Genomic DNA, 116,330 nt, shown 5'->3' with positions numbered 1-116,330 from the left:
AGGCTCCAGTGACCACTGTTCCTGCCCCTCTCCTCCGTGGATCTTCCCACTTCGTCCAGGCCTGCCTCTGGATAGTGTTCTCTCTTCAACTGGAGGCCACTCTGTGCAGCTTGGGACGGTTTCTCATCAACGCCTTGGGTGGTTCCATGAAATTCCGGAGTAAGAACGGGCGCTTTGAGGATGGATTGGACTGTAGTTAATGTCAACAGTTTCCTACACTGACTCAGGAATACAGTTCGCTTCTGATCATCATCACTGTACCCCACAACATTGTATATCGGCTTCGACATTCGGTGCAACCCAGATGAGGATGGGTTCCATCTTGAGTCTGGTTCCTCTCCAAGTTTCTTCCTTATGCCATCGCGGGGAGTTTTTCCTTGTTCATTGTTCAGTTGCTCATTAGGGACAAACTTACTTACAAAGAATATATTTACTTTTAATCACCACATTATCTGTGTAAAGCTGCTTTGAGACAATGTTCATTGTTAAAAGCGCTATACTAATAAAAATGAATTGAATTGAATTGAATAATATAATAGATAATAATAAATATGGGTGTAATTGGGGAAATATTAACAGTAGATGGTGTGGGTGTTGAAGAAAATATTGAAAAGGTAAAATAAAAAAAAAGTTTTTTCCAACACAAAACAGTTATAGACCAGCTATAGATACAGATATTTTCCTGCGTTAGTACTTTTTGTACTTTGTACTTTTTTTTTTTAAAACGCACGTCACGTTTATTATTATTCTATTTTCTTTCATCGTTCTGTTATGGTATAAATGCTCGTATCTTAAACAATCTAGCATAAAACTAGTGTCACTGGTTATAACCCTTTAAAATATAATTAAATTGCTCAATGCATTTTTACATCAATTTGACAGAAATATATGCGTCTTTACGCGTAGCGTTTGGATAATGTAATTGATTTATTTTGTATTTATTTATTCCCTATATATTATTTCCCATTAATTTCGGTTGTTTTATAGCATTTGTTACATGAATTAACTAATTTGCTTAAGCTTCTCTTAGCTTGAGTGAAGAAGGCATGAAATACATAAACATTTTTCACATAAATTACATAGATTAAAATAACTGAATTAAAAACGCAAGAAATGTGTTTCTTATTAATATTATGTTTGTTGGTGAAGGGGTCCCTGTCTGCAAGGAATTTTTAAATAATATGAAGAAATCGTATACATAAACAATAAATGGGAATCATTTGAAACAACTGGAAAAAACATCCATGACCTTACGTTGGTCGCTGCTTTGAAAGTCACAGGTCACTGTGTTTAGTTTTTTTTTTTACAATAATACACAAATAAAACGTACGCGTTTAAACTAAGTATACAAACTGTTCTATTTGGATGAATTATAACTGGCATGCAGAAATAAACCTATGTCAGTGACAATTTATTAGAATGTGCATAGAGGCGTGTTAGTGTTCAGTAGACAAACCATTGTGTGTCTGTGCTGGGTGTTTGGATATTGAAATAATATGGATATTGTACTTTGGGCACAGAGAAATATATGTGTTGGTGTGTCTGTTTTTGTGGGTATATGTGTGTTCTTCTCCCTTGTAGCCAGAGGTGATGCAATACAGTATAGGCGGCCAAAAACATTGAAAGAAACAAAACAAAAAATATAGATAAACACGAAAACAAATGTTTGTTTCACACACTTCCAATATGAAGGAATGCAAAAGCTGAAATACTGTAGAAACATAACAGGCACTATGATGTTCTTTTATTTTCCAGCCTTGCTACTAAATTCCACCTTTGGACAGTAGATGTGATCTTTTAACAAATTGCACAGAAACCCGCAGGATATGCACATATGACCACTTCTATCCACACAGGCTGCTCAGGTGCTTGTTCAGTCTCTTGTCATTTCAAAACTGGACTACTGCAGCAATCTGTTGGCAGGTCTTCCTCTGAACGCTATTCGTCCACTGCAAATGATCCAAAACGCAGCTGCCTGACTTGTGTTCAGTCTGCCCAAGTTCTCCCACACCACCCCACTGCTGCACTCCCTCCACTGGCTTCCAGTAGCTGCACGTATCAGATTCAAAACACTGATGTTTGCCTACAAGGCCAAAAAATGGACCAGCACCCTCTTACCTCAAAGACATCATCACACCTCACACTGCACCATGCTGCATGAGATCCTCCAGCACTGCTCGACTGGTACCACCTTCTTCCAGGGGAAGAGGTAAGTATACCTCAAGGCTCTTCTCTGCTCTGTCACCGAGGTGGTGGAATGAACTTCCCCTAGTCCCTGGCTATCTTCAAGCGACGGGCGACAGGACGACCTTCTTCTTCCTGAAGCACTTGAACGAGCACTTTTCCAGGTTTGCTTTGTTAAAAAAATCAATAAAAGAAAATACAATAAAAAAAAACTCTTAAAAGAGTTGGAGGCTGATTTTTCTTAAATTGTAATCTAGTGTATCAGGGTAAATGTATTCATTGCTAGAGACTCAAAGCACTTTTGTACGCCGCTCTGGACAAGGACGTCTGCTAAATGCCGCAAATGTAAATGTAAATACAGCAAGGTGGGGAGGCATCAACTGTGTAAAATACACATCCGTCACCACTGAACCTTTTTTGTCTGACAAAAGCACGACTGCTAACAAATATGTGAAAGATTTTAGTTATTAAAAAAAGTAATATAGTATAGTAATATTGTATTCAATATACTGCACTATACAATGATGTTAGGAAAACATTAAAAGCCTTTTTAATAGTCTTAAATAGTTCATAAATTAAACACATTTTGAAATCTTTTTAATTAAACGCCTAACTCACCGCAAAGTCTCAGCTTTTAATGAAAAATAAAGATCCAAACCTTTGCTTAAAGAGATGATTACCAGCAAAAACATAGATATACTATTTTTAAAAAGAATACAAAATTAAGGTTTTACAATACATTTAAGTTCTGAAAATTCTTTAGTTTATTTACTTTAAATAATAAAAATTCTAATTAACTTTCAGTGTTAAATAGAGACACCAGTTTGGCGCATGCGCTGTCCGTGGTACTGAAGAACCGCTGCAGAACTGCTGTAGGATTTTTCCACCCGTTTCACTGATAAAATGTAACCCGTGTTAATGCACTACCCAGATATCACAGCGAAGCTTGGGGAGACGTCTGGTGGAGTTAAATCTACCTATACCAAGGCCACACTAATCTTGTTTTTTTTTTTTTTTATTATCTTTCGCTATTGAGAAAACCTTGAATCATGTTTATTTGATATAACAATATTAATTAATTTAAGCCTTTACCACGATTCTCTGACCTTGCTCAGTATCCACGACGTAAAATGTAGCACGATAATATCGTTTACAAGAACAAATATTTTTTTAATTTAATTAGACTATGTTTTCTAAATTTGACTCAAGGTTTTCTATGGCTAAACAAGTAATATCTATATACTGTTGATCAAAATGCACATCCACTGTGATGGCTCCTGCTGCGTGTAAATTCAACTCTATTTTTTTTATTATTATTTTTTATTTCCAGGTTAATTACAACAAATGCACTGTCGGGAATAAATGGATAGTGTCCTCCTAGTCGCAAAATAAAGAATTATCATTGTTTCTTTAATAAGCTAAATGAAGAATGATTATTGTTTCTTTAATGATGATTTGACAATGGTTTAAACATAAAATAAAACAGAATACATAATCAGAAAACAGCAAACCAAAGCGATACTCAGTGTACAGCCGCAAATAAGAAAGATAAGAGTGACCTTGAGCTTTGCACATTTTTCCACACCTGGGTGAATGCCTTGCTCTCTTAAAAAATGCCCTCCCAGGCAAAAAAAAAAAGGCACAACATATCATTTTCACTTATACTATAATGAATAATTATCTAATATAATGTTTAGTATGGTTTTCTAGGATGAAGTAAGTCAAGGCAATATTTATTGCTCCTGTAATGATGAAAAATTCAGAGCAAAACATGAAACGCTTCTGAACTTGTATTTTTATTTTTTATTTTATATTTTTTACAGTTATGGCAGCGGTAAATTGTAGATTTGTTATGTTTCAGAAAGCAGCCACACTGTTTCAGTTCACTTTGCAACAGGATGCACTATAGTTTTTCCTAATTCATTATGAGCTGCTTTTTGTGTTGCAGATTCAAAAGATTCATTAAAGTCATGCTTTCACAGTCCCACTAGAGTAAATATAACGCATTCCTTTCTTTCAAGTACTCAAACATTATATCTAAAGCATTAGAGTCTAAAAATTAACTAAACGTAATGCGTCTGTAACATTGATTTATTCGTGTCAACCCGTTTTTTACGAGCTGAACGGGCTAACAGGCTTTACTATGGTACCGCCGCTGTAAGTGAAGCCTCTGCGTTGCCGAGTGACGCCGCATTCACACGCAGAGCACACGTCTCACTCACAAAACAAGCATCCAAGCCGTTGCCAGATCGTGCGTTTTACCCACCGACCAGAAATAATAGGGATGCTGTAGTGCAGAGATCGCAAAAGTACACGCATCGTTCATTCAATTAGAAGTACAGATACTCATGTTTTAAAACACAATAGTAAAAGTTGAAGTACTGAATACACTTTACCAACCAAGTTAAAGTAAAGAAGTCTCATCCACTTCAGCCCCATACTTATTGTTGTCTTTTACCTTGCTTGTCGTTAGTGTCGTAGGCTAGCCAAAGTCTGTGGTGCGTTACAGCCAGGAAATAATACACCAAAGGTAGGTTAGAAAAGCTATGCAATGACAAGAACTAGGTCGATGAGCTGAAAGCGGTGCGCAATGAGAAGACAAATATTGATTAAGTCACCAGATAAAAACTAAAGTAATGAGCCTGTTTGGAAAAATGTAGTAGAAAGTACAGATATTTGTGTAAAATGTAATGAGTGCAAGTAAAAAATTGTCTGAAATTAAATAGTAAAGTACTGATACCAGACAAATATGCTTAAGTACAGTAATGAAGTATTGTTGCAGTGGGATTGCAATAAACAGGTAGATTTAACCAGAGGTAGTGTGAATCTTCCAAACTGGCAACCCGAGTTCTTCTGATTTTCTGTGTGAATATGTGAATGGAGCGTGTAAAGCAGAGGATAGGACGAGACGAAGGAGGAGATGGAGGAGGAGGTGAAAACTTAGATTGTGCATACTATACAAATAATTCCCTCAGATCTCAGTCACAGCTACAAACCGAACTGCACGTCTGGAGAGACTCAGTGTATCTGCTAATCTACTGATGTCTGGAAATATAGAGAACTTCATGTGAGGGTTTTTATTTTGCACGTTTTTGGATATAATGTGTTAGTTATATATTACAATTAGTTTTCTATTCTAATGGACGCTGCATGAAGTTTTATATTTAATAAATATTTGTGGCAATCTTGACGTGCTGAAATAAGGGTAAAAATTGTATACTAGTTGGAATATTTGAAAGGGGTGTTTTGTAAACCTTGTGCACCTGTGAATGCATAAACACATTCATAAATGTCAAACAATACAAGACTTTGTGACATATTAGGGGCAAATATTGATTTTTATTTTACTATTGTTAAAGACATTAGAATGGAGTTACCAGGAATTATAACGGATTTTCTGCAGCTATCGAAGGAGAAAATTTTGCTGTTTTGCCTTGCGGTCTCGGTCGCGGTCCACTTGCTGGCCGGTTTGGTGCGCCACTGGAGCGTGCGGACTTTACCGGGGCCGTTTTCGTGGCCGATCGTCGGTAATGCACCGCAAATGGGCAACTACCCGCACATTTACTTTACGCGCATGGCGCAGCAATACGGCAACGTGTTTCAGATCAAGCTCGGCAACCGGCCCGTGGTGGTCCTTAACGGCGACGCCATCCGACAGGCGCTCGTGCAGAAGGGTGTGGATTTCGCCGGCAGACCCGATTTCGCCTCTTTCCGCTTCATATCGGGCGGTCGCAGCATGGCATTCGGTAATTACAGCGAATGGTGGAAGGTGCACCGACGGGTAGCGCAAGCCACAGTGCGCAAGTTTACCACGGGAAACCCGGACACCAAGAAAGCCATCGAGAACCACGTCGCGAGTGAGGTGAAAGAGCTGATCGAGCTGTTCTTGCGCGAAACGCGCGCGCACGGCTACTTCCAGCCGCACCACTACCTCGTGGTGTCCACTGCGAACATCATAAGCGCCTTGTGCTTCGGGAAACGATACTCGCACGACGACGCCGAGTTTCAGCAGGTGGTGGGGCGCAACGACAAGTTCACGATGACAGTGGGCGCCGGCAGCATCGTGGACGTAATGCCGTGGCTCCAGTACTTTCCCAACCCCATCAAGACACTGTTCGACCAGTTCAAGGAACTCAACGTAGAGTTCTATGAATTCATGCTGGCCAAGGTTGTGGAGCACCGCAAGACCATGGAGCCGAGCATCGTCCGGGACATGACGGACGCGCTCATAATGACGCTGGACCGCGGCAAGTCTGGGCCCCCCGGCGTCCTACTGGATGGGAAATACGTGCCCCCGACCATAGGGGATATCTTCGGCGCGAGCCAAGACACCACTTCCACCGCGCTGCAGTGGATTCTTCTGTTGCTCGTGAGGTAAATGTCATGGTGTCTTTTTGGTCTCATTTATTCATATAGTACTGGTGGCGCATACACAGTTTTGGTATTTCTTTTATTTCAAACTTTGGTCAGTCATTTTAGAATCCAAGTAATATTTTTTTAATCACTCCGGTGTCTGCACTAATGTAAACTCTTCCACTATAACTAAGAATTGTAATGGCTTAATTAGGATGAATTTTAAAATGTAAAATAAAAAAAAAAACACAAATTTGATCACAACTGAAATCATTTTGAAATATTTCTTTTTGAATAAATAAATAAATTAAATTAAAGAATAAATAAATTGCTGGTCAACATGCATCATGGCACGTAAGGACAAGTGAATTGTGTACTAGATCAATATAAATATGTCTATAAATAAAAAGCAGCTAAATGAACAGAGCACAATGTGAAAATGAATGCTTCTAAAGAATAATGTTTGAAAAGTCGAATCTTACATATATGTGTAACAGGAGGAGAAGAGAAAGGCGGCTACAGAGCCCATGCCTGGGAACACTGAAACAAGAGCTTGCCAATCAGAGCAAGACGAACAGAACAAACTAGAGCAGTGTTCACAGACATCCTCAGCGAGAGGATTCTGTCTTTCTTTTTCTTTTTTTTCTTTTTATAACTCTAACACATATCCATGACTGAACACCATGTTAAAAACAACCACTTCACTACAGAATTCTTGATGAGTAAATATTGTTTGTGTCCCCTGAGTAAATAAACATTTTTCTAGCCAAAAATTGGTTCCATATATCCCTCTTTTGCTTGTTCTGTAGTGGAGTACAAGACAAGTTCTACTTTGGTACTACAAAGCTCAACAAGAACACACTATGCCCACTAATATAGCCTGTTTCTCAATTTATAGGTATCCAGATATTCAGAAGACACTTCAGGAGGAAGTGGACAGAGTCGTAGGCAGAAATCGTCCACCTTCCATCCAGGACCAACCGAATCTCCCATATGTGATGGCTTTCATCTATGAGATGATGCGTTTCAGCAGTTTCATCCCTGTGACAATCCCTCACAGCACAACTGCAGACACATCCATTAATGGATATCCCATTCCCAAAGATACTGTGGTTTTCATCAATCAGTGGTCACTTAACCATGATCCAAGAAAGTGGGATCAGCCTGAGGTCTTTAACCCACTGCGCTTCCTGGATGAGGGGGGGGAACTAAACAAAGATATGACTGGCAATGTTTTAATCTTCTCTATGGGAAAGAGGAGGTGTATTGGAGAGGAGCTGTCCAAAATGCAGCTCTTCCTCTTCATTACACTTCTGATACACCAGTGCCACTTTACAGTAGATAAACAACCCACTATGGACTGCATGTATGGGCTAACACTGAAGCCCAACCCATTCAAAGTAGCCGTAACTCTGCGTGACTGATTGCATGGAACAAAAAAGGAGAGCTGACCATCTTCTTGAGCAGTGTTTGAATGAAGATTATAAATGAACTATGAACACTAACTCAACTAAAAACTCACAACAATTGTTCAACAAAATGGTTAAAAACTGAACATTTTAACCAGCGGATTAGGTTAAATGTCTTTAGTATCAGTTTTAGGGGAACACATTGCTATTAGCATCTAACCCTTTGTACAAAGATGCTGTGTAACAGGGTAAAAAATATCCCGTAAGTGTGATCAAACCATACAGCATACATTACACATTAAAACATTACACATTAAAGAGTGCAATCCTATCATTATATATTTATACACACATTAAAAGTCAGTTTTTGAACTGCAACAAATGGGTTAAAAGTTTCATAAAGAAAAGTAAAATCAGAGAATATTCACATCATTGCCTCCACATCATTAATTAAGATCTTAGCAGTAATTTACATTTCCAGCATTTGGCAGATGCCCTTATCCAGAGTGACTTACATTTATATTATCTCTAGTACAACTGAGCAGCCATGGGCTAAGGGCCATGATCAGGGTCCCAGAAGTGGCAGCTGGGATTTGAACTCATGACCTTCGGATCCAGGTCCAATACCTTAACCACTAAGCTACCACCGCCAAATTTAGCTTACAAACGTTTCCTTTTGTGCCAAACTGTAACTTTAATCCTAAAAACAAGGGAAAATATAGTTGTTATTATAAAGACTAATTTGTCCACATAGAACACAAGAGATGCTACAAAAGATTTACCCTTTTTATTGAATAGAACACAGATGGCAAATACACTTTTTTTTCTAAGGTTGTCTGTAAGGTTACATTAAAAACTAGAGAGAAATTTGAGCTAACGTAAAAAGTCTAATTGGTGAACTCCTCCTAAGTCCTCATTTTGGTGCTGTAGACATCTCCAAGCAAACAAAAAGTCCTTGTTAATTCAGGAATAAAACAAAATCATTAGGGACACTGCATCGATTTACCAATCAATACAATGCACTATTCATTCCCCTAAAAACATTGAGACATAACCCAATCCTCACTCAAACTAATGCCTATGGTTTTAACTAGGCACATTTGTTTAATGTATGAAACATGAAGGTGGCCTAAGGTATAATAAACAATGAAGCAGACATTTTTTATCAGGTAAAACATAATGTATGTGTATAATAACATGTTAATATATTTATGTAATAACACTCTGGCAATTCATTGTGATTTAAAGTTAAACTATATAACTATGTCATTTGTGCCATGTAAACATAAATGCACTGACACAATATAGCAAGGCAAAGTTTAAATCTCTTGTAGAGCCCATGCCTGTCCACCTGTTTTCACCTGTAATCATGCTTGTCCACATCTAATCATGCCTGCATTCTAATAGACACCTGTAGCATCTTGTAGAATGCAGTAGTGATTAGAGATGGTAACAGGGGTGTGTCAGGACTCTAAAGATTGTCATTGTTCTATATTGACATTGGATTGTCTACATTTCCTCAGAAGTTGATAGCTGAGCCCTGATTATTTTCTGGGTGCTGCTGACTGTTGCAGGGCATGTCTTTATATGGTAGTGTAGCTGGTGTTTAGTCGTTATAATAATGTAGAAGAAGATATTGAGCAATCCTCACAGATCAGCAAATTTATAGACAAAGAGACTGATCAGCCATGAATCCTGGAAAAACTATTAATCTTTTGGAGATTCTCTGACTCAGTCATTTAGCAGGTCACCTGACAGGTGCGACTGTAGCAAGAACATTAATGTTATTTAATTCTCCTGGCAATGGCTTTAATATTAATGCAGATTAGTGTATATTAATCTACACATGTACTACTATATATTTCAATGATTCCTTCTTGTTTTTTACTTTCTGTTTTTCAATCTTCAAGAGTCAGCATATTGGGCTAATAAGTATTAATTAATAAGTGTTAGCATCATAAATCATTCACTAATTGCTTACATTAAAATTTCTGAGATACTGTAACTGCTGTAGCTAACATATTTGAATAAAATATTCCTATACTTCTATTGTAATATTACCCCAATTCCAAGAAAGTTGGGATGCAGTGTAAAATGTAAATAAAAAATCAGTATGTAATGATTTGCAAATCTCATAAACCAATAGTTTATTCACAATTAAATGTAGAAAACATATAAACATTTAAACTGATGAAATTTATAATTTTAGGGAAAAAAAGGTAATTTAAATTTTAATGTGATGGCTGCAAGACATCCAAGACTGGAAAATGTTCAGAATAATGTTCCTCCATATGAAATTGCAAAGACTTGAATATCTCATCATCTACAGTAGAAATCATCCAAAGATTCAAAGTCAAAAGTATCAGTGGTGATAATCCAGATGGGCCCCTCTTCTTTACCAGAGATGCAGTGTCCATGGGTTCCAAAAACATTTTACATTTCCATTGGTCTGGAGTTTTACTACTTTTTGAAATTAGGGTTGTATAGATATTTATAAAAGAATAATGACAGGGTAGTATGAACATTATTTTCAGATAAATTGTATGATCATATTAAAAATTATATATGTAAAGCATAGCATTCTTTAAATGAGTTTTAAACACAAATGCCATTTTGCCTAGTGAGTCTCAACACTGAAGAAGAGAAAGACTTTATATGCAATTACAGTGAGGAAAATAAGTATTTGAACACCCTGCTATTTTGCAAGTTCTCCCACTTAGAAATCATGGAGGGGTCTGAAATTGTCATTGTAGGTGCATGTCCACTGTGAGAGACATAATCTAAAAAAAAAAAATCCAGAAATCACAATATATGATTTTTAAAGTATTTATTTGTATGATACAGCTGCAAATAAGTATTTGAACACCTGTCTATCAGCTAGAATTCTGACCCTCAAAGACCTGTTAGTCTGCCTTTAAAATGTCCACCTCCACTACATTTATTATCCTAAATTAGATGCACCTGTTTGAGGTCGTTAGCTGCATAAAGACACCTGTCCACCCATACAATCAGTAAGAATCCAACTACTAACAAGGCCAAGACCAAAGAGCTGTCCAAAGACACTAGAGACAAAATTGTACACCTCCACAAGGCTGGAAAGGGCTACGGGGAAATTGCCAAGCAGCTTGGTGAAAAAAGGTCCACTGTTTGGAGCAATTATTAGAAAATGAAAGAAGATAAACATGACTGTCAATCTCCCTCGGACTGGGGCTCCATGCAAGATCTCACCTCGTGGGGTCTCAATGATCCTAAGGAAGGTGAGAAATCAGCCCAGAACTACACGGGAGGAGCTGGTCAATGACCAGAAAAGAGCTGGGACCACCGTTTCATGGGAGAAAGTCATGTGGTCAGATGAGACTAAAATAGAACTTTTGGTTCATAATTCCACTAAACGTGTTAGGAGGAAGAAGAATGATGAGTACCATCCCAAGAACACCATCCCTACTGTGAAGCATGGGGGTGGTAGCATCATGCTTTGGGGTGTTTTTCTGCACATGGGACAGGGCGACTGCACTGTATTAAGGAGAGGATGACTGGGGCCATGTATTGCGAGATTTTGGGGAACAACCTCCTTCCCTCAGTTAGAGCATTGAAGATGGGTCGAGGCTGGGTCTTCCAACATGACAATGACCAAGCACACAGCCAGGATAACCAAGGAGTGGCTCTGTAAGAAGCATATCAAGGTTCTGGCGTGGCCTAGCCAGTCTCCAGACCTAAACCCAATAGAGAATCTTTGGAGGGAGCTCAAACTCTGTGTTTCTCAGCGACAGGCCAGAAACCTGACTGATCTAGAGAAGATCTATGTGGAGGAGTGGGCCAAAATCCCTCCTGCAGTGTGTGCAAACCTGGTGAAAAACTACAGGAAACGTTTGACCTCTGTAATTGCAAACAAAGGCTACTGTACCAAATATTAACATTGACTTTCTCAGGTGTTCAAATACTTATTTGCAGCTGTATCATACAAATAAATAGTTAAAAAATCATATATTGTGATTTCTGGATTTATTTTTTTTTAGATTATGTCTCTCACAGTGGACATGCACCTACCATGACAATTTCAGACCCCTCAATGATTTCTAAGTGGGAGAACTTGCAAAATAGCAGGGTGTTCAAATACTTATTTTCCTCACTGTATAATTGTACAAAGGTGCTTATTAATTACAGTTTGCCAATGTTCTCTTTGTTTTGTGTACAATTGATTGTAGATCCTACAGGAGAACTTATGCATTGATAGATCTTTTAAAGTCATATTAGCAGCTGTGTTGGTAGACTCACATTTTTCTCAACCATAGCTAATAAATCATTTATATTTTAACCTTACATATTCAAACAAACCACTAATGATACAATGAAAGCCAGCCAATGATGAACAACATGCTTAGTCTTCAAATATCCCAATAGTGGCCCTTTATAATCCTTAAAAAACTTTCAATCTTTTATCATTAGCTCTAAGTTAGCACTGCCACATCCATGTCAACTATTCAACTACAGTCAAACATATAATTTATTATTTGGGCACTTTAAATCATTTTTGGCAGTTTTTCGACATGGGAAACTATCTCTAAACCTTTTAAATATGATTTTTAAATCATATTTAATGAAAATCATGATTTTCAAAAATGTTTAAAAGATACAAAATGGCTCATTTAGGTGTTTGAGATTCGACTCATTTAGGCCACTAAAAGTAATCAAAACAGCATCAATGTGCCCTGGACTAGATTCTGCAAATCCCTGGAACTGTACTCAAGCAATAAGCATGATGAATAATCATTCCTTCATCAATTAGATACTATACACTGCAAACCAATAGAATTAATATGACTGATAATTTTTATTATATGATGAAATATCTAAGTAGCTTTTTTTATAGAATGACCCAAACCTCAGGGCACAAGGTTTAGATGCAACAAGAATATTGGGCAACAAGGCATTTGACAGCAGTATAAATATATGAGTGTGCTGCAGCCAGTTATGTGCTTTTATCTTTATCATCTATGTGGTGTTTACAGTTCATGACAGGTCCTCTGATATGTGAACACTCAAGAATGTCAAGCTTGCACGCTAACATGCCTCCATTAATGCAGATTGGAGCATTAACTCTGACACTTTTCCTGAAGTCACTGATAAGCTTCTTGGTCTTGTTGGTGTTGACAAACATTTAGATGACGTTATAGGAGAACACTGCATAAAGCATATGAGTCACAAAAATCTGCCACATGTGTTTGACCTGTGCCTAAGTTGAGATTTGGTGACTGTGAACATCTGTCACTGTAAATGCACTCATGTTTTAAACAATTAAGCCTGAGCTTAAGCTTGCAGCAGGCTACCAATCAGGGTAGAGCGCACGTCCTGGTTTGAACTTGTTTTGATTGCAGCTTCATGGTATCTATTTTGCACGAACATACAGTTCAGGATTAGTTTAACAGCAAGCATTTGAGAGTAATAAATGATGGAAGAAACTTTCGAATCTAACTTGCTATATCACCTGTGGCATTATTTGCTCATGATAATTTTAATAGATATCAATCAGTGTTTGACTCATTAATATCATTCTATTAATAGATTGGTGTACTAAGAATAACATTAGAGTCTTTTTACATACACTGAGTTGATTAAGAAAGAGTCATGTGACAAAAATGCTAATAGGACATTATAGCCATAATAAATTACAGTACTTTGAATACTTAAGTACATTTAAATATTTATTTTCTGGAGTAATATTTCTAGTGTATTTCTACTTTAACTCAAGTACATGGTATGTGTACTTTGTCCACCACTGCTGACTAGTGTGCTCTCTGACGATCCAATCAAAGGACATGAAAATGTTGATGTTACTGTATGCCTGCTAGTTGGCCTCGGTATTGTCAACTCAAAATCTGATTGGTTAAAGCAACAGCTACAAGCAACATGTACTTTATACTACAGGTGCCACCACTGCTGATTCTGTAGGCCTCACAGCAGAATTTTTTTGTACCTGGCAACATGTGATGTGATTGCTGAAATTAAGAGAATAGATTAATGGGCATAATTGAATACACATTTATGGACAAAAATATATTAAAATATTCAGTGTGTTTAGGACAGCAGAGAAGGCCTTGCTGGCCCTCATGGCCCACCGCTGTATCATATCATATAAATATCATAAGTCACTTCAAAAACATACAATACAATCAACATAATGTGTCTATATGAGCAAATATATAATTACATTTTTCCTTCTGCACAGTGATGAGGATTGTTATTAAGGTAAAAAATTTGCATCTGTGTACTAATCAGGACAAAATATATATATATTTTTAAATATACTTTAATATACAAAAAAAAAGGATCAATAACTAATTAATCTATCCACTGTATACAAAATATAATCTATAATCAATATACTTTTTTATGAAAAAAAAAGGTATTTATAAACTAATAACTAATAATAAGGGAGGGGCTATATCAAGGGGGTCATTAATTTCTTGAGTTGACTGTATGCTAGTGAGTGTATTTTTAAATGTGCTGTAATGGTACTATTATAAGTAGCATTTATATACAGTGTGGTCAGATAAAAAAGGAAGCATTTAGGACAGACCTTTCCCTGCTCTGTAGCTTATCTTGACTCCCAGAATATCCTGTTCTTGATCAACCAGGGACTTCCAGCCAGGCTGCCAATCCTTAGTACGTGACAATCGCAGATAGAGCCAGCTGATTACTGATGCATCAACACCCCTATGTCTCGCCCTCTCTACTGAAAGAAAAATACAAAATAAAACATTTGCACAAGAGAAGAGACATTGATATCTCTAGATAAAAAAAAGGCACATTTGCTCTTTGCATATTTGGCTTTTTTACTTAGAGATAGCTAGGAGCTAGTAATTGGTACTGTATTATTACCCGGAACCTCATGTGTTTATTCCTATGATGCAGTGCAGTGGCTTGCTCTTGGGTTTGTGTACAGGAAGGCACACCTCTTGCACATATGCACTCGTTCTTGAACCAGTGAAGAGAGACTCGAATGTGATTGCTTAGGATAAGAATGCATGTCAAGAAGATAAAACTCTGATTAATAATTTCATCTGGAAGAACACACAATGTTTGCCTGTCACATACTGTAGTTAGGCCTAGTAAGACCTATATTTGCAAGGCTGTATGACACATTGGCTAATTGAAAACCTGCATGAATAAGCAAATGCACAAGTGTGCACAAAAAAACGAACATACAAAAAAACAGTAACAGACCACAATACAATCACCTGCTCTTGACATCTTTCTTTTTCTACATACGCAGCTGCAGTATAAGTTTAATCAAAAGAAGCACATTCATGATCTCATAAACTCAAGGTTTCTTTCCACAATATGCATATGGATCAATTCTGGAAAAGTGTAGAATGTTAATGTATTATGAAATTAATGTGCCAATCCTTTCTATAAAAGCTAATCAATAAATTTTTAGTAAGATTGTTACATAAAAAACATAGCATTGTCACATAAAACATTACAGTTGTCAAGGGTGCAATTAAACCATAAGGAAAAATCATGGACAACGCCTATGACATTTCAACTGACAAAAATATAATAATAAAAAAAAAAGCATATCCTTTAATGGAAAGTGCTATTGGAAGCTTAACTGTGACACTGATTAACTTTTAGCCGTTTGAAGTAGTGTCCATATACTTAGCCACTTGGGGAAAGTAGCTGCACAAAGGTGAACAGGTCACTTCCCTTTGGAGCTGACAGCTAGACAATGATGGCCTCCTGTCAGCATACTCTGTAATTGCTTCCTGCTCATATGTCCATTGCGTGAGAGAGAGAAAAGGCAGGGAGAGAGAGCGCAGCAGAGATTCGACTGCTATCAGCCAGCGATTCAAACAGTTTTGTTTTGTATATCAGATGTATATCAGGGCTTCCTTTTGTGAAGGGGGGAGTGAGTTTATTTATCATTTTCATTACAGTCCTGGGAGTTACAGTAATAAATCACAGGTTAAGTAAATAAGTAATTATGTAAAGGACATACATTGTGTGTGTATGTATATATATATATATATATATATATATACACACATACAGTGGCAGGCAGTCAGGGAAGCCTTCTCTGCTGGCCTAAACACTATCAGAAGCACTGACCTACATTTACAACCTAAATTCTAATATTTGTTCCATGACATTGTATTAATTTATTCCCAACAGTTTATTCTCTTCATTTCATAGCATTTCTCTTAGCTGCACTGCTTCCAGTACGTGTATGTTAGATTTTTTGTCCAATCAGATTTCAGCCTCTATGTGCTGCCATGTCAATCTAATCTGACCAAGGCCTGCAATGTCTGTTCTGTTGGCCTTTTTTTAAACCATAGTCTCCTTTATAAATAGCTCTGTTTCTTTAACAAACTATTTTTTTTTTTCTCACAGGTCCAGCTAACTGGCCAAGAGTAGCATCAGCATTTTTCCATCCTTTTATTGGTTGGTCAGAGGAAAACTATTACAGCCAAGTTCGACTGGCAAAACTCCATACTATGCTGTCCTCTACATCTGCCCCTTTTAAACCAACTACCTGCATAAATTCCTTCACCACATGCATAAACCTTCTCCTTATCCTTCCTCTTTCCCTCCTTCCTGGTGGCTCTATCCTTAGCATTCTTCTACCAATATACCCCATGACCCTTCTCTGCACATGTCCAAATCATGTCACTCGGGCCTCTCTCACTTTGTCCAGAAAACATCCTACATGCACTCTCCCTAATTAACTCGTTTCTAATCTTGTTCATCCGCATCACTCCCAATGAGAGCCTCAACATCTTCAGCTTTGCTTCGTCTTCTGTCTTTTACTTAATGCCACTGTCTCTAAACCATACAACATCGCAGGTCTCACCACAGTCCTATAAACTTTCCCTTTCACTCTCACAGATACTCTTCTATCACAAATCCCGCCTGACACTCTTCTCCAACCACTCCACCCTGCCTTCACTCTTTTCTTCACTTTTCTAACACACGCTATTACATTGCACTATTGACCCCAGGTACTTACACTCAGCCACCTTCTCCACCTCTTCTCCCTGCAACTGCACCACTTCACTGCCCTCCCTCTCATTCACACACCTGTACTCTCTCTTACTCCTAGTGACTTCCATTCCCATTCTCTCCAGCATGTACCTCAACCTCTCCAGGCTCTTCTTAACCTGCTCCCTACTTTCACCACAAATCACAATATCATCCGCAAACATCATAGTCCCCAGAGACTTCTGTCTGACCTCGTCTGTCAACCTGTCCATCACCACTGCAAACAAGAAAGGGCTTAGAGCTGATCCTTGATGCAATCCAACCTCCACCTTAAACCAGTCTGTCTTTCCTAGTGCAGACTTCACTGCTGTTACACTGTCCTCATACATGTCCCGCACCACCCTCACATACTTCTCTGCCACACCTGTCTTCCTCACACAATACCGCAACTCCTCTCTCGGCACCCTGTCGTACACTTTCTCTAAATCCACAAACACACAATGCAACTCCTGCTGACCTTCTCTATACTTCTCCATTAACATTCTCAAAGCAAATAATGCGCCTGTAGTGCTTGTTCTCGGCATAAAACCATACTATTGTTTTAGAGATGGTCACCTCTTCTCCGCTGAACCTGCTCCTTACTCTCACAAAAAGTTTCAATATCATCTGCAAACATCATAGTCCATGAAGACTCCTGTCTGCCTCGTCTGTCAACCTGTCCATCACAACTGCAAACAGTAAAGGGCTTAGAGCCGATCCTTGATGCAATCCAACCTCCACCTTAAACCAATCTGTCTTTCCTAATGCACACTTCACTGCTGTTACACTGTCCTCATACATGTACTGCACCACCCTCACATACTTCTCTGCCACACCTGACTTCCTCACACAATATCACAATTCCACTCTTGGCACCCTGTCGTACGCTTTCTCTACATCAACAAACACACAAGCCAACTCCTTCTGACCTTCTCTATACTTCATTAACATTCTCAAAGCAAATACTGCATCTGTAGTGCTTGCTCTCAGTATGAAATCATACTGTTGCTCACAGATGGTCAACTCTTCCCTCACCCTGGCTTCCACTACTCTTTCCCATAACTTCATAATGTGACTGATCAACTTTATTCCCCTGTAGTTACTGCAGGTCTGCACATCTCTCTTATTCTTAAAAACTGGCACCAGCACACTCCTTCTCCATTCCTCATGCATCCTCTCACCTTCCAAAATTTTGTTATAAACTCTTTTGCCATCTCTCCTAAACATCTTAAACAGCTTCTACTGGTATGCCATCTGGTTCTACTGACTTTCCACTCTTCCTCCTTACTAATCCCATCCACTTCCTGCTTCACCATCTCCACATCATCCAACCTTCTCTCTCTCTCATTTTCCTTATTAATCAAATGCTCAAAATACTCCTTCCACCTTCTCAACACATTTCCATCTCCATTCTTTATTGTTCTAACTTGCAGCACATCCTTCCCAGCTCTGTACCTCTGCCTGGCCAATCGGTACAAATCCGTTTCTCCTTCCTTAGTGTCCAACTTCTCATACAGCTCCTCATATGCCTTTTCCTTGGCTGTTGCTAAATCCCTCTTTACCTGCTGCCGCATCTCCTTGTACTCCTGCCTACTTTTCTCATCACTCTGTCAATCCCAATCCTGCCAAACTGTAGATTAATGAGAAAAAATTTACGTGCATCAGGTTGCAAAATAAAATTAAATATAGTGAATACTTTCTGAATGCACTGTGTATATATGGTGTATAATAAATAAATAAATAGTGTGTGATATATATATATATATAGACACACACACACACACACACACACACACACAGTCGTGAAAAAAAGTGTTTGCCCCTTCCTGATTTCTTTTTTTTTTTGCATGTTTGTCACTTTAATGTTAGTAAATATTAGTAAAAGATAACAGAAGTGAATACAACATGCAGTTTTAAAATAAAGATTTTTATTATTGAGGGAAAACAAAATATAAAACTACATGTGTGAAAAAGTGTTTGCCACACCTGAGTTCAATTTCTCTAGCCGAACCCAGGCCTGATTACTGCCACACCTGTTCACAATCAAGAAATCTCCAAGACGAAAAACACTGCTGAGGAAAAAGAACATAAAGGCTTGTCTCAGTTTTGCCAGAAAACATCTTGATGATCCCCAAGACTTTTAAGAAAATATGTCTTGGACGGACAAGACTAAAGTTTAACTTTTTGGAAGTGTGTGTCCCATTACATCTTGCTTAAAAGTAACACAGCATTTTGGAAAAAGATCATCATAACAAAAGTAAAATATGGTGGTGGTAGTGTGATGGTCTGGGGCTGTTTTGCTGCTTCAGGACCTGAAAGACTTGCTTTGATAAATGGAACCATGAATTCTGCTGTTTACCCAAAAAATCCTGAAGGAGAATGTCTGGCCATCTGTTCGTGACCTCAAGCTGAAGTGAACTTGGGTTCTGCAGCAGGACAATGATCCAAAACACACCAGCTAGTCCACCTCTGAATGGCTGAAGAAAAACAAAATGAAGACTTTGGAGTGGCCTAGTCAAAGTCCTGACCTGAATCCTATTGAAATGCTGTGGCATGACCTTAAAAGGCAGTTTATGCTCAAAAACCCTCCAATGTGGCTGAATTACAACAATTTTGCATAAATGAGTGACCAAAATTCCTCCACAGTGCTGTAACAGACTCATTGCAATTTATCGCAAATGCTTGATTGCAGTTGTTGCTGCTGAGGGTGGCCCAACACTTTTTACACAGCGCCATGTAGTTTTTTATTTTACCAAGTATTTTTATTAATGCTGATTTTTTCTGTAACATGCATAAGTAAATTTATTCTGTAAAATTAATACATTTTACAAAAAAAATTACTAGTTGCAAAATAACAAAATAAAACAAACAAAAAAAACGCCACTGCTTATAATAGGGCCTGGGATCATATACAGGGAGTGCAGAATTATTAGGCAAATGAGTATTTTGACCACATCATCCTCGTTATGCATGTTGTCTTACTCCAAGCTGTATAGGCTGGAAAGCCTACTACCAATTAAGCATATTAGGTGATGTGCATCTCTGTAATGAGAAGGGGTGTGGTCTAATGACATCAACACCCTATATCAGGTGTGCATAATTATTAGGCAACTTCCTTTCCTTTGGCAAAATGGGTCAAAAGAAGGACTTGACAGGCTCAGAAAAGTCAAAAATAGTGAGATATATTGCAGAGGATGCAGCAGTCTTAAAATAGCCAAGCTTCTGAGCGTGATCATCGAACAATCAAGCGTTTCATTCAAAATAGTCGACAGGGTCGCAAGAAGCGTGTGGAAAAACCAAGGCGCAAAATAACTGCCCGTGAACTGAGAAAAGTCAAGCGTGCAGCTGCCAAGATGCCACTTGCCACCAGTTTGGCCATATTTCAGAGCTGCAACATCACTGGGTGCCCAAAAGCACAAGGTGTGCAATACTCAGAGACATGGCCAAGGTAAGAAAGGCAGAAAGTCGACCACCACTGAACAAGACACACAAGCTGAAAGCGTCAAGACTGGGCCAAGAAATATCTCAAGACTGATTTTCTAAGGTTTTATGGACTGATGAAATGAGTGAGTCTTGATGGGCCAGATGGATGGGCCCGTGGCTGGATTGGTAAAGGGCAGAGAGCTCCAGTCCGACTCAGGCGCCAGCAAGGTGGAGGTGGAGTACTGGTTTGGGCTGGTATCATCAAAGATGAGCTTGTGGGGCCTTTTCGGGTTGAGGATGGAGTCAAGCTGAACTCCCAGTCCTACTGCCAGTTTCTGGAAGACACCTTCTTCAAGCAGTGGTACAGGAAGAAGTCTGCATCCTTCAAGAAAAACATGATTTTCATGCAGGACAATGCTCCATCACACACGTCCAAGTACTCCACAGCGTGGCTGGCAAGAAAGGGTATAAAAGAAGAAAATCTAATGATATGGCCTCCTTGTTCACCTGATCTGAACCCCATTGAGAACCTGTGGTCCATCATCAAATGTGCGATTTACAAGGAGGAAAACAGTACACCTCTCTGAACAGTGTCTGGGAGGCTGTGGTTGCTGCTGCACGCAATGTTGATGGTGAACAGATCAAAACACTGACAGAATCCATGGATGGCAGGCTTTTGAGTGTCCTTGCAAAGAAAGGTGGCTATATTGGTCACTGATTTGTTTTGTTTGGTTTTGAATGTCAGAAATGTATATTTGTGAATGTTGAGATGTTATATTGGTTTCACTGGTAAAATAAATAATTGAAATGGGTATGAATTTGTTTTTTGTTAAGTTGCCTAATAATTATGCACAGTAATAGTCACCTGCACACACAGATATCCCCCTAAAATAGCTAAAACTAAAAACTACTTCCAAAAATATTCAGCTTTGATATTAATGAGTTTTTTGTGTTCATTGAGAACATGGTTGTTGTTCAAATTAAATCCTCAAATAAAATTAATCCTCAAAAATACAACTTGCCTAATAATTCTGCACTCCCTGTATAATGTGCATCAAATTTAAATACCAAGTTTAACTCGGGACCAGGTATCATTTCATTAATGTCCAAAACTTTGACAGATTGTATATTTTATGATTTTAATAAAATTTCAACATGTGCTGAAGCAATCATGGTTCAGTCACGATGAATGTTTACATGTATATATGCTCAGTTCATGTTTTACAACAGAATTGTAAAGCATACAAATTCTAAAAATTATGCATATAATGACCAAAAAACTCCATCACCAAGAAATACTCCTTTCAAATAATTTTTTCAGGCCCAGGGTAAATTTTTAATTACTATCTATAAATGCAACCCTGTTTCCAAATGCTGTGTAAAACATATAGCAAAAGGTAATTATTTTATCATTAAACATGTAGTGAATAATTTAAACCCAACACTTAGCTGAAATTTAAATCAAAATGTGATGAAATATTTTTTTTTTAATTTGATACAATCAACATGTTACAAAAAATAACAACCAGGTGAAACATCACACAACTAATTATGTTAACTGTCACAGATCAGTAACACAACTGGGTATAAAAAGAGCTTTACAGAAAAGCTCTGAGATGGTAAAAAAGGGATGGGGTTCACTACTCTGTGAAATACTGCACTTGTTAATAGTTTCTTATTGTGGAATTGCAAAGATTTGGGGATTTTATCATCTATACAATATCATTAAAGGATTCAGAGAAACAGCAGGCTCAGTCGTATAAAAGTCTGGGTTCTTTACCAATTCTGTTTTTCTTTACATCTTACACAGCATCCTTACTTTTTGGAAACATGGTTGTATTATGAACAAGCACCATTCTGTTACTGGAAAACAAAACTAAAATATGTTACATTCAGTATTCTGTTGACTCAGTAATCAGTTAGTTTAAACAATGAAGCTAATATAAGCATAAAAAAAGAAAAACAAAAATAACATTAAGCAATGAAAATCTTTAGATCTAATCATTTGATATTGTTACAAAGATTAAAAAGTTAGGTTTTTTTTAAATGAAAAAATAAAAGTAGAGGTCAATTGAAGAGGAAAGAAGGAAGATGGTGGAGTCTGTGGTACAACAATGAACAGGTAACTGAAATTGGCTAAATGCTCTGCACCGTGTTTGGAATAATTATAAGGGTCTAATATGAACAATGTAAAAGTGGAAAAATCATTAGCCTGGCCAGCCGGGAGAGGTGCCTTGTATATCTGATGTATTCTGTGGAGGAGTAATTTCAACAACCAGAGAAAGAAAACTTTCACAAAAGAAAAAGGTACATTCTGTATGTAGCAGTATTTGCACTTAAAACGCTTGATGGTGATTTGGAAAAGCCGTAGTGTTATTCAAACATACCTCTCAATGTGATCTAGCTGATCTTAGTGCAGATTACTGTATGAAAGAATGGCGATAATTTCTTATTTTGAAACACGCAGGTATCATGTAGAAACGTTGACAAAATCAAGCAACACAAAATTTCAGCACAACGGTTCAAATTCAGTACTATTAAGAACAAATAAAGAAGCTTCATTCTAACTGAATAATTTACATTTACATTTATGGCATTTGGCAGATGCCCTTTTCCAGAGCAACTTACAACTGAGCAGGGGAGGGTTGAGGGCCTTGCTCAAGGGCCCAGCATTGGCAGCTTGGTGGTGGTAGGATTTGAACTTGTGACCTTCCAATCCAAAGTTCAATGCCTTAAACAATGAGCTACCACCTCCCATAATCTCCATATTTTGGTGCTACATAAATATAACTAAATAATACTTTACTATATATATATATATATATATATATATATATATATATATATATATATATATATATATATATATATATTGGGAATGGCAGCACACTGAAGCTTTTACTCTTAAAGTAGGCTAGTGAGGAAAAAAATTTAGGTGCTAAGATTAAGCTAGGGGGATGTTTATAAGAATGGGACATTTGTCAAAAACTATGATGCAAGATATCATAATTAAGTACAGCTAATGTTCAGAGTATCCAGTCAGCATAAAGATTAGAAACTGTCCAAAATATGTAACTTGCTCACAAATGAACTTTGTTTAAGAAATTTGAGTATGATATACTGCCTCATAATTGTGGCATATATTGTGCTGCAGATTATAGCTGATCAAAGTCCAGTTGCCATTTAATAGAAAATTCAGAAAAAAGGTGAAATAACACTCATATGGTCACAACTTGAGTCAATCACCACAAATGTGCCCTAAAAAAAGAGTATGTTTCTGACTAAAGTAACAAGAGAAGAGAGTCCAGCTCCTTCTGTGCTTCTTCGTCCTGTCAAAGACAACACAAAGAAAAATACATTTTAAGGCAGAGTATGCACAGACCAGACAGAACTAAAATACACACAACTGAGAAGCTTGGACTGTACACAATCTATAACGCACCTCTTTAGTTATTGGTTTCATGTCCAATGCAGCGTCACACATTTTCTTTGCTTTGATCCTCTGGCCCAGGTCTTTATAGCACTGAAATCAATAAAGAAGGAAAACATTTAGATAAAAAAAATGTAGCTAGACAATAATTCACATAAACAATTACCTATACATGAAGATATTTCTCTAAGAACCTTTACCTTTGCTAAAAACACATAGTTATACTTAGAGTACTTCGGACACATCTCCTCTACCTGCAAAAAAGAAAGCAGAAAAAATTGTTTTTATAGAAGTTCTAAATGTTATTGAAGAGCTGACCATTAAAACACAGCTAAAAATAGCAACTCAGATCTGAATCAGTAGAATTACTTCTGGCATTTTTGTAATATATATGTATGGATTTAGTGTTTTGGAAACTCTTGTTTTTGGTGCCTGAGATAAATAGTTGCGCTATGGTAATGAAAAACACACTTGCCTTTAGTAAGACAAATCGTGACAAATCACCACTTACCTATTAAAATAAACAACCACAATATAACCATAGCACGAAAGAGAAATGTTTCCCTTCAAATCGCTGTCATTTATACCATCAATTATGTCATTAAAACGTGTTCAACGAACATATAATGCCCCCTCTGTTGGCTGAACACTGGTCAAGAAAGAAAGGCGAAGATCTTCATAGAAGTCCATGAAAAGGATCTCCTCTGCTAGCTGAGTATTAAAAGACATCTCATTCAGACTGAGCCTTAAAAATAATCTTCTCATTCAGCTCAGGCTTAAACACACTGAGTAGCTGTGAGCTAAACCATGGGATTAACTGACATTTCAGATGAATGGAAGCTGGTTGGCAAATTCTTTTTTTTACGTTAGAATATTTTCACCCTGAACTTGTTTCTCTTTGCTGAAGCGCTGTTTTTGTAGCTAACTACAGCCAGGGGATGTTGTTTAACTCCACAGGATGTGTTTCTTATAAAGTGAGACAGCTCTTGGCCTCTAGGCGAGGTGCAACAAGTTACAACTCACGCCACCTAAATCAAAATTGAAGGGTGAGAAACAAAAGATGAGGAAGAGGCATGCAATAAGTGTCTTGGCCAGAAGTGATTTGAATTTACTATATAAACAAATGAAATATAGGAACACATTAAATTCTGCTAACTACCTGAGGTTTGGTTAACTGAGTTTGTGAGAAATGCAGGGGTAACAAACAGGAATCTGTACCTCTGCACAAGGCCAACGATGGCTATGATTTGGAAATTTTATAAGCTACATTATGGAAAACCAGGCTTTATTGTTGGAATTCTGGATATCAATGCTATGCAATTCTTGTACATGCTCTAGTTACCTAGCGCATTGATTATTGTAAAACTCTTCTGTTTGGGTTAACTCACAAACTCCTTAATAAACTTCAATTGGTCCAGAACTCAGCTGCCCGTATAATTACTAGAACCTCCTCCATTGAGCATATCTCCCCTGTTCTTTATCACCTATACCTATCAAATTTCAAATAGAGTACAAGATTTTGGTTCTCACTTTCAAAGCTCTTAATAATCTTGCTCCCTCATATCTCGCCGACTTGCTTCATACCTACATCCCAAAGTGCACTCCCAGATCTTCCTCATCTTTTTCCCTCACTGAACCTTCTGCCTGTTTAGTCACTATAGGGATTAGGGCATTTAGCATGGCAGCTCCTCATCTCTGGAATTCTCTTCCACAATCAGTACGAGAAAGTGATTGTCTGACCACTTTTAAATCATTCCTCAAAAAGCTTTTTCTGATTAATTTTAACAGTTAAATAGCTGTTTGTTGTTTGATTTTATGATTTCCCTCTACTGTATGGTGTGCTTGAGTGTTTTGAAAGGCACCTTTAAATAAAATGTATTATTATTAAAAAGGTTTTTAAATGTTCATAGTGATTGTTTATATATTATTATTATTATTATTATATTATATTAATGTTATTTTATACTTGATCTACTCTGTACTGTACAGACATAGCTTAGACTACTGCATTTTACACTATTTCCATTTTATATATATATATATATATATATATATATATATAAGGTATAAGGGATTGAAATAAATTCATTTAAATCTAAATGGCACTGACTGACTTTGCATTCACTTTTTCGCCCAACATGCATTTTTAAGATTTTAAGATCTCCACTTAAGATCTTTAAGATTTCCACTTATCTAGTTTCCACTCAGTAAGTGTGGCCTACCTTGAGGAAGTTCTGCAGGGCATCATCAACTGTTGCGCTTGGAGGCTCTCCAAATAGTGTAGCAGCAATTTTCCTCTCAATCCATGTACACTGGGCCACCTGCACACGCACACGCACACGTGCATGGTTTGGTAGGAATTTTAAACCTTAATAAGATGTCAAAAATAATATTACTTTGCATTCTAAACTGTACATAGGACAGGACAGCAATCGTTTCCTGTCTGTAAGCTAAATTAAAAAGGAGAGACTAAAATCATGGACAGTTTTACGACAAAAGAACTGTAAATTATAACAAATATAAACAGACATGCACTATAGAGTAATGTACAATACGCAGGCATTGTGTCTGCAAAACGCAAAAGGGACAACTATCAAAGAAAGACATATGTTAATGTGAATAATGTACAAAAATAGAAATTAAAGCATGAAAAACACAATGTAAAAGAAGCACATGTTCATCTAATCTGATGACATTAATAGTAAAATATAAATTTCACTTTCTTATCAACAAGTTGCATAAACATAACATAATTGCACGTGCATATACACACATGCAAGTGTGCACACAAAGGCAAACGTGCACACATAAATTGGCACGCACACACGTTCATGAAGCTCATTTCCAAGAAAAATCCAGCACTGGAACTGTTGTGTCTTTGTTCTTTCTAAGAACATGCAATACAAGGTGTACAGATGTACATTAGGCTTAACAGTAGATCTTTGTTCAACAAGAATACGGTGCAAATTGGTGTTATACTTCTGTAAAGACAAGTCTTCTCTAGCTAATTCTCTGTATATGCATGTTGGTTAAAAAAAATTAATTGCAGGGTTTTGTGAAATAATAAATGGAAACTAAGGTAAATCCTGTCAGATCTTTTTACACCTTAAACGTTATATAGCAACGAAGAGAATTCGAGTGAAAAAAAAAAAAAATAGAAACCTTTAAAATAAATTCAAATACAAATTTACAATCACCTGTAAACATAAGTGTGCACAGTCTTTTTAAATAGGGCATGTTACTGTGCTTAGAATGAACCATTCACATGTTTACAACTCATGTACAAAATAATTGTACACCGGTCATTAATGAAGTAACTCTGCTGTAATTTTCTTGTCATCTTGGTTGCATTCCGATTGTCACAGTGCAGAAACAGATTACAAGCATGTACATAGTCCCACTGTTGAAACGTACTGATTATGACAGGGGTGCAAAAGAGTTCAATAATCTGATGAGACATTATCATAAGAGAAGAACATGGGGCACCACAATGGCATTAGCACAAATAGGAATACAAATCTATTTAAATGAAAGCATTATCAGGGAGGGTTCTACTACAGTACATTACATTTACGGCATTCAGAGTAACTAATTATCTAATTGATAGAGATGAGCAGTTAAGGATTAAGAGCCTTGTACAAGAGCCCATATTGGCAGCTTGGTGGTGCTGGGATTTGAACTCAAGACTTTCCTATCGGAAAGTAAATGTCTTAACCATTGAACTAGTTACACCTCACAACTACAACATTCACAGGAATATCATTTGCTGGTCACACCAAGTGTGTGACAATCATATATTCTTCACAGTTTTGGGCTAAGACCTTTCTCATGAAAAAGTACATCCAAGCTCACTAATATTTCACTAAAATCCAAAGGGGAAAGAGGCATTATAGTCAGGTAGGGTAGAACTTTTTGAGCAATTTTATCAACCAGCTTTAGCAACCAGAGCACCCACCATGAAACATGGTGGTGGCATCATGCTATGAAGCTACAGCTGGGACTAGGGCATCATGACTAGCTCCGTGTGATACTCCTGCAGACCTCTGCTACATAGCTAAAGATGAAGAAAAGGTGTACCCTCCAGCACAATAATGACCCAAAGTGATCAAGAACTAATTGTAAACAATAAGTGAACAAACAATTTAAAATAACTCATTTAGAGCCCAAATCTAAATCCCATCACAAACCTCTGGAGTGATTTGAGGAAAGCAGTGCATAGGATGCAGTCTGATAAAGTAGACCTGGAGCATTTTAAAATTAAAAGTGCCAAGTCAAGATGTCGTAAGGCAAGGTCTTGGCAAAGGGGCATGCAGACCTTAGACAACCAGGTAATTGATTTTATTGCTGTTAATTTTATTGCAGGTAAATGCTGTTGCCCTAAAACAATCCATGAGTGGTTTGATACAACCTGACACAAAGTATATTTTTTATCACTGGTAATCCTTATGTATGTTAAACACAGACTTTAAAATAGGAAGAAGTAGAAAATCTTGTTCTGGCCCTACAGTAAATGAACAAAACATACTACTTTTCTTCCTCCTTCCCTCTTTGTGTTTTCCTTTATTTAATTAGTTTTGGACCTGATTTAGTCCAATAAACAGGGCCCAGTCAGAAAAACAAATTGCTGTGTTAATGAATAGAAAGGCAAAACTATTATAGAATGTTGACAGCATTAGAATGACAGAGTTGTGGATAAAGCAGGTTCACTCATACTCACAGCATAGCACCAGCGGCCCAGCAGGTAATAAGACAGAGGATCCTGCGGCTTTAGCTCAATGGCTTTGTCCAAATGATCCTATTTGTTCAGGACAGACAAAGGAAGCAATAAAGAGTTCTATTACATTACATAACCTGTTAATTCCTGCTCTGAGTACCACAACAAATTATCCTCATAAACATGCATGTTTATCCTCAACAAACATTTATGTATGTTTTAAATCAATCTGATCTGTCATCTATCACTGACTCTGCACCTTACTTCAGCACACTTTATAACCTTAATCTAGCCCCAGGGGGGCTTTCCGGCCCACTATGCGTTATCATACATGTTAGAAGTGTGTGAAGACAATAAAGTGCATCGTCTTTATTATACATTGATAAAAAGGTTCACAGAATCCTGAAAAACCTTTTACAAAAATGTAGTTCAAAGGCTATTTAAATATTGCATTTATTAAAGTTGAAGTTACCTTGAAAAGGTAGCCGTTCTTTATCTTATTCTGGATCGATTCATATTCTGACAGAAGTCCACATAAAATAGCATACCTAAGGACATAAAAACAGAAAGGCAAATTAATAATATACACCCTATGCACACAAAATTACTTTTCATTCCTTATCTGACCAACATGCATAAAACGGCTATTCTAATCATGTTTCTTCACAGTATATATTTGTAGTCAATGAGTCCATCTAGTGCAAGGCATAAAAGCCTGACTGCCTAGGCAGTATTTTGTGTATGTGTGCGTGCACACGCTCACTGGCACGCTTAAAGAACATTTCGAGAGGGAGGTATGAGGTGATCAAAGCTGCTCTACAATAGCAGTGTTAATCCTGCTGGTAGTCCCACTCAAACAGTACATGCTGAACACAAACACCTTTTAAACACAGGATCAGGTGATGAAAACACTGTCAATCACAGCAATGGTGGTGCCAAGCATAGGGGACCCAATGATAAATGTATGTGTATGTGCACGTGTGTACATGTGAGAGATAATGTTGACTTGGGTATTTGGTGATGGAGGAGGTTAGATTACTGTTCAAGAGGAAGTAAGGCTTTTTTAGTTGGCAGAAAGCTCACTGGGGTGGTACTGTTCCTTCTGTCCTTTACTTGGATCAAACGTGTCGTATCTAAAGAATCTTGCTGCTCCCAATACAAAAATAGTAATAAATAAATAGGCTCATTTATCAGTTTTTATTCTTCATCTTTAAAAAAGAGTTGTAAAACAGTTCAATCTTGCAATCAAAAACTGCCTCCAAGGAAGAATGATATTTCTTTGCAAGTGCTGCATGAGTCATTGGCTCAGATTACTCTGGTGTTACTGTTAACCTTGTCAGTATTACATGAGTGAAGAAAACTTTAAGAATGACTGACTGGACTGATTGATTTACTTCCAAATAAAACATTTAGTAGTGTAGGTTTTGGCAGACAGTGTGGTAACAGACACAAGCTTTAAATGTTTCCTTTTTTCAGTCTAGCACTTAGATTTGGCTCATTTGTGTGTGTGTGTGTGTGTGTGTGTGTGTGTGTGTGTGTGTGTGTGTGTGTGTGTGTATTAAAAGTCTACACACCCCTATTAAAATGGCAGGTAACCAAGATTATGTATTAAAAAATTCAATGAAATACAACCTGTATTTTTTAGGGGGAAAAAAAATGAATAACAAACAAATAAAACCTTACAATAACCTGTTCTATGAACTCTTTGATTTCATTGCACCACTTTTTGGTAAGGGTATATTGGTGTTGCACATAAGAAAACATTTTGCCATATGGTTTGGCATGATTTGAGTTTGGGTTTTTTGTTTTGTGAGAAAGGGCCTCAGTCTAGCTACCCTGCCCAAGAGCCCAGACATGTGAAGAATTTCAGCGGTTGTTGTCACATGTAGAATGTAATTAGTACTTGTCAGATAATCCTGCAGCTCCATTAATGTTGCCGTAAGTCTCTTGGCGGTCTCCCTGAAAAGTTTTCTTTTGTGTGCACTTCTGTAACCCTAACCCTAGCTGTTCTTGGTAAGGGCACTGTTATGCTCCATTTTATTTGTTGATGATCCTGATCAGATTCTGATGGTCCTGATCAATACATTTCAACTAGTGAGACATTGTGTGTACTATGTAAGCTCTTTGTGCACCACGGTTTCAGCTGTCAAATCCCACAAAAACAGCAGGTCACTCAAAGTCTAGTTGATTTGGGGCGCTATGAGACCAATGACTCTGCCCTGTGGAGGATGTTGGCGATGTCATTGAATGAGTTTGAGTTTTCGTCCCAGCACTGACAAAGTTTGTCATCAACTGCTGTTGGTTCTTTCTTTTTCAGGGCTTTTTATTGTCTGTGCTTTATGCGTGTGCAATAGCTCTTATCAATTTTTGTTCTTTCTCTGGCAAAATGGATTGACTTGTAGCTGATTATGAGGTTCTGCAAAATCTCCCAATAATGTGTGTCTAGGCAGAACAAGCAAAGCATGCACTGTCCACTGTTTTTCAGTGCAAATGTCACCTGCTCACACACTCCCAAGTGATCTCAAGTACGTCTTTTTGTTTTCTACCGAGAAGCTACAGTAAGTCAATAAGTAACCTACTAATAAAACCCACTGTACATGATTTAGCTATTAGCTTCAATGGAAATTTCCACTACACTGTCTTAAAATAAATTATTTTGGTTAACATTCAATTTCCACAATATATTTAAATTTTAGCCATCCAATTAAGCAATTCAAGTAAAAAAAATGCACTAGTGTGTCTTTTATTAGTTAAAAACTAAGAACCAGGACATTATGAACAATTTTTTTTTTTTTTTAGGTAAATGCAAGGATGAATTGTTTAAAAGGTACATGATTCATCAGTAATAATTCTGGAAAAAGGCAGAGGAGAAGATAATAGCAAAAAACACATACCAGAAACAATTACTAACACAACCTTCTATCAAAGAATGTACTGGTGGGGAAAAAAGAAAGATCATTGCTCTTTGTAAGGGCAACTTTCTCCAATTAGTCTGTGAAGTGCTCATACTGAAACATACCACACAATTTCCACATTCTGGTAATGCCTGTAGAGATGTTTACTGACCCCAAGGTGTCTGAGACAATTACAAAACAACTTCTGACTGTCTAAATGCATTGCAGGTTTGGCACGTCTTTCCTAGGAATCTGGGGTTTCCCCTTAGAATATGCATTGTGTGCATTTTTCTTTTATCACTAATATCATCTTTGATCATGAGACATGGTGGTGGAATGAGGAAGTGCAGGAGAGCATAAGGGGAAAGAGGTTGTCAAAATCAGACTTGGGATCAACAGAGTGATGTGAAAAGTAGGCAGGAGTACAAGGAGATGCGGCAGCAGGTAAAGAGGGATGTGGCGAAAGCGAAGGAAATAGCATATGAGGAGCTGTATGAGAAGTTGGACACTAAAGAGGGAGAAAAGGATTTGTACCGTTTGGCCAGGCAGAGTGACCGAGCTGGGAAGGATGTGCTGCAAGTTAGAACAATAAAGGATGGAGATGGAAATGTGTTGAGAAGGTGAAGGAGTATTTTGAGCAGCTGATGAACGAGGAAAATGGGAGAGAGAGAAAGTTGGATGGTGTGAAGATGGTGAAGCAGAAAGTGGATAGGATTAATAAGAAGGAAGTGAGCGATTAAGAGGATGAAGAGTGGAAAGTCGGTTGGACCAGATGACATACCGGTAGAAGCATGGAGATGTTAAGGAGAGATAGCAGTGAAGGTTTTAACAAGGTTGTTTAACAGGATTTTGGAAGGTGAGAGGATGCCTGAGGAATGGAGAAGGAGTGTGCTGGTACCGATCTTTAAGAACAAGGGAGATGTGCAGACCTGCAGTAACTGCAGGGGAATTAAGTTGATCAGTAGAGAACAGGGGTGTATGGAGACAGATTATCCGTTGTGGAAACCCCTAATGGGAGAAGCCGAAAGAAAATGAAGATAAAGAAGGTCCTCTTTGATAATGTAAGAAAGGTTTGCATTATTTTGTTTTTAGTAAAAAAAAAAAAAACAATCTCTCCTGTGAGTCAACATACTGTTACAAAGCGCAGAGACCATAAATAAGACATAATACAGAAATGTCTCCTTACAAAACCACTTTCCATATCAATGATTAGAAGATTTTCTTTGCTTTTTTAACAGCACCATAAAAATTCCTGTGAATAAGTTTCTATGTTTAAGCTGTCTGAGTAAAAAAATGCTGCTCTCCTGAGAGTTTTACTTCCAACACTCTCTCACAATATTCTTGATTTTACACATCATGGAATAAAAAGCAAAAACATTCAGTAATCAGCAAAAATGCACATAGAGATATTGTAATTCCTATATTAATCACATGCTTTGGATGTAATCAAACTGAAATTAGAGCTGAATCTCTAAAATGTATAAACGGAATATACAGTCATTCAGCTTTAATTTAAGCATATTTAAAGTTAACGTAATTTAAAGGTTACAGAAATGTCTCCTTACAAAATCACTTTCCATATCAATGATTATAAGATTTGCTTTGTTTGCTTTTTTAACAGCAACATAAAAATTCCTGTGAATGAGTTTCTATGTTTAAGCCGTCTGAGTAAAAGAAATGCTGCTCTGAGAGTTTTACCTGCAATCCTTCAGCTTTAATTTAAGCGTAATTACATGTAAAATTGGGTATTATTGCAGTAGTACAAAGTGGATCAAAAGTAATTAGAGAGAGGGGTAAAGAGACTGGAGTTTTTCTAAACAGGTTAGAGAGATTTGAAAAACTATAGGTGTTTTGGCTCAAGGGTTTGGCAGATACTTTTTTAAGTTTATTTTCTGAAATGAATTAACTCCCATCTTTCCAAATAAGAGTGGGCTGTGGAAAAAATAGTAAATCCGAGTTGCCACTGAGTTGCCACAGGAAAGATTTCTAATTAATTATTTCAACCTGTAGCAGCACCAAAAAAGGATCCACTATTTCCATCAAGGCCAACGTGTACGTTTGTGAGGTGACAAATATGTCACAGAGGGCCATTTGATCATGTAAAATATTTCAACACTATTTCGCCTTCAGATTGATTGTTGCAACCAGCCCAAACCCCTGCAACCATTTCATAGAGTATAAAGTTAACACATCTGTATGCGGCACAGACTCTTTAAAAGATGGAAATACACCAACACCATGACAAAGTGTAAAAAAGCAGACAAAATTGTTAGCTTGTTAATCCTGGGCAAAAAAAGTGAAAAGAAGAGCCCAACACCATATGTTTTAGATGAGCTGAATACAGTTACAGGGATAAAGGGAGAAATCTTTATGATAACTTGTAAAACCAAGGTGTGTGCCATCTTAATTCCCGACTGCCAACAGAGATTAAATAGAGACATGCAAACACACAAATCACATCCACAGGAGCTGCAACCATATAAGACTACAGACTCGCTTCTGAACAAGAACAATATAATAATAAAATAATGGAAGTAGAGGACATAAATGCAATGAATGGACTGCAGAAACAATGGTGGACCAGCCAGTAGAGATCCACCACCTGAGTCATGCCACATTAGACTAAAGACAATACCATATTAACAGTAATACATGCAATAATAACCACCCAATCATGTTGCTACAATGAAAAAACACAACATAATGCAGATACAGGCCAAGAGCTCCGGTTGATGTTCATATCTAACAATAAATGTGGCATGGTTGTTGTTGCCAGGCAGTCTGTCAGAACCTGCTGATCTCCTGAAATGTTTATACCCAAAGTACACAAAATGGTGCAAAATGTTTCTGTAAATGGAGATGTCTTGTTGATGTTAGAGGTCAGAGGAGAATGGCCTGTGGTGAGCAGGAAAAGTATCTCAGATTTCATAGGACACTGAACTTTGAGGATGGTGGGCTACCAAAACAGAAAAAGAACAAGTACACTAGTGTGAAAAAGTGTTTTCCCCTTCCTAAATTTCTTTTTTCTTTCTTTTTTTTTTTTGTTGCATGTTTGTCACTTTAATGTTTCAGATCATCAAACTAATTTAAATATTAGTAAAAAAAATAACACAAGTGAACACAACATGCAGTTTTTAAATAAAGGTCTTTATTTTTGAGGGATAACAAAATCCAAAACTACATGGCCCGTGTGAAAAAGTGTTTGCCCCCTAAACCTAATAACAGGTTGGGCCACCCTCAGCAGCAACAACTGCAATCAAGCATTTGAGATAAATTACAATGAGTATGTTAAAGCGCTGTGGAGGACTTTTGGTCCACTCATCTATGCAGAATTGTTGTAATTTAGCCACACTGGAGGGTTTTCGAGCATGAACCACCTTTTTAAGGTCATGCCACAGCATTTCAATAGGATTCAGGTCAGGACTTTGACTAGTCCTGACCACTACAAAGTCTTTATTTTGTTTTTCTTCAGCAACTCAGAGGTGGACTAGCTGGTGTGTTATGGATCACTGTCCTGCTGCAGAACACAAGTTCGCTTCAGCTTGAGGTCACGAACAGATGGCCGGATATTTCTCCTTCAGGATTTTTTGGTAAACAGCAGAATTCATGGTTCTATTTATCAGAGCAAGTGTTCTAGGTCCTGAAGCAGCAAAACCAGACCATCACACTACCACCACCATATTTTTCTGTTGGTATGAGGATCTTTTTCTGAAATGCGGTGTTACTTAACATAATGGGACACACACTTTCCAAAAAAGCTAAGAGTTTGTCTCGTCAGTCCACAGAGTATTTTTTCCAAAAGTATTGCGGATCATCAAGATGTGTTCTGGCAAAACTGAGACGAGCCTTTATGTTATTTTTGCTATATAGTTGTTGTGGGGTCTTTTGTGACCTCTTGGATGAGTCGCTGTTCTCTTGGGGTAATTTTGGTCGGCCAGCCACTCCTGGGAAGGTTCTCCACTGTTCCATGTTTTTGTCATTTGTGAATAATGGCTCTTGCTGGAGTCCCAAAGCTTTAGAAATGGCTTTATAACCTTTTTCAGACTGATAAAAAATTACTTTCTTTCTCATTTGTTTCTGAATTTCTTTGGTTCTCGGCATGATGTCTAGCTTTTGAGGATCTTTTGGTTTACTTCACTTTGTCAGGCAGGTCTTATTTAAGAGATTTCTTGATTGTGAACAGGTGTGGCAGTAATCAGGTCTGGGTGTGCCTAGAGAAATTGAACTCAGGTGTGATAAACCACAGTTTTAACAGGGTGGCAGACACTTTTTCACACAGGTGCATGTAGTTTTGGATTTTGTTTTCCCTCAATAAAAACCTTCATTTAAAAACTGCATGTTGTATTCATGTGTGTTATCTTTTACTACTATTTAAATTAGTTTGATGATCTGAAACATTAAAGTGACAAACATGCAAAAAAAAAAAAAGAAAGAAATCAGGAAGGGGCAAACACTTTTTCACACCACTGTATATGATGCTTTGTCAACCAAGAACAGTAATATGATGCTAGAGGTGGCACGTTCTCACTGAAATTGGACGTTTTTAAAATAGGAAAAATGTTGCCTGGTCCCTTTTATATACAAGCACATAGAAATACAATTTGAATGTCCCCAAATCAACCCTGACATATTTCAATTACCACAACATTTCTCCAGCTGTATAAAAACATACACCATATTAATGATACACATTTATAGTCATGAGATATTTGAAAGTACCGTTATTAAAGCAATTAATAATATATTTTTAAATATTAAAGTTGCTTCTTTTTCTTTATATCAAGGGTAAGTCAAGCTGATATCTAGTATTTTGACTTGAAAATGCTAGTTATCCACCTAAGAGCTGTGATATCTATATCCAAATCTAGTTTGATATGAAAATACCTATCCAGAAAAATTGGCTGGTAGTTTTAGGCCACACACACAACAGTTTCTTGCTACAGTATGTGGAAATACTTGGGAAAGTTGAAGAGGCCAAATCAAGAATGTCTCCAATTGTGCAGAGCTCAAAAGGTTTCTTTGAAAGAGGAAAGTGCTTTTCTTTCTACACAAGAAAGGGTCCAGCTCTTTTCTTCTGGGTGAAACAGAGAGGGTGCTTTTGAGAGGAAAAAAGTGAGCACTGAAGCTTTTGGGTACAATAATTTGCCTAACAAAACCATAGTGTTACATAAAATAAATTTAGGAACAAAACGAATGACAAAGAATAAAGAGAATTGATGAGCAAAACTGGTAACAATATAATAAAAACCTTGGTAACAATAATTTAAAATTATATTTATGTTCTTTTTTTCAAAATAAAATTTTATCAAGGAACATGACAAAAATAAAAAGAACTGCAATATGTCCTGTCATAAATGCTAGAAACCTCTGGCACTGTAGTTGAGGATGAACATCATTCTTTTCAAAAGATTTAAAAGTAACTGTTCTAAATTCTCGCTTTGCTCAATGGCGTTGGGATATAGGGTTTAAATTAACAAGATAATATAATAAAGATAATATAATAACACTATTTTTATGGTCATTCTAACTGATGGTAATAATATGCAAAATGTGTATTAACCTAAACCAAAAGTACATAAATTATTCATATTTCTGTGATAACTGGTAAAAGGCTAAGGATGTTAGACACAAGATGAATAAATATATTACTGCATTTATTAACTTGATCAAAAAGTATTATTGATTCAAGTTTAGTTATTTAAAATTAATTAGAAAGGTGGGAATTCACTAATTATATGGATGAATACAGGCCTGAATGATTTTGACCTAAATTATCCTCATTTAAAAAACCATTGTGCTGTGATATTATACAAACTATATATTATACAGAAATAATAAGCTGCATTCATCAATTTCACCTAATCATCGCTTATTTTTCACGTTTAACTAAGCAGAATGCTATGGATTGATATGGATGCACAATGTGTACCTAATCTGAACATACACACAGCTGATATGCTATCTGTTTAATAAAAACTAGGAACCAGCCATGTTTACAAGTATGAACGCACAGCATCTCAATATAAAACTTAATTGGTCTATTAAACACCTATTTACCACAACCTTTAGGCATGTTTTATTCCCAAAGCTACCCTAAAGATGTCTGTCATCATGGTGTCCAATTCTGCTTAAGCCCCTTGAGCTGTGTGTTTATTGGAAAATATTGCTGTCAATTGTTCAGCGGTGAAACTACAGAAACTAAATGGCTTTAGGTAACCTTTTTCACAATTTTGTACTCGGATTTCAGGTCACAGATGGCTACATCATCATCGGGTTTCAAACTAGCATTCCCTGGACGAAAGGCTGAGTGTGATACTCTCAGTGGGGTTTATCAAAGATGAGATTTCCTCTAGCAACAGACTAATCATAACACATAAGAGCAGCTAATGACTACTTTGGCAAGCTACTTAGGCAAATTTTTCATTTTATTTTTATTTTTACATACTTTGGATCAGAATGCAATAACAGATGAGAAAAAAATGCATTTGGGGAAAAACACAAATATACTCTCATGTTCGGTCTCTACCGATTTGGGTTGCTTATGTGGTCCATCTGAATTTATCTGGTAGCATAGAAAGCATTTTATACTTATACGTGTAAGGGCTAGTTCACAACTCTCATTGTGTAACACGATTTTAAACTATTATTTGTTGCAAATAACGGCCTTAGCATTGTAAATTTAAAGCTGTCATTGACAGTAAAGTTGAATATTTTATATGGGTTGTTATATGTAGAATTCTGCCTCCTTTATTAATACACAGGGATACAGTAGCTCGATAAAATTATATGATCTGCCACATATCCACTAATAATGAAGCTATTGGTGTTTAATCCTTGTGCTTTTTCTTTTAGTTGCTATATTTCTTATTTTATATTTCTTATTTCTTATTTTTTCCTGACTCTGATTTGGCAAATTCATCTCGTGCCTTAGGCCCGTTTATCAAAAATGCCATATTCATCATAATAGTTAAATGCCATGCAACAGTCACCCAATTATCAAAGTAAGGTCATTAAAAATTAATAGCTGTCTCACTCTGTAAACAACTGTAATTGTATGCTTCTAGAGTTGCAATTGTTTATAGGGCAGTGCATTCATTTAGAAGGTTGATCAAACATAAATTTCTTTTTTTTTTCACAGTTCTTCTTACCTTTCAATATTATTAGTACAGTGTGGCATTGCATTTTCCAGACTTACTGGCGCAAGTTAAACATTTCCTGTGTTAATGAAAACCTCCTCACTGAACATATACCGTGTACAGGAATGTTTGCCAGGACCTAGGAAACAGTTTTTTCTTTGTGCTGACATTTAATTTAGAAGGCTAGATAAAATGTTTTGAAAAGAGGCTTGTTGGTATGTCTGCAACTGAAGACTGAACTTTGAATTCACATGAACGAAGCTTCAATGTAAACTGCTTCTCCCAGTTTTTATATTAAATATTTCTACTGTATCCATCAATACACCAAAAATGCTACATCAACTCTTATTATTATTATGATTAAAACAGTTGAATTAAGACTCACAGGATGGGTATATATTAAATTTCTGATAGTTGCAGCTATAACCACTTACCACTGATGACTTTCAGCACACATCGGATTCACTGAAATGGCTTGTTCACCAATTTGCTTCCCTGCAATAAAATGATAATTTGTAATTAGTTATTTATAGTATAGTTCTAACTATACAGAAAGCCTTAAATGGCTGTTAAAGACGATAAATATATATGCTGGTCTTGTGCTGCCTTGTTACTGTAAAATAATTACAGTCTTCATTTCCTTCTTACCGTTTCTGTTAATAAAAAAGTAAGAAATTTTTATTTAATAACTACTGTATTTTACTAAATAGCACTTAGTGTACAGATGCAGGCTGTTTATGCAAATTATTTATTAGGAACGCAAGTGGTCAGTAAACATGTTTCATTTAAAATCTTTGTATTTTTCAGAAATCTTAGGTGTTCTGGGTTAAAACATATAAAGAGTAAGTAGTGAATATGTCTGATGATCTCTAAATAAAGACAACACCAGGAAATGTTGGAACTGTATATAATTGTTTTAGTCTTCATATTAAGCTAAAAGTGCCAGGTGGATTACACAGGATGTTGAGAGACAGTATATTGGTCACTACAATCTTAACATACTTCTTCAGATTCTGAAGAGACTTCTTCAGATTCTCAGTGGGTACTGGTTTTACTAAGAACCCTTACACTCCAACTGAACTGGGATGCATTTAGAAAATCTCATTATTTTTTTGATACACAGGATTTAATTTACTCATCCTCCTGATATTTTAATTAGATTTTATTGTTATTTTTCTGGGTTTTAACTTTCATATAAAATTAGTGTGTATGAAAATTCATTGCTATTAAAATATTAGATTTATTTGCAATAATGTTAATATTAAACACCTGAAGGAGAAAAATTGTTTAATGCTTGTCTTAAAAAATGCTGCATATTATACTGCATGATATATTGTGATAAATTAATTTGTGCAAACAATTCATCAGGCAATTACCACAGAAGTTCACTGTTTAAATTGAAAACAAACATTTGGACTCGGACCAAGATTATAAAAAATAATGAGTAGTAGCAGACTAACAGACTGGTGGCATAAATGACGTGACTTTAAATCCCAGCACTATCAACCTGCCACTGCTAGGCCATTTCGCCTCAACTGTTCAGCTGGATATATTATGTAAAATGTCACATCCTTTTACTTATTTAAGTACTTCTATACACGGGCATCTGCTAAATACCATAAACGTTCAAAAATTATCAACATATTTGACAAGGTTTCTAAAGCATCATATCTCTTTACTGCATGTTTAAACAAACAAAAGAAATTGGAAAAATATTGGGGGCATGTTTACAACATGAAACACACGTTAACAGATGTTGTGTTGCTGAAAAATATGCAGTCTATGCTGATCCACAGTAAAGATTATTAGTTCAGCTGTCAATATATTTAATTTACTAAGGCTCTTAAGACCTTTTTTTTCCCCCTAAGGGTAAGCTTACATCAAACCATACACAAAAAATCCCACTTCATATGCCAAAACAATGAATGTGCACTGGGAACTTACTCCAGCTGTGATTGAGCTGGATTTTATGTTAAGCAAACCTTTATTCAAAAGCTTCACAACAGTAATATGAAATTAAGTATGCTTAACAGAGCAATACCACGTGTGTGGTTGTCATTCATATATTAGGTTGATACATACATAAAGCCCACACATACGTTACAACTTTGTAAAAGTTAGCTTTATAAAAGCTGGTAGTTACAGTGTATAAGCCTACTACCTGATTTCACTGAAATATCTATCCTCTCCATTGCTAATGGCATAAATAACAGTGCAAATGAAAATTACTTACCTGTTTCAGCATATATCTTCTTTTCTTGAAGGTCTCCAGCCAGGTCATGAGCATCAGCATAGGCTCTGGTTAACCGCCACAGGTACTGACACTTCTGATCATACTGATTTAAAAAAACAACCTCAGTTAAATTCTTATCAAATACATCTATAGACCATGTACAGTATAAGCTCATCTTTAACCCTGTACTTTTACTTTAAGTCTTTGAAGACTACTTGTTGTATTAAATGTTCGATAATATGCAGAAGCAAAAAAAAATGCACACTGAATAAATAAGACACTGAATAACGCATATGCAGCATGCTACTTTTAACATCAATATAATACCATAATCTCTGGAGCAGTGCATTTAGTTTGTTTTGGTAGACAGAGTAAACAATTTCTCTAAGAATGCTAAACATGGTTTATCATTCTAGCTTTGTGTATTATTTTCTTTATTTTAATTTCAGCCAAATATAAGACATGTTAATTGCCTTTTTCAAACTTTTCAATAAAAAAAAGTTCATGCCGAATATTACCTCAAGGGGTTTATGAAATTTTAAGAAAAACACTGCTCGGATTATTCAATTAACATTAAGGAATAATATTTAATGATACATTAAGACATAATGTACCTCAATATCCAGTGGATATAAAATGTCTACACACCCCTTTTGAAATGTCAGGTATTCTCCGATGTTAAAAAAATGAGACCAAGATAAATTATTTCAGAACATTTTCTATATTTAATGTGACCTATAAACAGCGGCATTACCAAGAAGTGGATGTCACTACAAATTTGATGAAAAGACGAGAAGCAAACTAGGGAGGGTATCAAAGGAGCTGTAGGAATTTCTGGCAAATACTGGCTGTGTCGTACATGTGACGACAAAATCTTGCAAAATCTTGCAAAAACACATTTGAGGTCTCCCAAAAACATATGGGAAAATGTGTTATGCTCTGATAAAACCAAGTTTGAAATCTTTGGCCATAATACCAAAAGGTATGTTTGGCACAAAAAACATACACATCACCAAAAGAACACCATACCCACAGTGAAGCATGGTGGAGGAGACATCATGCTTGTTTTTATTCAGCTGAAACTGGGACCTAATCAAGGTGGAGGGAAATGTGAACCGTTCCAAATACCAGTCAATGTTGGCACAAAACCTTCAGGCTTCTGCTAGAAAGCTGAAGATGAAGAGGAACGTTATCTTTCAGCATGACAACGACCCAAAGCATACATCCAAATAAAAAAAGAGATGGCTTCACCGGTAGAAGATTAAAGTTTTGGAATGGCCCAGAGCCACGACATGAATCTGACTGAAAATCTGCGGTGTGATCTAAAGAGGGCTGTGCACAGGAGATGCCCTTGCAATCTGACAGATTTTGACGATTTTGAGTTTTACAGGTTATAGGCAGTGGGGGACGAAGTACACAAAGCAGGTACTTGCATAAAAGTAGAAATACAGTAGATTAAATATTACTAGAAACTTTTATTACTATAGATACACAAGGTGAAAGTTTCCACCTACTTTTTTCCTCTTTTTTCGTGACACGATGTGATAATTGACACGACCGTGCAAATGAGTGGTAATAAAAAAAAATGTTTTTAGTTCTAATTTTGCATGGACGCCCCGTGCCGGCCTCCGGCTGCCCATGTCGCCTATGCCTTAATCCACCACTACCAAGCAGCAATCAAACAATTTTAAAACAGAGCGTGAGTTAAGTTTTTATATACTCATAAATAAAAAAGGACCGACTGACTACTTAATACAGTACACATTTGAAATCTCCAAAATCAGTGGATATAAATTCCTTTATTAAAAGCAGAAGAAAAAATAATAATAAACAAGAATGCCAAAACTTAAGACACGCTTGTTACCACACCTGACCAGACTGGTAGTGTTATGAAGGTGATGGGAAAAAAAAAACAAGTATTGGGCTAATTAGAACATGTATGAGTGTTGGTGAGATTTACCTTCTCTTTCTGCTCAAGAAGTATGAACAAGCCTTCTTTCTTCTCGGTTCCATTGCATGCATGCAGCCTATCTGCCCTCTGTAACAGAAGCGTGAGCTCATCCAGCCGCTCTACAACTGTGTTTTCGTCTTCACTCTCACCCTCTTCATCAGTGTCTGTCAGTGCTGTGATATACCTAAAAATGTCACAAGAACAAAATAGCTCTTAATAACACAGATATAAACCAGAAGGTCAACAGATTCTATAAAGTGACTGTTAGATGACCTTTCACACGTTTGATTTCACTGCAGCTTAATGCTAAATGCCAACACTAAGCACTACATTCCTTAAACAACATTAGTATTTTTGCGCATAAATAAAATGTAAAGATAACAGTTTGTACTTAATGTCAACAGACAGCAATTCAATAAATGTCAACAGAGCGCAATTTAAACATTGAAGATTTAGCTCATTGTCAATCATTTTAATTTCAATGTAGTGTGCATTTAATGATTATATTGCTTTGTGGCAATGCCTGGCAGTCTGGCACATTTCTTACTTTCAGCTATAATCAACTTTAATAGGCTTGCAATTATAAAAATACAAACATGATACCTAAATTCATTTTGTTCAGCAGAAAATATGCTGCATGAGCCAACATGGTAAAACCCAGTGAGTGTAAGGCTGTTTGACTTCTTTACTGCCTGCTAGCTAAAACACTGGTGTGCATGATTTCTCTCCACAAGCTCGAGAAATGGAAGGAACTCCTTAAAAAAAAAGTTATAACTTCAGCCAAAAACGGACAGTGTCTACATCCAAAACAGCCACAACCCACATTAATACAGAAAAGTATCTTACTTAATAGTGTATAGCTGGCAGCTGCTTTAAAACAACACACATACATGTTTCCAATGATATCTAAAAATGTTTTTCAGAAAAAAAGTATTTTTTTCTTTCTGTCACTGCGAGGCACGCAAAGCCCGCATTAACTTTAACGGCTTAAAAAAAAAACTTGAGTTCTTATAAGTATACAACACCTTCACCTTAAGTTGCATTAATAACAGACACGGGTACCAATGAAAGACTGGAGAGGAAAGGTGAAAACATGAAAGAAATCCATTAAATGTTGGCGGTGGTAATGTGCGTCATCTGTGGTTCTGCGGAGATGTCAGAGAGGCCATACAAACAGAGGTACCTTCAGGTACCTATACAACATACTTATTTAAACTTTGATTTCTCACCCTTAGGGCACCACCAAGGAGAGAAGAAGAGAAGAAAGAAGCTTCACTATGATCCAGCTTGTAGTTTTATGACTATGGATATTCATGTTTTTGGCCCATAAACTGAGCCACCACTTTAAAGTTTAATAAAAAACAAGCCATTCCATTTAGAAGAGTGGTTTTGCCAGTTCTATCTTGTTATTACATGGCGAATACTTTCTTGCTAAATGTTAAATGACTAACATTTTAACATTTTCTACTCTTGATGTTACTTTATAAATGTTCACCAGTTCCTCCAGTTTTCATGTTGATGTTTGATAAATAACATCAGCATTCACCTTTTTTTCCACCCAAAATCAAGGCTGAAATCAACTATTCTGTAAAACACTGACAGAATTCCACCTGCTTTTATTTAATGACTGCCTTAACTAGTTTGTGGCACTGCTGTACTGAAAACTGGGCCAAAAACTCCTATAACTTACCACTTATTGAAAAAAACAAGGAATCAAGATGGTGAAAAGTAAACATTGTACCACAGCAGGGAGCAAATGAATGCTGAATAGGGGTATACTGTGGCCAGATTATGAATGAGTTGCAGCAGCTCTAACTCTGAGGTCAGTGACTTTTTCCGTCTATTAGCATGTATTTATATGCCATCCAAGGTTTCCAGTATTCAAAACAGAGTTTGGGAAGTGACCATGTAGAGGCCCTGTGGTGCGTCGACTTTAATTATTCATTCACACGTCCACCAACTGACTAATTTGTTTTTTATTTCCTGCTCCATATTGTTGCTTGTTCTCTCAAATACAAAAAAAAATCAGCCCATTCCTGCTTTGCATCCTATGGTACGCTACAATCCAGGCAAAAAAACTTTCCGTATATCATCCTCTGTTGTTTGTAAAGGTCGACAGTGCATTAATGACAAATAGCCTTCTGTACTGATAACATACTAATTAAACACAAACTGCTTTCTTTTCATTTTTACGCTAAAGATAAATTAACAATTAAGCAGGAAGGGATGAATGCCATCACACTGATCCCCTTTTGTCTTAGAAGAAACAACTTATAAAACAAACCCATAACTAACATGAATTGACATTTTACACTGAAGTCTAATGCAAAAGTCTTAGGATACCTAAGAAAGTAAGAAAAATATATATTTTTTTCAACATTTATTATCTGAATGAATATGTTAATAGAAAAAACAATGGACACAAATGCTTTTGTATGAGAACAAACGCAAACAAACAAATACTGATTTGATTCAGCTTGTATTTTCTGATTGCTCTAAAATTAATAAATACATACTGATTTGATAAATTTTTAGTTATTCTGTTTTAATTTTTGTTATTCTGTTTACTGTTTGGTAAAACTTGTTTGTACTTAAGGCTTCTGTACACTGCACAGCACCTAAAGCAAATTCCAAACTACTAACAAATGAAACCAAGGCATACTCGATGCTTTAAGTGTGCATGGCACTGACAATCCCAAAGAAATCAGTTTTTAAAGGGAGAAATTCTCAAGCCAAACAACTTTACAACAACCTGCAGTGCTGTTGCTATCCCAACAATTCTTGAAGCTGCATGAATTCAGGTGATCTCATTCACATCAACCCCCTGGACTAAGCAGACAAAGGCTCAGTGTGCCTGGATACATATAAACAGTCTCTGGGCCTCTAGAACACTACTAAACAAGGTCAAACATTTTACTGGAAGAAGAAGAAGAAGAAGAAGAAGAAACAAAACAAACAAAAAAAACATCCCCACCATCTCTCATCAATTCTTCCCATGCCATTTAACTTAGTGTCTATGAAGATGATGATATCATCTACCCTGGTATTGCACAGATGCCACCTGTTGGCAGCTGTGGTGCATGAGTAAGACATTGGGATGGGAATAAACCAGATGGCTTCAACAGGCTTCATTTTTACCCCACTTTGATCCTTTTCCCCCATGTAAGGCTGTGTTCCAATCTGTTTAGAGACAGACAGGGATCAGTAACTCATGGACGAAGCAATGTTCGGCGGGAATGATGCAAATGAGATTAACCTTGTAGTGACAGGTACAATAAAAGAAACAGACAACGCAGTATAGACATGTGGTGGGTGGCCAAGTTGAGAAAAAAGGATTATTGAATTGAAGCACAACACACAGATTTGTAAAGGAAGCAGAGTACATCATCAACATAAACACTGATGACAAGGATAGACGAGTGTGTCTAAACTTGGCAAACAGTCGTCTCCTGATCCCATGTATCATCCTGTCAGTTGCTGGGTGAACAAAAAACATTTCCAACCAAAGGATTAGTCCTATTAAAAACAAAGTAAAATGAGAACAAAGGAATAATTAAACTAATAATCACAGTCCAAACTTTGTATACAGTTTAAACCTCAGTGTTATCAGTTTTATATAAAAAAAAATTATATATATATATATATATATATATATATATATATATATATATATATATATATATATATATATATATATATAATCACACAGCATGAACATACAATATTTTCATTAAATAAAGTGCCCAGAATGATATAAGTCTAGGCCTATATAAACAATATTCCTAAATCAACACCTCTTAAGGATAAACTGTTCAAATTGGATAGTTAAAATGTCCCAAGCAACAAAACACAGCTATGACGTGTGAGCTTGGCAAACTCAAAGGATTACAAGTTCGTACATGAAGTGGTAAATATAAGGCTCTGACAGCTTGTCAGCCCCCTGCAGTCATTCACAGGTCTGCACGCTCACAGGACCACAAGGGGAAGAAAGTTCAGCAGTAAACAATGACACTGTAGAGCAATAAAAACTCAAGTCTCTGATTGTATTGAGTTGAGCCATAACTGTACTGCTGTGCACAACAACGATAAAACACTTTCTGTTCACTAAGGCAATTTAAATACATAAAACAATTGGCAATCATCAGTTTATTCCTCTTATGGCATTAGCAATTGGCAAAAGCTCAGTTCTGAACTTAAAAATATTTAACATATGACTGGTCTAAATGTGCTGATACTGGAAACTCAGTACAAAGATCTCCTAATTTCCATATTTAAATCATTACTCATGTTTTTTTCATCGAATCGAATTGTTCATCATAAAAGACCCTAAAGTCTTAGCTGCTGTTATAGAAAATATATTAACGCCTTCTGACCACTCAGTATGAGGCATCCAACTGCACTGCAGCATGATTACAATTCTTTGTACTTCTTTGAACTTCCTCTGTGCAATGAACAGTGGACTTGAGAACATGGTGGATGCAACAAAGAAACAACTGACGAAGAAATCCAACACACGGACAAACAGTACAGAAAATCAGTACAATGGGATTCCATAAATCGCTGAGATATGCAGCAGACTTAAATCCAAAAATCTTTCCAAATGCTTGAAACAACAAACAATTATGGTGGTTTAAAAGGTAATCCTTAAAACAAAACACAAGTAAGGGTAAACGATCACAGATGTGCTAAATATAGGAACAAACAGCAGAGCTTGAAAGTAAGACAGTTAGTGAGAAGGTCTTTCACTTGTAGATGCTTAGTTTTGAAATCTAATCCACTAAACCTTAGCAGAAAGCATAGAATAATTATGACTGGCCTGAAACAGATAAAAGGATAGATAAAAAAAATTATATGATATATAAACATGCAATGATATTTGCAGATCACCAGAGACTTACATTATTTATATTGACATGAGAACTAACTTACACGCATATTGAACCTGCTATGTCTCTGCTATGCACATCTACAGCAAATTATTCCTTTTCTATATTGACACATGCAAGTATACACTCACTGTGTATTTTATTACACTCACGGGGAACATGGCATAGTTGTTAATTTTAATATTTTAGAAACTGCTGATTTAAAAAATTTCACTCACAACATTTACATTTACATTTACTTAGACAACAGTGTCTAGAGTACAACTGCTACAAAATACAAACAATTCATCTATAAATGTTCTGCAGGTTGCAACAGTTTCTGAGATTAAAAAATTACTCGGAATAGTTCAAGATAACAGGAAGTGGACAATGATTAAAATAAACACACTTTCCAACTACAGTGAGCAGAAAAGCATCTCAGAATACAAAACCGATTTAACATCAGGTGGGTGGGCTAAAAAAAAAATCTGAGGCTTTAATGGGCATAGGCTAACCAAAACTGGTGATTGGTAAAATAGTGTGAGTGCTCTGTATCCTAAAATTCCTATTACGTTTCTGAAATACTTAGGCCAGCCCATGACTCACTAATAACCATGCCAGACTAAGAGATCACATTTTCCTCCTGCAATTATGATTCCTGAGTTAACTGAAACCCTTGATTTTATGCAGTGCTCTTCTCCCACATCACTGGCTGGTTGGAGGTATAACTGCATAAAGTTGCAGGTGTACAGGTGTTCCCAATAAATTATCCAGTAAACATATCTTCACTGAATAATGTTTAGATTCCTTTCAGTATGGTACTCCCAAGTTGGGTCCAACAGCCCCTCCTTGTAAGTGGCGCAATTTAAGGATGTATTAACCGGGATAAGGTATTGTAGGGATTCCTGGAAAGGCCTGAAAGACAAAGAAAGCTGTGGAAATTGATGCAGGAATTAACAGGGTGGATGCAGCTGGGCTGGGCTGGGCCTCTGCCAGGAAAGGGGCCTCGGGGAGAGGAATTTTTTTAATCCTCCACAATCCCAAAGTGAGCAAAAGAGATCTTTAATTAGAGAGGCTGCTAGACACATGTCTGACTCCTGTTCTGTTGCTACTTAATAATGTAATAATAAAGTTAGGATATACAGTGGAACCCGGTTATCTCGCCTCGGTTATCTCGACAACCCTATTAAGTCGACGTTTAAGTCGCTTTTTTTACGCATTTTTTATCGGTTATGTCAACTTTTTTTATGTCGCCGAACCCTAATATCTCGAGCACAAGGGGGGAAAAATGTAAGCGTCAGTTATGTCGATCAGCCGCAGAAGAACTCGCGAAAGTGGCGGAAAAATCAAACCTTACAGATACTACAGGTGTTTGTATTGTATACTGGTGAATCTCTGCTGTTAGTAAGTGCACATATGCATTTTTTTTGTTAAATGTTATGCGATGAACGGGAGCGCGGCGCCCCGGCTTCAACTCCTTACCGAGCGCGCGCGTCGCTCCTTACCGAGAGATCCGTTCTCCTTACCGAGCGCGCGGCGAGCAGCATGGCTCTCTCGGTAAGGAGTTGAAGCCGGGAGCTTCAGAGAAAGCGGCCGGCACCTGCCACGCCCCCTTCGGCCGTTCACGTTTGAGACTTTTCTGTCCCTCGTTTTTGGTTTCGGGTTTGGATATTCCGGGTTTTTTTCCGGCTTCGCGCCGTGCCGCCGGTCGCGGTATTTTTTAATTTCCCTATTTTTCCATTCACAAACTCACGCTCTCTCTCTCTCGCTCGCTCGGCTTATCTCCCCTCGGCATCGCGGACGTAAGTTTTTCGGACACTTTGCTTTGTGTGTTTGTGCGGACTACTTCAGCCTGATGGTCATAAGTTTCCAGAAACTTAGTAACTGTTTTTTTTTCTTTTTTTTCCACATGTGGACTAAATGTGAGACGGCACTGTGCAGCCGCTGTTTTTTTTTTTTTTTTGAGCGATCTGTGTGTTTATAATGTTGGAGAATATAATAAAGGTTTGTATGGAGAATGGACAGTGGTTTGTATTGTATACTGGTAAATCTCTGCTGTTAGTAGGTGCACTTATGCATTTTGTTGTTAACAAACGTATGTACATTTTTATAGCATGCCTTCATCAAACAAATCGCGGCAACGCTGTTGTGTAAAACCCTCCAAAACACGCATGCACATTCTCATTTATTAACGCACATCATGTACATAAAGAAATTTCAAGCACGTTAATATACTGCCGCCATTTTGTTTTCGTTTATCTCGATCATCGGTTACCTCGACGCTTTTTGGCGACCCCTAGGACATCGACATAACCGGGTTCCACTGTATTTTCATACAATGCAAGGGATGCCATTAGTCAGTTTTAGCTTGGCAAGACTTGATTTGTTGCCATCTGCTGGGGATAAAGATATAACTCTGTCTAATTTACTAATAACTTCCGATTTCCGTCTGCAGACTTCTGAATTCATTCTTCTGCTATCATCATAAGTAACACAATTAATTAAGATTAGTAAGCCTGTTCCAGAAGCAGTCATTCAAACCAGAGCCATGACAGTACCTCCACCAAGCTTGACCAATAAAGTCATATATTTGGATCATGAGCAGATCCTTTCCTTCTCCAAGCTCCAAGACTTTGCATCACTTGAGGTTGAGGTTAATTTTGGTTTCAAAGTTCTTGTGTCTCATTTCTGTATCTTTGTGAATTCCAATTGGGTTTTCTAATTCTTACTGCTGATAAATGGTTTGATCTTTTGGTGTGATCTTTATCTTGCCGCTCTCAAAATCTTATAACTTCACCTCTACCCAGTAAAAGTTGCTGACTATTGTTTCATTTTTCTCAGGCAACATTTCTGACATAAACTACTGTTGTTATCCATGTAGATGTAAATATGAGGAAATAAAAGCTGAATTATTGGCTCCTCTTCATTCTTTAGATACCAAACTGCCAGTGTATAATAAAAACAAAAAACTGATTTTGCTGTTCATACTTTCTGAGGAGCATGTATAAGAATTAAAACTGTGAAATGTATCTAAAATTCCTTTTACAAACAGTTAATTGTACATCTGTATAACTATATATATCAAGTTCCACTTGAGCTAAGCACAAAGAGAACATTCAGACAGATGACATTAGTATATTATTAACACTAAATTAACATATCTAAATGGCCAATTCCCCTACCTAATATCAAGTTGTAGTGTTTTATTCAAGCAATTAAACATGAGTGTAGAAGAAAAAAATTAGCAATGGAGAAAACAGAAGATGTGTAGAGACGAAGTCAAATCAGGTAAAGCCTCGACAAGCTCCTACAGTGCTCTCACTGCTGAGTATGCCGCCAAAATATCCTGCCTCCTCTGTTTCGTTCTTTACACACACACGCATACATGTATGCACACATTAACACACCTTGTCCATTTACTTCTTTTACTTACTCATTCTTTTCAAACATTCCATGTTCAAGCAATCATCCAGCCACACACCTGTACTCCTCTCTACTTCATACACATTTTAATTTCGAAACCTCTTTCACAACCTGCCTATTTCTCATCTTCTGCATTGTCATTTGCAGTAAAAAAAAACAACATTTCTTTATCTTTGGTCTAACAAAGTTACACTGTACGGTTTGAAAATGTAATCTTAGGTCATTTTGAATGTAAAATGTCACAGAAACAATCAAAACGAAATAAATCATTTTGATTATTACTCTTAAAGACCAAATACAATGGCATAAAAGTTAAAGACAGTATGTTGAAAAGATTGACTGAATTACACAACAGATTTGAAGATGGCATATGGACTTCAGAAGTACACCTTATGCAGGGTTAAACAACTTAAAGCCTTAAGGCTGTGAGCTGTGAGTTTAAAACCCAGTACAGCAAAGCTTGAGCTCATCCAAATTATATACTACTTTGTTTAAAACAAAGCATCTGTCAAATTAGCGATTTTCTAAAATAACTGTGCTTGAAATATTTTTTATGGGTTTAATAGTATAATTGGAATTTTATAGATTTTAATTGAATCTGTAATAGTTCCTCTGGGCCACTATTCTTAACTTAATACCATATTTTTGTCACATACTTTGTTTGATTTGACCTTTGGCAACTTGTAGGTTTCATGTTGGTATCTACTGGACATCAAGGATATTACTAGCCATCCAGATTTAAATGTTTTGTTGTTTTTTTTGCTTGATGATAACATTTACAAACACATTATACCATTGAAACCACCTGGTAATGGTTTTAATTGTTATCAGCTGATGGTTTGTTTAAATTTAAAAGCATTCAAATTTTTTGGATGGTTCTATTTTATTTTGCATTGAGGCACAACCAGTTTAGGTACGACAATCCTTGATCCAAAGTGCTTACAAAAATGTGCCATTTTTTGCTGCAGTGGCTGAAAGCAGAATAAATGGTTACGTGTTTAATAGGATATTAAGAACATGATCAGTTTATACAGTGCTGGCACAGCAGCTTATGGCTCATTACTATATTGGTCTGCTACTAGTAAATCAGTTCACTGGTTTATTTTTTTTTTTTTTTTTTAAGTTAAATGTAATGTACACTGGTACACAAAACCAAGCTGAAGTCTATTGAATTACAATCAATTCTCATAATCAAACCTTTCCATGTGCACAATGAAGCAATGGACCAAAAGATATAAAGGTGTATGTTATACTTCAAAGCATACAAACTACATAGTTCAACATATTGGGGATATAAGATGTATATAATGTTTTATGTAGAATTTTCTACAATTATTATTCAATATACTGCAATTGGAGCCCAATGTTAACAACGAAGCAGTGGGTTTTTCAGGTTCATAAACCCATTTCAATCCAAATCAGGGTAGGAGGGACAATTACACAGAAGTGCATAATTAAATAATTCTCCCTCCTTATGAATTTTTTATTTGATGCCTTGTGCTTTATGGAAAGACATCTGTTGTTTATGCTATTTATTTCTGGCATGTGTTCAAGGAATTAGAGGTGAGGTTGAATGAGGCTGACTGGGCCTGCAGTAGATTCTGCCAATCTTTGTGTGCACACATGCACATACAAACACCTTTCTCACACCCCAGGCACTGCTTCATATTTGAAATTGGCGGTGTGTGAGCGGTTAACATGAAAGTACAGATGAGTTGAGAATGAGGCAAAATGGTACATGTAAACAGTGATGTTATTAACAGACAGGACTATTAACAAGTCAGAGACTTAGACTTGGGCAATTCAGCACTTGTTTACATCCAGAAAACCTTTCCTGCCTTGATTATGAGTCTAAGAAACAACCCTCGTGAATATCGCCATCTTATGCAAAATCTCAGATAAGCCTCCATGACTGAACTCAAGTAAAATGAATCGCTAAATCTTATTATCACTATAAAAGAGTGCATAATACATGTTTTTCCTCTCAGACACAAGGTTAAACACTCACCCCCCTTCACTTTCTGCTTCTTCTGAGCTCTGCCCCTGCGATCTGGCCACTCCGCTGGCTCTCTTCCTCCTCGTGGGTGTAGATCTATTCAGGGGACTTGGCTTGTGACTCCGCCCCGCTAACTCGTCTCTTATGTGGTCCTGCAGGTGTGGAAAAGCGCTCTTCAGGGCCTTCACCTCCTCTTTTAGCTCTGAAACACATTGAATCAGGGCTCCAAGGCGATCCAGGACCTCTGCCTGGCCTGCTTGCAGTGCCCCACTGCCTCCAAGATGGTCTGTGATTCTGCTACTTGACACATAATAGGTACTTGTCCCTGCAACCCCCACCATGGCTCTCCGGCTCTTGTACCAAAAAGCTGCCAAGCTGATCCCGGCAGCACCGACCAGAACTCCCAGGGCCAGGACCTTGCCATCCTGAGCCATCCTGAATATATGAACAGACATACACTCTGTAGCAGAGAACATTTAACATTCAAACTACAAATACAAATAACAGGCTATGTACACGAATGTAGACACTGTAGACACAATGTAGTGTGGCAACAAAACAACATATTTTATTGTGAGATTATTATTAATCATATGAGAAGTGTTATTCAGCATTAAGACATTTCAGAAATGAAATGGTTGGTTGGGATATGAGATGAATAGAGCAATGTAACTTTAACAATGGGAATAGCTCAGTGGTTAAGATGCTGGACCCTAAATTGGAAGGACATGAGTTCAAAGCCCTTAACTTTTAATTGTTGGTCTGAAAACTATTGTGAAAGTTTTATAAACCAGCTTTCCACCCCCTTTATCTTTAGGTTCATAACTCAAATTACAGGTGTCCAAACAGTCTCCATATATATGAGAAATTAATCCTTTTAACCTAAATATTTCAAATTAGTCTTATATTTGATATAGACCATTTCGACGATGTAAACAATAAGCACGTTGTGATGATACTGCGCATGTGTGGTCCTAAAGCATTTTCGTTGGCGCCATTTTGAAACCACGAACCTTTTAGAACACAATCACTAACACGTGATTTTACAATTTAGCTAAAACAGAAAAGCTAATATACATACAACTTTACGTGCAGTACCGTATACAGATGTGTATTTTCTGGTTGAGACCGAAAGCGAGAAAAGCGTCATGCCTGCAGTATTATATTTAGTCTGGATGACTACAATGACTTCCATAGCGGAAATTTTAGGAGATCTTTGGAAACATTGGAGAACTGGAGATAATACCGCAAGAACAGTGATTGGAACCGTATGTGCGATAGTTGTGTGTGCGTGTGTGTGAGAGAGAGATAAACCGAGTGTTGTGATCTTCAGAGCTCCCTGTCGGTGTCCGAACTGCAGTGGTGAGAAACCGATCATCGGCAGAACAAAGCAAAGAACCCACGTAACAAAATCAATTGTTTATTCCATCATAACTTAATGAATACATAATTATTTCAGGTTAGGTTAGATTAGGTAAAGTGTGTAGTTATGTTGCCGTGATCCTTATTGGGCTGGAACAGTGTGTGTTTGAATGCTCCACCTGAGCCCTGTGTGCGGTCACGGTTGAACAAGAAGGAGCAATTCAGTGCCTTTTTTTTTTTAAACAAATTCTTATACATTCCTTTAAAAAAGTAGATATCCTCGAGTTGCTAGTCAGTATCTAGTCTTCACTGCTAAGTTAGTCTCAGGGCTGAGAGAGCATGAACAACATGGTCCTAATTTTCATTTCCACAACCAGGTTTTGAATGTGCTCGTCATCTAACAGTTACATGAATAAACAGGCGTTGAAATGGTCTATACATATTTTCAGATAGACTTTAAGAACACAATTTGACCAAAGAAGAATGCACCCGAATCATTCTCATGGCAAGAAACTTGGAAAGCACTTCACTCACTCACTCACACACACACACACACACTCACACACACACACGGCAAACTCAAAGACTGGACGTGTTGCGGACCAACCGAAAAGTACACGTCCACAAACATCTACTGATGTACTGCACAACGTTGTGCTAGCAATCACGTGTCTTTGTTTACAGACTTTTAGGATACTTTTTATCACCATTTTGAATTCATCAGCTAAAACTTCAGCGCGTGGGTCGTGTCAAAGTTATTGCTTGTAATTGCAAAACTGTATGAATATTTTTTGGTTAAACTGCCATCATTATTAAGACTTTTTATTTGATTAGCTGAATAAGAAATACAAGGTGCCTACTGCCAAATATTAAAGTTTTTTGGGGCCAAATATGTAACATTCTTCCTGCGCAGTATAATTGTTTTTGAAACTTCTGCCTGTTTGAATACATTCCGTGTTTTCCCACAGTTCTCAATTTCAATTAAACCCTGCAAAAAGAAACTAAATACTGTATTCAAGGAAAGTAAAGAGTATAAAGCAATGCAGATACCTGGGTGTCTAAACGATGTGTTATTAAAACTAAATAAATAAAGAGGAAACGTTCTCTAACCAGCCTCCTGTTTTACACCGTAACACTTCACTAAAATGAGCTAACAGAGACCTCTCCATTCACAGCTCTCATTCTCGTTTAAACCTCCGAGCTACCTAGGTAGCTAGCAATCTAATAAGACGTCATTGGAACTAGAACAGATATTAGCTATAATGTGACTGAAATGGCATTTGACTATCGCCAGTCCTGAAATACACATTCAATGTAAAGATACATTGCATAACGTTAAAACTGTTTACAAACACAAATGCAACCTTACTGCTAGGCAACTCTCCGGGGTTTGACAGTCTGTAGTGTAGCATCAACAACAGTCCGGGCGGCCCGAGTGGTTTCTCAACAAAAGGTTCCGCGAGACCTTCCTTAACTCGCAATACATAATACAGTTATTGTTTTATCATTGGTTGAATGTGATTTTTTTTATTTATATAAAATTTTTCCCATGCTCACTCACAAAATTACAATGATTACATTGACGTTTTCGACTGACCTCTGAATGTGCATTTTATCTAACATCCAATATGATAGAAAGAGTGCTTTACTGTATATAGCAGTAAAACTAAAACCTATTGCAGACAAGTTATTTGTACAATAATATTTTGAATGCAAAAAGGCTGTTTCTGCTTTTCACTGACTGAACATGTAATTAAAATAAAGCCAAACATCACTTGATTCAAGATAACATTTATAAGCATAACTGTTTTAGAGTTAATGTGGTTTATAATCAATGTGTTCACTTATAGCAAACTAGTTACATAACCATAAAAACTCTACAAACCTATGGTTATGCAATGCATGGATTTATATGACTAATAATACAAACTTACAGTAAAAATTGTAGAATTTGTGTCCCTGTGTCCATGAATATTTTTGAGCCCGATTACTTAAACAAAACAACACTATAAGTGTTGAGATGATAAAGAAAAACCTAAATGTTTTATTCAACCATAATTACTGAAGATAACAAGCCATGCAAAAAGGCAAAGTTCATCACAGTCACTCATTAACTGGTGTGAGTCAGGTAAGGGGTGACTTAAATGTTGCAGAAATAGTCAAATAGGCATTTTATAGATATAAATACAAAGATAATTAAAAGAGTAGAAAAGCTAAATGAAAACTTACTTTTAATTAAGCAGAGAACTGTGGTTGTGTTGTGATATGTGCTATCCCTGAGCACCTAAGTGTCCTGGACGGTGGTTGATACATGTATAATCTGATAAACCTTGAACCATGCTGCCTTTCCAACAAGGCTGTTCTAACTGACGGTCAGATTCTGATGTTAGTCTGTATGAGTTTATTATTAACTGGGGAGGACCATGTTAAAGAACATATAGTCCCCTCTGAAAGTATTTAAAACCCAAATGTCTTCAGTGTATAGCAAAAAACAAAGAAGTGACCTTGTGGTTCCAGTACTTAATGCTAACCATGCACATTATAAGTGACGTAGTGGTAGATCAGTAGGTTAAGATGTTAGCCTTCTGATCGGAAGGTCGTGAATTCAAATCCATGCACCACCAAGTTGTCACTGCCGATCCCTTGAGAAAGGCCCTTAACCGACAACTGCTCATTTGCATAAAAATGATTATTTGTCAGTTGCTCTGAAATAGGGTGTTGGCCAAATGTAATAACCATTTTGAACCTTCATAACTTTAATACCCGATTTTGTGGTGTGCAGATAACTAGAAGGAGAATGGAATTGGGGTATTGACATTGGGGTATTGGCTCAACACATGTAAACAAGGTGAACAAAAGACTTGGTCTGATCTGACTGTGAATACCTTGTTATAATTTAATGCCTTTGTAGGAGAGCAGAAGGTTCAGGGGAAGGAATACTACTCAGGACAGGACCAGTTCCGAACAAATCTGTTTATTAATGTGTTCAGTGCTCTATTCACACTTTATCATGCACACACACAACTCGCAGGCACACACTTCGTCGCGCCTTTCTCTCACTTCTCTTTATGTGCTCCTTCTGCTCACTGCAAGAGAGAGAACATTCATAAGTCAAAATCTCCCTCAGGTGTGTCACTCCTATGCTTTTCTGCTCCTGGCCTCACCCTTCATTCACAAACCGGCGCTTGGCCACGCCCCTGCTGCCACAGCCTTGTTAATTAATTTGCATAATAATTTCTCTCATCACCTATCCGCTGCAAATCTTCTTCTTCTTCTTCTTCTTCTTCTTCTATTAGCTGGTTAGTACACGCCACTACATCTGCCTCTTTCCAACTACCTGCATGTCTTTGCTCACCACATCCATAAACATGCACAGTTGACCCCAGGTACTTAAACTTATCCACCTTCACCACCTTTTCTCCCGGCAACTGCACCACTCCACTGCCCTCCCTCTCGTTCATACACGTAAACTCTGTCTTACTCCTATTGACTTTCATTCCATTTCTCACCACCTCTCCAGGCTCTTCAAAACCTGCTAAATACTCTCACCACAAATCACAATATCATCCGCAAACATCATAGTCCATGGAGACTCTTCTTTAACCCCGTCCATCAACCTGTCCATCACCACTGCAAACAGGAAAGGGCTTAGAGCCGATCCTTGATGCAGTCCAACCTCCACCTTGAACCAGTCTGTCATTCCTACTGCACCCTTCACTGCTTCACATACTTCTCTGCCACACCTGACTTCCTCATACAATACCACAACTCCTCTCTCGGCACCCTGTCTTACGCATTCTCTACATCAACAAACACACAAGCCAACTCCTTCCAACCTTCTCTATACTTCATTAACATTCTCAAAGCAAATATTGCATCTGTAGTGCTCGTCCTCCATATGAAATTATACTGTTGCTCACAGATGGTCACCTCTTCTCTCAGCCTGGCTTCCACTACTCATTCCCTTTACTTCATGGTGTGACTGATCAACTTTATTCCCCTGTAGTTACTGCAGGTCTGCACATCTCCGTTATTCCTAAAAATTGGTACCAGCACACTCCTTCTCCATTCTTTAGGCATCCTCTCTCCTTTCAACAAAAATCTCTCAACACCTCTCAACAAAATTTTGTTGAACAATCTTGTTAAAAACTCCACCGCCAGCTCTCCTAAACATCTCCATGCTTCTACTGGTTTGTCATCTAGTCCAACAGACTTTCCACTCTTCATACTCTTGAATGCTGCTCTCAATTCCTCCTTACTAATCCTATCCACTTCCTGCTTTACCATCTCCACATCATCCAACCTTCTCTCTCTCATTTTCCTCAATTATCAGCTGCTCAAAATACTCCCTTCACCTTCTCAGCACATTCTCCTCACTAGTCAACACATCTCCATCTGCATTCTTTATTGTTCTAACTTGCAGCACATCCTTCTCAGCTCGGTCCCTCTGCCTGGCCAATCAGTACAAATCCTTTTCTCCTTCCTTAGTGTCCAACTTCTCACAGCTCCTCATATACCTTTTCCTTGGTTTTCACCACATCCCTTTTTGCCTGCTGCCGCATCTCCTTGTACTCCTGCCTACTCTTCTCATCACTCTGTTGATCCCAATTCTGTTTTGCCAACCTCTTTCTCCTTATGCTTTCCTGCATTTACTCATTCCACCTTTGTCCATCTTTGTCCAGCTTTCTCTTTCCAGATGTCACACCAAGTAGCTTCCTAGCTGTCTCCCTTATCACTTCTTCAGTAGTTGTCCAATCATTCAGCACTTCTTCACCACCACCGAGCCCCTGTCTGACCTCTTTGCTGAACCTTACACTACAATCTTCCCACTTCAGTTTCCACCATCTTATTCCTCTTTCAGTCCACACTCTGCTCCTCTTATTCTTTACCTTCAAAGCCACCCTACAGACCACAATCCGATACTGTCTAGCTACACCATTCCCTGCCAACACCTTACAGTTTCCAGTGTCCTTCAGGTTGCATCTCCTGCATAGAATAGAATAGTCCACCTGTGTGCACCTTTCTCCACTGTTATACATTACTCTATGTTCTTCATTCTTCGTATAATAAGTATTTACCACTGCTATTTCCATCCTTTTAGCAAAATCTACCATCATCTGCCCTTCCACATTCCTCTCTTTAAGACCATATCTACCCATCACCTCCTCATTATCTCTGTTCCCTTCCCCAACATGCCCATTAAAGTCTGCCTCAATCACTAATCTTTCTTTCCTAGATATGCTTTCCACCACTTCATCTAACTCACTCCAGAATTTTTCTTTCTCCTCCATCTCACAACCCACCTGTGGAGCATAGGCACTGAAGACATTTATCATCACCCCTTCAACTTCCAGATTCACATTCGTCACCCTATCAGAAACTCTCTTCATCTTCACTACACTTTTACTTTACTCTTCCTTAAGGATCACCCCTACACCATTTCTCTTTCCATCCACACCATGAAAGAACAGTTTAACCCCCCCCTCCAATGTTCCTGGCCTGACTCCCTTTCCACTTGGTCTCCTGAACACACACAAAACACAAAACAAACAAAAAACATCTAATAGTACAGTGAAGATACGTGTGAGGTACTTATTTATAACTTCATTTCAAAGGACACGGAAAGAAAGAATAAACAATACAATACAGCAAAAAAAGCAACTTTTCGCATCGTTACAACCAATCTGTTACAGCATGCACAATGTGCTCTTATCATTTCAATAATCTATTCACTGCTGTTATTTCCCCTAAATCACAGTAGAGCTACAGTACCACAGTATCTACTAGCTTCAGAATACCACTACACAATCAGTAACTGATTAAATGCAATCATCGTTAATTTATATATGACACAAAAACACAATGGGATGTAAGACAAATTACTGCTCCCATAATGTTTAATGGTTCTGTTAAATTATGTTAAAATAATAAACATGTATATCCAAGCCTTTTGACAGAGTGCATCTTAAGTATGAATGCAACTTCAGTGTCACATTTGCACTTTAGCATGTACTCTTAGTACTCTTCCATGTAGGTATTTCACATTTACAGTACAGTAATGCACTAGCAGTTATTTATAGAAAGAACTACTGAATGCTTTAACTTTATCTCATGAAAAGGTGAGATAAGGACAACATAGCCTACATAGTGGGGGAGGGAGCTCCCACGGCACCGCTATGATGACTACGTGCAGTTTCTTCGACATCCTTCTCTCTTGAAGAACTCAGTATTGTTCCAAGCCCACATGCTGGAAGCTCTCTGTTTGGAAATATCTTGCACGTAGACATTCAAACAACCCCACACAGCTAAAGCGGGGAGACCTCTGCATTTTTTGGGGGGCCAACCTAACATCCAATAAAAGAGATGAGACGATTTCGGTCATGCAGTCAACCATGACCTTGCTTTGTTCAGGTCAAAGCTTGCAGATTACACACCATCCTAAAGGCAAAGGCCATTTCCAAGCCTGGCAGCTGCTCCAAACCTCACGCTTCAGCAAAAAACAACACACACAATATACTGTGACTCATCTCAGGTAGACACTCAAGACCTGTAACACCTGAATTTATATGTAAAGAGGTGGTTAAAATTATCCATGCTTATCACAACATCAGGAAAAGACCACAGACCTTGAATGTGAATAGAGGGCCTTGATAAAGTGATTATGATTCTTACATAAAATGTAAGTGTTCTTGGTGTAGATATAGAACGTGGGGGAGGTGGTAGCTTAGTGGTTAAAACACTGGATCGGAAGGCCATGAGTTCAGATCCCAGCCACACCAATCTGCCACTACCAATCTGTCACTATTAACATAGCTGCTCAGTTGTATGAATGACATAAATGTCATTTGAGATAAAAGTTGCTCTGGATAAAGGAGTCTGCCAAATGTCATTAAATGTAGAACCCAGTATAACACCTCAATATGTTCAGCTGCAGGACATTTAAAAAAAGTGAAGGTATTTTACACATTTTTTTTACTTAATTCAGCACAATACAACAGTGGACTACTTAGCTGTCTTTAGTTTAGATATTATTAGCTTCACTGAATAAAACAAAGAACTAGTAACATTTACAATTTACATTTACAGCATAGTACTACAGAAAAACATGTTGGCAAAAGATATACTTTTATTATCTACTGGACCTTCTTGGATTTTTTTATAAGTATGTTGGTGAGCTATCTACAAAATTATAGATAAGAATCACATATTTTTTCTTCTGTTTTGTGCCAATTACATATTCACATTTGTATGCTGTGTTTTGTTTAATGGCCTGTTAGTATTGTTGTAAGAGTCCATTATAAGTTGTTGCAGGTAGACTCCCCCTGCTAGGTTGCCTCCCACCCACAATAAAAAAAGGTTTCCCACAATATAATAATAATATACTTACAACGACAGCATTTACAACATCTACAAAAAAAGGAACGAATCAATCAAAGAAAGTTTCACATTTGCCTTGGCAGTTTCTGCTTGAGCACAGTAATGTTTCTTGAAATCCTTCCTGTGGGATGATTCATCACATTTGTAATCATTGGCATAACAGTGGTGTCATTTGCAAAATTAATAATTGAGGTAGACTCATGGCTAAATGTGTAGTCATAGGTAAATAGATTACAGTATGGAAGTGAGCATAAAAACCTCTCCAGTATATTCACCAATCTGGACTAACTGCAGCCCGGTTGTGAAGAAAATTATAGCATTTTGTTACAGAAAGCACCAAGAGCGGAGAATATTATTGTTATGGCCAAAAAGCTCTGCAGGGCCCAAAGTAAATTAAGCTTGAATTAGGTTCCAGGTAATTAAGTCTGAATGTCAAACTGAAGTCAATAAATAATTAATGCGGGTCCAGCAGGGATGCAGTCTTTGATATATCAGAGGACTACTTTTTCAAAACATTTACTATGATCAGGGTAAATGCTCCTGGGTGGTAGTCATTGTGGCATGTCACTGCAGATTTTTGAGATATACTCATATAATATATTATAGAATCTGTAGCTTTATAGTTTTTAGAATAGCCCTTAGTTTGGTTTAGTTGTAGCTCTTCTTGTATGAGAAAACTAGACTTACCATTCATCATAAATCCATGATGCATTGCCCTGAGTTGATGTTGATCTATAGGCCGGTCTTTAATAGCAAATGTTTAAACCAGCTCAAGATTGACAACATATCATCAAAGATCAAGACAAAATAGCAGTTTGCAACTAACATTAAAATGCCTTGAACCAACAAAAAAATATATAAGGTTTACATCAACACAATTGACTCTTAGAGCAAGATTATTTATAAAATTATTTTAATTTACATTTTTTATGTACCGTCTTTTAAATAATATATTTGTTAATGACTGATAGATCATCCTCCAAAAATGCATATCTGTATAAATGAGAAGTAATTACAAAACATTCTTCTTGGCTTCACACACTAGGAAATTGCAGATATGTGGTACAATGCACGCATTTGAATTTTTTGCATTCCCTGGGGAACTATGAAATGCGACAAAAACATGAACGGCATTCACGATAAAACATTTGAACTGTTGAGTGTGATAAGCTGTCTCTGCCTGATTAGATTGTCTGTGCTGATGTTCTACTGTGAACTTTAAAGTCGCCTCTGCTATTTAGTGTTCAAATAATAACGATTTAGGAGCAACACTGCCCCCTAAATCATTACAGCTTCTAATATTGTTCAGGAAGGTTTAAGATATTTTGGAGGCGGATAGAGTACACAGGAATACTCTGTATGTAAGTGTGTGTGTGTGTGTGTGTGTGTGTGTGTGTGTGTGTGTGTGTGTATTTTATATATATATAAATATATAAAACAGAGAGAATTGTTTATTATTATTATTATTATTATTATTATTATTATTATTTTTTTTTTTTTAAGTGCAACTGGAAGCTTTTTTCACCAAAACAAATTATTTGTCAATGCAAACATACTTATAAAGCTCTTTCTGATTTAAAATCTGATTAAGAAAATCTAAAATTCTTTCAAGGCACAATAGTAAGTCAAATTAAGTAATCTGTATTTATAATAAAAAAAACATTTACAAAACTTTAGCTGGTTCTCTTCCTGTCTTGAGTAACCAAAAAGAATATAATTTTTATAACAAATGTTATATTAAATGCACATTAACTGTACATAATACAGTTGCAATAGCCACAAACTTCAAAACAGAAATTATGATTTTGGAGAGATACATATCTGTCCTTACCATGACCCTGTGCCCTCCATGACCCTGATGCTATAAGAGCTTGCATGTGCAGCCATGACTTCCACTGTACGTGACACCCTGCAGTGGCCTTGCATACCTTACCCAAAAGATAAATATCAGACTCAGACCAATCCAGGTGCTTGTTTTATATCTACAATACTTCTCATCTGTCTCTGACATGTAACCAAGGATGTACATGACCACCACATGCATGAATTCACATAGGGAAATATCTCTTTATCTCGTGAATGAATGTAAAATGTCTGTGAGGCTTTCCCAGGTTTTACCTAATTGATACAAGCAAATAAAAAACAATACAATAGCTTGCAACCATATGAGTTAATAAGCATCTGATGCAGATAAAAAAATACAAAAACATATACCAATATACAATATACAGTGGCTGATAATGGTGACTTTGGTAATTTTTTTAGAACATGACATGATATATCAAATAAAATTTTGTTTACAGTATTATTCATATGAATCACAATAACTAGTTTAGTAGTGAAATAAATAGAATTACTGGAAATGGAAGTATAGACTCACCTCTGTGACCTGAGAGTTAAAAGTTATACTTATTCTTTTTTTAACATATGTACAATAGTTTCTTAATCCAGAAAGCTCTTTAGTAAGCTATGTAGTATTACACAAAACTCATATATAACTTCCCTACTCAAGAATAAAAAAACATCTATAAACATATATCTGGTAAAGCTTCAAATGCAATCAAAATAGAAGTAAGAATGTCAGAGGAAAATTTTATTAGTCTGCACCATTAAAAAAATAGTAAAAAAAGAAAAACATGTAAAGCTAGCATAAAACAAAGCACAATTTCGATATGCTAATAATACTCAGCTCTAGATCTAGTAAACCCAAAATTTATTTTGTTTATTTACCTCAGAGTATTATTAATTTTATATATATATATATATATATATATATATATATATATATATATATATATATATATATATATATATATATATATTTAAAGTAGGATTTATATATAGGAAGAATGCAGGGAAAATGGTTTTTTTGATCTATGACAGTGACAAATTTACAGTGAGGAAAATAAGTATTTGAACACCCTGCTATTTTGCAAGTTCTCCCACTTAGAAATCATGGAGGGATCTGAAATTGTCATCGTAGGTGCATGTCCATTGTGAGAGACATAATCTGAAAAAAAAAAAAATCCAGAAATCACAATATATAATTTTTTAACTATTTATTTGTATGATACAGCTGCAAATAAGTATTTGAACACCTGTCTATCAGCTAGAATTCTGACCCTCAAAGACCTGTTAGTCTGCCTTTAAAATGTCCACCTCCACTACATTTATTATCCTAAATTAGATGCACCTGTTTGAGGTCGTTAGCTGCATAAAGAAACCTGTCCACCCCATACAATCAGTAAGAATCCAACTACTAACATGGCCAAGACCAAAGAGCTGTCCAAAGACACTAGAGACAAATTTGTATACCTTCACAAGGCTGTAAAGGGCTACGGGGAAATTACCAAGCAGCTTGGTGAAAAAAGGTCCACAGTTGGAGCAATCATTAGAAAATGGAAGAAGCTAAACATGACTGTCAATCTCCCTTGGACTGGGGCTCCATGCAAGATCTCACCTCGTGGGGTCTCAATGATCCTAAGGAAGGTGAGAAATCAGCCCAGAACTACACGGGAGGAGCTGGTCAATGACCTGAAAGGAGCTGGGACCACCGTTTCGAAGGTTACTGTTGGTAATACACTAAGACGTCATGGTTTGAAATTATGCATGGCATGGAAGGTTCCCCTGCTTAAACCAGCACATGTCCAGGCACGTCTTAAGTTTGCCAATGACCATTTGGATGATCCAGAGGAGTCATGGGAGAAAGTCATGTGGTCAGATGAGACCAAAATAGAACTTTTGGGTCATGATTCCACTAAACGTGTTTGGAGGAAGAAGAATGATGAGTACCATCCCAAGAACACCATCCCTACTGTGAAGCATGGGGGTGGTAGCATCATGCTTTGGGGGTGTTTTTCTGCACATGGGACAGGGCACTGCACTGTATTAAGGAGAGGATGACCGGGGCCATGTATTGCGAGATTTTGGGGAACAACCTCCTTCCCTCAGTTAGAGCATTGAAGATGGGTCGAGGCTGGGTCTTCCAACATGACAATGACCCGAAGCACACAGCCAGGATAACCAAGGAGTGTCTCTGTAAGAAGCATATCAGCATATAAGTGGCCTAGCCAGCCTCCAGACCTAAACCCAATAGAGAATCTTTGGAGGGAGCTCAAACTCCGTGTTTCTCAGTGACAGGCCAGAAACCTGAAGGAGGAGTGGGCCAAAATCCCTCCTGCAGTGTGTGCAAACCTGGTGAAAAACTACAGGAAACGTTTGACCTCTGTAATTGCAAACAAAGGCTACTGTACCAAATATTAACATTGACTTTCTCAGGTGTTCAAATATTAATTTGCAGCTGTATCATACAAATAAATAGTTAAAAAAATCATACATTGTGATTTCTGGATTTTTTTTTTTTAGATTATGTCTCTCACAGTGGACATGCACCTACAATGACAATTTCAGACCCCTCCATGATTTCTAAGTGGGAGAACTTGCAAAATAGCAGGGTGTTCAAATACTTATTTTCCTCACTGTATATGTAGGGGAAAACAGTCAAGTGCACATTTATCCACACGTGTTGTCCTCACATCCATTTGAGCTTAGATTTTGATGTTAAAAGTTGAAAATAATGTTATAATACGGTTCTCACCTCCAAAATGTATTGTCACATAACATCATCATCTTCTTTCGGCTTCTCCCATTAGGGGTCGCCACAGCGGATCATCCGTCTCCATACCCCCTGTCCTCTACATCTGCCTCTTTCACACCAACTACCTGTATTGTCACATAACATAGAAGTCATAAATAGGAACTAGACACCTGGTCCCACCAGGACCCGGGATGCAAATCAGTGTGGCGCGGGACAAGATATGATGGGTGAATGCGGGGAAATCATTTGTGGGACTCATGCAAAATGGTTTTAAAAGTAGGGCTGCAATAACTAATCTATAAAATAAAAAATAATCGATAATCAAATTCTTTGTGAATGAATACCATTATTGATTAGTTGGGCTGCTCAAGGTAAGGAGGTTAGCGGCACTAGATAACGGCAAGTTAACACAGTCGATTCTGAAAATAGTGAACATTACAGAGTCAACCAGCAGCAAGAAAAAGTGTACATCCCAAGTCATTCAAGGCATGAAGCCATTTTATATTAAGCGCAACAAAGAAAACTGTACCTGGAAGTTATGCAAAGCTGAGTTTGTGTGGCATAGAAGTGCCGCAGGAATGCACAAGCACGCAAAAAATAAAAAGAAAAGAAAACACACTGGTGTCATGGATGAAGGCGGAACATCAGCACGGTGAACAAAAATCTATATAATACTCATCATGTGAATATGGTATAATTTACTAAATTGCTATTGTGTAATCTGTTTGTAACTTTGGAAAAGTCGCACTGGATCTCTTCTGGCATGGTTCACAAGCATCAGGTTGTGCAATCAGCTCGCTCGCAACATAGTGATGGATTTAATTAAATCGGTGCGAACAAACACTAAATCTATAAGCAGCAAATAACAGCAGCAATAAACGATTACATTTTAGTCACTGTTGTGGTCCAACAGACTTTCCACTCTTCATCCTCTTAATCGCTGCTCTCCCTTCTCTTCTACTAATCCTATCCACGTTCTGCTTCACCATCTCCACACCATTCAATCTTCTCTATCATTTTCTTTATTCATCAGCTGCTCAAAATAATCCCTTTATTTTCCCGACACACTCTCCCCACTAGTCAACACATTACCATCTGCATCCTTTATTGCTCTAACCTGTAGCACATCCAAATGCTTTTCTTCTTTCATAATGTCCAACTTCTCATACAGCTCCTCATATGCCTTTTACTTTGCTTTATTCACATCCCTCTTTACCTGCTGTCGCATCTCCTTGTACTCCTGCCTACTTTTCTCGAATCTCTTCCGATCAAAATTCTGTTTTGCCAAACTCTTTCTCCTTATGCTTTTCTGCACTTCCTCATTCCACCACCACGTCTCTTTCTCTTCCTTTCTTTTTTCAGTACCTTCCAGCTGTCTACCTTATCACTTCTGCAGTAGTTGTCCAATCATGCAGAACTTCTTCACCACCAAAGAGACCCTACAGACCACCATCTGAAGCTGTCTAGCTACACTGTCCCCTGCCAACACCTTACAGTCTCCAATCTCTTTCAGGTTGCATCACCTGCATAAAATGTAGTCCACCTGTGTGCATCTTCCTCCAGTCTTATACTCTATGCTCTTTATTACAAAATACAGAAAATATGTATTTATCACTGCTATTTCCATTCTTTTTGCAAAATCTATCATCTATCCATCTGCCCTTCCACATTCCTCTTCTTCTACTTACCCATCACATCCTCATCACCTCTGTTTCCTTCACCAACATAGCCATTAAAATCTGCCCCAATCACCAATTGTTCATTCCTAGGTACAACCTTCACCACTTCATCCGCTTCACGTTCATCAGCTTATCAGAAACTCTCTTCACCTCCACTACACTCCTACAGTACTTTTCCTTTAGGATCACCCCTACACCATTTCTCTTTCCATCCATACCATAAAAGAACAGTTTAAAGCCACCTCCAATGATTCTGGCCTTACTTTCTATTCACTTTCTTTTCCTTTCGCTGCTTTCTCTGTAGACGTCTTCCCCATTTCTTTCTCCTCCTTGGCCATAGTAGCCCAAATTCCACCGGTACCCTGTTGGCTAACAATGCAAGTGGCGGTCTTTGGTAACCTGGGCTTCGACCGATCCGATATGGATTTTAGTTTTGTGAGCCGCATATATGATTTGGCACATGTTTTATGCTGGATGCCCATCCTAATGCAACCCTACTTATTTAACTGGACTTGGTACTGGCACTCAGAGTGCACTGGCAGTGTAGTCTCAACATATTATAACAATCCCCTTATGATGGAAATAGTTTACATTTTTTAGTTAATATTTATAACTTGATTCATGTGCTTTATTAAACACATAACAGCATTCGAATTTTAGTCACATTAAAATTTCAGGCAAATAAATAAATTACTTTAATACGTTTAAATATTGACCAGCAGATGGCGCCAGCATAACTGTCAAAGGAACATAGAAACGGTGCACACAGCAAGCCAACCTCATGTAACTGCGTGAATCCACGATTTCTCGCTCAGTTTTATTAAAATTATAATATGTACATAAAGTGGAAAAAGCATTTTAACATGGTAAAATGTTCTTTACAACAACCTATGCACTGTTTATATATCTCATTAATTACACATTTTTTAGATCTTAGAAACCAACAGAGTCCACTATGTCTATCTTGAAATATAATCTTTAAAATATAGTTATTATTGCATCATTGTATAAAACAGTGATAAACAATTCAATTCTCGGACAGATTTGGAATATTCCATACGTCACATGTTCAAAATGATGCTGCATCATCAACAGCATTCGTTTTTTGCAATGATTTCCTTTATTTACTATTAAATGATCAGGTCGCTTTGAATGTTTTCAAGGTGACAATTTATTATAGGCCATTAACATAGAAGCAATTTAACCACATTTCATGCATTTTATATTTTTGTATTAAAAACTCGCCAATTTTCTTCTTAGATTTAATTATGAAGAGTAAAGTTTTAATGGTGCAAAAGCTGGATGGCACAGCAATCACTGAACAGCCCATCAGCTGTTCCTAATATTTCTGAAAGCTTTAATGCAACCATATAATGCAGTCTAAAAATAATTAATTTTAGTTGTATAATTTTATATATAAATAACCGTATATTTATTTCTACACCAGTCCATACTTTGTGTCTATATTTGATGACCCCATGTGTTAATGCTGGCAGACACCAAAACACTGATTTTGTAGATTCCGTGTGCCCTGTGGTCATGTCATTGCATGCATATTGATTTTTTAAAGCATTAGTCATGACAAGGTTATGTCTTTGTTCCTCAAAAGTAAACTATGTTTAGACTGTGATTACACTAAACACTAGGTTCAGAAAAAAAAATCTATGACTCAAATATGTGGATGGATGCAACACATACAGTGTGAAATCATGTCTAGTCAAGATATAAACAATATTACACAGCAAAGTGACTAATTAAAACATAATTTTTTGGTTTAACTAATTGTTGTACACAGAGTAATTGCAGTTCTTGATCCTTTAGACTGTGTCATGCTACGTCATGTCCCAGGCTATCTATAACACCAGCTCACAGTCTAAAGCATTTGGAACTTTTCATACAGGCTTTTGCATGGCAGTTATCCAAATTAGAAAAACGTGTTTAGATTTATTGGCTAACAAAAGAGAGACGAAAGCTATGGGCTTTAAATAATTTTCCTTTCAGGAGTTGAAGACTCCAGAAAGGAAACTCATTCTTCATCCGAAAGGAGCTTCCGTTTACAGGATTTGGACTAGGGAGAATAGAAAAAATGAATTGTTCAGGCTAAAATAAAGGGCCTTAGCATTGCAGACACAACACACTCCTGACCTTGCTCTAGGGTGTGTTGCTGATCTTGAAGGATGACAAGAACAAATGATGTTAGTATCAAAGGCACACATATACACAGAGATTATTTCCCTTCTACAACATCAAATAAGAAAGAACTTATAATGTATAATGTAAGGACGTTAAGACAATTTCATGCAAAGAATCTGCAAAGCCCTCTACCTGTAAGACTTTCTCTTACAAAAAAAACAACAAAAAAAACAAAAAAAAAACTTTTGGCCTACGGCTGACAGTTACACAACACAAACAAATACTAAATAACTCACAGTAACCAAAAAATAATCAGCAAATACTTTAAAAAACACTTATCTTACTGAAAGTGAGTGGCATTAATATGAATTAATATCAGCAGTTACAGCCAAGGTCAGTTGTTGTTATGTAAGGGTTAATCAGCACTTTCTGACAATTTAGGACTGACCATTCATCAGTGCTGTGTACAAGACTTAAAAAGTGCTGTGTTATTCAGAAGTGCACACTTGCTTGTGTACTGTTTCATGCAGAGGCCAGAGTAGCCTGTTTCCTGATGCATGCCAGTGGTCAGCCTTCTGCCTACACACCCTCTGCTATTTCAGTCTCTCTCACTCTCCTTCTGCCCCCTTCTGCATCTGGCCAAATATAGAAAGTGAAGAGAAATAAACCAAGAAAGAGAAAAAGGGGAAGATTTTAAGCTTAAAATACTATCAAGGTATCTTTATAGTAGTTTTTAGGTATTTATATAGTAATTGGTAGTTGCTGGATTCTAAGGAAATGTAAATTGTGCATGTACATTTGCAAGAGTTAAAGTGTTAAAGTGGTCGGATTTGGCATAAAATATCTTTTATGTAGTGTTTTTAGGTAATGCAAGGACACTTCAATAACACATCGGCATTCTTGTGTGTGCTAGGATGGTAGTAGGTAGAACCAGATTGGCCTGCTGTGCTTCTGGCTGCTTTTGATGGACACTACACAAATGGTAGGACACAGTTTTTAAACATGACATGATCTAATCAGTGAAAGCAGTCATACATACAATACATACATACATACATACATACAATACATACAATAAATACATACAACTTTTATACTATATGGTTAATAATAGTAATAATAATGAACATATAACATATAGACATATTTATACACATACAGACAAGCTACTCTGTATGGAATCCAAGCTCTAGAATTCCAATCCCAACAATATTTTTCGCTTCATCTTTCTCATCTCCTTTAAAGTCCACAGACAGACTGGCCACTCTGGCTCCAGCATGACAGATAAGTGGACACAGCTGGACAGTCGGGACTAGTGGATGCACACTGTCTGATGATTTACTCACAGCTCAGTGACAGGCTGAGGAGCAAGGGCCTGTCAACTTGCCGCTCTCTCAGAAAGAAACTCAAACCACATGGAAGTATGGGAGATCCCCTTTCATCTGCCACATTTGAGGAACATACAAACCCACCAGGTGGATTGTTTTCCTCTACAAATGCGAAGGGATTTCTATAATACTTGTTGTGTTTTCAATTTCACACTAATAAAGCACAATAATACTGGGGTATTGAATAGAGAGTGCTATCACTCATTACTAATGACCTGTAAAGATCATTTATAATTGCAGGACATATATTTGCCTCACAAATGTTTCAGCAAATGATACTTGAGATGAATTAAACACATGGGATATATCGATATATCCAGCCAAAGTGTTGCCATGTGACAGAAAGAATGTTGCTGTATTAGGTAATACATTTCAGATATACTCATATTAAACCATGCAAACATACTGATATGAAAACAGCACGGTTAGTTTAACATTATCACAGTGGTGCTGAATTCTTGAATCTAATTGATCAGATGATAAGAGTAGTGCTGTAAAGCAAATCACAGGTTAAGGCACTTATTTTTGAATGATTATAAAAACATGTAGGTATTTAATTAAAATAAAAAAAAGGTGTTATCTGTGACACATCAAATATTTCTGTAGGGAAATGTTTATTTAACATGTATAGAAAATGTCTACATAGTAAGATTCCCCTTCACTAACTTCAAGAGAGAGAGTGAAAATTCCTGGTGAGGAAATACATGTTTTATGATGCAGGAGACCAAGTGGAAAGGGAGTAAGGACAGGAAAATTGGAGGGGGGGTTAAACTGTTCTTTCATGGTGTGGATGGAAAGAGAAATGGTGTAGGGGTGATCCTGTAGGAGGAGTACAGTAAGAGTGTAGTGGAGGTGAAGAGAGTTTCTGATAGGGTGATGAATGTGAAGCTGGAAGTTAAAGGGGTGATGATAAATGTCATTAGTGCCTATGCTCCACAAGTGGGTTGTAAGAAGGAGGAGAAGAAAAAATTCTGGAGTGATTTAGATGAAGTGGAAAAATGGTGTACCTAGGAATGAACAATTAGTGATTGGGGCAGACTTTAATGGCCATGATGAGAGTAAGAGAAGGTTGGATGGTGTGGAGATGGTTAAGCAGGAAGTGTGTAGGATTAGTAAGGAGAAAGTGAGAGCAGTGATTAAGAGGATGAAGAGTGGAAAGTTGGTAGGACCAGATGACATACCAGTAGAAGCATGGAGATGTTTAGGAGAGATGGCAGTAAAGTTTTGACCTGGATTGGTTAACAAAACTTTGTACAGTAAAAGGATGCATAAGGAATGGAGAAGGAGTGTGCTGGTACTGGTTTTTAAGAATAATTGAGATGTGCAGACCTGCAGTAACTTCAGGGGAATAAAGTTGATCAGTTACACCATGAAGCTATAGGAAAGAGTAGTGGAAGCTAGGGTGAGAGAAGAGGACCCATCTGTGAGCAACACTATGGTTTCATGCTGAGGAAGAGCACCACAGATGCATTATTTGCTTTGAGAATGTTGATGGAGAAGTATAGAGAAGGTCAGAAGGAGTTGCATTGTGTGTTGGTCGATTTAAAGAGAACGTACGACAGGATGCCAAAAGAGGAGTTGTGGTATTGTATGAGAAAGTCAGGTGTTTCAGGGAAGTATGTAAGGGTGGTGCGGGACATGTATAAGGACAGTGTAACAGCAGTGATGTGTGCAGTAGGAACGACAGACTGGTTCAAGGTGGAGGTTGGACTGCAGGACATGTTTGGACTTGTGCAGAGGAGGGACATGTGTATATTGGTAGGAGAATGCTGAGGATGGAGTCACCACGAAGGAGGAAAAGAGGAAGGCTAAGGAGGTTCATGGATGTGGTAAAGAAATACATGCAGGTAGTCGGTTTGAAAGAGGCAGATGTAGAGGACAGAGAAGTGTGGAGACGGATGATCCACTGTGGTGACCCCTAATGGGAGCAGCCGAAAGAAGAACTGTCCTCAGAATAAAATTCCTTTCTTCTCTTATTTCTGTTTCTGAAAGTTAGTTATTTGGGCTAACAACTGATTTAGAATGTATGTACTGATCACACTACTTCGGGTTGCTAATAGAGAGGTTAGTTGATGTCTGTGAAATGGAGGGAGGTTGAAGAGGATGCTGGTGCAAGCCACTGTGAAGAACAATACCAGCAGTAAGGAGCATGTCAGGCACTTGGAATGCAATGCTTGTAAATTCATAAACATTAGAAAGAATGCATTGACCACGGTTGTTTTGCTCTTATGGAAAGAACTCAAACCGCAGCACTCAAGAGGACCACAAACATGGAAATGAATCCCTGTGATGGAGCAGCTTGCTAAAAATGATTCAAACAGTTGCTGTGGCAAGAAAACCTCCTTTCATTCAACAGCAGACTCTCAGGACAGTAGAGACTTATCTAATTGTGCCTGAGCTTCGGTTTAATGGAAATGTTTATGAGAGATGCAAGTAAATACTTGTACGATGTACAAGTTCATGATAAGGCCAAATGTAATTAGTGAGCTTTTATTTTTATTTATTTATTTATTTATTTTTTGCAAGGACTCTTGAAATATGATCATTGCTTTTGTCACCTAAGTACATTCTTATATATAAGTTTAGGTTATAATAATTAAGCAATTTCTTTTATACTTAAAATCTTCTTGACGTGGTATTTTCCCAAAAACAGTCACAAAAGAAGAAATAGAATAACATACACATTTATCTTCTTCAAGATATCTAAATTCTATAAATATGCATAATGTTGTGATAAGCAGAATTCATTTGCAAAACCTTATTGTTGGTCAGGGCTGAAGTCAGTGCCCAGCCCTCCCAGAGCCTTGAACCTGACCATGATAAAGCACACATTTAAAGCATGTGTGTGATTAGTCTTGGATTATTTTGTTCTTTTGGGCTTATTATATCAAATTATCAAATGGACGTAAATTACGTGACGCTGATTTCTTTTGGTTCTTTTGTCTTATGTGAGAATTTTTCACATAGTCCGAACAACTGCACGTTACAAACCAATCTGCGGTATGTACCCATCCTATGTCCAAACATATACACTCTATATAAAAACTTTAATTGCTCCTATTTCACACAAGCCCATGTGTTTACATATTGTACTTTTATTTGCTTCAAACATTACTTTTAAATAAATGCTGGCTTCAAATTCCAAAATTGCAGATTGTAAACATATGTTAAAAAACTACCCTCTTAATTACCTAAAGCATATCCTAAGATTTTTCTGTCTGTTTATTTAAATTACATCATGAATAATCCCTTGGCTGATGCCATTGACAGAAAATATATGTACTGTACATAAAAGAAGCATATCAAGGTCTGTGCTCAATTTCCTCTCCTCTATCAGTCTGACTAATTTACTAGCAAAAATAAATAAATTCAACTCAGGAATTTAAACCATTTCCCAAATTTCAAATGAGTTGATTTAATTGTCAGTCATATTTATTAGGACATTCCTTTCCTGACTGTCAGCATTCCCAAGATTAAAAATCATCAGGGTATATTTGGAATCTGGAAGGTTCTAGAGCTGTTAATGAATTGTTTAGTCAAAGTTCAGACCAACCAGCACTGCATTAATCATGAGTAGCAGAAGTGTTTGGCAACTTGCTTTTAAAGCAGAGACCGAAAAAGTATGAGAGAAAGCAGAGAAATCAAGTCTAAATATGGTTGTTAAAAGCTTGCTGAAGCATTTCACTACCACAGTTGTGGTGAACTCATTCCTAAAGGGCTAATGTAGAGAACAAGATAACAAATTAGGCTATTCATTAATTTCTTCATCTTTACAAACTGCTTTATACTTGGCAGGGTCACTGTGGATTCAGAGCCTATCCTGGGGCATAAATAAAAGTTGGATGGAACCTCAGTCTATCACAGTGCACCTTGGACACAAACATTAACACACTTCTTTATACTCAGGGGCAATTCAATCCCAGAAGAAGAAAACCAGAGAACCTAGAGAAAATCCAACCAAACAAGCAGAGAACATGAGAAAATCTGTACAGATAAAATAGATATTCCATCTGTACAATGGCACTGATACCACCTTTAGATCACTAGTTAAGTTAATTTGGATAAGTGTTGTTGATATGTATCTTGACTATTTTAATATTAGAAGATATATAATACTGTGCAAATGTCTACTACATTTGTGTGTCAGAAAAAAATTAACCCTTTTAGACTGTACTTAATATAATGATGTTGGTGACATGTTTAAAACATCAGAACCATTAAATATGTGGCCAATGAATAAACATCCCTTAATAGTATATAAGCCTGTAGCTTATGCCCCATGTGATGCGTCATCTTCGAAAGCATGCCCCTTTTCTCAATTGCCATGGATATCTGAGTGTAACATCAGATTACCGAGATACCTGGCATTGTGTTGCTTACTCTCAGGTGTGTGTCCAGGTCCAGGTCGGGGTGCCAGCTGTAATCCAGGTCGGGGTGCCAGCTGTTGCTATTATTGCCTCTAGAAAAGTAATCGCATGAGTTCTGTATCCACTGTCGTAAGTATCATATCGTCAGAGCAGTGGAAACTAAGAGCTTTCTGAAGCAGGCCGATTTCTTGCTGCACCATTAAACCAAGACTCCATATTGATTTTCTGTTAGGTATGATCCTGGAGCCTGGTGTGGGCGAGGTTCATGAGTGGATTACAGAACATCAAGTAAGGATGCAGGTGGTATTTGAGGGGGCATGAGAATGCTTGAAGGCTGCGGCTGAACGGCGTAAGAACCAGCACGACCAGCATGTTCATGATGCACCACTGAGGGAGCTGGTTTATCTCTGAGATCATGTGAGAGGTCATCATAAACTCCAGGACCTGTGGAGCTCACTGGTGTACCATGTGGTGCGGCATTCGATGCGGTTTACTCTCAGTTGTGTGTTCCAGTGTGGTGTGGCATCACCACACCGTTCTCCTGCAGTGCTCCTGTGGTGCACCATCACAGTTCACATGTAATCCAGGTCGGGGTGCCAGCTGTTGCTATTATCGCCTCTAAAAAAGGTAATCGCATGAGATCTGTATCCGCTGTCGTGAGTATCATATCGTCAGAGTACTAGGAAATAAGTGCTTCCTGAAGCGGGCTGATTTCTGGCTGCAACATGACAAACCCTGTAAAACTGTACTTTACAGGGTTTGTCACTATTGCTGCGCTATCATTGCTATGTTATTTGCAGTGAATTTTGTGGGTGTGATTCTGATTGGCGTGGGGTTCTTTTTTCTTTCTTTCTAATTTTGCATGCAAGCCTGGTGCTGTTATATTAGCCAATTTCTTAAGACATTTTGGAAGCCTTAGCCCCCACATACCATTGTCGTAATTGTGTTTTTCTTTCCTTTTTTTCTTTTGTTGTTGTCTTCAACTATTGATGTGTGCTAATTTTAATGCATATGACAATGAATAAGATATAAATTTTTTTTATTGTATGCATAAATAATGACAGTATGTGACTATTTTGTAACCAAACTATATATTTTTTAATGTCACTGATGTATGTGTAATTCAGTGTATAAAACAAACAAACCACAGCTTAGCTGAAGTCAAATCTCCACAAGTCTTAAACTTATCTCTTGGTCTGTGGAATGCTATTTACTGACCATACTGATAAGAAGAGGAGGATCTTCCGGATTCCCAAAAGGGAGTGACAGACAATGTCCCCTTGAGGGGTCTTTCTACAAATAAGTAATTAAGCAGACCCTGATAAAATCTAATGTAATACTTATTCATTCCATTGGAATTACAATAGAGAAAATGGTAACACTTTATTTTACAGCCGACTAAATACTAGGTTATTTTGCTTGTACTGTATGTGGTGCTAACCCTAACGTAAGATCTATTATGTTAGGTAACAATGGACACCCCAGTCTATTGAAGTGTTGGATGAGTTCTTGATATTAGGAACAGGTATATGATACAAAATATTTGTGTTAGAAAAAACAAATGTTTCAATAGGGGTGTCAATAGGGCATGGCCATGTGACCTAACAGAAGATAATATCAAGGTCACAAGATAAGTGGCAATAAATTATTGTTGTGTTACTTCCCACAAGTTGGAAATTTCACACGTGGTACATGTTGCTGATAATTAATTACTTGTAAGATGTAAAAATATCTATTTGCTTTCAAAATATTTTTTAAATGATGCAGCCTTGTTGCCACTCCATGTTAACTTATATAGCACTTTTCCAAAGATCAAGGGCAATTTGCAATAAAGAACAATACACAGCAATCAAACAGTTATTCATATGGACATGGATATTTGCTCAGACCAGAACAAAAGCTAGTGCAATTGTGCATAGCAGTTACGTTATATCAAATTGTGCAAACAATCAAATCCATAACTGAAAAATTACATAGCAACATATAGACAGCTTAGAAGGCATAAGCAAAATAAGTAAACATAAATAAACACAATAAACTGTACATAGAACAAATAAGACACAGATCAATAAATTTCAATTGATCTTGTGGATACCTAAATCTCAATTGAAATTTATTGATCTGTGTCTAATTTGTTTATTTCAAAAAGTAAACAGTTATCATGAGTTAACATTGCTAAAAGCTTCCTAATTAAATTAATTATAATAAAATAAAATAAAATATAATATAATATAATATAATATAATATAATATAATATAATATAATATAATATAATATAATATAATATAATATAATTAATATAATATAATATAATATAATGACCGTCAGCTCTTTATGTTACCAGTCAGATGGAAATAAAATGAACATGGAAAATTGACATGGCAAAATTGACATGACTAATGTATGATGGAATCGCTTAAGCAACGTCACATTTTAGCCTTTCACTAATGTAATTCACTAGTGTCATGCTTCTCTATTACTTATGGCTTGTAAGACGTTACTGTATTTGCTCATTAGACAGTTTAATTAGAAATCTGATGAGAAGTCCAATCTAATACAATTATGAAATGCTTACTTGAGCCAAGCTGGTAGGAATCAGGAATAAACAGGATGCTGCCATGCTACTCATCTCCATTTAACCCCTTCAGCAATGAATCATTGAAATACAGCTGGCTTCTCTTCTTAAAGAAACAGACATTGACTTTTACTGCCATAATGGAACATTTTACATCTGCTACTGATTTCTTACATATCTTACAGAGTTTTGTTTCTGCGTTTTAGGGTGAGGTCGCATGTTTGACTCAAAGCTAAATCACTTCTATATCACCATATGTGTAGTAACAATATGCCGTACATTCACAAAATGGCAAAGGTTTGTGGACACCTGACCATCAGTCATACAATTGTGGAAGTATACAATTGTATACAATGTTTTTGAATGCTTTAGAATTACAGTTTCTCCTCATTGAAACTAATAGGCAAAAACACGATAAAGCCCCTGTGCATGAAGGCATGGTTTGGCAAGATTGGTCTGGAAATATACTGTATATAAATATAGTGTGTGTGTGTGTGTGTGTGTGTGTGTGTGTGTGTGTGTGTGTGTGTGTGTGTCTGTGTGTGTAAGCTACAATAAATATTTATATGCACAGTGTATGAGTGAAAATGTATATTATTTTAGACTTGAACAACATGTCAGACATTTTGCCTTTGTACATAAATATAGATTTTCGAGTCGATTTTGGGGTTGGCCTCAGTGTGACTTCTTTTCTGTGGCTCTTCTGCCCTGTACCATTTTCTCTCTGTAATAAGGGCCAAGTGTGCTGCCTGTGCTCAGCAAATAAATAGCTGTGTTCTGCAGCTGTCCTCCAAGGCAACTCTGACGCTGGTTCTTTGGGCCAACCACAATCTGATTACAAGACAGAGGGTCTGCGGAAAAGGTTACCAAAATTCTTTTGAGGCGTTCACGCCCTCCATAATTGGTCTTTTTCCTCTTGCCTAAGTACGTCAGATCTCATCACGCCATCATATACATGAACAAGCAGAGCAATCATGCACTTTTTTCTTGTATTGGTCTTTTTCTTATATAAATTATGGCCAAATACAGCTTTTTTATTTCATGTTAAGGGGGCCCAAAGTGCATGGCTTAATTTAGGTGCATAATCCTAAGTGCAACTGTGCTCATGCCTGCTGTCAGCTGGAAATTTATTAGCCCATTAATTGTGTGTTTATCACCAGGGCTTTTTCGAAACACAGCAGGCTCTTTCAGTGATTGATAAGGAAGATTTGTAAAAAACAAAAATGGACAGAGAGAACATTTTTACCTGAGAATATTAACTTACGTAATTCATAAGCAAAAAACAGGAATGTTTCAAAGGCTGTTAATGGCAGTACAATTCATCACACAAATTAAAAGCTGTAGGTTCTGCAGACATTGGTGATACTACCACTTTGGTTCTAATGACTCAATTTGCTTCAAACTTTGAGAGTTTATAAAAAGCTGGTGATAACAATATGACACCTGCTCTATTCTTTCCAGATAAGAAATTCATAATTACCGAGACAGTGAGCGAAACTTATTTACTGCACTCATTGTTGCAACAATTTTCTGTCAGTCTGATGATAGAGAAACATTTTTACTAAAACAATTTACACAGACATTTTATTGACACAATGATGTATTGGAATTAGTGAGGGCTGTAAGACTCAAGTCCAGTCTTTTACTTAATTCTGGCTTTTGAATTTCTGTATTGACTTGGGCTTGTTTTGCTCTTATTCCCATTTCTGCTTGGACTTGTCTCAGTCTTTGTGTTTGTCTTACCTAATATGGTTTTGGTCTTGATCAAGAACTTTAATGTTGTCTTTTATTGACAAAATACTTGTAAATCTGTTGTCCAAAATAATTATTTAGAATTAAAGATAATGCACAAGAAAATATCTCAATTTGGTCAGGCATGTACACCAACCAGGCATAACACTATGACCACCGATCAGGCATAACTTTATGACCACCTGCCTAATATTGTGTTGGTCTCTCTTTTGTTTCCAAAAGAGTCTTGACCCATCGAGCAGGAAACATCATTAACTTCTTCAGCCATTTGAGCTACAGAAGCTCTTTTGTTGGACCAGACCACACAGGCGAACCTTCACTCCCCACATGCATCATTGAGCCTTGGTTGCCCATCAACCTGTCACCAGTTCACCACTGTTCCCTTCCTTGGACCACTTTTGATAGATACTGACTACTGCAGACCAGGAACAGCCCACAAGAGCTGCAGACTTCTTCAAACTCTCACAGAATTTATAGCTCTCACTTCAGTAGCAACAGTTAATAGCACATTGCATTCTGGGCAAGCAGACTGCATAAAGTCCAGTTGTTCTCTCTCCTCCACCAAAAACAAACTTAATAGAAACTGGGAATAACTAGTGATTCCTCTGGCCACATTTGGAAAACTTGACATTTTAAATGATGAAAACACACAGTGTCCGCTTTGGATGACAGAGACATTCCTGGCTGTGGGTCACAAGTTTGAACAGTATTTTATTGTATGTTTGTTAGCATTTTTCCTGCTGAAGAGTTTCACAGCATGAATAAAGCCTGGACTTCTCTGGAAGTAGAAGCAGTAAAACAGACAGGACATGTTTTCAGACTGTTTATATATATATATATATATATATATATATATATATATATATATATATATATATATATATATATATATATATTTATAGTTTATGTACACACACACACACACACACACACACACACACACACACACACACACACATGCATACATATATAAGAGGAGCATTTTCACTTGTTCAAGTTGTAGTGAAAAACTTTAAACATATTACTTGTACTTTTTCAAACCACTACACTGTATTCTATACAAAACCATGTGCTTTCCACATGCCTGCTCCAATGAGATCACTCTTTGCACATCAACCCCCAAGGCCAAAGTGCTTCTATTCAGAAAGCTGTTTAGATGTTACCAAACAATGCCTGTTTTACCTAATTAGTGGGTGGCTCAATGTTAGCCCACCAGTCAGAACATCCAGCCCTGAAGAAACCCAGTTAGCCCCTTATACCCATTAGAGTACTAAATGTGTTGCAGAGCAGCGGATAAACGGATTATGGAGCGTCTGTGTGAGGAGTCAGTTGATGGCAAGAAGAGATTTATATGTTTTTTTACGATTGTCAAACGCTGACGCTGCAAGCTCAGAACTTTAAACAAACCTGCAAGAACACGCCAGAAGCTACCTGTGCTTTAAAACGACTCGCTTATACACACTCACATGCACAAGTCTCAGATACATACGTATAGATAGGTGTGTTTTTGTCTTTCTCCTCTCTTTCTGCATTTGTGAAAATCTCTGCAGAGCAGTGATTGTTGCCAAGGAAACCTGCAACAGGGTAAATGTAAAAAGACTGATGAGGCTTTAGCAAATCTGGTGTGCATTTTTCCTAGCAGTGCTCCGGAAGAAATATTTACAGCACACAGGCCCTGTAAACATGCTTGTCCTTTAAGAAAAAACACAGTAAAGGAGAGCCTGTAAAAGCTAAAGCAATTCCGACAAGAGCAGCCTTGTGGTGTGCTGTCGTGCATGTTGTCTAAAGGGCAATTCAAAGAAAACAAATGTTTTCTGTTGTAATGAGACAAGCAAAGCTGCATTACATCGCTTACACATGGTTTAAATGGGCCCTGTTGTGCGCTTTGTCATGTGGTCTTTCTCTCACTTGCTCTCTCACTCTGAGAGTGTGTATGCAGTAAATCTAGATGAATCATAAGGAAAAAGCTGGAAAAAGCATGAACACAAGAATGGGAGGAAAATGCCCAAAGATCACAGCTGCATATTTCTGTATTTTTAGAGCAATCCTAGATGGAGAGATTGACCAAGAGAGAGTAGGAAAGTACACAAAACACATTTATTCAATAGCATTGGAGTACATGCATTCTGTTAGATATACAGTGATTTTTATTTTCATCTTAACGCAAAAGGGTGAGGAGCAGAAATAGACAAAGGGGGAGTAAAGACTACATGAGAAACACAGTGAGGGAAGGAGAGATAGAAACAGGGTGATTAAGGACCAGCATTTGGTAAAAAAAAGCTTCATCTCCAGCCAGCTCCACACTCTCTTCACACTCATTGTCTTTCCATGTGGATGTAGCAGCAATTCTACCAACCTGGGAAACCGCAGAAATAGAGGAAAAGGGATTGCAGAGGGACAGAGAGAGACAGATAGAGAGAGAGAAAGAGACAGGTGCTGCAGGAGGGGAGATCAGGAAGAAGGAGGAGGAGATTTCTCCTCGAGCAGAACAGAGACGAGAGAAGCCGCACACAGTTACACAGAGGAATTCCTAAACAGCTGTCCGGCAGACCTCCTGCCTGTGAGGAACGGACATCCAGGGCTAAAAGACGGAAAGACATTGTGAACGACAAGGAGGAAGAGAACACCACATTGCCTACACTACAAAGAATTTTGGAAAGTACATTTTGACAAGACAAGCAACTACTTCTGCAGGAACAACGGAGAGGTTCATCTTAAGGAGGTAAATACAGAGGTAAAAAAAATTAAGATGGAAGACATTTTGCCATATACAATATGCAAATTTTAAGGTATTATTGATGTTAGATATAAATGGTGAATTATACATCCATGTGTTGGTTTATTTTTTTTTATATAAGGTAATAGTTTTGCTATAATAGGTATTGGTAAATTGTGCGGCACTGCTGAATTACATTAAAAAATGCTTCTAATTAACAGGTTATGATTATTTAGTAACTTTAGAGTCAAAATAGGAATGCCTGCTCATTTAAAACTAAAGAAAGTCAAGAGGGAGTGTCAGAGGAAAATCTGTGCTGTAAATGATTCTATTTATTCCATTAAATCATCTAATGCATGATTGTGTTTAGTAGGCTCTCTCAGAAAATAATGGTAGGACTGCACACAAGTGCAAGATGAACAGAAGTAGTTGAGCATGTGCCCACTACAAGGTTTGAATCATAGCAAAAGCAACCGGATACTTTTTTGCCACTGCAGCAAACACTTTCCCACTCAGTCGACACACTAACCACAATAGTAGAGCTGCTATTCAGTGGCAGCCAGAAGAACTTGGAGAGTTCTTCCAGCTGTTTTGACATCTCCTGCGTGTTTTTTAGCCCTCTCATTTAATCTTCGGCAAACGGTGAGCCAAAGACAACATGGGGGCTGAGAACAGAAGGATAGATAGACAGCAGGGGAGGGACAAAAATAAAGAAAGCGGGAATAACAGATGAGGCTGAAACAAGAAGAATACTTGCTCCACCCTGCCTGTCTCAGAAGACTCAGAACTCTCTAGCCCTCAGGCCTCGAAAGGAAGCGCCTTGCCTGAAGTATAATTACAGCTCCCTTTATGTTACAAACTGGCAAGCCAAACTGGAGGAATGTTGAGTGAAGGTTGCCATTAGCTTATGCACTATCAGCCTTTAATCTCTTTTATTACAGAGTGCAAAAGATGGGGTCTTCTGTCTATTCTGGACATAGGAATGCTTAGGGTTAAGGGTCGGTCTGCAGAGACAGTTTAGTCACTCTGAATGACATGCTATTTATTCGTTTTCTCAGAGTCATCAGCTGTATATGTCTAGAATAAGATCATCTCAGTGACACAGTTCTAGGATTTTAAATACAGCATCAGCAGTGACAACTGCAGAGCTCCAAGTAGCCACCACATTTTCAGCCAAAAAAGGCTAAGGCTAAAATAGGTCAGAGCGATGCTCCGAGACAGCACTGTTGTAAGCATTAAATTAGCGGCTGTCCTCGAAATGCACCTCTGCATACAGTGAGTTTAAACTGCTGAATGTTATCTTTGCACTTGTTTAGATGAGAGCATGTTCATATTTGCTCTAATAATAAACTGACCCACATTCTCTGGCTGTGATTTAATTACCAAGAACAAATGAGCAAGCTGACATAAGTCAACATAAGTACCCTAACTTACCATCTCACTAGCCCCCATTAAACCCCCCTCCTTCTAAGTGCCCATCTCCATAATTAAACAGCACCCTCTTAGTGACTGGAGTGGGTCCAGGCTTTGGCTCTCACTCAGCCAGCCTGATCAGAGATACACTGATGACCTGCTGGCATGAAGGCCTTATGCTCGACTGTGGATGATTGAAATAGTAAAGCACTAACACCTCTAAAAAGATTGTGTGACAGAAAGGGAGTGGATGGATGGAAGTGAATTCCATAGTCATATTCTACAATAGAGGACATGGGCACAGCAATGGGCATAGCCATGTGGGTGGCAGAGTAGCAGCTGCAAGTCTTGAAATAAGCCTTGGCAGTTGTTAACCCACCTCAGATCTGACCTCAGGTCATGTTTTTTACTTACAAATATCCTGACTCAATGATGTCATCTTGACTGACTCTTTCGAAATAGAAAAGTTTAGGTAACGATCTTTAGATAAATAAAGTTTTAGGTAAAAATCTTTACAAAGCATTTGGAAGTCTGGAACAGACTTGAAAATCTCTGCCAACCTTTTATTATTTGTTTTTAAATATTTTATCAGTGCATCTTCCTATTTTGATAACCAGTTCAAAATATAAATATAAAACTGTAATAGAGAATAGCATATAGTTTTAAAAAACAGACAATAAATAATTGCGATGCATTCAGCACCACAGTGTATAAGAATCATATTTAGATTTTTGATTGTATTAATATTCTATTTTGGTAGTTAAAACATGCTTTATATTATGTTATGTTAAATATATCATATACTTTTGACTTTTCAGTCTTATAATTTTAGGGATTACAGGCATGGTTTCCTGAAGCACTGACAGTATGTGTCCTTATTTGTGCAGTTCTTCATGTGAAACCTGAGCATCGAGTCCTGCTTCCCAACCCAAGTAGTAGATTTACTCCATGACATGTCTTGACATCAAATCCCACCTCAAAGAGAATTACTTTATTTAGTGATGCGCATTCATCACAGTATTTGCTAACATCAATCCTGCTTGAAAAAAGTTATTTGCTCAGCTGCTAAAGCATTAGGATTTGACCTGAAAGCACTAACCAGTTCCCTTGGAAAAATAATGCAAGATGTGTACATTTTCTTAAAGACATGTTGAATAAGCAAAGAGTCTTTTAGGGTGTGAGAGCTTGTAAAGTAATCAATAAGCTGATAGTGCTTATAGCTGTAATAATGTTCTCCTGTCTCAGCAGTGCAGAAAGAGCTCTGCCTTTACTCTCTCTTTTCTCACACATACACACAAAGACTTAAACACACAATGTTCCTATTAGAAAAGAATGTGGGTGCTGATCTCAGGTGGGGAGGGGGTGCTTGTGGCACGCGACAGGCTAGATTGTTGGTGTGAATCCAATTTGCTTCATTGCTAGAGTGAGTGCATAGAGTCAAGGGCAAACCTCAGATTGCAGGAACATTATGGAAGGAGGATGGATTATTATAAAGAGTGAGCATTAAACAGACTAGGACAAGAGAAGAAAGCTAGAGATGAATGAACAGACAGACAGGTTTAACTCACATTACCATATACACTAAGTACACAAATGTTAGGCTAGGATAGCACATCATTCACCCCACACTTATGCATTCCTTACCCATGCATAAAGCTTAGAGAATATATATATAGCTCTCTGGATGATAGTCAAATGATGTTCAGGCTATTTGTGTTGTAATGCATCAGCACCTAAAAATGTATTTAAAGACATGTTGACTCTTAAGCCTCTGGGAGAACACACACACACACACACACACACACACACACACACACACACACACACACACACACACACACACAAACACACACAGAAGGCTAAAAAGAACAATGCTACTTATTCAGTCTATGTAGGAAGAAATAGCAGTCATTGTCCAAGTATCATTTATCTTCCCAACACACTGTCACAAGTACTGTACCCCAGATCAGTGTTAGCCATTTTGTTGGGTACACGCACTCTAAACTCTTAACATTTTACTATAGTCAAGTTATGTGTCCTGAGGAAATGGAATCTGTGCTGTTTTATAAACAGATTGGAATTTCTGCTATTTTGTCTTCTATGGCTGTCACTCTCTGTGTTCAGAAGCTTATAGTGTCTTATTTAAAAAAGAACGGTTTAATGCATCTTTCTATCTGATTTTAAGCACACAAAATTGGATCGGTGATAAAATGATAAACAAAAGTCATTGCTTTTAGTGACATCTATTTATAGCTTTATTCATGCCTTTTCTGATTATGGTTTCTGTAGCAAGAAGAGTCCTGAGCCGCGCTGCTACAGGAATGTGGATGTTTTTTCAGTCGTAGTCATTGGTGTGGACTTGGCCAAGTCACTACTTTTGTGATAGCTTGCAGTCTGTCAGCGAGGGTCAGCGCTTAGCAGTTTCTCAAAAGTAAATATGTCTATAAATGGGCAAGTACTCTGCCTTTCTTTCTCTCTCCCATCTCACACTCTCCTGCCTTTAGTTCCCTCAGTCTCACTCTTCTCCTCTAGAAATATATCCGCATCAATTTAAATTTCTTAAACTATGTTGCTTCTGAATCTTGTAACCCTCTAGTTTTGCACATGTTTTTTTTTAATGAAGATCACAAAAAAATAACTGGTAGAAATATACGTTTTTCTCTGCTGCACTCTCTATGCAATGCAGTACGGTAGCTTTCTCTCCTGAGTCATTCTCACGCTGATCCTTCTTAAGACCCATCTCGTCTCTTAGACCAATATGGAGTCCAGCTGGTCCATATTAGCACATACTAAACAGGAGCCGGACTGAGTTTGCGCCAACAACAGCTTGGGCCCCTCACCATGCATGTCTTTCTGGTTTTTATACTGGTCTGAGATCAGGAGTGTGATGAAATTATTTATGAGTCTATCCTTTGTGGGACACACTGTTCTTCTCCTTTCTAGAAGCTAAATGTTGTTTTAACTAAAAGTGATGTCTTTGCTGGGTGGCTTCATGGCAGATGCCAAATATCATCAGTGTAATAATGTTATGGCTTAGAAGACTGGCCATTAAAAATTTAAGTGTGTATAGGGCTATTACTTGAATACTAAACAGAATGCATCATTACACATGTATTGCTTCACATAAGACAGGTCCCTTATGTAAGGTCCGTTCTTTTGAATGAATCCATAAGACACACTATGAAAAGAATTAGAAAGTTAGTTTTTTTAATAGTTTCTATACAGAACTCATAAGGAGAAAATTGGAGATCTATCAGAAGAACAAGGCCCCCTGAACTATAGAACTATATATTAAAAAGTGTAAATATATAATATGTACTATAATCTAATATAAAATAATATAAAAACTATTCATTCTAAATTTATTATAGCAAAGCGAATAAAGCAAGAGTACATCTGAACAATATTAAAAAGAGATGTGTCTTTCTTTTTTTTCTCCAGAAAAACAACACCTCTGGCCTATTGGGACCAAATCAGCCCAAAATTGAGGCCTGAGGACACTGTCACTGTATCTGCACCTACATCCCAAAATCATCTAGTGTCTGAGAATGTAACTCCTCATTTTCTGAGGAGAACTCAGCTCAACATCAGTTGTGCATCATATGATTATAGGGTTTAAAGTCATCTCCCTTTCTTCTTTCTCTTCTACCACGGATTTTACTGTTGTGAGATGCCAGCCAAAACTCCCATTTACCTGAAATCCAACAACAGCAAGAAAGGCAAGAAGTGTCGTCTAAGAGACATTCTGTCCCCAGATATGATCAGTCCTCCACTCGGAGACTTCCGTCATACTGTCCACATTGGAAAAGGGGGTATGTGTGACACCTTTGGAGACATGACCTTCCTTCAAGGCAAGTTTGAGCTGCTTCCAGGTAAGAGTGGCCTGGTTCGGCCACAGTATGGTGCCCATGGCGAGTTCATGCGAGCTAACAGTGCATCTGATGCCTCTTACATTGAAACTCCTTCACCAATCCTGAAGAATGCCATCTCCCTTCCTTCCATTGGGGGAAGCCAAGCATTGACCCTACCTCATATTAATACTACTATGTTACCCATGACCCGAGACTCACTGGATGATCCACCCACTCCACCTGCCATCTCAGAGGGGATAGATGATCTAGAAATCCTGCAAATGGAAAACCTTCTTCAGTCCATAACTATCTTCAGACGTGATCCCAGCCCTGTTCTAGAGGAGATTAGTGAGAAATCTTTATTTCCTATCAACATTTTGGAGAAATCACTGGAAAAGAATACCCCCATGTACACCTCTCAAGATGAGGACACAAAGCACCCATTAATGTCTGTCTTTATCAATGGCAATCACAATGAAAATGAAAACAGGAATAGAAGTAGCAAATGTAAAGACAACAGCATCAACAATAATGGCTATAATGACATGAACAGTGACATCTTTCAGTATGAAAAAGAGATGGCCAGCATGAATCGAGATTGGGAAAATAGAGATAGTGGTGTAGAAGACGGACGCATTTGTGACTTTGACTTTGAGCTCTCTAAATCCAAGAGTCTGTCTCAAGAGTCTGTGAACCACAAGTCTGGGTCACTGCTTTCTCTGGAACTGGACTTGGGCCCTTCTATCTTGGATGACATACTCAATATCATGGGTAAGCCTGAATCTTGAATTGTGTCTCTGGCAGAAGCAGGAAGAGAAAAGAGACTTACCAATGAAATTAAAACACACAAGGTTTATGGGTGTTCTACATTGGAAATTAACTAAAAACAGAACTGGTGCAATGATATTTCTCCAAATATATTTTTTATCCCCAACTTCAACTTTCTGTGCTTAATCAATGTTGTTTCTTCTGTGGGTCATAAAAGATGCATGCTTTATCAAATTTTGGAAAGCTACACAAATATATTGTGCCTTTTGAAGGCCACCATTGGGTTAAGTCTAGAACTAAAATGGTCTGATGTGCTCTCAGTTCTATCACAGGTGTAAATAAAACCAGTACATTTCACTGTATGCTGTTGCTCACTAATGCACAATGTTATATGTTATGTAATTAAGTAATGTAATGATATTTCTCTAAAAGATGTACAGCTGTGTAAATTATCTCCAGACTTTGTCACAACCAACCCCACCCCAACCCTATACAGATATTATATTTATACTGACAATCTCTTTAACTGTCCTTCTAAAGCATCAATCATATACCTATGTTTTTACTGTGTGGAGATGCAATATAAAATAAATGAGTAAATAAGTTACTTTTTGATATGTCCCATTTGGTTATCTGTTGAGAAATGTTTTGTTTCCTGAATTATACATGTCCATTTTTAAACATGAAAGAAATCCTAAATTAAATTAATGTATTTATGAAAATGAATGTATGCTATGAATGTGAGAGCAGCGAGATTATGGAGCCCACCCACCTTTTCCCTTGTCCCTGACATTCTTCTCATTCACCCAGAATGCACTGCAGTGGGATCAGTGGTGGGTGAACAGTGCCTAATTTCTACAGCTAGATGCCTGCACCGTTTGTCTACAAGTTGCTTGGTCAGAGAGAAGAGAGGGTCTTTAGCATTCCCTACATTCCACTGAAGTAGCACAAGCGCATAGGACAGGCCATAAATAAACATCCTGGACCCTGGACAAAGAGCCATGATCTTTATTTAAGGGTAGGAATGATGTTTATAGGGTAGAATTGTAAAAGATAATAGCCTAAAAGCACACAAGTTTGAATTACAAAAACTTTACTCATTACTGTATTCGAAAGCTGCCAATGAAGTATTGCTGAAACATAAATATTACAACTATACACCTGCAGTTAACATGTCTGGAGTTGCTTGATGGTTTTTTGTTGTTGTTGTTTTTAGTTGTGTTAAACATTAAAATAAATGTTAATGGTTTTACTGAAATAAATTGTAGCTATAATTAAAATTATTATAATAACAGTTGCTTGGTCCTGAATCTTGATGAAAAAGACCAAGTGTGACAAAATGCAATAAGTAGATCTCAAATGCCTCACTGACTTCTGTCTGTAATGCAATTAGCTAGTTTTGGTGCGGTCCTGTGAATTAGGACAAAAATAGTGGGCGATGATTCTTTTTGTTACATTCCATCTGACTGCTGATGATGTTCAAGAACTGAAGTCATATGCTAACCATTACTTGTGTGTTTTCCACATTGCACTGAACAGATCTAGAGAACAGATGTGAACAAAAGAAAAGAAAAAAGGAACCCCAATATGTACCTAAACAAGTGGTGTAATAATATATACCTTTCATGCGTTGTATGGCTTAGTAAAGAGTATTTACTTTCACACTTCAGAACATGTATATTTTTCCATTCATATTAGAAAAAAAAATTAAAATAAAAAAAACAAGGACATGTAGCTAGGACTTTTTGAACCTTGGTAACAAAAGTAATAACAATGTTTGTGCCGACAATGATGTGGCATTAGGCTAATGACAGCGTTTTTCAGTTCTGACTTATTCTCCAGAACATGTGGCCTTCACAGATCTTTGGGATTTCACTCATTATGTACATTTTAGATATGTATAAGCATACTGTTTCCATTAGAGTACAAACCCATCTTAAAAGCCACACACCCTCATTTATTTCATTCGGCCTTCATTTATCTTTTTTTTTTTCATTGCTTTTAAATGTTTTCTTCTTTAGATGATCATTATGGCCTGGGTTCAGACTTAGAAGCAGCTGGCAGCAAATTTTATTAACAGAAACTGTGCCTAATTGTGAATGTTAAGCATTTGCATACAGTATATATGCTACCATGTGTTTATGCAGAGTTTGTGAGATGCTGCTCTGAGACCTATAAAAAAAAGAGAGCTACAAAATCTTCTTTTGATTCGAGCTAAACATGTAATTCTTTTATCATTTCATGATTTTATCAAAATGTATATAATGTTACACTAACCATTAGCTCTCCTCAATTTACATTATTATTCCTTTTACATACATCTAATTGTATTCTCCACTCCGGAGAAAATAATAAAAAATAAAAATCCCTGTGTTTACTCAACTTGACTGTCATAAAATCTACATTCACTTACCAAAAAGAAATAATTAGGAGTAATCTTTGTACTGTTATAAAACTTATTTTATGCCAAGGCAACACAATGCTGCTCTATAAACTCGTTTCAGGGATTTGAGGAATCTATGCACTTCTAGACGCTTTCTAATGTTTTTTGTTTTTGTTTTCTAATGTTTATGAATCTGGCGGTATAATCAGAGAATGCCAGTATGGTCCAAGGAATGAAAAGTACTGTTTTTATGAGTTAATAGCCATGTTATACAGACAGTTGTAGATAGTAGATACTTGTCAACAGGTATGCTATTTTAGCCAGAATCGGCACAAGTCTCTGTCTAAAGTAAAATGAACTATAGATGGAGTAAATGTGGCAAGCAAGCTGACTTGCCTAGAAAATGTCTATTATCTATTAGCTAGGAAAAGCTATTGTATCTACTGACCTATTTGAAACTAGCTAGTAATAAACATAAACTAGACAGATTTAAAAACATTAATGTGATTTAAAAATGAAATGAGTTACTGACTACCATTTAACCATGACTATTCGCCTTTAACCATTATGCAGACCAATGCTCTACATATTTAATACTGTATATTAGGTTTGCATTATGAAATTGATGTTAAAAATTGTACCTTAAATTCAAGTTCAAATGGGGTAGCTATGCCATGTGGTTAGCATCATATAAATTAGCATTGTTATTTTGCGTTTTTGTAAAGTATTGATGGTTTTTATAATTGCAATGTAATAGTGGTGGTATTAAATTGGATTAAGTCGGGTAAATCCCCACTGAAGGCCCAGGTACCAAATGCACGGCCCGCCATACTAGAATCTCATGAGCACTCATAAACACATGCAATAAATCTGAATTGCCCTCAGACTTGAGATGTTTTTGTCTTCAATCCTTCATTTCACACCTATGAGTGGTGGTTTGAGGGGGGAAAGGTGCATCAGTCTGGCAATTCTTACTGCCATGTAACTTTCACAAGGCAAACCAGAAACAACTAAACATTGAAGTTGGGCCTCTCTTTTTCCATGCCCATGACTGAGCTGTTATTACAGACTACACTGAGCAGTCAAGAGGTGTGGACATGCTTGACAGTGGGAGAAGGTTTATTTGTGCTCTCTTTAATATAAATCTCCTCTAGATTAATCCAAACAAGCACAAGTGAACAGGATAAAACTTATGAAAGATTTATTTTTCTTCAAGGCCGGTATTTCTGTATAGGGTACGTGCTATGTTTTAAAGAGACTGGATTAGTTATGTAGTACAGATCCCAGTGATGAGTGAAAAATATTTTCACCTCAGAATGAAACTAGTAAAATATAATTTATTTTTGTTGGTTTTATTATATATAAAAGGGGTCTCAAAACTTTGTATGCACTAAAAAGGACATAGGACTTCACTGTAATGTTTTTATTGCATTAGAAACAAATATTTTCTCTAAACATGAGTCAAAGTTTTTTGTACATATGACCAAATAATTATTCATTTATAACACATACACTCCGGGAAATAAGTGCACTTATGCTTGCACCAGTCTCTCACTGTTGTTGTCTTCACAATCTTTCTATGTGCTCATAATTATGTAGGTTTCTACAGTGGATAATGACTCGTTATATTCAAGGATTGTTAATACCAAATACATTTTTTGAAGTATTACTGACACAAAGTTGAACTTACAAAACATTTCCATCCACAAATCCTGTGTGTATCTTTCATGTTTTATTCATGCACATTATTACAATTACAAGTGACATTTAATACAATTCTAGTGGGACAATGTTCAAGTCCAATTCAATTTTTTTTTTGCAAAATCATAATGGCCAAGTGGAATAAGGCAGGCTGTATATGACTTAAAACAGGCCATGAATTCGATGCTGGTGGTTTACCTGCATCCTCACACTTTACACTGTCTTTGTAATCCTCCTGTAAGATAATGGACTAAGGATAAATTAAACTGTACAAACAACTGTTTACAGACTGATAGACAGACGGACGGACGGACGGACGGACGGACGGACAGACAGACAGACAGACAGACAGACAGACAGACAGACAGACAGACAGACAGACAGATAGATAGATAGATAGATAGATAGATAGATAGATAGATAGATAGATAGATAGATAGATTTGAATAGGTAGATAACCTGTGAATGTTTCAGCAAAATCTAAAGTAAGAGACCAGTCCCTTTTCTTTTTCTGGAATGAGGTGAAAATGTCAGGTTCCTGATGAATATGCTTTGGCCCATAGTCCAGGATTGCCAAAGAAAGCATAACTCAGACTGGGGGAATTTCTCCAACTGTCCCAGAGCGGAGCTCAGAATAATGTGAACAGTGTCTTGCTGACCCTGCGCTGCAACACACTATGCTCTTACCAATCTGAGGCAGCACCCACAAACAGGATGGGAGTCTGGAGGCAAGATTTACTAAGACATGTTCTTGTTCCCTGAAGAGGGTTCATGGTACAAATGAGTAAACACATTTTCATTTTTCTTCATGTTGGTTATGAGGAGCCTGCTAAAAAAAAATGTCCTAGCCCAGAAGGGAGGACAAGAGGAAGTGCAGCATACATAGCTATGTTTGAAAGAATGAATGTAATTTCCTATATAGAGAATTATAATGAGATATTTCTGAAAAGGCAGTGGTGTTGGTTAACATGTGGATAAATGACTTTTGGCAGGAGAGGTGCTTTTACTAAATGCTGCCGGATCAAGTGTACATATTCAGTGGGCCAAGTCTGCAGACCAAGTCCCACTTGTGTAAATTGTTCGAGCCTAGAATCTTTCAGATTTTCCAATAAAAATAATAGTTGAAAATAAGAGAGGAACATCAAAACATCAAAACACAAAAGCTGTACTGATAGAGCTAATGAGAGTAAGAATTACTGTACACTGATAGAGCACATACAGTACATGCCACTGTGGTGCCACACTCACTGCTGTTTGTTAGTTTTTCCCATGCACCCTGTTTCTCTGAAAGTTGATGACATTGTAAAGGGCTCAAGCTGCTTTCTCACAACAGTAAAATCACAGACAGTGTGACAAAGAACAGGAGTAAAAGGAGTAGCTCAGTACTAAACTAATAAGTAGAAAGGCCAAGCCAAAAAGTGATGATTCCATTCCTGAGAGTACATTCAAGAGTTTATGTGTTCATTATAAAGATGTTACTGCTTCTTACTTTTCTGAAATTGAAACATTCTGTTGTAGAGTCTCCATGAGCAACAAACTAAGTAACCCTTTAAGCCTCAGATTAACAATTTTTTTTAAGGCACAGTCATAACAAATACTTTTTTGCTTACATTCATTCCATTTCTATCCCATGGGATAAAAAGTGATTATCTTATCATAACTGCATAACTTTGACTGTAATCTTAACTGTATCTTAAATTGGGACCTAAATTTAACAGTCTATGTTGATTCCATGTCTCTTTTAAAAATGCTTCCATGTAAAACCTTTGTAAGGGGGCTTAGAACCCCAAACTATTTTAAAAATGTTTTTGTAGTGCACTTTGTAACATTAAAAGCAAAAGAAATGGATAAATCGGCATTTGGATACTGTAGAAACCAAGACAAACACACACACACACACACACACACACACACACACACACAAACTTTTTTAGCTCCCAAAAAAGTAATGCAGTGAGATTTTTTAAATGAAAACAGGAAATGATCATGTAATACACCCAGATGTTAATTCAAGATTAATGATTTCAACAATTTTAAATAGACTGCAAGTAAATTAACGTTAAATAAATAGAAACAAATGTATTATATAAATAGGGTAGTTCCACAGTAACATTTAAACATGGCTGAATAGTCCATTTTTAACCTTGAATCTATATCAGTCTATTTTGCTAAAAGATACCAAAACACTCATGTGAACAAACTACAACTTAAATGCAAACTGTTCAGTGCACAAAAGATTCTCAGTTACATATTTTCCGCTTTATATCTGCTGGTCAGCAAGTCAAACTATTGCAATCAAATGTGTATTAGAATATACAGTGTGTTTTTAAATATTTAGGATTTAACATGTGTTTCTGATATAAATTATACTTTACAGCAGTCTGAGTACAAAGTCTAAACTGTATTAGTCTGTCATCAACCAACAAGACAGAGCCAACATGTGGGGGCTTGAGAATTTCTAAAGCTGCTTACTAAGTGAATATAGATTTATGCAAATAAGGAGGTAGGCTAGGTGAAAGGCCTATCTGTCATGTCTTGTGCCTCTAGTCTCATTGCAAATTTTCTACATGTAATGAGTCAAATTTTGAGCTGTAACTGTATAAGCAGTTATACATTTCACACATTTTCTTACTATTACCACACAAGCACTTAACAACAACATATCAGACAATATGCACAACAAAACAATGCTCCAATTTATAAGGGTCAAACTTTAAGTTATCAGGATGATTCACTGTGCGCTGTGCAAATGTTCTTAGTAGCAATTGTCTACTAATTGCACTTAGATGGCTCTAGAAGTTAAATTAGGCAGAGTGTGCCTTAGATGGGTGCTCTGTCATATTTGACTCAAATATTTAATTGTTTACTGAAATCATGGCCTTGCCTGGGTTTTCTTGCCACTGCCATGTGGACGACACTCAACTCATCCTCCCTGTCCCCTCAAGACGCTCATGCATGACTTGTTTTCAACCTTCCTAAATTCCCCCACATCACCCAATTGTGACAATCACTTCACTGGCTTCCTTTGGCTGCCCACATTATTCTTAAAACATTAATGCTTGCCTATAAAGCCAAAAAATACCAGCATCCACCTACCACAAAGCACTTATCACACCCCTTACTGCATAATGCTCCAATACACTAGTATTGCTAGACTGTTTCCACCATCTCTCAAGGTACACAGAATGTATGCTTTAAAACTCTTCTCTGTTTCAGTACCTAGGTGGTGAAATGAACTTCCCCTTGATGTTTCAAATAGCTGAGTCACAAGTATTATTATAGTATAGTAGCACAAACAAAATAAACAAAATAAAACTATATTCTCTCTTAAATGATTGTACTCTTAGTATATAACCTAATGAACCTGTATCAAGTTGAATTATTTTATTACGAGACCTCAAGTTGAGAATGTAAATAAGAGTTTCCATGTCACTGCTTATGAGGTGCAGTGAAATTCAGGTGTATATTCCAGAAGATCCATTTGATATTATTGTAAACATTTGCATTTTAGAACTCGGGGGTTAAGCTAGAGTTTTTAATAGAACAGTTTTAATTTATCTTAAATTATTCATTATTAATTAATTATAGATTGGTTAGACTTAAGGAAAATACTGCCACATGTTTCTAATAAAGGAAGGACAGTACGGTGCAATAATAAATAGAACAATAAAAACAGCAATAATCATTTTAAAGCTAGTCAGAATCAGACACACCAAGAACTATACACACCAGTGAGAAAGATATAGAAGCTTATTTTTTCACCTCTGTTGATGGCAAATATTCATGTTAAGGTCAACACTACTTTGCAGTTATTATAGTTATAGTTATAAACCTAAATCACATAATGTGATTTTTGGCAAAGTTTCTCTTGTCTGTTTCTTGCATTTTGTCTTTCTTTTTCTATTTCATATAGGCTTTCTATCCTTGTCTGTCTTTTGTTCTTGCCTTTTATCACAGGGCAGGGGGTCTCTGCCACTATCACAGGCTGTCATTTTATAAGCAGTCAGAGAATGACATATTAAATAAGTTTCCACAGGTTTCTCTGGTCCTGGTGTTTTCTTAGTGAGCTGCAGCAGCTGGCAGAGTTTCCCTTCAGATGTTTATAGTGAGCTTTCACACATTCATTCATTCCCTTATAGCTAATAAAGGAACAAAGACCACCGGTGTAAATCTTTGTTTATAATACTGTGTGTTTGCATAAGGTTTATTTCTCTTATTCAATAAAGGAAAGATAGAGCTTTGTTCTCACCTTATAAGTATGTAACCAGCAGAACCTTGCTGAGGTTACAACACCATTGTTCTTCTCCTAACTGTTTCAAGTTTGGTAGTTTAATTTTAATTAACTGCAATATGTTAAAAAACTATGTTCACTATGTTTGGAATTATCTACTTTAAAGTTAGAATGAACTCTAAATGACATGCAAAGCAGTATTTTAAATCTTTTGTATCATCAGTGCTAAGTTGATATATTAGCTTAAGCTTTTTTTTCCATCAACATTTTCCTAAATTGGCCACAGTAAAAATTTATTTCTACCTAAAGCAATGCAGTATTACTGGCATTCTTCAAGTCTGTCCAACTCTCTCACCTCCTCATCTGTATTCGCTACCTCAAACACCATGGCTTCCAAAGTGTCAACTTTCATGCTAATTTCACTGTCAATATTATCATTAACTCAGCACAATTGCATTATATAGCGGAGTTACATCCTTTAACTATGAGTTCACCATTTGCTGAAATCCACCACTATTTGTTGAAATCCACCACTATAGTGGATTTCTCATTAAAATGCCTCCACAGCTCCAGGGTCCAAGGTTTGATCCTGAGCTCAGGTTACTTTCTGTGTGAAGTTTCCTAAAATGTTCTTCCCATGCCTGGTTATGATAAATCACCCAAGCTGTGAATGAGCAGGTGAATATGTGCATGTGGGTGTTTTACCCTGTGATTGACTGGTGTCTTTTCCTGGGTGTATTTCTGCCTCATGTTTAGTGTTCATGGGATAGACTTTTCTGAATGAAAGTCTCTAGAAAAAGGTGAGTAAGAAAAAAAGCTCCAGTTGTATTGTTTTAGGTGAAAACAGCAAAATCTAACTTTATGCTGAAAAACAATAAAAAAAAAAAATGATAAAGAATGTGCTAATAAAGTTTTCATGTGACTTTAGTACTGCGTTCAACCATTCATTTTACACAACAATAATGAAAAAAATTAACTCCACATTGGAATTGCTAAACACATTGCAAATATTTTAATATAGAAATATAATGAAACATGTTTAATAGTGAAGGTTTTCTTTCGTGTTTACACAAGTGTTTTATTTTGCTATGTTGTGGATCATGTAGATATCTTAAAATCATTCGATCATTCAGTTTCTATAATTGTACACTTTGTTTTGAGCACATTAATAAAGAGAGAAAGAGATTAATATTTAAAAATGACTACAGTACACCTAACAGTTCCAGTTTACATTACTCATTACCTGTGGCCTTTTCCTGAGAATTGCAAAGCTTACTTATCTACACAGTTTACTCTCCATGGACACAAAGATTGACTAGAAAGGAAGTCGTTTATGCAATATGCCATTAGGCTGGCTTCTGTCCTAGTTTTTCCCCATGAAGTTCAGATCACAGGCATAATACTGAAGCATTCACACATGTTCTTATCACATAGGGCCAACAGCCTATCAACTTTTGCCATCAATATGTTTATAAAGTTTGGATCATAGGCTGAAGAACAACAAAAACAATAATAAACAAACACATTAATTAAAAATAAAAAAATAAAAAAATAAATTAACAAATAAATAAATACAGCATTAAGTAGGTTGTGGACTTTGATTCTAAATGTTTTATTTTAAATTGCAGCATGCAACAGTTCCTGAGAAATCTGTCCTCTGTTCGATAGTTTGTCTATACTACACTTCTCTACTTTTTGTTATGCAATTAAATTTTATTTGCCTAACTCTTAGAACATAGCAGTAGACAGTCACAAAGCAGCTTTGCAGAAATCTGTAATTTTTTTATTTTCATAACCGGTCAACATTTTTTGCAGGCAGGGCAGATGATAAACTGGTTTTATGGTTTTAATGGAATGGTTTTAAAATATTGTGAAATGTTGTGTAACATCATAAATGCTAAACATATTTTTCCACACATTAGCAGCATTAGCAACCTTAACCATCTGGCTTTTATGCAAGCAGAAAGCATTACCATAATGCATGTGACCATCTTCAGCATGAAGAATGCATTTACTTCAAAACACAAGCTGGCCATTTTCTGCCAATGTAGGGTCAATAAACCCTGACCTCATTAAAGTCATGGGTCAACCCTGACCCCGAATCCTCAGATGTAGCAACGTATGCAGCTTGGTATGTCGATTCAAATGGAAACAGAGGCAGAAAAAAACATTTGAAAGTAATGTACAACTAGACATATTCCCTTTCAGAGTGAACAATCTGTTCCTGGTGGAAAACATTTACAGAATAAAGTTACAGGTGTGTGCATGACTTTTGTTGTTATATTAAGGGTTGCACTGGGTCTAGAGCCTATCCCAGAAACATTGGCACAGGATACACCCTTGATGAGACACCTGTCACCATGCAAACATTCAAACCTGTGCTAATTTATTGTAGCTAAACTATCGAATGTTCACCTTATTTACATTTACATTTGCGGTATTTGGCAAACGCCAGAGAGACGTTTACAAGTGCTAATGGATCAACTCACAGTAAAAGTCCACATGTGGGTGTATTATGATTAATAGCCCAAGTTTATAATGGTTACATTTGAGGGATAAGATCTTAGCTTAAAGACTTGGTGGTGCTGGGAGTTTAACTTGTGACCTTCCAGTCATAAGTCCAATGTCACAACCACCAAACAACCAACTCCCACCACCTGACCTGAGGTGTCAATCTACATTTTACACAAGTCTAAAATTAAACCAGCAATTTTTAGTTTATATGCCTGTTTGGTATTCAGTCCAGGTAGACTTGTCAGTGCTTATAAATAAGCCTAGCTCTTATCTTTTATTGCATTATCCCTGTGTTAAGCAAAATTAAGTAAAATGTAAGTCACTTTAGATCCAAACATTTTCAATATGAGTAAATATGAATGTAAACATGTCTCAGGATGATCATTCAAATCAAAACTTTGCACTCATCTGCTATATTTTTACCACAGAATAAAAAAAATTAAAGCATTATCACTACGAATTAACGCATAGGAATTATGCATTACCTAAAAAAAGGTGTTAATTTAAAATATAAGTGTTGGATTTGTTGAACAATGTTAAAAAACACCTTTAAAACTTTAATTACAAAACATTTATTCACTGAAAGAATGCAAAGAGTATGCAAAGCTCTCATCAAAGTTAAATATAACTGTTTGGGACAACATAAAATATAAAACATATTCTGGGTCGTTTGATATCTTTTTGTTTATGACATAATTCCATACATGTTCTTTTATAGAAAAGAAAATCCACTGAAAGAAAATCCACAGTATATTTACACACATACAGTCATGTGAAAAAAAATAATGACACCCTCTTTGAATTCTATGGTTTTACATATCACTACATAATAAAACTCATCTGGTCTTTAGCAGGTTTTAAAATTAGGTAAATACAAGCTCAGTGTTGCACAGTTGAGATTTTTTTTTTTATATTGCCGAAATGGAGAATCCATGTGTAAAAATCAAAGTACACCTTATAATTTGCTTGAAGAACCACCTTTGGCAGGAAGAACTTGAAGTTATCATGTTCTGTAAAGCTATCAGTCTCTCACATCATTGTGGAATAATTTTGGCTCACTCTTCTTACAATGTTGCTTCAGTTTATTGAGGTCTGCAGGCATTTGTTTATGCATAGCTTTCTTAAAGTCCCACCACAGCATTTCAGTCAGGTTCAGGGGCTGGATGTTGATTAGCCATTGCAACACCTTGATTCAATTCTGTTTTCAGTCATTCTGCTGTGGATTTGATTAATTGTGACCCTATTTTGGCCAAACTTTAGCTGTTGGACAGAAGGCCTCACATTTGACTCTAGAATACTTTCCTGGTCCACTCAATGACTGCAAGGTGCCCCCTGGCAGCAAAACAAGCTAAACAGACATTGTTCCAGAAGTCTTGTGGTTTGTAACTTTGTAACTTTGCAGCTTAACGTCCTGGTAACCCTTCCAAACAAACCATACTTGTTCAGTCTTTTTCTAACTGTACTGTCATTAACTTTCACATTTAGCATTAAGAAGCTGTAAGTTTTGTACTTTCACACATGGCTTTATTTTTGTTCAAATAAATGATCACATAGTGTAATATGCTGTGCTGTTGTTCATCTAAGGTTGTATTTATCTAACTTTTAAACCTGATCAAGACCAGATGATTTGTATTATGTCCTGACAAACCATAGTATTTAAAGTATTTAAACTTTCTTTTTCACATTACTGTATATGTCTAGTTTTGGACTAGTTTCAAACCTTTTGCATGCAAGCTGCTAATTTAAGCCATTTATGAGTAGATTGCATTCCAGTCGTTCATTAAAAAGACCAGAGGAGCAAAGGCAGCAGCCTCCAGAGAGTTGTCACATGTCCGGTGCACATCATTTAGTCCTACAGGGTGCCAATCATAAAATAATTCCAAATTAGCAGTAAAAAAACTGAAGAAAGAAAAAGAAGAAGAAGAAGTGAGCCAAAAGAAGCAATTGCTACTGTTCATGTATCAGTTTGTGTGCCAGACATAGCTGATTAGAGTGGCTTGTGGATGTATTACAAACGCATTTGTTACATCTGGGAAACTCTTCAAATAAAGTAAGGAAAAGAAAAAACAAAATACAGCATATTTTACTGAGAAACTATGAACGTCATTTGACATGCCAGGTTGGAGAATCTTTAGGTGTTTTCATTTAAAACACTTTCCATATATTAGCTATCAACAGACATTTAGATTAGATAAACAGATACATATACCATTATGCTTCTGCAAGTTTGGCAAATCTTCCTCTTATCTCCCCTTAAAACTTATTTTAACCCCACCCCCACAAAAAAAAAAAATAATAATAATAATGTGCAATATTTGGCCCTATCAATGTTGCTACAGTAAAACTCTAACGCCACCTACTGGTGTGGTTTTAGTGTCCATACACAATACAAGGCCAAATGGAAAGTTCTAGCATTCAAACTATTTTTAATTATATGCGGAAGACTGTCTTTTTCGAGAGAACCTGGACATTTCTTGGCCACGCTACAGTACATGCATCTGTCAGTTTGTTCCCTTGCAGATGGCTGTGTCATAGCAATTCACAAAATATCCTTGAAGAAGCCAAGCACAAGGGTTTTTGAACACAGAGCTCCAGATTATAGCAGAATTCCTGACTGAAATTAGAGGGTTAAATTGCTGATCCCAGGGTTCATGCCTAAGGTTAGATATGACCTTGTGACTGACCTTGCAATATTTCACAAAGGTAAGCCTGTACAATGTGTCTAGTACATGTTATATTGTAGTATGAGCTGCTGCTATGTATTCATTAGATAAGTTATTTATCGGTCATGATCCAAGACATATGTTGCCCCCCCTTCCAAAACAGAAAAAGATTCTAGAAATTGATTAGATGCCCAATCTTAGCATGAAATGCCATTTAACATGGAGGGTTTATTCCTCATGGGCACTACCTTAACATGTACTGCTCTAGGAGTTGCAAGAGAACTGCATCTCTTGAGTTCATATCACCACTAACAGTGAAATAAGCAAGGCAAATATATTAAAAATTTCCTGTGGGTGATTTGACAATTAATTTAGTGGTATTTATGAAAGGAGCAAATACTATTTTACTTCATGGCAGTATCAATGGCTATTTCCACATCAAAGACCAAGGTAGGTGAGACAAGACATTACAGCAATAGGGTCTTGCAGTGTTGTGACTGTGTCGAAAATAAATTATACAAGGTCATTCATTTTAATAGTCAGCAATGATACATTTTTGGAAAATTCTTAAATACAGCAATTCTGAGTATAAGTAAGTATAAAGTTATGATTAAAAGCACAGTCTTATGTGGTTAATAGTATTACAATCTATTACTATATGTTTAATGAGCATTGCTTAACAGAGATCAAATTTTGGGGTTCTTCACCTTTTAGCAGGAAAGCATGTGTAAGCCTTGAGTGCCCAATACAGCATATTGTGTATATGGTCTGATCATGTCTAGATTCGAAAGGGAAGTTGAGGAAGTGCCGATCCGCGAGCGAGATTGGCGGACGCCGAAGAAGCGCTCGCCGATCCTGAGAGACTGCCGGCCAACGTCGAGAAGAAAAGGCGTCCTGAACCGCGAGTGTGTGGGTGAGCCCTGGTGTGAGTACTAGAAAGGAAAGTGCCAGGGTGAAAACAAAAGAAAATAAAGAAAACTCTGCTTGGTGAACTTTTGCGTCTATCTTTCTTCCAGTGCGGTACCAGTGCATTTGTTAGTGATCATATATACATATACAAATACAAACTACTTGCATTATTGGATTAAAAAAAGAAAGCACATTTAGCACTGTGACAACACAGGAAACATCAGTTTTCTGCAAAAACTACACGGCAGCACAGCAGATCAATTAATCCATAGATTTTACAACTGATACTGGGTTTTGAAATTAGTGCATGTTGTAAAGCTCAGTGAACATGTGGGCTACAGCACCATCTGCTGCCACTTTGGAAACCTAAACATGATGAGGAAGACTCCATTATTTACTGCGTATTTAGATTATGGATTATATACACACAGAAATGGAAATAAACACACAGAAGTCATGTGCTGTTTGTTCAGTTTTTAAAACGTAACTGAAGCTGCAAACAAGGTCTTACCACCAGTGACTATTAATTAGCTGGCCACATGCTAATCAACAATTAAATCAAAACTCATTAAAATCTTAGTGTCTTAAAATTGTCAAAAGATGTGCACAGGACAGTACTTTAGTTAATGATGGATTTGGGCAGTGTATTATTTTTATGTTACCCATCATATAACAAGAGATATCAAATTCTTATATAGAGAGTGCTATTTGCAGTAGAGGGAAACTGCAATTTCAGGTTTATGCCTTTCTCATTTTAAATTTTCTAAAAATGTTTAATAATAGTAAACCCCTTATACGTATTCAAAGTAGGAAAACCTGTGCCCATCAGAAAAGTGCTTTCATTCACAATTTATAAATGCCATTTTAATGCAGTAGATCTTATTGATCTCTTTGCCCTTGCTGGCTGTCTTTATTAGAATCACAGAGGGGCATTTACCTGACTATGTAATTAACTCTGACCTTGCTGCCTGTGTCCCAGTACATGGCCTGCATTTGTAAATGTATATGGATCAATACATCTAATAAGGGGCGATTCTGCCAACATATCAGTGTGGCAAAAGCTAGGCAGTTTTATCCTCAAACATCTACAAATTATATTTCTGTGTAGTTAGAAACATGGTATACAGATGTTTACGATTATGCACTCTGAGGCCATTGAATTCTGGTACTCCTTGTTTCACATCGGTGTTGAACTACATTATACATATTTTACTTAATGTTATAGTCTGTTCTTTTTTGTGAATTGTGCAAAATATAAATGCAATATGTGTTATAGGTGTTTATTAAAATTAGAGAACAATTAAAAACAATTGAACAATTCTGAAATAATGTCATCTTCACTGCTCAACAGTTGAAGGAGTTTTTGTCCTGTCTATACCATGCTACCAGAACACCTTTTCCACAAAATAACTAAGGCATTTAAAAAAAAATACATTATTTTGCAGAAAACACACTGATCAAAATTCGAGAACAACAATGACTGTAGCATGGTTAAAGATTACAACAAAATTTTCTGAAGGTTACAACAGTCAGCAATTAGTAGGAAGTGTACAGGCCTCTGCTCTGAATGACTTCAGCACATCTGCAGCCACAGGACAGCACTAGTCTCTCACACTGCTCTGGTGTGATTTTGGTCCACTCTTCTTCCAGTCTCCTCCACAGTTCTATGACTGTAGTGGGTTTCTTGGCCATAACTTTATCACCAAGGATTTTCCAGAGGTTCTCTATTGGGTTGAGATCAGGACTCTGGGCAGGCCATGTCATTATTTCAATGTTTTCAGTTTTAAGGAACTGCTTTACCCGTTTTGCTGTGTGACATGGAGCGTTGTCCTGCATGAACACTGCGGGCTGATTGGGTTATGAACGCATGGAAGGAACCATATGTTGTTGAAGAAGGTTCTGATAAACATTTGCATTCACTCTGCCATGTAGCCGTATAAGAGGCCCAACTCCTGCTGCAGAAAACATGCCCCAAACCATGACACTTCCTCCTCCACTTTTCACTGACCTCTTTACACACTTTGGGTTCAGTCTTTCTCCAAGTTGTCGCCAAACATAATGTTTCCCATCAGACCCGAAGGCTTAGTCTAGCCTTTTGATTCTTTCTGCTAATGAGAGGTTTGGTCACTGCAGAGTGGGCTTTCAGTCCAAATGCTCTTAAATGTCGAGACACTGTATGACAAGACAGATCCTTACCCTGTTCAGCACTGATAGGGTCATCCCTTTGGCCTTTATCTGGACAACCTGCTGCCGGAGGCTTTCAGTCACTTTAGAATGGCCCACCATCTTGCAGAGTCAGTGAAACTGGAAGTTAGGCTGCCAGTTAAATAGGGGTTAACAGATAATCAAGGAAATTAGCACCAGGTACCAGATTAACTGGGAGGTATCTGAAAGTGTTCTCTAATTTTGATCAGTGTGTTTTCTGCAAAATAATGTTTTTTTTTGGAAATGCCTTAGTTATTTTGTGGAAAAGGTGTTCTGGTAGCATGGTATAGACAGGACAAAAACTCCTTCAACTGTTGAGCAGTGAAGATGACATTATTTCAGAATTGTTCAATTGTTTATAAATTGTTCTCTAATTTTGATCACCAGTGTACAGTATAAGCCGTGCGATAAAAACTTCAAAATCAGTGGCTTGTAAATACAAATTGCAGAGTTTATAAAAGGCTGAATTTTTCCTATTATATCTACATTAAATACGTTTTAATGCTATTAAGCAGTTACTGTACTTCGTCACTGAATGAAACATGATTAAATGTAAAAAATAAAAAATATTTTTTAACATAACATGTGGTTGGTAGTTTAGTTTAGTGGGTAGTCTTCACAGATATTATTTAGCAAAAAACCAAATTAATGGGTTTATTAAGCATAATGCATTTTTTTCAATTAATATAATACTGTATTATTGTGGACTCACATGGTACACATTTTTTTTATTGTTGTACAGAGATTTCCCAGCAGGTAACACTGGTAATTGGTGACAGGAACAAAAATAGTTCACATTGTTCAAAAGCTATGTGCACAGTGCTTTTATGCTACTTCTGACCAAGTGCAAAACCTAAGCAATTTATCTCCTAAGGTATCTGCATGTCCATGGCAACACCATGCTCTGTGTTTGATTAAAGACAATTTTAGAACTCAGTTAAGAAATCTAAGTGAACTGTCAGAATGTCTTCACCATAGAACACGTTTTGAAATAATAATAATAATAATAATAATAATAATAATAATAATAATAATAATAATAATAAATGCAGCTTAAACTACTACTTTGAAAGTTTTAACTTATGTTTAATTACTTTTCCTGAGATATAGCACTATGAATTATTCAGTAACAATAAATAAGTGTAAAGCTATGAAGTTACGAGAGTGAGGAATATCTGGGAGGTGGAAGGCTTAACCTGGAGTTTAGAGAGTTTAGAGTTTAGTATTTATTCAGCCAAGCTAGAATGACACTGTTATTGCTTAAGTTACATTTAATGATATTTAAAATATATTTCAGAGTTTTAAGGTGGTGCAAGAATCAAGTTACATTTCTCCTGTTATAAGGAACTTATAACTTTCAACTGACAAAAATGGCATAGCAATTTAAAGAGATGGGAGCTTAATATGGTATGATTACACCAGATTTGAATGGTAATAAATACATTTAAAGAGAGTGGTGTAAAATTATTTAAAAGAAAAAAATTTTATGACACTCATGATTTTCCTCCTAATGCAAAATAAAAAAGTAACAATAGTCTGGACAACATGAGTATGTGCATTCATACTTTGGTTATTCCAGACCAGCATATATTATTCTACTAACAACGTTTTTTAATGTCAAATCCTCCCTTCATAACTGAGTTTAACACATCCAATGTTTTGTTTGTTCAGCTTAGGAACATCCTTAGTTGGCTCTTGTTGTTAGCATTCGCTCTCTCGTGGCTCCTGTTCTTGCCGAGGTGAAACAGCGCCAAAGGCCATTCCCCGGGGAAAGCATTTGCTTCAGCGGTTCCTTCTTCTGCTCCGTATTTCATCCTCCAAAGAGGGAGAATTCTTCGGATGCTAGCGAGCCCACGGACTCCTCACACCCTGTGCTGTTAGAGTAGTTCCTGGAGGTAGTGATGCAGGGTGTCGCTAACCTAGAGATAGCTTGGCCCGATGAGAAGCGGAAGCAACGCATTCCAGGCAAGATGGATGAGCGTTTCCTGCGTCCCATGGCACAGCCTCCGCCCCGGGGCTTACCATTTTTGAGTCCTCTCCTCTAACAGACAAACGGTGGTGAAGCTTCATTGTTCCAAAGAAGGACTGCAGATTGTGGCCGATCCTAGATCTATGGTCCTTGAACCGTTTACTCATGATGCTCAGGTTCAGGATGCTTACCCTCAAAGAGGTTGTGTCTCAGATCAAGTCCGAGGAAAGATTTGTCACAATAGAGCTAAGGGACACCTATTTCCACATAGCCATCCTTCCTGAGGTTTGCTTTCTGGGGCGAAGCTTACCAATACAGGGTCTTCCCCTTCGGCTTAGCACAATCACCCCCTCACCTTCACAAAGTGCATGAATGCGGCTCTAGCCCCGCTAAGGCTTCAGGGCATCTGCATTCTGAACTATATCGATGACTGGTTGATATTAGCTTGATCAGAGCTTCAGGCGGTCCAGCATTGAGATGTCATTCTCGCCTGCATGAAGAAGATGGGGTTAAGACCAAACGCAGGAAAGAGTGTACTTTCTCCATTGCAAAGAAACCACCTCTTAGGCGTAGTGTGGGACTCGACCATGTTGCGGGTACAATTGTCTCACGCCTGGATCGCAACCCTTCTCACAGCAATTGGGAGCGTAAGAGAAGGTCAACCACTCACTGTGAAGCAGTTCCAGAGGCTGCTGGGTCTTATGGCGGCAGCACCAATGTGATTCCACTTGGCCTCCTTCATATGAGACCTCTCCAGTGGTGGCTTAGAGACAAAGGGTTCTCCCAAGTGGGGCAGGTCACTCCGTACTATCAAGGTCTCATGGTGGGCTCTTCGAACCTTAGATATATGGAGAGAACACACATTCCTGTCTCAAGGCCCCGTCCTGGAAGCGCCTTGTCGTTGCATATCGCTAAGGACGGGCGCATCCCTCAAAGGGTGGGGAGCAGTTATAAGTGGCTGCTACCCCAAGGTCAATGGAACAAGCTACATCGTTCATGGCACATAAACTGCCTGGAGATAATGGCCGTGCTAATAGCACTTAAACACTTCCTCTGAGACCTGGAAGATCACCATGTGCGAGTCCGTACAGACAACACGTCGATGGTCTCATACATCAACCGGCAGGGGGGGTCTCCGATCTTGCCCCCTGTACAGGCTGGCACGGCAGATCTTTTCTATGGTCCCAGGGGAAACTCCTCTCACTGAGAGAAGTTTACATCCCGGGCCGGTTAAACTGGAGAGCAGATGTCCTTTCGAGGCAAGGGCCAAGGCCCGGGAAACGGAGGCTCCACCCCGAGGTGGTGCAGCAGATATGGCAGAGATGTTACAAAACCCAGGTAGATTTGTTTGCGACTCAGGAGACCTCGCACTGTCTTCTCTGGTACTCTCTCTCTCACCCAGCCCCACTGGACGCAATGGTGCAGACGTGGCTAAGGCTACATCTGTACGCCTTCCCTCGTAGTGCGCTGCTCCCAGGAGTTCTGAAGAGAATCCACAAGGAAGGACTATTTGTCCTCCTGGTGGCACCCCGTTGGTCGGGCAGACTGTGGTTTACGGACCTGCTGTCCCTCCGCGGGGGACCCCTTGGAAAATTTCTCCCAGGAGGGATCACCTCTCCCTAGTTCACTCCACCCAGAGTTATGGAAGCTCTCCCTCCACGAGGAGGTCATATGCCACTACATGGCAGCTGTTTTCCACGTGGTGTGAGCACCACCAGTTAGACCCAGTCAACTGCCCGGTTTGTTCACTTCTGGAGTTCTTGCAGGAACAGTTTGCCACAGGGTTGGCCCTGTCCACCCTGAAGCTTAGTGTACCCCGCTTAAAGGGCAGTCATTGGGGAAACACCCTCTCGTGACACGTTTTCTACGCGGCACCCGGAGGCTGAGGCCCGGGATAGTGTGAGTGACTGTGTGGGATTTGGCCATCATGCTGGTGGCTCTATCTGAGCCCCCCTTCAAGCCTTTGGCTGAGGTGGCCCTTAGGTACCTGTCGGTAAAGACCACAGTGCCTTTCTCTACCCTAATACTGGGTATGTGCCTAAGGTGCCTATGGCTCCCTCATAACCTGTCGTTTTGCAGGCATTCTGCCCTCCTCCTTTCCTAGCTCCAGACCAGGAAAAGCAAAATCGACTGTGTCCAGTGCAAGCACTGAATACGCACCTCCACCGGACGGGTCTGTGGAGAAAGTCGGAACAACTGTTTGTCTGCTATGGCCCTCACAGGAAAGATTTCCTGCCAATAAGCAGAATCTCAGTAGTGGATAGTGGATGCCACATGTTATTAGTTCTCTGGTCTCTGTTCGGAGTCAAGGCTCATTCAACCCAGAGTATGGCGGCCTCTAAGGCCTGGTTCGCGGCGGTTCCCCTACTGGACATATGTAATGCTGCGGGCTGGTCCACCCCTTTGACCTTTTTTTTTTTATGACCTCGACATCAGAGCCACTCCTGGCTCCTCTGTCCTGCACGCTGGTGCTGCCCAGACACACTGGGCAGGGACTGGTCAGTATGGCGTGATTGGACTTTCATTTCCAATGCGTTTTGACGCTGCTCGAGTTCCTGAAAGAGAACGTCTCTAGGTTATGTATGTAACCCTAGTTCCCTGAGGGAAAGAGACGCTGCGTCATCAGGCCATACTCCCTGCATCCCTGCGGCGCTTACCTTCTCTTTTTCAGAAGTTAATGTCACTACCATTGCTCAGCCATTTTGTAGCTTCCAGGTTTACACAATGTTGCCCGCCGATGACGTCATGACTTGCCTATTGGCCGGATTTTACATGTGATTTAGAGTGTGGACAATGCGGGGCTTTCCCAGAGCATTTCAACGCAGCGTTTTTGTTCCCTCAGGGAAATAGGGTTACATACGTAACCTAGAGACGTTTCCAGTGCCATTCACTGTCTATGCACTTTTTCAGGATTTGCAAACTAATCAAACTTGGACACAGTTATTTAAATTGAGCTTTTCAGGACTTCAATGTAAGTGGGATATTAAGTACTGTAGGTTGTGTTGCATTCTCACAGCTCCAGGGTTTTCAGATTACAGTGTAAAGCTTCTGTGCACAATTTCTGAGACCTTTTACAATCTTTGTTATGGTCAACTGCAGCTGGCACTCAGAAAGTAAATATGAAAAAACTTCCCTGGAACAAAAGAAAGCAAGATTCAGTTTAAAGAAAAAGAGTTGCTTTGCCATCATCTCACAGCAGGATTTTCAGTCCCAGAATATTGTGTTAATTTACAGGATCTTTCCCTAAAGATCTACTAGCTAGAAATTATACAGTTTAGATTACAAACATGTCAACATTCTTCATTTAAATTTACAGATTGACGGGTAAAATGCACATACCAGTTTTGATATGAATAATAATAATAATAATAATAATAATAATAATACTACAATTTTATTTATAGAGCGCCTTACAACAGCCAAAATGAGCACCAGCGCTTTCCAGTAAAAACAATAAAAGACAACAAAATATAACAACACAATAAAATAACAGTTGAATCAGAGGCTACATGTTAAAAGCTTGTATAAATAAATGTGTTTTCAACTGCAATTTAAAAACACTCAGCACAGTGATGCGTCGAAGGTGTTTAAGGCAACTAGCGATCAGTTATTCACTACTAATTTTAGCTAATAAAGATCTCTAATTATGAAATAATTTTTCATAAAATCAGTATTTAACTTGTTGAATACAACAATAACCATGATGAACAAAATACAGAAAAAATATTCTTAGAGCAAATCAAATAGTTTTCTTTTTACAACAAATATAGAATCTAGGATCTAGTTTTCACTCACCCTACCCCAGCTACAGACACGACTGCTACCCCACTTCAAATTTCTACTCATCACCTGGTGTTCTTTACAATCACTTTTCTAATTCTACCTAAAAACAATTTCCAACATCTCTTTCTTATACGTCCTAACCTCCACTCAATTCATCCCTCCTCTTTGGCTACCTGTACTCTTTCATCTCTTCCCGACCCTGACTCCTTTTCCTCTCTACCCTTGGACTTTGCCACTGACTGATTTCCTCTCTCTCTCTCCTCAACCAAGGACCTCCTGGCTGCCCAGGTGCTTGTTCAGTCTCTTGTCATGTCGGGACTGGACTACTGCAACTCTCTGCTGGCAGGTCTTCCTCTGAACGCTATTCGTCCACTGCGAATAATCCAAAACGCAGCTGCGTGACTAGTCTTCAACCTGCCCAAGTTCTCCCACACCATCCCACTGCTGCACTCCCTCCACTGGCTTCCAGTAGCTGCATGTATCAGATTCGAAACACTGATGCTTGCTTACAATGCCAAAAATGGGCCAGCACCCTCTTACCTCATCACACCTTGCACTGCACCATGCTGCCTGTGATCCTCCAGCACTGCTTGACTGGTACCACCGTCTCTCAGGATAAAAGGTAAGTATACTTCAAGGCTCTTTTCTGTTCTAGCACCGAGGTGGCGGAATGTACTTCCCCTGGATGTCCGAACAGTGGAGTCCCTGGCCATGTTCAAGCAGCGAGTGAAGACCCACCTTTAGAAGAAACACTGTAACTAACACTTTCCAAGTTGGCTTTGTTAAAAAAAAAAACTCTTAACAGAGTTGTAGGCTGATTTATCTTAACTTTGTAATGTAGTGTACCAGTGTTGATTTATTCATTGCTAGAGACTCAAAGCACTTTTGTATGTCGCTCTGGACAAGGACGTCTGCTAAATGCCACAAATGTAAATTCAACAAGCTAGCAAAAATTTTTCTTTGGGCAAATTGCTTTGTATGCTACAATGTAATTGTATCATCTACATAGTCACAATTTTTGATAATTCATTATTTTGAAATATGCTCACAGCCCATTCAAAATAAATCTTACAATTTCATAAAACCCTGTTGAGCTTCTTTATTTTCAATAATGAAGTTTCAGTTTTGTTACTTGCTGTTTACTGTTTACAAAATATTATGTGACTTAGCTAATATATTGTATATGGCTTCATACAGACAGACTTAATCTCTTAAGACTTTTTACTTCATCTGAACACTCCCACTGTGACAACTTTATAGTCATGGCTATTAGTTCTTATTTCGCTGTGTACTGCGTCAGCTATAAACGTATGGTTGAAATGACAATAAAAGCTTCTTGACTTCTTGACTTGACACAGAAAGCCTAGGGTGACAAATAGATTGAGTGCTGGAGACTTGAGAGCATGATACAGGCTCTTGGAAAAACTTTGGTAATTAGAAACACACAGGTGGTGAGCAGTGTGGTGTGGGAAAAAACAGACATTAGCCAGTATCTTGCTCCAGTATACAACCCCTTAAACATACTACATAACTTTGAATCCCATCTGCAACCCAATAAATAAATAAACATAAATAAATAGTGCTCTAATGCTTTTCATACTCTTGCAATAAACTCTGCAGGATGTTTGTGAAAAGAGAAACACTGACTGTTTGATTCCTTAAACTCGCAAACATCTTATGAGAAAAGAAGTATTCATTACGTAAACCTGAAGACCATCTGACAGCTCTAATGATGAGGAACAGAGGAAAGCAGAACACAATAAGGCAGCACCTAAGAAAGGTAGTGGAGCAAACAAACAAAATCTATATATGCTGTCCAGGATTTGCAGAGCAACAAAAAATAGATGTTTATAATGGGGAAAGTAGTGTTGGCTTTGTGCTTCCGTGGATGGCTTAATGACATCTAAATAAATGTTTTGAAAATATCTAATTCCATATTATAAACATGATAATGTAATACAATTTAATGTATTTAACAGTATATGAAAATGTTTAACCATATTAGTTTGGACTTCTATAGAAACTTTTTATAATTAGGAGATGTGGCTGCTGCACACATTACTAAGCAAAAGGCCAGCAAGCAATTGTATTCTCCTTTGAACACGACATCTTGAAATAATACATAGCATTTTCCAAAGATTCCTCAAAGTTCTCATCAAATGTGAGAAAACAAACTCTTCACACATATATACATTTTGAAATTGACATTTTAATGGTCACAATGTCCACAACTGATTTGGAGAGATGTGTAAAAGAAGGCTTGTTCACTATATTTTTACATTATTTTAGTAGTGTGTACATCAGTTTTGTAAACTATTTAGCATATTTAAATTTAAGAATGTGCTTGTAAACCAGGATTCACCAGGAATACAAAATGAAAGTATATGAAAAAGCTTGGATTAAGAAACAGGGTCATTTTTCTTACATACTTCATCCCTGTATACATAGAAATGTGAGTCACTGAGTGCATTATACAGAAGCTTCTCTTTGAAGTCAGAAATAAGTGAACCCTAATTGTAAGAAAATAAACATGGCTAAGGCAACTTTAAACAAAAAAGGCTTTTACATTTCCAATGTCATTATTAGCATGAGGATTTGAAAGCCATATCAGTTTATTAATTCCATTAGCAAGCTTTGATAAATGCTTAAAGTACTGGCTGAGGTGTGGATTTATACAGTTAGTGCTTTTAAATCAGATCAGCAGTTCCTGTCAAGAAAATGTTCAACAACTGATGCATAAAGATCAGATTAGGATATATGATAAACTATAATATATTGGACACTGTATTAAACATTAATGAAAAGTATGGTAAATATTACACAATGCAGACATTGCAACAATCAGGCCAGGCTGACAATTATAAATCAAAAATAGAAGCAAAAAGTGGAAGCATTTCTCCAATTTCAATCCATTTCTATTATAATACATCAATTTCATACTCTGTAAATTAAAGGGAGCAGTGCAATGAAACTATTTCTTACTCTGAGTAAGATTACAAATGTATCCTGCTTTAATTATTTTACATTATATTTCCCTCCGCTATAACCCTAGATGATTACCATAACATAAGTACAATACTGCTTTTTGTGCCCCTAACATCCTGAATGCTTAGTGTATTCATTGCATTATAGATATAGAATATCAGAATTAGCTATATTTAGGTATATGATATGTTTTGCTGCTATGGTAAAATCTGCTTAGATTTATTTAAAAGCAACAAGAAATTAATGCAATTAGAGGCAATTAACAAAGACAGCAAAGTTGTCTGACAGGTCAATAATTAACCCTAGATTATTAACATAACATATTTCTTATAATGCATTTATTTATACAAATTTGTTACAATCCTTCTATGCATAGTCATTCAACAAACAAATAGATATTTCTGAAATATTTTATTAGTACTAAGTGGCATAATAGTACATTCTTTGTTTGGTTGTGTAGTCAGAGTAGGAAAAGGTGCCACAGCAGGAGCAAACACCCCTTAGACTGTTATTATAGTTCAAACCAAGGACACAGGTCAATGTAGCAATGTGTTTCAGTTTCACTTCTCACCCCCTGCCTGACCTCCTGCCTGACCCCCTGCAAACATACCCAGTGAACATTCCATAGCCTTCAAACCTCCATTACAGTTAATTGAAAAGACTGAACCTCAACTGACTCCTACACAATTGTTGCTTCACACATCTGTCATTATGATGCTAAAATATTTAATTAGTGTTCAATTAGTGATCAGTAATGAAATGCTGAAGGCTTTCACCGCTATCGAAAACACCAAAGAGCAACCCTGTGGCACAAGACTGATAAGTATGGAATAACACACAAGAGGCCATGATGTTCTATGAAAATTATGTATGTGTGTGTATGACTTAGTTCCTGCTAATTACTCACAATTCTCTCTATCTAAAAAAAAAGTAAAAAAAAAATAAAAAAAAAAAAAAGAAGTCACAGCTTGTCAATTTACAGAAAACCTGTATATATATATATATATATATATATATATATATATATATATATATATATATATATATATATATATATAAAAAATAAAAAAAAAAAACAACACAGACTTTCCTATGAGTAACTGACTGTTATGAAGTGCGTAAAACTGAGACACCTTCAGAAATGTTAAATATATGTTTCATAAAATTATTATAATTTGTTTAACATTATATGTCCTGTGTTTTTTATGACTTCCAGGGCGAATATATGCCAGGCACACTTATCAAAAAGAATATGAGCATTTTTCACTGACATTTTGGGAGAACGTGAAAAAAACGGGAGAAAGTGTACAGACTTTGTCATCATGGGAGGGTAAGACTAATAAGCAAATGCAATGACTAGCAATCAAAATTCAATAATTATTCTTAAAATACTTATTAATAATATTTAAAATCTCGTCCTTCATAGCATAAAGCAGAACATTGTTCTGCAGGTGTGCTAAAGGAGACGCTGTTAAAGATTTTCTTCTTAGGTTCAGTAGACAGAATAAGAATACTAACAAGATGTTTTCCTCATGTTGTTACAATACAGCTTTACTTTTTACATGGTGCAATGAATGTCTCATTATTATTGTACACTTTATAACAATTTCAGAATACCAATAGTTGGTTCCCTATTAACCAGATAATGCACTCTTGTGAGACAACGTTTCCAGTACCAAAAATAACATTTTCACTGTCCACTATTTGACAATGATAAAAATGTGGATTACAGGCATCTGATAGCCTTGATTTATTGAATTTGGCTTATTTCTCATATAAACCTTTTCTAAAAATCTGCCCTCACAAATGCCGAGTGGCAGCTTGGCCTGACTAAATCTGCTAAACTGCTGTTGATGCTGCTGAGTCCAAAGACTGCTCTGTTAAACATGTTTTAAATGTTTAAACAGACATGTTAAAAACAATTGTGCTTCAACAGAAGGTGGAGTAAGAGTATAGTATACTAAGATCTAAACAGGTGT

General features: G+C 37.3%; 3 protein-coding genes and 1 long non-coding RNA gene across 7 annotated transcripts; 3 read left to right on the top strand and 1 right to left on the bottom strand.

Moving 5' to 3' along the window:
• The first annotated feature begins 5,094 nt into the window (after positions 1-5,094).
• LOC124378272 (cytochrome P450 1B1) lies at positions 5,095-10,068 on the top strand. Its single transcript, XM_046837853.1, has 2 exons — positions 5,095-6,558; positions 7,436-10,068. Exons 1-2 carry the CDS (start codon positions 5,474-5,476, stop codon positions 7,959-7,961), a joined length of 1,611 nt encoding a protein of 536 aa, XP_046693809.1. The 5' UTR covers positions 5,095-5,473; the 3' UTR covers positions 7,962-10,068.
• Positions 10,069-23,573: 13,505 nt separating this feature from the next.
• On the bottom strand, positions 23,574-56,743 carry LOC124375984 (regulator of microtubule dynamics protein 2). Of its 3 annotated transcripts, none has more exons than XM_046834836.1 (11): positions 56,621-56,743; positions 53,042-53,464; positions 42,755-42,929; positions 40,795-40,897; positions 38,996-39,056; positions 29,004-29,079; positions 28,535-28,612; positions 26,040-26,138; positions 24,018-24,071; positions 23,830-23,910; positions 23,574-23,716 (listed from the first exon to the last, which is right to left on the bottom strand). In XM_046834836.1, the coding sequence occupies exons 2-11, from the start codon at positions 53,461-53,463 to the stop codon at positions 23,669-23,671; spliced, it is 1,197 nt and encodes a 398-aa protein (XP_046690792.1). In that variant the 5' UTR covers position 53,464; positions 56,621-56,743; the 3' UTR covers positions 23,574-23,668. The 3 variants fall into 3 exon arrangements, with proteins under 3 accessions (XP_046690792.1, XP_046690784.1, XP_046690801.1); XM_046834828.1 differs by lacking the exon at positions 56,621-56,743 and adding an exon at positions 56,326-56,451; XM_046834845.1 differs by lacking the exon at positions 56,621-56,743 and adding an exon at positions 55,761-55,845.
• On the top strand, positions 53,475-71,736 carry LOC124376003. Its single transcript, XR_006923756.1, has 3 exons — positions 53,475-54,432; positions 71,091-71,159; positions 71,423-71,736. It is a non-coding gene; the product is annotated as an uncharacterized LOC124376003 (long non-coding RNA).
• Positions 71,737-82,553: 10,817 nt separating this feature from the next.
• On the top strand, positions 82,554-89,615 carry cdc42ep3 (CDC42 effector protein (Rho GTPase binding) 3). 2 transcript variants are annotated; one of them, XM_046837889.1, is made up of 2 exons: positions 82,554-82,982; positions 87,831-89,615. In XM_046837889.1, exon 2 carries the CDS (start codon positions 88,060-88,062, stop codon positions 89,026-89,028), a length of 969 nt encoding a protein of 322 aa, XP_046693845.1. In that variant the 5' UTR covers positions 82,554-82,982; positions 87,831-88,059; the 3' UTR covers positions 89,029-89,615. The 2 variants fall into 2 exon arrangements, with proteins under 2 accessions (XP_046693845.1, XP_046693851.1); XM_046837895.1 differs by having other exon boundaries at positions 82,554-82,994.
• The last annotated feature ends 26,715 nt before the right edge of the window (positions 89,616-116,330 follow it).

Source organism: Silurus meridionalis, chromosome 2 (genome assembly GCF_014805685.1).
Source record: "Silurus meridionalis isolate SWU-2019-XX chromosome 2, ASM1480568v1, whole genome shotgun sequence".
NCBI lineage: Eukaryota > Metazoa > Chordata > Actinopteri > Siluriformes > Siluridae > Silurus > Silurus meridionalis.
This window is presented reverse-complemented; position numbering and strand designations above follow the sequence as displayed.

Excerpts from the sequence above, each read along its gene's own strand:
- LOC124375984 (XM_046834828.1), bottom strand. The coding sequence starts at position 56,360 with ATGGACACAGGGACACAAATTCTACAATTTTTACT. Across the intron at positions 29,080-38,995 it reads TGTGCTGAAAGTCATCAGTG|GTATGCTATTTTATGTGGAC; the intron begins GTAAGTGGTTAT and ends TTATGTCCTTAG. Across the intron at positions 28,613-29,003 it reads AGAACGGCTACCTTTTCAAG|GATCATTTGGACAAAGCCAT; the intron begins GTAACTTCAACT and ends CTGAACAAATAG.
- cdc42ep3 (XM_046837889.1), top strand. The coding sequence starts at position 88,060 with ATGCCAGCCAAAACTCCCATTTACCTGAAATCCAACAACAGCAAGAAA.
- LOC124378272 (XM_046837853.1), top strand. The coding sequence starts at position 5,474 with ATGTCAAACAATACAAGACTTTGTGACATATTAGGGGCAAATATTGAT. Across the intron at positions 6,559-7,435 it reads ATTCTTCTGTTGCTCGTGAG|GTATCCAGATATTCAGAAGA; the intron begins GTAAATGTCATG and ends CTCAATTTATAG.